We start from the raw sequence: 144,179 nt of genomic DNA on the forward strand, positions 1-144,179 counted from the left end.
AGAATAAAACCTAAGGAAAAATATTAGTATTAAGAGGACTGTAGATGCAAGCCCAAGGATAGTTGTTGATAATTTTAATTTACATTCTTGTATTGCTTTGTATTCAAAATGGAATGTAAGGTTATGACTGAAAAATATCAGATGTGCTTAACAGTTATGAATGCTGAAGACATTCAAAATCAAGACAGACTTGAATTGTTTGTTTTTAAATAAACACCTGAGACTGGGCACTATCCTTTCACTGTCAGTCATGARTATCTCTGTTACAGAAAATTAAGAAACTTAGATAATATAATACAACTTTATAACTACAGGACAAACCCAGCTGTGGCAGATAGAATCCGAATATTGCCTTTGTATCATCATACCTTACAGAATGATACCAGTAGTCCATTAGGTTTACCTAGTATCTTCTAGTAGGAATCCAGGAGCTGTAGGATCTAGGGACTCAGGGAATCCATTTGCACCTAAYAAAGCTTTGTTATATGCATTTACCATGCTTAGCTTCATAAGGCATACCATTGATGTGAGCAAGAATGAGACTGGTAAGACTTGAGGAAGATTTGAGGTGGATTGCACTTGGAAAAGAGGAATCTCTGACAAGCAAAAAAACCTAACTCAGTTACAGAATAGACAACACCATTCACAAAAGCTCTATTAAAGAACTGAGAAACTTTTTGTGCGAATGTGAATGAAGAAATATGTCATATGAACATAGCCCCTGGATGTGTTGAGAATGTGTCGAGAATATGGACATGAGAGAGTATTTCACAGAGTACTTATTATGGACAGAGTATTTTTTAAAGCATGATATCTATTAGATATCTGACTGCTTTTCAAAAGATTCTTTACTCTGCTTATCTGCTGTGTTGATGACACTCTCTAGGACATRCAAGATCCTATGGCCTTTTCCATATCCAGAAATCCTACTGTAAGACCCCATGCAATAAAATAAAATTCATGCAAGTTATCTTACAACATCATGAAAAGTCCACAAAGCACATATTTTCAGTAATGTGTGTCAGACCTTGGCCTGTAAGCAAGTTACGGACAAAACAGAGTGAAAAAAAATGCCATTGCATACATTTGGATGATGAATTAACACAAGAAAATAATAATCTGTCTACAAGTAATTCTCCAGGAGAAGAAAGAAATGGAAAAAAAAAAAGAGTGTAAATACTTATTGCAAGTTATTTGCTCAGTGTTAACATACARTTATTCAATATTCCTGTTCTAGTGTTTAACAGAAAACACTTACATTTAGTAAGTGTYGTAAGTACTTATTTAGAAAGTCTTGGGAAATTCAGTGGGAAATTCTATGTATCATGTACATGTACATGTATCTATGTATCATGGGGGAGATTCAGTCTGAAGAAGACATAAGCATTTATTGTAAAGCTGTTAGAGTTTTAGTGATTTCAGAACAGTTAAAAAACACCATGAGATGAAATCTTTTATAAGATCAAAAGACAATTGTTTTGGGCTGCTCCATGTCATCTGATGGCTGCTTCTTGTCAGAATGCGGTCATGAATGAGAATGAACATTTAAAGTCAAAATAGAGCAAAGGAAGGAAGGAAGGAAGGAAGGAAGGAAGGAAGGAAGGAANAGGAAGGAAGGAAGGAAGGAAGGAAGGAAGGAAGGAAGGAAGGAAGGAAGGAAGGAAGGAAGGAAGGAAGGAAGGAAGGAAGGAAGGAAGGAAGGGAGGAAGGGAGGAAGGGAGGAAGGGAGGAAGGGAGGAAGGGAGGAAGGGAGGAAGGGAGGAAGGGAGGAAGGGAGGAAGGGAGGAAGGGAGGAAGGAAGCAAAAGAAAAGAAAAAGTCTTCTGTTATCCTCTCTGTATGTCATATACTGTGTAATAGGTAAAGCAGCCATGGTTTCTGTTGCCTCAACCTCCGCGTAGAGTTTCATAATAAACAATTTTAAAATGACTGAGGAGACACCTCTATAGAGTTACGGGGACAACTRGTCAAAATGATATAACATTGGTAAAACAAGGAATCCTCTCTATACAGATAAAGAAATCTCTATTGAATTTAATAAAGAGCATGTTTCATGTCATGTAGTTTGATGAGGTTGGGTTTCTTTATGTTTTTCTTTGAACTTCAGCAAACAGCAAATGGAAGAAAACAAATGGAGCTGTTAACACTAAAGAGAGATTAATCTCCGTGAGGAAATATCTCAGGAACCTAAACCTTATAATCAACAAAGCAAGCTGTCTTCAGGGTGTGTGTTTGATTCACAGAATATTTCTTCAACATGTACTGTGTCACTGTACCCCTCTTCAGAATTGTCTTAATTACCTTTAACAAAGGAAAAACATCTATGCGTTAGGCTATTCACTGATACAAGACCAGTCATGTCTTACTACACCTTTTTTTTTTTTTTTTTTTCCTCAAGAACTGCCTGTAATTGTTTTCTGTGTGCCAGAGAGCATTGAGCAAGGGGACCCTTGCAAAACTCTTAACCTTTCATTTGTATTTTTTCCTTGCCTTGATAAATATGTAGTCTGAATTTTTAACCTCCACTACATAATTCACTGCAAAGAAWTTGCTGCTATGTGTAGCTTTATGGATAGTGGAGCTAATTTTTTAACTTCATACAGGCAGGTGACTTATTATGGTGAGATATATTTATTGGWTACGTAATACTTATTTTACTTCATCTCATTCTGTTTTTTGATGTAAATATTCTGCTTACCAAAGACTAAATTTAAGTATTAATCACATGCAAGTGATATAAAAATGAGTTTATATAATACATTTATAAAAACAGAACAAGATGTCAGAATTTTATTTCATAGAAAGGCATTATGAAAATTAAAAACTTGGCATATTGAAGAAGGAAGAAAAATGATTGTGTGCTGTACATGTCTTCTTGCCCACACCAATAAGCCTGTCCTAATCAAGGGTGTAGCAACTTTACTCTCTGCTCCTGTGCCTGTTTCCCTAGCACAAAATGAAGGCAATTTGACTCAGAGTTTTTGTGATTGAGGCCAGTGTATAAATATTGCAGCTGCAGAGGACAGCTCATTGGGAGTTCCTTCTTGKCATATTAAAAGCTGTATGGGAGTCACCTCTATTTTAGATCAGCCACCAGATGACAGAATGAAACTTTCCATAGTCATCAGATCTAGCAGAAATTGATTATTTAGCACTTTYAACTGTTAAATTAAGCACTCTTCAGTGGTCATGCTGGCCCTGACCTGTGGATGACAGAGACCAGTCTGGAAGCTCTATAGTCTCTACAAAATTTCTGTTTTATCCATTTAGATTATTTAGATTATTTAAACTGAAGATTTCTATCTGCATCATCTATTGTGTCTGTCTGTGTATCTTCCTTTGACAGGTCTGGATATTCATGTGATTCAGGTAYATATCTTCTACGTTGTCAACAGAAGAACCAGTTATTCACCATGCCCCGTGCTTTATTATTCAGGACTCCTTGTATGACTTTGCTGCTTTAGCTTCCAAAAGCATGTTTTATCTGAAAGCCGCATTTCAGCTCTTTAATTTTTAAACAAATCAAATGGACATCTTTAAAACTACTTTTCTCTCAGATACACCATAGAATAAATTATTTTGAAGGTGAGACTTTTAATAATGGCATTCGACCAGGGAAATGTATAACAAATGTGAAGACAGAAAAAAAAAAAGGACACTAGTTGAGAAAATCCAGAAACAAGTTAAATATTTAAAACTAAAATTCTCATTGTATAAATAAGACATTACACGATTAAACAGAAAATATCTGTTTACTTTTTAGTCATTGTGGTCTCTGTGAGAAAATTTGCTGCTCACCAATGCACAAGTCTGTGGGTCTGCATGTCGGTGTTTGTACGTACATAGACTGCTACCACTTAGTAAAATACATACTGCTAAGATCAAATCTTGTTTGTAATAATCAGATAAATGAAGAAGTATTTCTTGAGTAAAAAGAACAGGATTTACCCATTTTACCTTCCAATACATATAAGGGCTTGAACAATAAAAGTGGGGAAAAGAAAAAAGCAGAAACAAAGATACAAAGTAAATTATATCTTTGAGAAAGCAGAAAATATATGCTAGAATAAAAGAAGTAAAAGCCACTAGTGAGTCAGTGCAGAAAAATACACAGAAGTTTTGTAGAGACAGAAATATCACAGAAAGTGACTCATTATGTRAAAATAAGTCAATTAAATAATTTTTTTGTATATGTAAGAATGAATTTCTGGTGGCATCATTTTAAAGTGACAGTAAGTCAAACACTCCACCCTGTTGTTCTAATTTATCAGCTGTCTTCCATATGATCCAGTTCCAAACCTTTATAGGTCTTCCTCTATACTTATATTTCTTTAAAGAAAACATATCACAGGAAGCTGTAGTTCAGTGTACAGGCTGATAAGTTAGGTAATTTCTTATTGAAAAGTTAGAAAAAAAAAATGGAGACAACAAATTCAGCAGTATGGACAAAGCCAGAGGTTCTAAGGCTAAAATTAGCCTTGAAAGAAAAGCAAGTGCACAATTCATAAAAGCCAGGGTAGAACATTCAAATTTATGTATTTATTTACAGTGCTATTCTGTAGCTTCTCTTATGTAGATGTAGGAAAAACCTGGTTTAGACTCCTTGCTGTTATGTTTGTTAGAGATGCTTATTTATTTTTAGGGCATGTCTACGTTTTTTGCATTCTTTTCTCCTTCTTGTCAGTATCTGAGAAATAGCTGTGTAACACTGGATTCATCCGCTGTTAACTTGCTAATGTGCAGCATGATCAGCTTGATCTTTGACACAGATATTAAAGAGAATTTCAAGAAGGCAGTGAAAAATGGCTTATCTCTGAAATATGATTGTACAGCTGTGATATTTGTGACAGATTGTCCTTGTTTTCTCCATTAAATACATTTTTCTTCTGCCATAAAACAATGCCAAAACTTGTTCAGCAAAAACATATCAATACATGAAAGAATATAATCTATCAAAAGAATATCTGCAGAAGGATTTATATAAAAGAAATCCTCCTAACCTTTAGGAGGTGATGACACAATATTAATTAAAACTTACCTTGTCTGTCAGTGAAATAAGAAATATAGAAACAGAAAATAGTTCTACTATTCTACTGCCAGTAGGAACACTCCTCGTTTTCAACTCAGGATTGAAATTTTTTTTTGTTTATATATCTGTTTAAATTAGGTGTAAAGCAACAGTAGCATTGAGTTAAACTAATGAATAAACACATTTTTCATTTATTTTTTGTTTAAATCCCTTTGAAAACACATTTGCCAACTACCAGGAGATTTTAAAAATGTCTTAAGAGTTATCTTGCTGGCTAAGGCTGCAATCCCTAACCTGAAGGCATCCCACTGTCCACAGATATCCCACTCCACTGGGAGTGAGATGAGCAGAGCTCTCAGAAGTGGAGCAGGTACAGTCAAGTGCTTTGGAAAGAAATCCACAAAACATATATTGAGCACTATGTCTCACTGCTAATAGTCACAAAACATAGATTTAGTTGCTCCTGTAGYCACTAGGCTCCAGGGTGCACTGGGCTCACCCTCTGGCCTGAAACCTCACTTGCTGCATGTGGAACCAGAGAAACACAGAAAGTGCCAATTCCAGAGCCCTCTGAAGTATCTGTATTTCCTGCAGAGAGAAAGCAAGTTGGGGAAAACCTCCTTAGATACCAGATTGGAAACTGGTGCCATGCTCAACAAAATCCTCCCACCATCCTGTTCCCTAGGACAGGAGAAGGTAACTGTTAGCCTGACCTTCCATATAGTRATGGCCACTTCAAAATTTCATGCTTAAATCAGCGGGTGTTTAAGCCTGAACCTGGGTTACTCCCAGGTAATAGCAGAGCTTGTGTTCAGTRCATATACATGGAAAGAGACATCCTGCTATATACCTTTGGTACATCATAAAACACCACAGAGCTGTAGCTTCACTTCATAATAAACTACTGCTATAAAAGAACGCAGTAAAGAAAATTATCCTTATAATATTCTWCTTATCCTCCCCAAAACTAACTTTCCTCATTTCTTGCTGTATCTTTTTACTTAGGTCTATGACTCTTAGSAGAAAAGAAAGCGTTAATTCTACATTGCCAAGTGGCATCTGGAGTTTAGATAATATTTGTCTTCTCTGTCTCCACAGCTGGTGGAAGTATTATTTGTTGTAGTGTAAGTATTTGCTGTAGTTAATTGAAATACGAAGCAAGGATTATATATGTCCCATTGCTCTCCATGGGACCTGGCTGCACCTCTGCCTTACATTGCATTGAAAATAAGATTCATCCCACAACTTAATACTTTAACTTTTGTGCTTGGGAATGGAAAGGTCTGATCAGTCCTAGTATGGAGAAATGCCAGCATTTACCTACATCTTCCCCTGATGAATTTCTCAGACTTTGATCTTGTCTTGCACTTAACTCTGTGGGCACTCTTGCACTTAACTGTTCTTTGGAAAAGAACAGTTTTGCCTTTGCCCTGTTTGCTCACAGCTCTCAAAAATGTAGTTTTTTCTTCAGTCAAATCTATGAATGTAATCTCTCTTTCCTGTCATATTTGGGCTACTAGAGATGCTCTGTGAGACGGAAAATTGCTGATTTCTTTGCASTGCTCAATTTGTATTCTATGAGAGGCTAACAGCTTACAGTTTGTCCAAAAACCCTGCTTTACAAAACTGGCTGTTGAATTATGTTGAAGATCATTTATTTTCTGAGTAGTAACACATTTCTATGGACCAATCCTTCAAAATRTAAAACCCTGCTCCTTTGGCCTGTTACTTTAGATTAGACACTTTGGTCAAAAGTATTATTTTGCCTTCCTAGGCAGAGATGTGAACATCAGGAACCTGACACTGCCTAGCAAGGCAAAATAACAACCTCTGCTGAGGAAGGTAAAATAACAACCTTGATAAGCCTGTTTTTTTCAGTGTTTTGATCAGAATTTTTCCAATGAAAATAATATCATTGTATTTAAAATGAGAGAATAAATGGGATATTTCAGCCTGCACTATACTGGTTGGTTGACTATATGATTCATCAGTGTTCTTGAAAAWAGAGACAAACTGTTTCCCAAGTAATAACACTTCTAGTTGTTATATCTGAGATTCACACAAATGTTGGATTTCTTTCCATCAAATTTTCCTATGAAAAATTTCATAGAGAGTGACAGTACAGCAAAGCTTATGCTAYTGGTGTTACTCCAAATCATCACATCAGCAAACTTCTCTGTTTCCTGTCAATTCCCATTGAGGTGAAGCCATGCAAGAATCCTTAGTTCAGTCAGCTTTTAAAGGATACTTTTCCCTTAACTAATGCAGCTACTCACAAAGGCACATAGAAATACGTTATGTTGCTGTGACCTCTGCTGGAGAAAAAAAATCAAGGCACATGCTTGCTTTTTTTTTTTTTTTTCCTCTTTCTAAGGCAAGAGAAAAGGAAAAACAAACCAACAAAAAAAAAGTGAAATTTACTGTAAGTTTTATAAGTGTTTCTTCTTATGCCTAGAATAATAGACAGATATCAGATGATACTTAGCAAAGTGAAATTATTGGCTGACTACTCATATAACTAGATGTTCAATTTCCTAGTAACTTTCATCAAAGATCCCCATCAGATTAGGACAGTGGGAGTCATACAGATAGACCATAAAAAGGCTGCATGACTCCAAAGAACAATCAGAAAGTCTGACAGAGAAAAACAGATGGAAAGGAAGCAGACAGGCAGATAAATACACTAGTAATAAAAATGTAGATTTTTTTCATTAAGTTATCTTTATCATCACTTTAGCAGTTATTAAATTGGGAATGCAACTCTAAGAGATGYTTCTGAAGTCAATGAAACTGACTATTTATTAAGTCAATGCTTAAATAATGGATAATGAGCTATGTAGTGGCAATCTATAATAACAGAGTGGATAATGATAGATACATAGAGTAGATATATAGATAAATATCAGCCAGGTAGTGAGGTAACAAGGAAGAAGAGCAAGTATCAGGATTTCTGGAAGAGAGCTGAAGATTAAAGAAAAACAAAGACAAGGAAGAAATTGGGGTACAAGTTCATTAAATTCAGACAGTGACAAATAAAATGTGATACATTTATCTTTKCATAGTTAAAACCAAAGCTCTACTCAGATAAATTCTCTCCTAAGACATTTTGAAATACAGAGTACAAAAGAGGTTGAATCAATTTAATTTCACAGAATCATAAAATCACTGAATGTTTAAGGTTGGAAGGGAACTCTAGAGATCATCTAGTCCAACCCCCTGCTCCAGCAGGGACACCCAGAGCACGGGGCACAGGGCGGCATCCAGGTGGGTTGGGAAGATCTCCAGAGAAGGAGACTCCACAGCCTCCCTGGGCAGCCTGTTCCAGGGCTCTGGTACCCTCACAGGAAAGAAGTTCTTCCTCACCTGGAGATGGAACTGCCTGTGTTCCAACTTGTGCCCACTGCCCCTTGTCCTGTCACTGGCCACCCCTGAGAAGAGTTTGGCCCCATCTTCCCTGCATTCTCCCTTCATGTATTTATACATGTTAATCAGATCTCCTCTCAGCCTTCTCTCTCCAGAGAAGATAGGCCCAACTGAGTGTCTCCTCACACGAGAGATGCTCCACTCCCTTAATCATCTTTGTCGCTCTCCGCTGGACCCTCTCGAGAAGCTCCACRTTCCTCTTGTCCAGAGGAGCCCAGAGCTGCCCCCAGTGCTCCAGGTTTGGCCTCCCCAGTGCTGAGCAGAGGGGCAGGATCCCCTCCCTTGACCTGCTGGCAACATCCTCCTCATGCAGCCAGGAGCCCATTGGCCTTCTTGGCCACGAGGGCACTGCTGCCTCATGGCTAACTTGGTGTCCACCAGGACTCCCAGGTCCCTCTCCACGGAGCTTAGTTTTATGGCATCTGCTGATAAATAAAGAAGCCATAGGTGAGATAAAGAGATACTGACTACCCTGAAGAAAATATTGAAGTCATGATGTATAACCAGTGGCTTTTTCAGGGATGAGTTGCAAAACTGCGGATTGGGAGGTGGCTCAGGATCTCCTCTGCAGAGAGATGTGTCCTTCCTTGGATATCACGCCTGAAGGCAGCAGCATCCTGCATCAGCCATGCAGGGGTACAGCTTCTGCCACAGAACATTTCTCAAACCACATGAGGTTTGAGAGGGAGGAAGAGGAGATGAATATGAAAKTGGCTTAGGTCACAGAGAGCACCTGGATGTATAGCGTGAGCCCAAGGGAAAATGAAGGTGCCCTCCTTGCCACTTCACAGGAMGGTAGCAAGACAGGAGAGCCTCTCTCCATGTGCCATGGAGATGTGCAGTAGTCTCAGGAGGAAGAAGTCCTGAAATGAACAACACAAAATTCCTCTTGGCCTCTCCTTATATTATTTACTAAGTTATCATTCTGTGGATGGGGCAGAAAACAGCTGTTTCCTAGACAGCATATTTTGATGCTCTGTGCACTAAGTCCTCAGATGATTCAAGGCAATGTTTGGGTTTGGAAGTCAGGTGCCCTGAGCTGGAGAAAGGGATGCAGCAGTGTCCACCAGCTCTCCTATGGACCACTTGGACAGGGGACACAGCTGGCAAAAGGGATGCTGCCACCTGAGCAAACCTTTACTAAAGTCAGCATTGAAACCCATTGGGAGAGACCCCTAAAGTGGCAGGGGAAGCCATAAAAGGCTTTGTTTTCCTTGCGGTAACTGATGACATTTTCTATCACATTATTATTTTTATTTTTCATCCTTAGTCTTGCCTGGTAATGAAAATAATGTTATGTTATTTAGGCAGCCACTGGGCACTCAGCTCTACCCAAAACTGCTTTTTGCAGCAATGTGTCACCATGCTCCTGGAGTATCTCACTTCAGATGTGTGTTATGTCACATTCCTGTGTGTAGGGAAAGAACACACATTCGCTTTCCTTTGTACTGCAAAGGTCATTTGGGGATAGCAAATGTCAAGTGCCAAGAAGCCTTCCTCGTCAGAGAAAAGCCATGAAATTGCTGCTTATCATATGAGTCTATCCATCTGCATGATGCTAATCCAGCACATGAGAGCAGCAGTGGCGCAGGCAGGGCCACTCAGCTCTTCCRACCTAGCACAGAGGCTGTTCTCAACAAAGGGAAACTTTTCATTAAAAAATAGGAAAAATATATTTTTAATCTGTTTGCAGCTGGAATCAGCTCAAGGTTCACCAGCATGTGTGGCCATCAGAGATAGTCTGAAGGTACCACACTATCACTATAAAGTGGGGTCACGGATATGTCTTTAGTTCGGCTAACATATTTTAGAGGTTTTCTGCAATAGTTGTTTACAAGAAATAGCAATATTTACAAGCTGTTTTTAAAAATATCTTGAATGTTTTAAATACAATTCCTTCAAGCAAATTCATGTAGCAGTTACCCTTTTTAAAATTATCTGTTATGAAAGGTACCTGGAGCTGTGGCTCTCTGTGTGCTGCATTCATCACAGTGAATTTTAAAAAAGAAGCAGAAAGGCATGTTCTTCAGAACTAAAGCACAACATTCAAAGTATATTGGCTTCATCTTTCCTGCAAAAAGACAGAGAGGGAAGGAAAGGTAAAGGCTTGGGAATACCACATTTAACTCTATCTGGTAAGAAAAGAGCCCCATATAGACGATGACAAAAATGTGCTTCATACTGCATGCTATAAGGACTGAAGTGTAACTTTTTATATGACAGATGTATCTTACTGGTAGCTTTGGTGTTTTGTTGGATATCTGGCCTTCATACTGTGAAGAACTCTAAAAAGTGCTATTTTTTCTTATAACTGTTATATTTTACTTCTTTTCCTTTTTCATATTTTCCATTCCTTTTCCATTTTTTTTCTTTTTGAATTGATAAACAGAGACACCTCCCTTATCAGAGTGCCAAGAAATATTTATAACTTGTCCCTTATTCATTTGACTCTTATATGGTAAAAGGCAAAAATAGCTTACAGTTTGTGGAGCCAATTGCTTATGATTAGCACAGGTAGACAGATCTCTGTAAGCAGAAAGTTCAAAGCATTAGATAAACAATTTAAGTGAAAAATATTGTCTGCAAACCTGTAATATAAGTATTCTATTTTCAGATTACAGACTACTGGATACTTTTTGATATTTTGATACTGGACTTTGATGTTTTTGTTTGTTTGTTTTTTAAATTGAATTCCAAGAGAGAGAATATAATTTTTTCATTCTATTTTTATGGAAGTTATTCACAATGATTAAAAAGTCTGAAATGTTGAAAGCTCTTCTCACAGTCAAGTATCATRTAAGTAAAGAAGCAAAAGGATAGTTGAATCAAAATGTATGACAAACCTATTTGTATCCTAACAGCAAACACATACTAAGAAAGGACTTAAATTTAAAAAATAGACCATTTTTGAAACCTCCACACTCTTCTTGTGGAAGTTCAAAATTAAGAAACTTTGTCTATATGTATCAACACCTATGATTTTAATCACATGGAATAGTAAATAAAAATATACAGAACATTTTCTAAATATCAAGAACAAAAAATAAAACATGTGCAAGACTTTATTATTATTTTGCTAACACTTCAGCAGATGCAGTTCACAGCTTTCTATGACTATGTACTGTAGCTGAGAAATTATCTCTCAAGAGAAGAAAAAACAATTTTTTTGATGTGACATATGAGCTCTACTCTTCAGATTTTCATGCTAAGCAGGATAAAAGATTCTCAACACTGATGTGTGGATATGCTGGTGTTCCCCAGACAAGCAGAGGACAGACATTAATTCCTGTCTTGAATTATTATTGTCAAAGATAAATATCTTTCAGCCTTTTACAAGAAGCAAAAGTCTTCTAATAATGTCAATATAAGCAAATTCTCATRGTGGGCTTTGAGAACAAAGCTCAGTACAGCTCTGTACTAATCTTAGGTGCTTGCAAGAGTCCAGTAAAATCCGAAGCCTTCTTTTAAAYGCTTTTATCCTGAAATAATTGCTAGCCAGATCATTCTTTAATTTAGGGAAATAAATAMTTCCATAGCTTTTTTATAACCAATGGGTATGGATGCACACAATAGTAATGAACTTTCCTGTAGGAGATGAGGGAATACTGTCTCTGTATACGTCCTTTTTCTGAGTGTTCTCACAGTGATAACAAGGAATTAATATACAGGTTATGCGGCACGGATGGTTCAAATCTCGGAATGAACTCACATAACTTCTTTCTTCAATAAATTCAGACACAGAGAAGATATTACCTGCTTTACAGCTTAATCTCCAGCCATAATTTTAAGTCTGTTTTTTCTTTTTTTTTGTCAGGGCACTAGGAACTGAAGCAAAAGACTCATCACAAATAAAAACTGTATCTAAAGTTCCAGTGAGCATTTTATGAATTGTTTGTCAGGGAAACGTAGTCAAATTATTCCTTGGATTTAAATCTCTTTTAACTTCACACATGCTCTAAATTTCCAYGGATTTCCTTGAAGAATGCATGTTATTTTCAGCTGCTGGTAGTGTTGAAGAAGTTCTGTTATAAAAAGACCTGTCTTCCAGACTCATTGAATGTGAGTATGGCCTGATTTTATTTTTATCCATGTGCATCCACTGCTTCTGAGAGCATTTCAGAGTCACCAGGTATGATTTTGTCATTGAGTTAAAATATTTAATTCAGCTTCAAAATAAAGATGAATAGGAGAAAGATATGCACAATAACTATAATTTTGCAATAATTATGATTTTCACACATCAATGTGAAATTGAATTTTTGGCAGGATTTTCAAAATATTTTGAAGGCCCCTTTGTGGCAATGCACGAATATAGTGATATGTACCTTTATTATGCAGAAAATTACCTGAAATGCTCAGCCAAATATTGAGAAGACAGCATGTAAATTGTGCAGAAGATGTCATGGGATGTGGGAAGATGYTGTGAGACCATATTTTACTGATAGCAGGTTCTGAGGTGCTGCCTGCACAATTTTCTGGTCTTAGCAGCATAGAAGAAAGAAAATGATACATATGTGACTGCTGAGAACAAAATATATTCCGTCTCTATAAACAAGATAATCTAGCATGATCTGAATCACAGTAAGCATTATTCCTGCTGTCAAAATTGTTATTTGTTCAGCACTGTTCAGGACTTAAAAAAATGGCATAGATGTGTAACTATGGGAATGGAGGTTATATAAGGTGCTTTTCTAAAGAAAGCAGAGAGAGCAGAAATTTGAACTGAAAGATTCAAAACACAAAAGCAATGAGGAAAGGCTAAATGGAAAGGAAATGTGAGCTGAAATCTGATCATGCAAAATTATTGTAACAATTTAGAAACCAGTTTTGCCAAGAAAAAAAGAAGGTCTTCTTGAAGGTAGATTTATATTTACTTATAAAATATCAAATTTTATAATATTAGATCTTCTTTAAATTCCTGTTATTTTATTACTAGGAGAGCACACACTCAAATAGAATGAAGGAAGCATTGAGAGCATAGGCTCATGAAACACAGTTCCAAAAGATCTTTACTTAAAAGCACCAAGGCATATGAATAAATATTTCATTTCGGTCACAGCAGTTTAATGCTGACCCAGGACATGCACAACATCTAGTCTTACTGTTAGTCATGTTAGTTATTACATGCTCATCAGTGCGTATACAGGTGAATTCTGAGAACACATTTGTTGTTGAAAATCAATGCAACATATAGATCTAACAGAAACTTCTTCAGAATAATTTCAGCTGGTGTTTTTAATGATTCTGTCCTACATTTGTTTCTGTAAAACAATCAAGGAGAACAGTATATAAAGCACACTAATAATGAAAAACTTTTCAATACGAACAGAAAATTTCCACTCCTAATAGAAAGAAGAAYGATTATTGAGATCTATGCATATGGCATAAAATTCCCTTGAYATTTYCCAGAAGYAGTTTGTGCCTAAGCCAGTTTACAACTTCAGTTTATTCCAACAACTTCGAAAAACGTAATTCTATTTCTTCTGCTCTTGAAGGATTATCAGGCCATAAAACAACTCTGAAATCACTTTATTCAGCTGTTCTATATAACAGGATGCAATCTGCAGTCTTGATTGCAAACTAGCTTTTTCCTTTTTCTAAGAAGTACACTGTGTTTTCTCATCTAGAATTTTCACATTTTGAAATCTTGCTTCCACCTAACAAAAGATGAACTAAAATTTCTATAGAAATCAATGAGAGATAAATCATAGTTCACAGACAAAAAAAAAGGTTTATCTTAAAAACATAAATCAGATAAATCTTGGAGCACTTGGGCACCTGTTTTACCTTAAAATAACCAAGACCACTGTGCACAGTTGCCATATATTTATGGACTAAAAACATGCACATGCACACTTAAAAATTAATCTCATTAAAAAAAGATTTGAACCTTCTACTTAAAACACAGATTGAATTACTGCACTATTTTCTACRTGAATAAAGTCCAAAGATATAAATCTTATCTGAAAAAGATGAAACAACACATTACACTTAGGTGCACTTGATCGAATTCAGTAGTACAGGACCCACTGCACCCCAAATGTGCTTGTGCTTTGGGTTCTTAGAGTATTTTCCCCTCATTTAGTATTAACTCACTTCCAGTCTCTTCTCTAGAAAAGACCTTCTCTTCTTATCTTCAAGATTCACTTATCCCTTGATTTGGTTAATGTTGCTACATGTTTGCATGCAGAACAGCTGTCCTCATGCTGAATAWATGTATGTTTGATTTAGTATCTTATCTCCAGCTGATAGTAGATGCTTATGAAAGCAGCACAAGGGTCAAGTCAAGCATAAAGGGAACTTTCCCTTGGTTCATTCTACTGGAGGCTACCAATTGATTTAAAGACTTCTTCAGATAGAAATTGCATCTGGAGCACTGAGTACAATAAGAATTTTTTGTAATCCTTTTCCAATTACTTTTATATCTTTAATTCATGACTGGATTAAATCCATCCTGCATCAGTAGGTTCCACAGTTTTATTATGTGTAAATTGATTTCTGATATCACAGACTTGCCTTATACTGAGGTATGGTTAAAGTTCTTTGACTGTAGAAAATAGGCATGTATTACAAAATCCTCAATGGAATTATATTCATTTTTTAGAAAACAATGACTAATATTGACTAATTTTAATTCTTATGGGTCTTGCGGGTCTTAAAACAAATACCATGACCCAAACTGTGAGTAAAGGAATAAAATTAGAACACAAAAATAAAGCTGCCTTAGGAATGTGTAGTAGCAGCTTGCATATGCACACGCATCCATTCTGTGTTTGCACAAAAGCAATGACACTAATGTCCTGCTCCACCCTGGAACCTCTAGAAGTCATTACAGCATAACCATACAGTAATAAATTCACAGAGCAGTTGTATTTAATTATACAGCACATGTTCTTATGCAAACTAAATGTGTCTATGTAATGACACAATCGTGAGGAGTTTCTAGGAAAAAAAATACAGAAATAATCCTATCTCTTTTCCCCAAATATATTTTTTTAGTATATTTTTGCATAGGAAATATTTCTCCCTCTCCTTGATTCTTTCAAATTTAATTTCAGTTTTTCCATGATGTCATAAAATTCATTATTATTGTATTGATTAGAAGTAAGAGCTTTAGTCAATAGGAGGCAAACTTCCTTTTTTTTCCCATAGCTAGAATATCCTTGGCCTTACACCTTTATCACTCTGCCAAAGACATCAGAGCTGGTCCTCCRGCTTTTGAATAAATCTTATCTTTCCCAGGCAGCCTGAATTCCTTGGGTAAGCATGCTGGAGTGGCAGAAGACATGAGATATGCTTTAAGCAAAAATGATGAATACCCCTGGTGAGAAGTTGTGTTTCCAGTGAAGTAGACCTTTAAATCAAASGGGAAAAAAAAAATACTAGAGAAACATTTCCTGGGCTTTAGGCAAAATAGCCAACTAAAAAAATATTTCTCATTCCCCTAATAAATATCTGTAATTTTAGGAATATATTGACATGGATAACACATTTTTTGCAATGCCTACAAATGCAAGCAGACAGATGCAACGATTCCTACTGAACTTGATCATTGAAGCCTCCTATTCTGTAGATGCTGAAATTTGAGTAACTTTTACGTACATAAAGATTTACGGTGATCACAGTGGGTTCTGCACTTATGAGAGTGTTCTGGGGGTCAAAACCACTCTTTTCTCCCTCATTGTATTACAGAGCACATCTACTCAAGGAGAGGGATGAAAAGCCTCCTCATCGGTAGTTRGGAGGGCCCCTGGGCCCTCCTGGGTGCATTCCTGGAAAGCGTGGGYTTCCAGGAGGGTATCCCGGTGCTCCAAACCCTCGGGGCCCTGGAGGTCGTGTCACAGCCACATGTGGTGGAAGAAGGTTTCCTCCCATGCCCTGGGGAGGATAATGCCCATTYTGTGCCAGGCCGGGATGCTGCAGGGCCTGGGAGGAGCCTGCTTCCTGCTGCTGGTTTGTCTTCTTCTTTGATTCACTGTCTCCTTGCCCTTTCTTGTTATCTGAAACATATTCAGAGAAGGGCGTTAAAGGATAACAATACAAAGCAGAAATTCCTCACTGGACAGAAACTGCTGCAGCCCACCCTCTCCTGACTATGGAGGTTGCACACATGCTTTCCACAAGGTTCTTCCAAAGGTTATCACTTCTAGTGCGTTTCTTCATCTTTCTCGCTAAGCCATGAGACTCTCAGTGTTTTGTCACACACAAGGAGGGGAAAGTTCATGAGTAAGGAAATAGGCTGTGAAGTTCCTTAGGATGGGGTGAAACCTGCCTGGCCTATCTAGGCTTTGTGATAATAACCTGCTACTCCACTGTGTTCTCGCTGCCTCTTCTCTTGGTGAGCCTTGGATTAGAGGCCATATACTATTCTGGATCAAAGAAGTATAGTAGGAGGATGCAATATTTGAACCATACTGATTGGCTCTCAGATCTGACTTTTTTGGTCTGGGATCATAAAATATACTACAGCTGTACTTCTGTTTTTCTGTTTTGGTAAAAAGTTTTGCTTGTTCTGGCATGATATTATGTTATTTCTTAAAAAAAGCTACAGACACTAAAATGGACTAGAAATCAGGCTAATAATTGCAAGACAGAATTGTGCCTCTTGTTGAAGATATCACTGGAAGCGAAGCAGTAAAGGCAGCAAAGAGACTGTAGTCTGACAAATAAATATTTCTCAACCTGAAGAACTGAAAACAATCTGTACCTTGATTTTGAGTAGATTCATCTTGCTTGTTATTTTTTTGCTTTGACTGTGGTGGTTCTGTCTCAAATGGGTTTTCCTCTTGTTCATTTGTTTTTTGTGCTTTTTGTTTATTTCTTCTTTTATTTTCTTCTGCTTGCTAGAGATGGAGAGAGAAAATCAAATTTCAGTGTGCTAACAGTTTCTATAATATTTAGGAGGAGAAATTAAAAAAAAGTTCTCTATTCCTTACACTTTGTAGCTTCTTTTTAAGCTCCAAGTTAGCTTCCTTGTAGGATTTGGATGTAGCATTGAGATAATAAATACTCAGGCTAAATGTAAAGAAAAACAATATATCTTGTTAGATAATGATTTTAATATAACCAATTTTACAACACTCTTATTGCAACAGTCACAATTTTGGGAATGGACTTTGTCCATTCCTCATTTATTCTGTCTTATCAATAATAGTATTTTGATTATTAAGAATATGCTTAAGAATATAAGTGTGAAGAAGACACTCTTATTTCAGGGAAAAATAGGCTGAAAGAACTTATTTCATTTATGAATATTTCATATGCTATATTATTGAGGTTAAGATTCTCCATAAAGCTATGCTTCAATATGATATATTTGCTAGAGAAAAATGTATGAAAGTTAATTAACTTGTCTAACATATTTTGAAATGACTATATTATAAAAGCTTTTTAACTTACACAATAGACAAACTCATGTACAGCCAAAAGCACAGGTTTTAATTTTTGCTTCAAAATTCAATCTCTTTTTACCAATTAAAAAGATGATTGTAATTTAATGCCGATTCATTGTATTTGTTTTGTGATAACTCTATGAAATTAACATTTTTTCATCATGCTGATTTAATTAGAGACAGCCTTATGTGAAGTCTTTTACTGATGGAGGCAGTAAAATATGCATATGCTGTTTTCTCCGCTTTTCCTGATTTCGCCTTGAATTTTCTTCTTTTCTTCCTTTTTTTTTTCCTTTCCCTATCTTCGCCTTGAATAATTTTGGATACAAATAGTGCTGAAGAAAATCAGTGGGAGATGAGACCATGTATTTCAGATTACAACCTGTCCTCTTTATTTTTCTAGACAAAAGTTGAACAGAACATAATTTTAAGTGAATCTTGCTCAAACTTAACCTCAAATTTTCAATTTGCTCACATAAGATTCTTCTGTGATTTCTACTGTATTCTGTAATCGTCTGTTGACAGTACTACTAGATAGGGTTAAGCCTGAGATCATTTCCATCAAGAATCAATGTTTAGTTTAGCAGATACTAAGTAATCCTGTATATTCTTATTGCAGTTTACAATTATTTTTTCCTGAAGAACTTTATATAATCTGAGAAAGGTTATTTAATTACCATTATTCTTTAACAGCTTCCAAAACATGAAAATTTTGTTCTGGCCCTACTTCACAAAGTGAATTTGGATGTAAGGAATTTCAGAGAGATAGTTAAGACAGGAACATCTCTATATGTTGTCCTCACCGCTTTGCCTTACACATCAGTCCCAACTGCATAGAGTGATCTTTTTAACAAGGAAAACCACAACCACAATACTCAGGATCTGATTTTCTGAGGTTATTGACTGTTTGAACTATTGAGAGTACTGAGAGCCTTCTATTGAAATATGTAAGGATTTATGATATGTGATTCTGCCTCCTAAACAAGCTGAGCAGAGACATTGTACTTCAGATTCCTTTTAGGCTTTTGTATTTTAATTATATGGCCATTATATTATCAAAAGAAAAACAATCAAAAAAGAAAAAGAAAAAAAGAAAACAGAAAAAGAAAGCCATTGAACAAAAAAGACATTGTGCTTTGTGCACAGGCACATTAATTATGATCAGAAAAATTCTCATGAATTCTTTCAAGTCCCTCACGACAGGGCAATCAGTACTGTATTTTATTAGATACTCAGGCAGCAAAGACAGAATGAAAAGAATAAACAAACATAACAATAATAATAACATGCTCATACATACACCATCAGCAAGATGAAAGGTAGGATGAGTCCAGGGTTGGATGCATATCCAAATACTTTCCCAAACCAAGAAGGGAARTCATGTTCCAGAGTTTCTGATATGACTTCAAACATTCTAGTTTTCCCACTGTCAGACAGAAGATAAATGACAATGTATCATCACATGTAAGTACTCTGGCAGTGGTGGTRCAGTAGTATGAATACTTATATGAATCACATCACTAGACTAGACACATCAATAGACTTGGGGCACGGACAAGAAACTCTGTAAGCTAGAATTATTTCAATCTTATAACTGTATGACTGTCGTTACTTATGACATATAGCAGTATTTATGTATTTTAAAGAAAAATGTATTTTATTTATGTATTTTAAAGAAAAATATAGGCATATAAAAAGGTCAGTATTTTTAATGTCTGCTAATGGATTCTGACTGCATTTTTCCACAGGTGTTTCTTCTGTTACCAAGATGAGTTCTCCAAGTATAAGTGTATTGATCTGTAAACTCTGTATCACCATTGGATATCAGCATGGAGGGTTACTTGTCCTCTAGGGAGTCCTTGAGACAGACTCAGATCTCATCTTTACGCGACTGATAGAGAGCAATGCAGTCCTCTAGCAAACAGTGTCCACTCAGAGGTGTACAGGGAGAAATACTTTTCTYTCTTTGCTCTGTGTCAATCCCATGGAAGTAGAGGCTATCTTTTAGGTCACTTAGTTATTTTTCTAGCAAAGTCACAAATTTTATGCTAAGTTGTCCCATGAGCAATTCATCAAAAGTGCTTCTTCATAGATCATTAATATATTTTGTTTATTTAGTTAAAAGAATTGCCACCACATATTCCAGCCACTGAGATTTTCTATCTGATATATTTAGTTCTTGTAAAATGTTTCTCTCAATCAGACTCTTTTACTAATTTAATGACTTCAACTTTTATGTAATGATTTCGTCCAGTAAATATAGCAAGATTCAGGGAGAATTCTTCCTTCAGATCTGCTCTTCCTCTCTGCTTCCTTCCCACCAATGCTAGATGTGAAATTCCACTCTATACTGTCCCTTTTGTCTCCTCACTAAGTACCAGGCTTCTTCTGTTTCAACTTTTCTAGTTCTGTCCTGGCTCTTCTATTCCTGTCAGACTGAAAAATCTCTGCTGATTTGTATATGCTGATTATAAATTTGCAATTAAAAAAAAGAATTGGAATTTTCATAATGTATTAGCCATTGACTTACCAACAAGTAGACGTTAATTTTTAATTTATAGCCACATATTTCCATTCTTTATCTGCTGAATGGTAGTTTTACCTACATAAAAGCTGAATGTGCCTGTATATACACTAAAGTACAGACATTCCCCATCAAAAGTTACATTGAGGATTTTACATTTTTGATGAAGAAGAGAATATCGTTTCATTTGATGAAGGAAAAATTACAGATTATATTGACTTTCTCACTCCAAAGATTATTATGCAAATATATTTCTCACCATGTCAGAAACATTAGATTCAGTAACTGCAGCTACTCAGACTTGACTCCAGATGTCTCTCCCTGCACTTTCTTTGGTTTGATTCAGTTATTAAAACTCTTATTTAACATCATTTGCTTTATCATCATTTCACTAAAATTCAAGTAGTTTTCTGTCCCAGGTTATTTTTTTGCAGGTCATACTGTTCTTTTTCTTACTGACTATGACTATGGCAGGTGGCTAGAAAAGGATCTCCCAGAGATGGCCTTTGGCCAAAGTTAATRTGTCAGGACTTCTGCTGCTTTACAAAGTGTACTGGGGATTATGCAGAGATCAGTTTACCCATGATAATAATATATTATTCAAGACTTTCACTGGAATCAGGAAGCTTGTTTTAGTGCTCTRCTCTTCTTACCCTGCTGATATTTTGCTCAAAAGCAAGGTCTAAAGCCTTTTAAAAATCTGAATTTTACATATTAGCTGTCGTTGTGCACTCATTAAAGTTGTGCCTCAGACTAAGAGGCAATAGAGACAGTGAAGAGGTCCTGGACTTTCCGGTGGCAACAAGCACAGTAAGTGTGTCACAGTTTTTCCGTAACAAACACAGTAAGTGGCACTGTGGCTACACCTCAGTTAACTTGTATACAGAGCATGTGTTTACACAGAACAGCAGCCTTTTTTTCTCAGAAGAGAGGAGCAAATCTGGAGATCTTGAAATCTTAGAAACAAATGCAGCATCGCTGATGTAATACTACAGCCACATGAAATGAAATCGTGTGCCACTGCAGAAATTCAGAGCATCCAAAGACTGCAGCATTGTTGCAGTTGGTGGTCCACGCCTCACCAATACTTCAGTATTCCYCTCCTGGCACAGCACATGAGATATGTCCTACAACCAACCCTCATTCTCAAAGCAACACACAAGAGAGGCCTAACAGATCACTGACCTACTCCTAAGAATAACTCTTGACTTAATACAGTAGCAAAAATACTTTTTTGCCACTAACTGCCCCAGCCACCACTTTCCCCCCCAAAATAAAAAAAAAAAAAAACCTTCTAAATTTCAGGAAAATCTTTAAAAACTACTAGACAATTTTCTAGCTCTAGGCATTATGCACAATTAAAAAATGAGGCAGAATTAAACATTAATCCTATCAGATACTAAAATCTCTTWAGAAAACTCCTTTTCACTATTGGGTCAGTAACTGCGATGGCATGTGACAGTTCTTTCATCTCAGTGTTAGCAAAACATGGACGTTAAATACAAAGGACCTGAAAGGACCACAGTCAAAAGAGGGTGGGATGGAGACAATAGTGTAAACGGCAGGCAGCGTGGACARGAAGAGAATGAAGAGCAGCATGGCCATGTAGAAGTTATTGGATCTGGAAGCCTTGAAGACCCTCTCCTGGGGCACATTGCAGCACATCACCGCCCAGCACTGCAGGTACATGGAAGTATGGAGGCGGAAAACGTTGATCGCCGGCAGGCACGGAGCATAAAAGGATCCCATCCTAGAAACCAAACAAACAAGATACAAGCAGTCTGTTGGAGAATGTCTGTCTTGTTAGATTGGTCACCCATTCCCTTCTTTTATATTTTTTCATGTTCTTTACAGACACATATTTTTCATGCAGAAATCTGATTCAAAAAATGTTCACTTTTTTTTACTGGTCTTGCCTCCCCAGTCTTTCTTTTAGAAGAATTCCATCCATATGGAGAAAACTCTCCATATGAAAATTTTCTTTCAAAATTCTAAAGCTTTCTTTGTCTGCAAATGAAATGATCACTTAATAAAATATTATTCTCTTTTACTTTGAGTCTTTAACTCAGGTAGTATCTCACTTTTTTGTTATTATGATTTACAGAAAGACAACCCAGACTTAGATAATTCATTATGTCTTTCATATATTAGCATCATTGTAGGAAGGATCTTATTTGCTAAGCTGACATTTAGTTTACTTTTGTTACCATGGTTATTTAGTGCCTCATGCCAATGAACTGCTTATTGATTTGCCAAAATACTGTGTTTTCCTTATTATCTACACTTGCATGGTTTTAACAGTGAAACAGCTGAGACCATTTTATTTTTATCTGACCTCATTTATTGTGCCATGCTGACTGACGAGCAAGCATTTTCATCAGCCTGGCCAATTGATGCAGAATGTAAGGGATCAGGATTCATTTTCTTCCTTGACCACTGGCCAGGTAACCAGGGCTGAGCCACTTTGTTTTGTTATTTATAAAATTTACCATTTTTGATATTTCTAAAATAGGATAGATCTATTTCTCTGCAAGGCTGAAAAGACCTCTAGAGTACAGTGATATCATGACAGAGTGAATATATGATATTGATATCTCTCCTTCTACATTTCATACATCTTTAATGAAACAGTAAAGACTTCACTAGTCTATGAGTGAAGGCAGAGAGCACTTCATGCCCCTATTCCTATCCCCTATTCCGTATGCTCATGGAAAACACTGCAAAGCATTCACCTTTGGCAATCTAAAACTCTGGGTAATGCATGGCTGCTATCATAAGTTACAGGTATAACACTTATTAGAAGACAAAAGCATTCTTTCTACTGTCACATCACTATAGAGAAAATGGTGAAAGACTTGCAGTCCATTCAGTTTGTSAGAAAAGAAAGAGAAGAAAGGAAATTTCCTCAGGACATGGTCTCTCACTCACAGAGAAATATAAATGAACACATACGCTCAAATCCTTTCCAGTTCTGTGTTACAGCCAACGCAGCAGGTGTATCTTAAAATCGTTATTCTCCTTCAGATGAGCACAAGCATGTGCAGTGAAATAAGTAAAACTACATAAAACAGAAGCAAATTCATCCTATATATAATAACAGAGTTTCTGAAGTACATACCTGCTATAATTCAGTCATTTCTTTTACTATTCTAATATGTTTAGTTCAGACCTTTTTTTAAAAAAAAAAAAATCCAGTCTCCAACTTCTTCCAATTACAGAATGATTTCCAAGTGTTAATTAACAGCATTAGAAAAAAAAAAAAAAATGAATGTGACCAACTGTGGATAAAGTGTGAGAGCACTGGTTACACTGCAGACTCATCATTTTGACACAGAGCAGTTTGAGAAATGCTTTCTATTTGAAACTAGCACTCCCCTCTTAAGACAGAGAGGAACATACTGATTGCAAAGCTGAGCTTTGAGCGGCAGGTGCAGTGCAGGCCTCCTACGCTTCAGCAGGAGGCTGGGCTCCCTCTGCCCCTGCTCTGATGGCACACAGCAGATATATGGTCATGACTGACCATCCTACTAGTGCACTCCTCATCTGAGCAAGCTAGTGAGTTTGTAATTGTCTTTGGAAATTACTGACTTCAGGGCTTGCACTAAGCAAACTCTACCCAGTAGAGTTTTAGTAAAGTTAAATAAATCAGGTCTAAACAATAGCTATTMAGATGAGCCTTCAACGGTGCTCGAGGAGGACAGTTTCTGAGAAAGAATCTCACATGAGGAGCTGACAATTCTCTTTCTCAGCAAACACAGCCAAGACAATGACCAGAAATGTGAGGAAATTTGATATCTTTCATGCAGCACTATTGAGCACTGATACTACTACAATGGCATTTTGTTCACACACACACACACACACACACACACACACACACACACACACACACACAAAAATTAGTTTGCAGGGTTTTTTCACATGGACACATCGGAAAAGAGTATAAAATGTTTTAAAATACAAATCAAAACAGTAGCAACCAGCTGCTTGCTCTGCCGTGACAAATGACTGGTTGGTCATACCTGCTCATTGCCAAATTCTTTTGACCTCCCTAATCTTAGCCTAGACTGATTTTGATATAATTCCATTAGATCAAAAGTGCCTCAGTTAGATATTTATTGCATCACACTTTTATCAGACTGAAGTAATGAGGTAGGATCAGCATTTCAGAAGAACTTTTACAGATAGTGCTAATTCTTACATTCCCTCGGGGAGTCCTAACTGATAAAAAACACAACATCTTTTGCAGCACCTACCAGATCATGCCTTGATTAAAGATCAGTCCCAGCACATTCCCACTTATATCAAATTCCGAATATGAAGGCTGAAAGAAATAACACAAATGCTTTCATTAGGTTTGCACAAAGCATTTTAAGATGATTTACAGTAGATTAAAGCTGTCACTTCTAACAGCACAAACATCCTAGCACTGTCTCGTCAAGACCCTTGTTGCATATTATCAGTGAAGCATGAAACAAATTAGTATGASTCAAAACCAACAGACAGACTTTAATGCAGCTTGCAGCATTTAATTGAAGATTTTTTTGAGCTGTTTGTATTGAGGAAGGTGTTAAAAGAGGAAAAAAATGGTTCTGGGTACTGGATAAACTTTAAAATAAGAATTTGTCAGTTTCCAAYTGTAGTGGCTAAAAAGGTTATAGTTGTTACCTTGTGTGCCCTAGGATAAAGCACAAACCATGRGGTTTCCCTGAATTAATTCCTGTTTTTATTATTGTGTATCTTTTATATTTTAAATTTAGCAATTGTGCTGTTAAGAATGTTTTTAAATAATTCATAGATGGTGCCAATGATTAACTATCTTTCCTGTTTAATAYTTATATCTTATTTTGGTCAAGTTTTACTTCAAAACCTAGTCATCAGTTCATTATTGCATTGTCTGCAAAATTGAAGAGCATCATGTTGCAGATGTATATACTGTCATCAAATCCTTCCTTAGTCTTCCCTGAACTAATCATCTCATTTTGTTTTTCTAGGCCTTAAATCTAGGTCTTCTTTTACCATATTTATTATGGTAACAATAATTCAATTATTTTCAATATCAATTTTCACTTTTCAGTTGCATACATGTAAAACACCGCATTTGAGAGCAATGACCTAGATGCACAAGTATTCATTTGAGGCCACATGGCTGTGTGCATACACACCTGAACAAAGCTTTCCATTAGTAATTTTTTGGTTTATACCAAGATGTTTGATTTCAACATATTATCCATAGAGTTTTACTCTATCACAAGATTTTATTTGATCAGATCTCTCATGAGAGCCAGTTACACAGTGTCACAGCTGGTGACTTGTATAATTCACTATGGTGGGTGGGCGAGAAGAATATGAATGATGTATACCATCCAGGTAAYAATTACTGATGAGTGATAAGGGGGGAAGGTCATGAGGTTAAAAATAACAATTCCCTCAAGAATGAGCCAAGCAAAAGATATTCTATGAAAAGGGTCAGATTAGAGTCACTCCTTTGGACTGTACTGCTGGAATGTTTACAGTCCCTGTGCTCTTCCTACATAGTGTTGTGTTCATGTACAGCGATTAATGGTCATGCTTTGCCTTAAACTGCTGTATTTATGTGATGTGCATTTATGAAATTTCTTCCATACAAAGAAAGATTAAACAGACTTGGAAACAGTAGACTAAAGGGATTTATATAGGGAGGCAAGAACAACATAAATAATGTGTAGAAAGTGAAGAGCATCTTCTGGACCCAAATGATGTGTTACTGTTTTTCATAACACAGAAGGTAACAGAATCAGACTATCACAAACTTTGTAAAACAGTTTTTTACCCTGCATGTAAATTAATTACTGAAATCATAGAATCATAGAATGGTTAGGGTTAGAAGGGATCCCTAGAGATCGTCTAGTCCAACCCTCCCTGCTCAAGCAGGAACACCTAGGGCACGGGGCACAGGTTTGCAGCCAGGCGGGTTTGGAAGATCTTCAAAGATGGAAGTACAGCAGRTCTTTTCTTTGAGGCACTAAATTCTTTCTCTACAACTAAAATATTCTTAGCACTCCCTCCCAACATGCATTGTTKGTGTTTGGAGAGCAATAATGTATTACGGAAATGAGGCATCCCCTCATTACTGGATAAATATGTTGCAGCTCTCATAAATAGTCCTGAGCCCTCTGCAGGTGGGCTGTGAGGTTCATTCTCCCAGCTTCCCTGTGCTATCACTGCCTGTACATGGCTATTGCCTAGAAAGAATGACWGTATCTATGCAGCTCTTTAGTCCAGAACCTCAGTTAAAGCTCTCTCCTTTATAAGCTTTGTTCTAGTGATTCAGTTACTATAGCATATTCCTTTAACACAGCCAAGCCTAAAAAGACAAACAATAAGAATTAAGCCTGAAGCATTAGCAAACTGGTGCTTCTCCAACTGGCAGCTCCAGTTCAAGGCATGCTGTCCAACAGTACATTGAATGGCACTTAGATCTGAAACAGTGGAGGAATCACGCAGATCATGCAGTTAGTAGCCTCATTCAGTTGCCCTGGATATCCYAGGGCATCTCAAATAGCATGAGAAACTATTTCAGCAGCTGAATTCTAACCTTAGTGAATGCTTTAAACTCTGTAAGGTTTGTACCTTACTTTATCATTTAGGATGATAACTTCTGTGCTACCCTGAAAAGAAAGAGGGGAAAATATCAACTGAGTGTCCATGACAGAGTGCTCTAAGTCTCTAGCAAGTTGAATGTACAACGAGTAAAAGCCCTTTGATACATATAAGGATATCATTTTAAATGCATGAGTAATCCCATTGGAAATTTGCATACTCCAATAGCTTTCTGATTGCAGTGTTAAACAAAAATATCCTTTGATCCCTTACAGCCTCCTTATTGCATAGCCTGAGGCTTTGAGCATTCACTTGCCCAAAGATACCCTCACTATGTTCTTGGTTATAGAAACACCAAAAGATAYAGCAAAAGAGAAGGGTCCTTGTAGACCACCTCTTTCAGATATATCAACACAAACCAAACTATAAGTAATCTGAGAGTTTTTTCTAAATCCAGCATGAACATTTGCAATTCCTGCAGAGAAGGAGGAGAGAGACTCATTAAATGTATTTCTTAGCTATGTAGTAAGACTTAAAAGTTGCCAAATTTGGCCTTGGATGCCCATAATATGGGTATCAATCTGCATCACCTTTGCCATTCTTTATCAACAACAAACACAGTTACCCTTGGTCCTTCTCAGAACCTGTGTAACGAGCCATTGATTCAGAGTAGGTGGCAACCCAAAAGGCAGCAAAAGGAAACAAAGTCACCGTAAGCGAAAGGTCTGTCTTACAGTCATCAAAATGACTTTCAGGCTTGCACCCATTTAGGCTCTTTCATTGATCTTGGACATTAAACGGGAAATATCCAGACTATCAATTCAGCATCTTTGGAAAATACGAAGTCTTAGCTATTTCCATTTAAAGGTACTTAGATTCTTCTATTCTCCACATCCAGACTCAATTACGTCAATACCTGCAGTACATATCAAAATATGAGAAAGCTCCAGAAGCAACTTAGGTATATGAAAATACTTTGATCCAAAGCTTCACAAGCTGCTAGGGCTCCATCCATATTATGTTCAAACTGCTGCAGTTGATAGTGATACTGCAAAGGGTATGACTTGTTTGTCCTCAAGATATCTGGCTAGATGTCTCTCCTAGCCCTACACCAGCCCTGGCTGAGTCACCCTGTATCAATCAACAGCGAGAAAATTGATCCTTGCTGTAACAGCTGAAATTTTATAGTGGTTCAACAATAGCTATGAAATTGTCATACCAGAAGCCAAAAAAAGAACAAAACCATCCCTTCTCATAAGTACTAATCGTTTCCCTAAAATAGTACTTAGTCAAAGAAGAAAAGCATATACTTGTGCAGGTAAAGTTATGAGGAACTGAGGACAATAAGCAGGTGGCAGGACAGCAATGATAGTTCACACACGTGAGTTACATAACTTAGCTCTTTTGCATAGCAGTTAGCATGTACAAGAGATGCCTCAGGAGAGCTTTCCAAACTTTCCCAATTCCCTGGCAAGGATGAAAAATGCAGCCATAAGTGCAGCTGCCCTGGATGGGTAATTCAAATCTAGCTCAGATCTGTTTAAAAGGGAGAAAGTCTCTCTGGAGTGAGAAGCTGGCATACACAAATATTTATGCTACAGGATTCATTAGTTTTCTTTCAGCTAAACTAATTCCAGCAAAAAAAATGTAGCTAATAAAATTTCTAGGTCAATCTCTTTCATATTTTTCCTCTCAAACACTGCTTGTCTCAGTAGGTTAGAAATTATTTAAGTCTGAATGTAAATCCACAAAAAAACAGTGAGAGCCGTTCCATTTCCTTCTGGAGAACTCAGGATGAGGCTTCAAAATGCAAATGAGTCAAAAATGTATACCCAGTTTGCTTGCACAATAAAGTGAATAAAAATGTATTTCTTAAGGTTACTAAAGCCTACAAAATGTGGCAGATATAAAGGCAAAATTAAATTCTAAGAAAAGCTAACAATGTTGTTCAAGGATATTAAGGGTGATTTATCTAGTCAAAGATAAACTCTGGAAGATTGAGAGGAAAATGTAAATCTAGTACAAAAACATCAAGTGATAATCTCACAAATACATTTAAAAATGGAAATCAGGTACTTACAAATCCATACTCTAAGTCCCAGCACCAGCAGTAATTGAAAAACCTAACGAAGACAGCTCGTAGGAAATCACCAATTAGAATCGTGATATATGTTGTCATTGTGTCAGAGACTGTCAGACGCACAAATTCCTGTTAAAAAAAAATTCTTTAAAGAATCTTAGGGAATTATAATTACAATTAAAAGAAAAAAGGCTTACTTAGGTTTATGGAATGTAAAAGTACCAACTCATGAAATCTGGGGGAGAAAGAAGAAAATCCTAGCAAAATTCTCATTCTTCTAATATATTTTCAGTAAGTCCCACTAAACTCTACTGTATCAGGCCTTATCCTCAGCTGCCCAGGAGAAGGTTAGCACAGTGATAAGTTCTTGGTGTTCTTCGCATGTATCATCTCAGCCCTAGCCAGAAGACCAGAGAAGCTGTTTGCTCCATCCCTTCTGTTTCCTACCAATGTCTTCTTCAGGACTGGAGTTAGCCAGGCAGGAGACTAGGAGACTGACGGAGCGACACCAAAAATTGTGTTTTAATGGTTTATTCTACTTCAGGAATAAAACAACAAGAAAAATAATGTATGGTCAAATAGAGGAATAGGAGATGTTGGGGAAGTCTTTGGACTTTCCATGCTGTGAATCAAATAAAATGTCTGTTCAGATTTACTATTAAGCTACTGCTGTTGCAATGCAACACACTATCTAGCTAAAGATAGAGATCCTCAAATTCATATTGCTGGTAAGATTTGATTTTATGGATTTTATGTATATTTCCCTGCTGAACTACTCTTTTTTTTTTTTTTTTTTTGTCTTTGACATAGGCTTATTTTAGTCAGAAATTGGTCTTGTCTGATCAAAATTCTAATATCAGATGCTGTCAGCTATCAGGAGGAAAAAATAGGTTCTTACTAGATAGCATTTGAAGAAAGTAAAATAACTTTTTCTCAGCTTTGTAAGTAAGGAAAAAAATTGGACCTTGCCATTATCTTGTCCCATATCTGCACTTTACCAGATCTTTTTCTGCTTTAAAGCCACCCAACAACTACAACAGAGAGGTAATTTATACGAAAATAGATGATGATTTATTTTCAAATATAGGCTCAGATAGGCTCACCTGTCCTACCATTGTTTCCCAGCATGGCCCTCTGGGGACATCTGCAGGGTCTACCTGTATCGGAGGAGCAGTTGAATTTTCTGGAATAGTACCGTTATACAGACTGGCTTCCCATATTGTCATGTTATACTTGACTATCTTCTCTTCTTCCAACTAAAAAATAAATAAATAGTAAAACAACATTATTAGTTTGCACCACTGTTTCTCAACCTTTTCTACTCTAAGATTCCCATTTCCAGCACAGACATACACGTATTTCTTAGTAAAAGAGAAGAAATAATTTCCTTGACAAGTTTGTGGCATGGCTAAAAATCCTTGTCATTGCGCTACTAGCTGTTAGGAATGATGAAGAGAGGCCCATTGTAAATAGCTTGCCTTGAGATTGATCTCATCCATCAGGGCAATAATGAAAGTGTAGAGATTGCCAAGGAAAAGCGCAAAGATGCGTCCCAGCTGCCATCTTAGAGCTATTCGAGGGTGGTAGTTTTCCAGAGAACTGATCACATCAAAAAGTGTTGGRCAGAACATTCCTAAAAGTGACATCACCATGTTCACCTTGGTAAAAAGAAAAAATATATATATATAGTGAAATGTTAGAAACAAATTTCTGATTATTATTTGTATTGGTTGGTTGTATCTCCACCAGTACTTTTCAGTTGGTATTTGATTTGGTACTAATGAGAAACGAAATCAGTTTCAGGAATCACAGGATGTTTTCACAAAGAAAGGAAGAGATGAAAAATCAGTAATAGACTACCGCAGATAGATATAAAGGCTCATTTTCTGTACTATACTCTAGTAAATTAAGTTTATCTGATATCTTCCCTGAAATTAATTCAACATCTTGCACGAGTAAATTCCAAGCCAATCCTTCTTCTTCCTGCTTGTTGCCATTTGAAGCCTCTAACGACATTACTTCCTCATCAGAGTAGTATGGAAATGGAATGAATTTACTAAATGAAAAGTCAGGAAAAAAATAGCTAGCTTTCATTAAAAGTTTGAAATTCAACATGGATAATACATTCCACAGAAAATGAGATATTTCCAGAATCTAAGGAGTTTGTAAAGTTTATTTCATATCAGCTTGAAATTTTTGATGAAATAGTATAAAAAACAATTATGTCTGCCAAAAATGACAATAACTGAAAAGGTGTAAAAATTCAATCTTTCAATTTCAAATAAAATTTAATTACAGACAGTGTATTTTCAAGGGATTTAAAAAATTGCCTGAAAACATCATTTGAAGTTAAATGACAAAGGTTGTGAAAAGACAGAGACATTTAAGAAGACTCATATATAAAACAAATAACAGGAAAAAGATTGATTTAGTCACAAAAATGTTACTATTTACAGATAGCTAATCTTCCACTTTCTCTGAATCTAATATTTTTCTGCTACACCAGAATCCATCTTGCAAAAATTGATACAAATTTTAATACATTCAGAAACTGCTGTGTGAATCTCAAAAGCACTCTCTGCCCTATGGAGATGACATTTCTCAGTAAGAARGGAACAACAATCAGGAGGCATCCACTAATTAGTGAAAACTGTGATTCCAAACACATTCTTTTATTCTTTTATCTCTCTACGAGATTAACTACTGCAGAGACCAAGCCCCTGCATGACACTTTGAAAGCTAGAAAATTACAGCTTACACAAATCTGTTTCTCCAGCTGCTGCAAATTTGATAAGAAATGTGCAACTGCAGTCACGTCTAAACACCAGCCCCCCAGCATGTTAAATTCTGCCAACACAACATTAAATACTGAGCACTGACTGCTTGTTGGCTAAATGATAAGTTCATTAAAAGCAAATAGTTTAGTTCAAATAAATCATTTCTTCCACTAACAATAATTGTGGTTTGTCTAGCATTGCTGCATTGCTGCAGGAAGCAGCAATAGAGATATGTTCTTCTAGTAAATATAGTTTATTTTGAAAAAAGTAATTAGAGTAGAATTTATATTTCATAACAATAAAAGCTGTAGGATGGTTTCTAAAGTTAAAATTKAGCATTGATTTTATATAAATGCACTGGTCTACTTCACCTCTACTGCTAGGAACTATAAGATAAATAACGGCATTTTTGGAAAAAAAAATCTATGGAGTCATTTAAACTTGCAAGATATTAAATGTGAAATCTGTATCTATTTACATCTGGAAAAAAAAATGTATATCACCTACCTTTTCCTTTCCCAAATGATTCACGATTTGCCTAGAATTACCAATCGTGCCACAGCCATGCATGGAATAGGATGTAAAGTTTTAGTAAATACTGTAAAAGCCTGAGTTGGCCTGTTTCACATAATTACCTTCTACTCCCTATATAAGCTAGACTGTCTCATCTGCGCCATGACCCCATGGGACTAGGTGCTGCTGTGATGGAGAGGAATTTAAGCCTCACTGAGCCTGAGATCAGYTTTGTATAGGTTTGCAGGACCATGGCCGAGGAGAATAATCAGAGAGAAACAGGGTGTAGGAAGGACATGTACTCCAGTTGTATATAAGAGGTGTGCTTCATTTTCTCTAAATAGTACTTCAAGAATTAACAGACATTTTCTGAAAAAAAACTCAGTGTTTCTTCACAATACAAACATTATCAGGATTTAGATTTATATAAATATGGAATAATGGAAAATAAAAAAGTTTAAATGGGTTTAAGAAGGCGGCAAATTCATTTATTTGATTAATCATTAGATTACAATGAAGAGAAACTGTGAACTTTGCAAATTTGTTCACTACCTGCCGATAGACAGCTCTACTCAAATCCTGGTAAGGCTGCCTTATGCAATCTGCTTTAGAAAAAGCTGCTCTCTATCTTAGCTGTGTGGTACTGAGCCTCCTTAGCAGGACTTTTATTTTATTTTATTTTATTTTATTTTATTTTATTTTATTTTATTTTATTTTATTTTATTTTATTTTATTTTTGTAAAGCATACAAACAAAAAAAATCCTCTGAAATCTAAACATGCATATGTTTATCTACTCTGCAGATTGCAACATTAGCTAATATAACAGCTTTTGGCAGTACCGTTCTCTATCACAGAACTGCTAATATACCTTTTGAATGAGAAAAAGCTGGGTTACTCCTGAATTACCTTCATTTGAGAGCCTGTCATCACACTTGAAGCTCATGTTGCTCATGCAGGTACTGCTCATTGCTCATGMAATTTTGTACATGACTTCTGTTCTAGTAGAGTAAAATGATTTTTTTTCAAATAATTCCATAAAATGTTGACCCCATTTCTCTGGATTACAAAGATAGACTGCTGGAGATTTTTGTGTTATTTCCCAATTGTATTTTGATGTTCAAAATTAGGGAGTGACCTTCCTCATCCCACCAGCATTAAAGCTAGAAGCTTTGGCAGGTTGGCATCCTTTTGCCTTACCTTAAATCTACTATCTATTTTATCTACTCATTCAGAACATGAGCTTCAAATAAGGAACAGATAGTTTTACAACATATACCACAGTGTGTTTATTAAGAAAGTAGAATCTGCCCAGGTTTCTATCAGGTACTTACTGCAAACCACTATGACTGCATTACTTTCAATATATACCTGCATTAAGCAAGGCCAGACATATTCAAGAGGTGTTCATCTAAAAATGACATTGAATTCTTGAATGGTGTAGCTGGAGTTGGAAAGTTTAACTTTCACCTTCTTGCTGCCCTGCAAAGTTATGTTCATAAAGCCCGACATAACTCAGCATGTACCATGCACCAGTGACAGTTTGCCTGTACCAGTCTCAAGGAGAAAGTAAGACGACAACAACAGGCTCTTTGGAGGTATCTTGTGAATCCATAGGTCAGTTGAAAAAACATSTTAGTAGCACAGAGAAAGCTGGGCTGCCAAGCCTTCAGATCATCAAATGAAGGCAAGATCATCAAATCAAAACATTAAAGGACATTTTAAAGAAGCAACCAAAAAATAATCATTTTAATGAAGCAGGAAGCAGGGAAGAAGGATTGCTTTGTTAGACATTTACCACCCAAACCCAAAGTATTTAAAWAGCAAGAGGAACGAAAAAAAAAAAGAAAAAAAAAAGAAAAAGGCAACATGCAAAGCATAGGAACACAGTTTCAAACCACATCTATTATAAAAATGTGCTAGCACGAACTTCATTTCTTTCCCACCACCCGTAGTTCTCCAGACCTTCCAGGGCAAATTTCTGGGATCTTCTCACAACAAAAAAGATGAGGTAGCCACTCCCAGCAAGCGTGCACAGGGCCAAGAAGTTAGCAAGGACCCTCAGGAACCGAGTCAAGTGAATATTTTCCTCTTTTCGGCTCTCCTGCTCCTCCACAATAGCTTCCTGCACTTGTTAGAAAAAACAGAGAGTTATTAGCAGCCTCCRTAGTGTCCCTCAAGTTTTCAGAAGTCAGCTAAGTAAATTGTGAAGCCGGCCACCATTTGCTGACAACAGCTCGTTGTCTCAAAAACCCTTTCCCGGACTCTGGTGTGCCCGGGGGTTTTGACTGCCCAGAGTTTGGTTTGCCTCTAGTGACCGTGTCCCCATGGAGCGTCACTGCACCTGCACTCATAAAGCAAAAAGCAACCAGCCTTTCTGTCAGTTTGTGAGGTGCTGCAAGGCTGAGTAACCCAGAGGGATAAATGTGTGACTAGCTGCCACAAAAGCAACTGACACATTTAAAAAATACATTCATTAGTGAGAAAATGGCAAAAAGTTTCATTTTGAGGTTAAGCAAATATGAAGGAAGGAAGGAAGGAAGGAAAAAAACAAGAATGAATCCCAAACAAATCAAGAAGTGCAGTCCTTCATACTGCAGAATAGAAAGTTTTCCTCATATTTATGCTTGGCCAGGATGATAAGTATTAAGGCTATGGTGTAACTTCTATCTCCAGCTCCCACTTTTGCTATTAGAAAGAGCTTTCATACTAAGATGTCCTTGTGAAAAGGGAGTTTAGTTACAGCTTCTCACTTCAGAGAGGGAGATAGGTTGTGCTAAACTCCTGTGCTCTCATTATTATTCTGCATATCTCTGCTTTTTTTAACACTTTCGTGTGATACATAAACAAAAGGCGACTGCAGCAGCTCTTGAGCAAAACTACCAGGGCCTTGCCCAGACCCAGACTTCACCGAGACTTTGGTTTCTTGCTTGCTCAAAAAGATTATGATAAAGCTGCATAGAATTACTTGTCAAGAAAAGTCTGTCTCAATGGTTTTATATTCTTCCCCATGTAGTTTTCATCAGCTAATCCTAGCAGATGTGCAAGAAAACCACAGTCCTTGGGGACTTACAGTCCTTGAGAACTAGACTGAATTTGTTTTCTAGAGAGCATTTTTTCCACTCTCTTTGATAAAGTTACTATTTTCTGCCTGCAGCTGGGAAGGTGGGCTGGATGAGGTGGTAAATTGGCTCAACATCACTAGCGCAGAAAAGAAGGATGAGGCAAATAACTGGAAAAGGTAAATACTTCTTCGTCCTACAAGCTCCATGTTGTATGCTGTCAACCTGACCACAAGTCATTGTCTGTTAATAGCCTGCTGGAGAATATCCTATATGGTATTATACTGAAAATTACAGTTTCCTTTAGAATTTGCTGTGGCATGTCCCTGTGCCGGTGACTCAGGTGTTGATACATTTTCTTAAGCCTTCAAGTGAGTAGTGTGCCTCCCCTCCACCATTTTTGCACCTGACCCTCTCCCCAGATCCCTCACAGAGCAACTGTTAAAATCATCATAGCATAAAACTTAAAAAAAAAAAAAAAAAAGCTTGAGGAGATCTGGTATTGCATTGCAGACTAGGCTATGTCTCATAATTCATCTGAAAATAATACCCTCCTCTTATGCGAGGAAGTCAACCTTTTTTCATATTGAAGTGAAAGTAAAGACACAAGGTTCTGAGTCAATTTATTTTCCTATAATGAATAGCCCTATTTAAACAATGATATTGCTGTCAAATGACATCCCTTCAGAACAGGAGAGCAGGATAATGTCAGCTTAGCAAAATGTCACCAGCATTAAAAAAGAAAACGAATACAAGCATCATAGATATGGGAATCCACRAAAGATGAGGACAAGGAAAACATCATTTTACAGTAGAATCATTTTGCTAAGACTGATTATGCAGTCACAGAGGACACAAAGGATGCTTCTTCATCTGCAACCAAAATAAAAGAGTTGTGATGGAAGGACACAAAAACCCCTGTCCCACAGAAGGATATAGCTGCCCAGTTCACATGTGAGCACCTAAATCCCAGACACAGTTAATATTTGACATTAGTTCTCTCCATTTTGCATTACCATGGAAGACAAATGAGCTTACCTCTCCTTAGGGAGTTCTATTTTACCTTAAAGCTTGTCGTGATGGAAGCAAACTTATTATCTGCTGTCTCAGGATTGCCAATCAGGTAGTCCCAGCTTGTAAACATTTTCCAGCTGAAATTAAAACTTGTATCATCCCCACCACCATCTTCATTTGCATTTCTTGCCATACTACAAAAGCCAGAAAGACACAAAAAAGTCCTGTTAGAACTAGTTTTGTCTGAGTTTAATTTTTATAGTTGATCGTAAAACTTTAACTTTGTTCTTAAAGAAGTACATTATTATTGCTATCAGTAATATAATATGAAATACATAAATTGCAGAATGGAGCTAGAATGGAGAAAGATGGAGAAAGGATTTTCTTTCTTCTTTTTCCTTTTTTTTTTTTTTTCAGACCATGTGTGTCATCATCGCATTCATTTTTATGTGCTTCTGTCATTGTCAAGGAGCTCTGCTGGATGAGAAACTCAATAGAAAATAAGATGTCAAGATCTCTTGAATAGAAAGCTGTGGAACGTCCTGAACTGTTGTAGATTTAATTAGAGACTTCATGGAGAGAGAAAAAAAAAATCTAAAACAACTAGCCAGAACAAAAGCTGGTCATATCAAACCAAGATTTCACTAATACAGCTGTCTATCTTGCCTTTCATCTATGCACTCCTCAGTGATTTGACTTTATAGGGATTACTAAATTCTCTATTTCAAAATATAATAATATGCAGCGTACACATATACACATAAGGCATACATATATAATATACGTAACAATAATTCATGCAATAACAGTTGTCCGATTTCTACCTGTCCTGTGCTGCCTGGGAATTGATCTATGATTTATTAATTCCACTCATTAAACACATGGCTGGAATATATTAGTACAGCCATTAGCCTTGGGTTCTGCATTGATTTCTTGTTCAGCAAAACTCAGCTTTTTTAAAGCGGACCAAACCTGCAGAGTTATGTTATTAAAACCAGTATGTCCTACATATCATGTTTCTAACATGATATATATTCTCAAATGCAATCAGGGAGATATATACAAATACAGAGAATACACATTCTCAAATAAATAATACTGAAYTGGCATGCCAATACTTTTGTTGTTACTGTTTAAATGGAGGAGGCACAGATCAYGAAATGGCTTTGGAAGCATCTGTCCCACTGCTGCTTTCTAGACTAAGGTATTTCCTTCTCAAGAGTTTCTAAAAGATAGCCTACAGCCCAGTGGTCAGAAAAGAAAAAAAKAAAAATAGGCCAAAATGATGGCTGACAAGTATATAACAGGAATTTGGATATTTAATTGCCTATTTGTGCTTATCATTGCCATTCAGCATGCCAACATAAATGAGCGTTAGTGTGTATATATATATATAACATAACTGAGGTAAGTAATTTTGAGAATGAGACTTGATGTGTTTGGCACATATTGAGTGTATTTATTCTCAAGAACACTATTCCATCTTAAATTGCTTCCTTACCTTCTTTCACTTTTGAGTATAAAGGGTCCCCCGTCTATTCATAATACTCTCCAAAATCATATTTCACAACGTCTGAACAACACTCAATCTAAATTTTGCCCTCAGTTAAGCAGAAAAACTAACGTGTTTACATTAACAATTACTGAGGAGCAAGTGGATAAAGGAGTTAAAGCTATCTTCAAAACTTCCCTACTTTCATTTTCTCAAAACAACATCTCTGTGAAGATTCAAGGATACAGGGTGATGAGAGGTAGGTGCAGGTGGACAGACAGGAGGGCCTGAAAGAGTCACGTAGGTCCCTTCCTTGGAATTAAAACAAACTGATAACTTTATGACCAGAAATATTTCCACTTTATTCTGTGCACTGGGAAGACTGAAGAGAGGACCCTTAAATCTAAATTGTTTTACCCAAACACAGTGACACTCCTCCTACTTCCTCCTCCCTCTTGCACGGGAACATTCACTTTCCCAGGGCCCAGTTACACACAGAGCAACACCAGCACCCCCAAACAAGGCTTTTCAGCCTATGTGCCAAATGCACTGCTTTCTGAGGAAATGGCAAAAAGCAGATTTCAAGGATTGCTTTTAAGATTACCTAAATATAGATCAGCACTCCTGTCATGAAGCCAGATGGAAAATCAGTACATACAGTATGCGTTTTCCCTAGGGTACTTCCTTTGTTTAGGCCTTAGGGATTCTCTACTGGAAGGATTTCTTTTTTCTTTTTTTCCTGATCTGGGAGATAGTCATTGAAATATAAATCTCCAAGACCAAAATAGTTCTCATCTTCATAGCTAGGCTATCAAAGAAATATTTGGAAAGATGTTCTTCAGTTAAGCCAATGACTTTTTCACTGAAATAGGTTGTTCTTTCTCCAAAAATACTCATGTGTAATTGAAGAAATTATTCTTCATCCAAAATGCCTCTCATCCTATACATGAAACCGTGAATTACTTGAAAAATGGAAATTGGATTAATCTAATGCTCATGAAAGTGAAAAATACTGGTTTCAGCACAATATAGTGCAAATGGAATATCTGCAATTCTATATTCACAAGTGTCCTTGTATCTTAAATCGCAATGCTCTGACTTTTTTCATGGTAGGCTTATTCTAAAGTCCACTTGCCACCAAACCACATTTTTCTCACTTGCATCAAGGCTATATGCTATAAAGATTATATTCAATAGTGACTCCTCTGAAACCAGGGTAATTACCACACTTTATTGTAAAAGTGAAACTAGATATGAAGCATGACCAAATAAGCATTCTTTTTAATTCTGATCCTGGGACATAAAATTGAAATTCAGAATTCCACAAGACTGGAAAGACTAAWGACTCACCAATTGCACTGCCGAAGTATATTTTCACTTAAACATATGCTTCCCAATGCTTTTAACATTATTGTTTTAATATTAAATATAGTTTTCCTTGGGAAAGCACTGTTGGAAATTATTTTGTCTGTCACAGGACACTGATGCCTTACTATAACCAGTAGCATTAATTCTTCTACACCACTGTGCAAATATGAGCTAACTGCTATAGTCTTGCTGAGAATCATTTACTGCTGCCTGTGACTTACACACAGAATTATTTGCCATGTGTTTCTTCCTCTCCTGTCTTCTTCCTTCTTAAAAAAATATAACTTCAATAAGGTATCATTACAGGAAGAACAACCAAATTTTCTCAGTGTAAGTAGACATTCTGCCCGATGGAGTGTACTCAGAAAAGATGTGCTGACTGTTCTGTTCCATACTTTACATGTTCATTTTACACTTTTAAATTACAGAAGAGTTGGGCTGTGTTATTCCAGTAAAGATTTTTCCCACTTCTACAAGAGTTGGTATACTTGTCAGTGCAAAAATATATACATACATATATATATATATACATACATGTGTATATATATATATAGGCCTAAGGAATCTCATGAGACTTTGACATAAGCCAGCTTTCCCTTGCATTATAATTCTGTCAATCTTGCATTTGTCCTGCTCTTAAAATTATCACAATTCATGCATTTAAAGGAAAATAAAAATCTCAGTAATTCAACACTGGAATTATCTCTCCTTTTAACACATCTTTACTCCAGAGCAAAAGAGAACTTACGTTCGAATGACAATCATAAAGCTGTAGCCAATTGTCCCAACTCCAACAAGGAAATAGGAAAGAGGCATCCTGAACTTTAGCCATCCAATTGTCCTTTGGTTATTGTAATAACCATAAAAGAGCACAGAGTATTGTGCAAAGCCCTGAAAAGACAACAAAAATTAGGTAACATCACCCGTATGTTAAATATGCAAGTAAACAGAAATTGTATCGATAGCAATGAACTGAAACGTGCATCTCCATGCATTTAAAGCAATTGTAAGCATCATCGTAAAAAATTTCAAAGGATAGAAAAATTCTCATTTTGAAGTTTTTTGAAGTTTTAAAAAATATTTTACATAATTTATGATGATTTTCACATCTCTTATCTTTWAAATTCTTCTTACCTCTACAGTTTAATAACTCCAAAATTTTTAGCCACATACATCTTGGTATAAAGACAAAAACACTTTGTTTTGTTTTACAAAATTTCTTCATAAAATGTGAAAGAACAAAAAGTATTAAAATAATTTCACCAAAAAGGTGAGATTAGTAATTTATTTTCTATATTAGTATATATTATAGCACATCCTCATTCTTAGATACTCACACACTCATATTGTTTTTACGTACACTACTCTGTCAAGAAATGCTCTTTCTTGTTCACAGTGATATGTATTATTTAACAGGTAGCTGTATTTCTTTGGTTAGTACTATGCATTTACAGGATTTTTTAAGCATATCCTCCAAAGCTATAAAAAGTGCAATACCATCTTTTTCAGATATTCAAAGTTTATTTCCTTTTGAAAAAAAAATAAGTTTGAGAATAGCTTTCTCTATAAGAGTATTGATTTTTTTGGTAATAATTTACCAGTGTCTTGTCAACTCTAGGCAAATTCCATKATCTAAAAGCAATCAAAATAGTTAAAGCTTCCAAATAGTTAAAGCTTACTGGTAACCTTATGATTAGAGCAAGAATCCACCTACTGGAAGAACACCATATACAGAAATCTTTATAAGGACAATTCAGCCCATGTACAGCAGTGGCAGAGCTCTTTCTGGACATAATGAATTCAAGTCAAATGCAGAGTTCAATGAAAATGTAATCAGTGAAAAAACTGAGCATTTTTGACACTAATACAGTAAGTTTGGGTTTTCCTGAGTTAAAACAGCCACTCGCTTCCCTTCTGCTGCTATTATGTCYTAAAATAAACTCTTTAGATTGTAATATTATAGATTAAGATCCTAGTATATTAACAAAGACATGCATTTGATTTATTGTAGCTCTTACCTTATTTGAAACAAGTTATGGTGTTAACTGTAAAACTTCACTTGAAATTCTTGTTAAAGTGAAAGTGAAATATTAATATATGATAACAAAAGTATTCAAATTGTTAATTTGATAATAAGTATATCTCATTTTCATTCATATCATAATTTTCAGAGATGTAGATATAGCATAGAAATGCATAGATATAGCAGATAATATCTAGTTCTCAAATAATGGAAATGTTACTGTGGAACACATTTATTACTAATTACTTTTAAAACACCTACACTGATATGACATACTCAGATGCAAGAGTTTGCCTTTAGCATCTTTATAATTATTACAGCATCTTATAATGMCATGCTAGCCAGTGTTTCTGCAATTGCCAGTGCAGTTCTGGAAAGTCTTTTTTATCCCTCAAAGTATTAAAATATCTTTTAAGCAACTGYACTCTATCACGTCAGAGATAATCCCTCTACTGTATGTAATTCAGTATGTTGTGCCTACAGCGATTCACCATAAAACCCGAAATATTTTTAGCTGTATAAAGGTAAGCATTCATGGAAGATCACTTTCACTTCTTCCTCAGTTTAACATAAAAGAAAGATAAAATAAAAATATTGGTCAAAACCATTGCTAAATAGTCCTTGAGAGTCTGACTCCTTTAGATTAAGATTATTGTCTGAATTGTAGAGTATACAGTGTTAAAATTAAATTCTGGATAGAATATTCAGGAACCCGAAACTACTTCTCCCTGACAATAAAATSAATGCAATATTGATGACAATAAAGCAAAGAGCATTTTGAGTTCATATTTTGTTTACCAGTTTGAAGATTGGTGGATATTCTTAGAATGTGCAGTGATGTTCAGTGATATGTATTCAGTTACTTGTAGCTTTGTAAAATACAAAAGCTCCTATCAGATAACAATAACACTTCCTTCCCTATTTAACTAAAGCTGCCATTGCCTTTGGAGAAGGTTTGTCGATCTGACATGTTCTTTTGAATCTGAATGGTCTAGAGGATTCATCCCTTTCAGTGCCCTCTTTACATTTTTATTGCCATCACATTTGCTCCCTGTATTAAGTGGTGCTGTTGGCTAGACTTTCTTCTTCAAAGCTGTCAGAGCCTGTTTCTTTCAGTTACTATAAACTTTCGTTCTCTTTCCATCATCTGTCTTCACTTATTTCTTTTGTCTCCAATCCATTTTCTTCAATACTTTGTTCCCATTTGTGGTATAAATCTCTTTACGTTGCCAAGACTCTTTACAAAAACTCTATGTTACTATATGATTAATATTTCTTCAAGACCTCCATGATGTTRTTAACTTCTAATTTTAAAACATCATCATTATCAAACTTATCAGCTACATATCTAGATATATTCTTTCCATCAATTAAATATAACTCCTTATGAAATGTCATTTTAGGGAACAGTCATTGCAAAAATTTATTCAGGWGGCACTTTAGAAAGGCCAAGAGTCTTTCTACCCTTTTGCATGCAAAYAGGGCCCACCATTTTATGTGACCAAATAGAAGAGAAGTTTTCTGATCACTTTATATGCATCTACAGAAAAGGGCCACATAAGAGTATTGAACCACAGAAGTAGAAATCTTGTCTGGGCTTTTGTCCCATATCTGTATGTCACAAGATCAAGGACTCCTACACATCCTACACATCCTAACCAGAGTCAAAGATGGAAATAAAAAGGGGAGACAGAGTTGCTGTACCCTTTCTGTGTTTTCTTCTGGGGGATAACAGCTTTCTGAGTTGCTCACACACAGCCTGTGCCTCTAACAGTCTTCTAACAACAGTACTGAAACACCTATTTTTACAAAATCTCTGTATTAAAAGAACAACAACAGCATTTGCCATGTACAAAATCAGAGAAAATTATGCTTTCAGAATAAAAGTAGCATGGCATATTTAAGAAAGTACCAGTAGAAAGTTCAGGAGGAGTTCCTCAGAGTAGAATGGGCATCAAGAGTAAAGTAAAAATTAAAATATGTCTTAATACAGCTAAAATAGCTGTATATTCTACAAGATCAAGAAAAGCTAAAAATATGTTTAAAAAAGACTTGCAAAGCAAGTTTTATTCTCTTTTGTTTGTCTTCCTTTTTTTTTTCTAAGTCATACATCTTCCGTAAATTTGGAACCTTAACTCATAAAAACATCCTTTGACCCATAAGGAGTAGATGGCAACAAGAGATAAGAATCCAGCCTACAGTCTTTTTCCTATTTGCTATCAGCAAAAATATAATAAAGCAATAATAAAGCAATAAAGCAATATTTCCTATTGCTATAAACAATAAAAGGTGTATCTGGACACTAGTCTTAAGTACAACATGTTTTATCAGAAGGAAACATCTATTCTCAGAATTCATGGAAAATATAGATTATTTCTATTTCACTTTTCTCCTGAAATATTTCATAATGCATCTCTGAGTACTAAATAATGAAGAAAAAGCCAACACAAAAAAAAAAAAAAAAAAAAAAAAAAGAATATTGTGAATATGCAGTATGGCAAGAATATGCACTTACACTGAAATCCCAGAGAGTAGCAAAGTTCATTGCAGTTGCTTCTTCAGCTCGTGGGACAGTTTTTCTAGGTAAAGAGCCATATGGCTTTCCCATCAAAGCCTGAAATCAAAAAATGAGAGAAATGTACACTTTAAAGTAAAATATCAACTTAGGGAAGGAATATWGATCTGATAGTTTTTAGGAAGACTTATTTTGTGCTCTTTAACTGTTTAGTGAGTATGACCTCCTTATCCACTTCTTTCCACCCCTCCTCACATTAATAGTTGGAACTATGCTGAAAGTATGCAGTAATGGTAAGGTTTTTTAATTTAAATTGAAATTACACTAATGACAGTCATGCTGTGCCTCTTACATTCAGAGGGAACAAAGGAGTCCAAGCTCCTCAGAGGCCTGAGCTTGTCTTCAGAAGAACTGATTCATTTTCCTTCCATTATCAATTTTGCTGCTTCATTTATAGAATGGYATGAGCAGATGCTATGGATTTAGGTCCTGGATGATGACAGTCAGGATGCTGAAAATCTCTCTCTCGCTGGTGGGACACTTGCCCTCTATATCTCCTCATTGAAGCCTCACCCTGGAAACACCTGGATATTTTCTCAGTTTTTGTTTCACTGTAGGAAAGTGCCATTAAAATGCAGTACTAGGAAACTGTTGAAAATTCCTACCTTTTCACATTCACTGAAAAGGAGTTAAAGAAAGAGGATATGAAACAGTGAAATCAGAGAGATGGTAGAACAGTTTTACTTCCATGCAAGTGCTCTTTTCATAACTTTAGTGTAGTCCCCCAAGCTACTAGATAAATATTATATTCCATAAAATTGATTTTTGCTTGAATTACAACTTGCAGTCAGCATTTTTAACAGTGAAGCAAATATCTCAAAATATAAGGTTATAATATCTCAAATATTAATATTAATATAATATTACGTTAATATTAATTATTATATTGTATTGTATTGTATTGTATTGTATTGTAGGTTATAATATCTCAAATATTAATATTAATATAATATTACGTTAATATTAATTATTATATTGTATTGTATTGTATTGTATTGTATTGTATTGTATTATATTATATTATATTATATTATATTATATTATATTATATTATATTAATACTATATTGATAATATAAAGGTTATAATATCTCAAAATATAAAGTTATAATATAAGGTCTCATGCCTTGTCAATATATGTACATTAAGGCTGCTGAAAAGGACTCATGCTGCCTAACAGACCTGGAATACATCTCCATAATGTACATTATATCAAGATATGCTCAGCTGCTGCTTAGTCTTGGTCCATCTCCTTGGTTCTCCACAGACAAAAACAAAACACTGGCTCTGTTCCAGACCATATGAAGTCATTTAGGGAAGATATTTTACTTGCAGATATTTTTCTGCCTTGTCTAGTTAAAAAGACCTCTCTAGAATGAAATCTCCATGAAGAAAGTACACTTTTACAGTCTTTGTAAAGTTTAGAGCTCCTCATGCATAAAGATACTACGAAATTAGTCAATAGTCCAATCCTATGAAATCTTACAGTAAAGACAGAAATTCATAAAACAACTCCCAATGATAATTTAAAGCATTCCCACCTCAGGCACCATTACAAGTCCAAAGGTCAGTCCAAAAAGAATCATGTTTATTCCGTACATCCAGCGTAAGAATATAAAATAGGAAGCCACTGATGAGCCAAAGTGACCTATGAAAACATAACAAGTGAGAAAAAGCAGATGGGTTAGTCTATATATGTTTCTTTATTTAAAGCTAAATTTGCTAAATCAGAGTAGGCTTTTCATTTTCTTTATTACCTTTTCCAGACTGGAGCTAATATTCAATGACATGACAAAAAATAAGAACTAGAAACTAAGAAACATAATTATTATTTATATATATTATTCGTAGTCCTGGGAAATAAAAAAAAAAAAAAAAAAAAAAAAAAAGGTTATATTTACTTATACAAAATCCTCAGGATTCAATATTAGGATTCAAAGATAACCATCTTTTTTTTCCTTTTTTTTTTTTTATTTGCATTGGAATATCCCCCAATGACATGCTAAGACATGCTAAGAAGTACCAGCTGAGTTGTAAAGGGAAGCACAGAATTAGCCATTGCAAAGCGTTTTTCCAAAGGCGCAGAGTACTTATAAGTGCTTATCTAGCCCAGTTCTTGGTGTGGAAACTGGAATTGTTCACTACACACACACACAAAAAAAAGATCTGTGAGTGTTGCAAAACCTTTCTCTCTTTTGCTTTGCTGCTGATGTACTTCATCCACATCCAGGTGCAGAGGCAATCCCATCACACCAAGAACACTGACGGAGCCTTGGACTGCACCCTCAGGCATGAGGAATAACTGGGCAGCAAGGGCCTGATTTGACCAATATCTCTGTAAAAGAGCCCACATAGAAGTAGCAGTTTGAATTCAATGCCAGCTTGCTGCAGCACTGCTTCTGCTGAATATAGAACAGCTAGCTGATGGTCTTGTTCATCTGGCTGACAAAATTAGGAAAATAACAGATTTCATATCTGTTACCAGAAATTCACATATAAAAATYGACCTTTTCACAAGTTTTCTCACACATACCATGTAGTGAAGGAGATTTACACATTTTGATGGCAAATAACGAGAAGCAARTCTCTCTATGCAGAGGAATATAGATTGGTGTATCCACACTGTTTTGCAAAGACTTGCAACTGATTTTTTCCTTTTGTGAAATGCATTTAACACAGCTAGTGCCATTTTGGGTTTAGCTGTACACTTTTTATCAYACTAACAAAATACACTTAAACTAGTATAATTCTTCATAAACATATACCCATTTATAAGAAGTATTTATGAGGTTGTGCAAAGGGAGAAACAAGCCCTCAATCTCAAGTCAAGATTTCAGCATTTCAAAACCTGCTTGATTGACAACTCAGAATGAAAACAATTTTGAAATTCTCCATGAAGAAGACAATCTTAGCATTTGTTTACTGGGAAGCCTGGGCACAGACCTAAGGTGACAGTGTTTGAGTAAATCAGCCCAACTACAACTTTTTGGATGCCTTGGACTCAAACAAATTAAATGTGGGGAATTTCAGGTAGCAAGCAACCCTTGATACCATAGGACCTTCCCTGGTGTGTGTTTTGTTTTGAGTTAATACTAATATTCCTTCATGTCAGAAATAGCTAGATTTCATGAATCTAATTATAGAATAAAAAAAAAAGTCATCCTGGTGAAATCACTGTTATGCATCCACCTGGAATATCTGTATTAAGGCACTGCATTGAAATTACATGTATCAGTTTAGCTATTGAAGGTCACAACACGGTCTAATATTGGCCTTCATTTCTTCTCATCAACAAAGAAGGAACAGCAGCCTCTTACAAGAGGCTCAGCTGGAGAAGAAGATAATTTAGCTATGAATTTAGCCCAGAATGGACAGGTCCACATTCTAGTCTATGTAGACTAGAACCCACTTAGAATTGCAACACATTCAAGGGATGAATGAAATCTAATATTTTAAAGTAGACATCAGTCATCCTTCCCAGGTTGGCGATGCAGAACCCACAGTCTTGCTATGCATTGCAATACATAGCTCAAATGCCAGTTGTGGTCCCAAAACTGATAGTAATGAATGTCAATTCTGTAAGAAAAAAGTGGTGGCCACTCAGCTGAAGTGCGCTGTGATAAATAGAACATTAGTTACAGAAGGGAATATTAAGAAAGTAGGAAGAATTGAAGAGAAAAATTTGTTGCGGCTTAGATATAGTATTACTTCTTTTGTTCTTTTTATTAATTTCTTCWTTATCTGATGTGTTATTAGCAGATTATTTAGCTGCACAATAATCAGAAAGCAGAACTCTTTCAAAAATGCAGTATGGAAGAAGATGTAAACATTAACAGTCTTTCCTGTTTCTGGTACAAGGGCTACCAGAAACAAGYCTTACATAAACTATGACGTTATGTAAAATATGTAGTTAATGTAACTTTGCAGTTTAGGTTATAGTATGAAATGACTATAACAAGGATGAGCTTTCTCATGCCAAAATAACACAATTTAATCCTCCTTTAAGAAGTGTTTTTTTAGCGTGTCTAGAGCACAGAGGTATCACTGTTGAATTAACTGACTTGGTGCTGTTAAGGTTTTTCCTGGATATCTACAAGTGACCTTGAAAAAAGACTCTGTCTTGTTTCTTCAAAGCAGACAGGAATTCTTAGATTTATACAACATGGAGTGGTCTCCCTCATAGATTACTCTGACCAACCTTAAAGAAGCCAGTTGTTTATTAAAAGTATCCTCCTGAAGTCTGTTTATAACTCCCCATCCAGACAAAACAAGGTCAAAAAAAAAAAACAAAAAGGACAAACCTTGTCTCCCGCACCATGAGCGTTTCATGTCAAATGAATACAACTCCAGGCACAGATTTCAGATCACAACAACTGCAAAGCTGCTTCTGTGAGTTACTGTCTTCCCTGATCSTTCCCTGATGCAGGGAAGCATTAATGTCAGTAGTGCTGCCAGGTCCCAGTATGCTGCTTGCTACTATTCAACCCTGTACTCAAGGCATCTTAGTAGAATTTGTCTGAAAGGAGTGAATCTGTAGTTGTTTGAGACATCRATCAAGGGAGTCTCTCCCAGAAGCACCCAGTTGATCGTTTGGTACTATGTGAGACCTTCAGTTTACATTGTTTGTAATCTCTCTACAATCCAGACTAATTTTGCGAATAGAACATCTAATAAGAGTTATTTGCTATCTACTAAATACTAGGTGTATTTATGTGTTAACTTCTGACCGGTATCACAAAGATAATGGTCAGATTAGCATTTTATTAAAAAATGACTTGATCTTCTTTGTTGATCTTCAGGACTTCAAATGGAAATAATACTACAATAATACTAATTTATATGTCAGAGATTATTAGTACTGCAAAATGGTTCCTTTTGTACTTAAACTAGTCATATTTGGTCTGCATCCAGATACAATTTTTAGAAGAACTGAAGGATAAATATTAGATGTTCTARGTGGATAGAAATTTTCAACTACTTGCCTCATTTTCTACTATAAACAGTTACTTCCATATTTGGTTGGGATTTTTTATAAGCAGCTCAGATTTTAGATGGGAAAAAGCAAATCATCCTCATTTAAAAGCACAGACATGGCTTATGCTGAAAAGTAATTCAGTGAAGAGCTATGAGGGTCTGCTGAACTGCTTAGCGCACACATTTAACTGGGTGGAGAGTTTCCTTGCATAGAGCAGTTGCACATTAAGTGTCAAATCTTTTATTCTGTTCATAAAATTTCACCTTACACTTTCTATTAACAGGAACATGTGGGGCTCAAGCAAAAATTTCATAAATTCTTTTAGATATCCACATGTTATCCACATGACCCTGATGGTACATTTCAGTGCTTAGCATCTGCCTTTATGCTGAAAAGAAAGAGCTGATAGCACACTATCAAAAATAATAGTCGAGGATTTTCGTTCCTATGGGTTGAAAAGGCTGTTTATTCAACTTTAATCCCATAGTTCTCTTCTGTCAATCCCATTCTGCTGGAAGTAGCAAATCCTAGAAACACCTACTTTTAAATGAGCTCAGATGCCTGTTAAAGTACACCATAAGTTTTGAACTGTATGCATATGCATGTATAGGCTACAAAATTATCACAGAAAAAAGCAAACTAGTTTAATCATGCCAAAGTGGGCAGTAACATGGAAAGCAGCTGTACAGACCAAGCTCTGTGGCAGAAAACTGAGCCAGTGAATTTTGTTATTTTGCTGTGCTGTGTTGGCAAAAGAGCAGAGGATTCGTATTCTTGCCTGGGGCTGCTTCCCACCTTATTCATTTTATTAAAGGTAGATTTACTCTGTGATAACTAGAGTATAGGTCTATTTGCAACTGGCTGTTTTAATATACTTCTGTGAAATTGAAAGTTTTTTCTGAAAATTAAGTTTCCCGATTGCTCTTACATGAGGACTTCAATCTCTTTTAAATCAAGTTTCACCTTACTACCAATTGTATCGTCGCATGAATAAACAGGGCCCACTTGGGAACATTGCTTAAAATTTGTATATATACAATATGATACCTAATTTTAAACTTTCACAGGATGTTTTAAATAGCTGATGACTCTAATCACTCACYGAGTCTCCCTTTAAATATATTCAATGAATAATTACATACTAGGCAGATGAGTAATTACATACCAGGCAGAAAGGCCAAACCTTGTTTTTTCTTGTATATAATCTAGAAGTTATCCTCAAAAAAGCAGTGATGTTACCAGCTAAACAAAGTTTCCTTGTGTAGCTCCAGACTAATACATCATTCTTCTTTTCTTATCACCTGCACAGATTAATTACAAATACTAAAGATTTTCAAGTCTTTGTTTCAAATTGGCTATGTTTCATAGATCTTTGGGGCATTTCATACTAACGATGAGATAGTAGATTTAAATGGGATTTTTTCTTTTATATTAAGTTTTTATTAATTTTAAATAATCCAGGAAGATGGAGAAAATTGGAGTCATCGATTGATTGACGAGTGTAAATAACCAAGGAAATGACTGAGACTGAGTCAGAAAATGACTTTCTGTTATCACTGAATCACAGAATGGTTGAGGTTGGAAGGGACCTCTAGAAACCATCTAGTCTAGCGCTCCTGGTTCAGCACGGACACATAGAGCACATAGCACAGGGTCACATCCAGGCAGGTTTTGAAGATCTCCAAAGAAAGTCTCCAAGAGACTCCACAACCTCCGTAGGCAGCCTGTTTCTCGCATCTGTCACCCTCCCAGGAAAGAAGTTCTTCCTCATAYGGAGATGCAACTTCCTGTGTTTTAATTTATACCCATTACACCCTCTCCTGTCAGTAGCCACTACCAAGAAGAGTTTGTCCCTATCCTCTTTACATTCTCCCCTCAGATATTTATACATATTGAATAGGCYCCCTCCCTGCCTTCTCTCTACCCGGCTAAACAGGCCTAGGCTCCAAACCCTTAATCATCTTTGCTGCTCTAAGCTGCACCCTCTCCAGAAGTTCCCCATCTGCCCAGAGCTGCCYCCAGTGCTCCAGGTTTGGCCTCCCCAGAGCTGARCAGAGGGGCAGGATCCCCTCCCTGCCCCTGCTGCCAACATCCTCCTCATGCAGCCAGGAGCCCAYTGGCCTTCTTGGCCACGAGGGCACTGCTGCCSCATGGMTAACTTGGTGTCCACCAGGACWYCCAGGTCCCTCTCTGTGGAGCTGCTCTCCAGCAGGTCAGCCCCTAATCTGTSCTGGTGCCTGGGGTTATTCCTSCCCAGGGACAGGACTCTGCACTTGTCCTTGTTGAATCTCTCCTCTCCACCTGTCTTTTCAGCCTGCCTAGGTCCCTCTGAACAGCAGCACAGCTCTCTGCAGTGTCATTCTGGTTGGTCAAACATGAATCCCTTGGTAAATGAATACTGACTACTGATGATGACCATGTTTTCCTTCACATGGTTAGAGATGCTCTGTAGGATGAGCTGGTATACCACCTTTCCAGGGAGAGAGGTGAGGCTGACTGGTTTGTAGTTTCCCGACTCCTCCTCTTGCCCTTTTTGAAGACTGGAGTGATGTTAGTTTCTTCTAGCCCTCTGGCACCTCCCTTGCTCTCCATGATCTCTCCAAGATGGGGTTGAGGAATAACCTCCRCCAGTTTCCTCAGCACTCTTGGGTGCTTCCTCTCTCACATTTTTTTTCTCTTCRCTCTAGGCTCTGTAGTTCTTCGGGSCTAGCCTTAGCAGTAAAGCCTGAAGCAAAGAAGGCATTTAGTAACTCTGCCTTCTTGGCATACTCCATCACCAAGGCATCCTCCCCAGTCAGCAGCAGACCTACATTTTCCCTGGTCTTCATCTTGYTGTTAGTGTACTTGGAGAAGCCCTTCCTGTTGTCCCTGACATCTCTTGCTAACTTTAATTCTAAATGGGCCTCGGCCTTCCTTGTTGCATCCTTGCATTCACTGACAATGTTCATATATTCTTTCTGTGTGGTCTGGTCCTTCTTCCACATTGTGTATGCTCTCTTTTTCTCTTTAAGTTTTCCCAAGAAAAGTTTTATCAAGAACTAACAACACATTTTGCTAACTAAGACTTTTTTCTTCTGTTTTCCCTCTGAAAATCTTGCCTAGTTTTATTAAGAAGCCTTTACCTATCATTAATACTTAATACAAAAGCAGTGGAATCAAAGGAATTAAAAGATATAAAGAAKCAATTAAGACAGAAAACACTGAATCATCAGAATTCCCTTCTATTATTCCCTTCTATTTCCAGGCATAGAAAATAAAACATTGCTAGCCATTAAATAGTGCAAATGTGCTGCCTCATTCCTGCTGTCTCTCAGAACTGGATTTCCAGAAGCTGTCCAGATGTGTCACAGCCTGTTGTGAGGATGAGACTGTTGTCTCCTCCTGAAATGAGCTGTCATGTAGATAGCTTTCTGAGTGCCTTTACATTGCCCTATTTTGCCACAAGGGTCTACAATTTGCAGGAGTTAACCTGACTAAGCACTCACTGCAAGCACAATTCTGTATTTAAATAATGATCTGAATGTCCAATCACTTTCCCTGGCCTTTCTTGAGTCTTTTTGGTAGAGCACAGAACAGAGTACTTACAGGTGAGGTGCTGCTGGTACCAAAAAGAAAATACTCTAATTTGTTCAGTATGACACATTTAGCATCYCCTCTTCAGTAAAGAGAATTTTATGCATTCAAAGATAATTCACATTCTTTACAAACAGCATTGCACCTATCCCACTCCTTGTCAGATGCTTAGGTCACTAGTGACACTGTCATCATACAAGTGGCTCTACCGAGCCCCAAAAGGAGTGGCTGGTGCAGTAACCCAGGAATCAAATTTGAGTTCAAGCCTCCTGGTCCTGTCTCAGTCCGTAGCCTATGGAAAAAYGGCCACCTTCGCAGAGCTGCTTCTGCAGCTTCTTTCAACAGCTGTACCTCTAAAGACATCAGCTGTTAAGGACACTTCCAGAAGTTCAGACATAACAGCTTGACACTTGAAGCTTCTCCAGCATGGTCTGTGCATAGTCTCTGTTCCAATCTGGAGCTTTTGATCAGMTCTTGATATGAAAATGGTTTTATAAATGAGCTCATACTGTATCTATTAACCTCTAATTTTGAGCAAGCAGTGTAACCCTTTACTCAGACAATGTAATTTGTTAAATGCCAAAAAAATACAGAACAGCTCCTGGCCTATTACTGCCATCAATTTAATATGGTATGCTATCTGTCTACATATAAACTCAGATGACAATTATGTTTCCATAAAATGATGAAGCCACAGTCGTCTACTCTCTGTGCCTCAGGATGTCCACATGTCTTTTCCACTSTTCTACATGTCTATCTGCTCTTTTATTCTTTTTCTTCCATTTCAGTCTTTCATGTTTCTTCTCCTTTAATATCTAAACCACTTTTCTCTTTCTGAGATTTGGGAGACACTCCCCATCAATAAGATCTTGAGCTTAGTACATATGAGGTGCGTGGTGACAGCTACTACTTGGAATAACCCAAGTCAAAGCCAAGTTAAAATTATTTTCCTTGGCATTACTTCAGAGCTTTGTTTGAAACCAAGACTTGCTCTATACTTCAGAGTTTTGAACCGAAGTGTAGTCTATTTTTACTTTTTAAATTACTAATATTCAAAGCACAGGACTGTTTCTGCAAACAAAAGCAATTACAAATCACCTAGGCAGTAGGCTGAACCTACAGAACAAAATGTAACAAAGGAGCAGAACTCACAATCTTAACCCATCAACTTATTAAGTGGTAATATCTTACAATGATTTGGGGAGCTTCCAGGTGATAGCAAAAATGTTGCTCATTGGAGGAGAGAAAATAAAAACGTAGCTACAGACATGTGACTAGAAAATATTTAATTCATAAAGGAGAGAAATATGGCTGTTAAAAGTTGTCACTAGCCRAACAGCTGTCGCAGACAACTAGTTTACAGAAACCTTACTCTAATAAATCCTCAAGGTGTCTAATACATGTCCTGACCAGTGAGAGACCACATGCATCTTGCTGCTGTGTTTGATTTTATCCACATATACGCAGCGGCTTTTTTTTAAGCTGCACCCTAAACAAGTAGATAATCTCTCCAGACATATGTAGACCACTTGTTTGATTGCGTTAATAAGTTCTCCTCACAGGTTAGTTTGCACTAACTAACTGCCGAAAATTCCACAAATTTCGCAGTTTCTTTATTTTCTTATTCTTYTCTTGTTCTGTAGTTGCATTTTGATGAAATTCACATCCAAATAAACCCTACTGCACTCTCAAGCATAAAGAGCACAGCTTTGTTAAGATATTCCTGARGTCAAGCCAAATTTCCTTTTGAAAGAGAGGGCTACAGATTAGATCTTTTGCTGAAAGTGGAATATAAAGGTGAGTCATATGAAAGAAACACCTCAAACATTGCCATAGTGCTAACCACAATGTGTTGTTTATACTTGTATCTAATATATCACAACATTCAGATAGGCTCAAGACTTTTTACTCTGTGTTGTATAATGCACGGAAATGAGAGAAATAATGCCAAAAGATTCTCTTTTATAAGGCTAAAATAAATATTATTTTWAAAAAGTCTAGGAAATAATTATATAAGACAAAATAAAAGTAAGGTGGGAGATACCTTATTTCTAATATTTCTTCATATTTAATATCAATACTCCTGATCTGTTGTCTGTGTACTAGAGACTATTATCTGTAAGGTGACTAACACAGTTTCATATATTTTTAGATAACGAGCCCAAGAAATACAACTGAAAGAAGAAATATTCATAATTATATATTTTACATTTGGCATGGACAGGTATTTCTAAAATACAAAAAAGGAATTTAAAATTCTCACATACATTAGGAAAGCAACACTAGGTATTCTTTATTATCTTCCAGAAGTACTTACTTTCAATTTCCTTTATTTTCATTTCCCAGGGTATGCAGGCTGTCTTAAAGTTTTCAAAATCTCTTTGAAATTTCATCCATTTCTGAAAAGGTCATAAATAAATAAATAAATAAATAAATAAATAACACAATCACCTAAGCATTTGTATGGCCTAACCTAGTCACTGTATTAGATCCTTATGGGAAATGCAAAGAGTTACCTGTAACTGAAGTTTTTTACTAGCAAATAAAACTGATAGCTTTGCCTGGCAACTACCTGGGAAATACTGTGTTTTAACCATTTCTTCTTTTAAAATGAAAAGGCAATGAGGTTGGCTCAGGCCCCAGCTGCATCTTTCTAACAGCAGATGCTGTCCAGAGCTCCATATCTAACAGCAGTCAAACACCAGTGCGATGAGTAGGGGACAAGTGTATATGACAATTTTTTATTAGTACCCTCCCAGGTACCATTTTTTTTCAGTTCTCAGTTCTTAAGTCAGATGGAGGTTTTTAGATATTTCAGACTCCTTTGATGGATTTGCCTCTTAATCATCCACAACATCCTTTGGCAAAGAATCATGCAACAAAGCACTAATGAATGAAGAACCATCTCTTTTTTTTTTTCACTTTGACCGTGGCTTCACTCTTATCTCTTCAACAAGAAAAATGATTAAATCATATCATTCATTTCTGAGGATTGCTTCTGAGAATTTAATTTTTTCTCTCCTTTGCTATTCAAAATTTAGATCTGGAGCTCAAGCTGTGTTATTTAATTGCAACTACTCAAACCAGTATTTTATCTATTGGATAAGAATAACTTTTATAATTGAGCTTCTTGTGCACAGTTGAGTTTGAAAGCCTAATTATTTTTTTTGAACATTAATACTAATTGAATGTGATTGTACAAAAATGTGTGGTCACAAAAATGTGACAGTTGCCTACAGAAAAGGCAGCTAAAGGGTAGATCTGGCCATAGCAAGTTGTCCTGCCAAATATTATTCTTGGGGTGTTTCTGCATAGCATTTGAGTTTGAAGCAGGAGCATACTTTAGAAATGAAATCCAATTTGCCACACTTCGCTTTGCTTTGTGTTGCAGAGTGTGTAAGAGCATAAAGTTAAGTAAAAAATGCACTGTAGGAGTGCACTAATCCTTGCAAGCTGAAACTGGGAAGTCCATGGAGTCACACTGGCCTGGGACCAAGGCAAAATCTTCCAGAGCACAAGTACATGGATATCGGGTCCTTAGCTGCAACTGGTTGACCCTTCAATTATGCTCCTGTTGAGCCTCCTAAGGTGCTAACCCGACCCAGCCTCAGAGTATAGAGGAAAGGGAAAGGCTAACAGCATTTCTGCTGGGAGGAAAAAAAACAGTTTCCCATCTTTCACCTGGTTCAAGGTAAACACCAGGCTTGGAATCTGGTTCACAGAGGAAGTTCAAGGTGCATCCCTGTAAAGCTAAACTCTGAAACAAAGTTGACTTTTGTGTAGGCGATGAGTCTCAATCAAACTGTGTTTCGTACTGGAAATTCTGTCACAAGTCAGCAATGGAAAAAGGATTAAAATGCAAATAAGACAGGGAACTTTACTTGGAAAGATGTGGACATATAGCAGGATCTATAAGCTCTGTCTGCTTTACATGAAGTTAATGAAATAATATATTTACCTTGGTCATCATCACTTTGTATGCATAAAACTTTTTTCCTTTTCCTTTCCCAAGGGCACCTTCAAACTTTTCAACAAAAAGTTGGGCTTCTCTGGAAATGACAGCAGAAGAAAGATACAGATGATGTGATAGCATACATAAAAGATATTGTCACTTCCGAGGTAACATAATTTTTTTGCTGTGCCCTAGCCCCTCCCCACTGCAGATTTTGTATAACACTGTTCCTTAGCAATATGCAGAAAAAAATTCCAAGAGGTTGTACTTCACAGAAGACTAGTCCTAAGTACTGCAAAGAGAAGACACTGCTCTAATTCTGACACTGCATTGAGTCACTGCTGTAATTCAAATGTGTTTGATTACATCCAGTTATTTATCTAACATTTGTTGTTTCAGTGTCGTTCATTAAGTCCAACTACTGTCCATTTGTATCACTTATAAACTGTTGTTCATCCTTTGGGCCACTGGCTCTTGTACATCTACAAAATAGAATTTTATTTATTTTATTTTATTTTATTTTATTTTATTTTATTTTATTTTATTTTATTTTATTTTATTTTATTTTATTTTATTTTATTTTATTTTTGGAGAGGTACATACACTTACTTCTCTCACTCCGTTAGACTAGCTTATATTCATTCCTTCAGAATTTTTGAATAAGTTGTACTTTATTATTCTCAATCATTTCTTATATGTGTAGCTTCAATGGTCCCCAAAATTTTATTTTTTACCATAYAAAGAGAAAAAAAATCAAATAATAACTATTTATAAAAATATGAAATGGAGATTTTTAATCCATTTTAAAATAYATGATTATTAAACAATAAACAGATGAGAACAAGAATGTACTAATATTTTCTCCATTGTTTTTCAATGGAGGAAATAAGCCTTACAGGCCATGCCTTCTGATCTAAAACACTGCAAAATATATTTCTTAGCTTTAGATGTATACATCATAGTGAATATCRACTGAGACTATTGCAAAACATTGTGTATTACATTATTTACTTATCACACTAAGCACTTGGGGAAATGCAAAGAATTAGAAAAGTGTGAATTGTGATTCACATCTTTCCAGAAGCTATGCAGGTAAGTTCACTGAGTGAAATTAATTATCTTGCTTATAGCTGCATCCCGCAGATTTAAGTCACATGAAGTGAAAAGATTGCCAAACTGATAAAAATGACACAGCATTCCCAAGATAATGCATTTGAGCTCAGTTTCTTCTTTGGATTGAAAGTTCAGCACAAGCAGTGTACAACTACAGCATGTAGCCCAAGCCCCTCATTCCTTATTTTAACGTGGCACAAGATACACACATTCAGACCAAAAAACCACCACCAGCAGCACACATATCCCATCCCTTCATTCCATCAGAGTGTTCTTCAGCCACTGAGTGTCTGTTAAGGTTTTGGAGCTCTCATAAAAAGATTTTGTTCTCTGTCCTGGCATTTTGCTCTGTATCCTGGAGTCCGATCTTTCCATGCTTTAGATAACTTTGATGATGAATGAGCCCTCAACTTTCTCTTTTGAAACAGTCCTCTAAGCACTTCAGAGATTTTCTTGCTCAGCACTCATATCTCCTACTTTCATTCTGATTCTCAAACAGGTATTTTCTTCAATTCTAGTCATCTCATATAAGTTAGGGAAAATGAATTCTTCCAGCTTCAAGAAAGCAGGATTCAGTAATCCCACTTAAATCCATGTCCTAAAGGTTGAAAGTWTGCATTATCTGGAGAAATACAAGGCAATCCTAACAGCAGATGGCAGCTTCCCTGTAAACTCAGTAGTCAGTGGTGGAGTACCATAAAAACAGCCAGAATAAACTGGTTTTGTACTGGGCTTGCAATCACAAGATAATTTTGATTTGAGAAGACGTTCTTTCTATCAAGGGTATATTTAAAAAAAAATCTCCAGAGTGTTAGTAGTATATAGGCTTCTTCTCTGTCTTCAGGCTTTCAAGACAGACTAAAGTCATGCTGTTTAATCCAGATCTCCAGGGTTAATGTTTCTGACTTTCCTAAATGTTTCCATTGTTTTCAATTTGTCAATGGCTACATTCTCCTCTTTCCCTCCATTCTTTCTTYGCAAAAAACAATCACCCCTGGTTACAACAACAAGGTATTTCAAACAAACATAATAAACTATGGCTAATAGTATTGATCATTTCTATGAATAAACAGCCAAAATTTTTGTATAGCCAGTAAAACAAAGAACATGCTATGTGAAATGGTTATGCAACYGAAAGAAATGTGTAGTTATTTTGTAAAATGGAGGAAAGTCCCTTTCATGTGTCAGTGTAGGAAATATTGGAAGTTTGTTGCCCTTTTTTGTGTTCAGTGGATCTCTCTTTACCAATGATGTTTTAAAGAGCATTTTCATATCAGAGGGTATGAGGCTGTCTAATTTAGAGAGACTTAGTCTCATAAAAAAAAAACCCACCACATACAAGCATATAGAGGAGTTATGTGCCCCACAGTAGACTATCCATGAACTGTAGCAAGAGTAATTTACAGATCTTATTTAATTGATAGTTAAATGCACAWCTCTGTAACAATTTTATTCCATGAAGAACTCCCACTGGAGTTTTAATGAAATGTATGAAAAGCAAATTTATTGCAGACACAGAACTTGAAAGAGGGCCTATGGGTAATGAGGCAGAGAACGTTTGGGGCGGTTATGTGCAAGGCAGTATTATGGAAAGTGTAAGTACCAGATGATGATGGAGTCATCAAACTCTGCTTAAACTTTGTGGCTTTAAAAAATCAGCAACAGCATAGCAGGATTCACTCACAGAAAGGGGCTTTCAGCGTCCATTCTATGTCTGTGGCACATKTTYTTTTTTTTTTTGTCAAATATAGTCATGCCATTCACTTTTCTACCTTACTGCCTAAACTAGAAGAGTTCTCTTTGTACATCTCTGCAGGCTTTTACAAAATTCCTTTATTTCTTTTGTACTAAAGCAAAGGATAGATACACAGGGAAAGATAGAGCAATAAAAAGTAGCCTTTAGCCAGGAGTTCTACTTTATACCCCTCAACAACAATCAAAAAACTCGCACATATATATGCACACCTGCTTGGAAGTAATGCAACTTAGCTAACATGAGGACGTGTCAAAAACAACACAGAGAGACAAAAACAAGCTTTGTAATCACTGGTATCATGTGTTATAGGTAAATTATCTATATCACAAGATAGGCCAAAGTGTACCCCGTTAGCTAACTGTGAATTTAAAGAAGCTTCAGAGAAACCTTATTAATTGAATTACCAACACAAGGAACTAATAAATGTTGCATGGGGCCAGGCATTATTGTCCTAGAGAAGCCTGAGTTAATTATTAATAGTAGGTGTGGAGTTTCAGCTTCCAAAGTGCTAGGTGTACGGTACTTTGAGCACTTCAGCATTGCAGTGAGAGGATGAATTACAGCTCTCAGAGGTTGTTGCTAATGAATAGGATTCAAGTGGATTGCTCGCATTTTTCAGTAACAGTTCAGGAGGGTTTCAGTCCCCACGATCTAAAAACTCATTAAAAAGAAATGTCATATTAATATTGATCACYCGGGATTTATCCAAGTCTTGAAAAGATTGGCTAAAAATTGACAGCAAAACAAGTGTTACTAGGCAAGGGCTCACTTGAAAAGCAGTTCAGCAGCAATAATGGGCAAATTATAGTGTAATTTAATACCCGCCTGGCCTCACAGGCTGCTGTGGTGGCCTTGGGGACTGCTAGCATGTTCACATTAAAAGAGCTGAAATACAGATACACTGGAGTATRCAAACAACATCCAAGAAATTTCCTCCATCTCATAAAATCACATTATGAATCTTTGGGKTTTTTTGCATACTTATAGAATAGTCTGATTTTGTTTCATCTGCTTTGATAGATAACATGAATTCTCAAATAAAACAGGTGGCAATAAAGAAAAGATATTTTAAAAGCGTTATACAATATTTTGTCCCCGACCCTGAAGAAGAGTTTACTCCTTGGATTATTTACAGAAACTAAAAGGTTCTTCTGGATTTCTTTATAATCTGTATTTAATTGGGAATCTTTTAAAAAACATAGGCTTGATGTTTCACTACCTTCCTTTTCATAACACTATTTTGTTTGTTTTGATAGTTTTCTAATTGGCTTGTGGTATACCTCTAAACTGAGACTACTATTAGCACTTTTCTAAGTCCTTGTGTACAATTCTCTGATTACACRGTAACTTAATAGACTTTGCTAGTAGATATAAATTGCATGCCTGCTAATAGCACTTCCTATTTTGTAGCACAAATCTTTATGTAAAATGTGGAGTGCACTAATAAGTAAAATAAGATTACTAGTCAAGAGTCAAACTCAGTAGAACAGTTCTTTAAATCTTTCCATTGCTTGTATATCTGTGCAAAAATCTAACTTGGAGAAGGACCAGAAAGGGACACAATTCCCTTGTAAAGCAGACACTCAGCTATAAATCCGTATCACTTTTCTTGGAGTTTTTCCAATTTACAGAAATTGAAGCTGTGGTCCCCTGAGTTTTATCTTTTGTACCATTTTCTAATCCAGAATATGTCTTACTAATTTCTCTAAGACTCATTCTGATAAGAAACAATTGATAGTCATTAACAGCTGATAGCTCTTCAGATAATTTTGGGCTGGTGTAGGTAGTCAGTTTTGAAAGGAAAAGTGCACAAAAGAAATCATCTCCCACAGAAGGGGCACAACTACAACASTCATAAGCCCTGCAAAACAGTGGGAGGAAAAAGCAGGGGTTCAGAATGTCTCTTTGAAAGAGAGGATTTTTTTTCTATGAAAACAGAAACACAGGGCTCCAGCACAGTTGCCATGTCCTGTGCTCACAGACTGATTCATTTATGGTTAAGGCCTGGGGAGAGGTGATGCTGGTCTCACTAGCACACCATTTCATGCCTCTCCTTGCCTTTGCCTCCCTCTTTTCCCCTCTCCKGGGAAGGTCTCACTGCAGTGCTGCTGGTGGGGCTGGAGCCATGTGGGACCAAGTCAACCATCAAAGTGGAGCAGTGGGAGCGCTGGCCCCAAGGGTTTATCCATCTTTTAGATACAGGATGGATAGACAGGGAGGTTTTTRGATATGGAGGCTAACTAGAAATTAGAACTGATCTAATTTTGTGGTGCAGCCATTAAGAGAGCCATTTCAGAAATGATTTTTTAAGTCTGGTTTCAAAAGAAGCTGTTTTCTACAAAGCAAGTAGTTGCGCAATTGTGTTCTAAAATTAATTGCCGATTCACACTTTTCAGAACAAAGGAATGAAGGAAAAGATTAACTTTTTTACAAAGTTTACAAAAAACAGTTACTAGGAAATTGGCTTTCCCATTCTGTAAGAAAAGAAAGAAGAAAGGGAAAGAGAAAGAGAAAAAAAAAAGAATATAAAGAAAAAGAAAAACAAAGAATAAAAAGGAAAAAGAAAAGAAAAAGGAAAAGCTCCCTAAGGAAAATCCGAAGCATTGTTTCAATACATACTATTTAAAAAAAAAGATATTATAAGATATTATAATAATTATATAYTGTAAAAAATTGATATTCATTAGGAGAAGAAAATGATTTTGAATCAGATGAGTAAAGAGGCATTATGCCTTGAAAATAATAAATTTTATTAAATTGAACATTTTTTTAAAATTAACTTATTTGAAATGGGCAATTTAGTGAAAATTAATCATTTCCTTAAAAATTTTGCTTTGACAAGTTACCATTTTCTGCTAAATAATATTTAGAGAAAAAATCCTTCATAGTTTTATTTGTTACTTTTAAAATAGCATGAGAAATTTTTTTTCCTCTTTTTGTCAAGAATATGTAACTAATCCTTTGTCATGCCTTGGAAGATTTTCTTCTTGGAAAAATATGCTCTTTAGGTGCTACTAAAGAACAGGTAGAGGAGTTTAGTCCATGGCAAAGGACATGCCTTAAAATCCTGAGGAGAAACAACCAATGAACCATCTCCCTTTTGTGAAAGCTGGAAGGCAAATGGTAGGAGACTTTGTTCTTCTATTTTCAAAGCCTTTTACTTTTCTGTGTATGCCATAAAATTCAGATATCTGACCAAGAAAAGAAGCATGTTATATGGGGAAAGAATGACTACTAATAATTGCTAACCAAAACCTTCAAGAGTAAGAAATGACTGAGGAATTCCAAACACTTTAAGCTAGTTTGTGCTTATTTCTCATCTGTATAATAATGATAAACTATCAACTATGTAACTATCTGTAGCAACTACCTATGCCAAGTTAATGTTTAAATAAGTTTCTGTAATMCAAAACAGATCCAAAACAAATTTGTGCTGACAAATACTACTTTACAGTGTAAGACTCCAAAAAGTCAGTTATGAAAACAAGATTCTAGAAAACTTAGTCTGCATCTGTATTATGGTATCTAAAGTAATGGTATTGATTTCTTTAAAGGTTCCATGATTTTCATCTAAGATGCAAAACATAGTTATAAACCCTTAATTCTCAGCACATTTTTTTAAAACATGAACAAATATTAGTTTTTCTTTCATATTTTTTTCCATCAGTTTGCTGATTTTTTTCTTGGTTTTTGTCTGCCAAGATATATGTGATTATCTGCAGAACTGTGACAATCTAAAGTGAGATTTTGCAGAAAAAATGATGTCTATTTTTGGAATGTCATTTTATAAAGGTACACTGCAATAAATGTATTTCTTCAGTTAATACAAGTACATTCAAACTAAAGAAACTAATCTTAGGAACTGTCATTTCCATTTGAACTACAAACTTTTCTAGGGCAAATAAGCTACTGAAGTGCTTCCAAGCCTACTTCAAAGAGAGCTGTAGCAAAGTCTAGAAAAAGCCATTGTTTTGCACAAGCCCTAGAGAGTACATCAATGCATGTTTTGTACTAACAAACATTCTAATGTGAGCAAATAAAATAAAAATCAAATGTAGTAATTTGGTCAGAATTTAAGAAATAAAATAATTTAAAAGTTGATCAAGATGATGGATGTTCTGATAAAATTGCTGCCCATGCCTAAATATATAAGGACAAGTTAATAATAAATATTAACAAAGAAATGATTTTCACTTCTTGGACAGATATTAAGGTGAGAAAATTTACTGTTGGCTTATCTATGAAAGTACACCCCATTTTTTGAATACTGACATCTAATACAACTGTATTAATACTACTGTTTAGCAGCCACTGAAGCTGACTAGAAGCACTCAGTTATAAACAAATATAAACACTTCACAGATGAAGCTAGAACGGACTGACACTCCTGTCACTCTGACCAGGAYGGGATCTGTAGAAGTTCATCAAGGCTCCTAATTCAAACTCAAGGTTAGTAGCTGAGCTAATTATATCATGTAAAATTTACACATCTGCTTTAAAGACTTCTATCTGTACTTRACTGACACTGTCCTTGAAGACACTGCTATAATTTACCCTCATCATAAATGTATGCCACTTATCTTCGAACACTTCCTTTCTTTAGAATGTAATAAAAGCAAACTGACAGAATGTAGTTACAGTAGAAAAACAGCTATAAAAGCAGCTCCATTCATAATAAGGRTACATCTAGAAAAAAAAAWATGTTGATGAGGATCCTATAATTACAGTATATAGCCTATGAAAAATAACATAATTATCTAATCTGCTCTTCTAATTTTCCTGAAATTTCCCTGATCTTCACAATATTTTCTCTTTACATCTGCTGCTTACTCTGTTCACTTGGGTTCTATACTCCCTTCTTTCACAAAATACATTCAATTTCCTCATTAGWACATCCTCCACAAGAAGAAAAAAAGCAAAAAAAAAAAAAAAATTCCTTAAAGACAGGAAAAAAAGTGTTTCACATATGGCATATCTAAAAATGTGTAAAAAGGTCAAGCTGAGTTTCCGATCAGAAAAATGTTTGCTTTTTTCTTAATTAAAAAAAAAAAGTAGAAAGTTCGTTCCCCATAAGGTTAAGACAGAAGAATACAGGAGAATCTACCCTTCCCATCCCTGACRGTCCTGAGGTATTGAAATTCAACATTTGCCTTTCACTGGATCTTATCAGCTGAAGAAAATGAAAGCCTTCACTGGGGTGTGTGATGGAAACCTAAAATAAAGATAAAAGCTTTTCCTATTTGATTTCAGGTCTGCAGAGCTGTGTAATTCCACTTAAATCCATTTAAGTCTCTCAAAGAATGTCTCAAAAAGTAATTAGAGATCAGAAATGACTTGAAGTTAATTGTGTCAGTASATCTAGAAATAAAGTAAAATTTCACAAGAAAAGTGCACAGTACAAATCAGCATGACAGATACTCAACATGAAATTCAAACCATACTTCAGAACAGACAGCTTCTTTTTCATTTTCCATGGCTTGTTTCGTAGCGTAGCAATTAGCTTCTTTTTTTCCTCTACCTCCTCTTTCAGCTTGGCCAATTCCTCCTCTGTAATCGGCTCCTCCTCGGAATCAGAATCGGAGCTGCACGAGAGAACAGAGAGAACACAGTCACTAAATGAGTGACTGCTTAGTGCCATACAGCAGAGTCCTAACAGGACCAGCCTCCCAGCCTCATACCGCAGCAGTCCCATGGACGGAGAACACGCAGCTCTTAGGAGATGTCTCTGAGTAACAGCGCAGCTTAATTTTAAGTCATCCATCCCATTGCACCACACCTCAAGAGAGAGGAGACAACACAACTGCCGTGCAGATATATTTAAAAGAGATGAAAGCCCATGCCCACTTCCACTAATCAAGGCTGGAACAATTGCAGAGCTTGGAAGGGTTCAAAGCCACATAGCAGAACAGCTATGATTCATCCTGGTGCTGTCAGTAAACCAAGGAAATAGTCATGGCATCTCAGGATAAGTTTTGTTTAATCTTCAGGCACTAATTTGAAGTATCAGTGTAAAACCTTGTTGATTGTCTACAATGTCTACTTTTCTAAAACCTATRCAAGTCTTTCTGTTTTTCTGTTGGCAGTCTTACAATGGCAGAAAATCAATAATAATGGTGGTTTCCTTTTTTTTTTTTTTTATGCCAGCTAACAGGAAAGAAAGAAAAGAGAAATTATAAGTCTTCAATTCTTGCCTTAAAAAAATGACAAGAGATGACTACAATTAACCAAGTTCTTATTAAAAACTAATTGTTTGATGTGCTTTTATTTGCTTCTAGAGGATTGTTTGTTTTGCATCCCCCTTTTATTTTCTGTTTAGAATGCTTGAAAATGAAATTTTTTGGATACAGGTTTCCATTTTTTAACTGCTTTGGGACCAGTACATTCAAATTTTATCAAGCTAGCAATTTTCAGGAAGTTTCACTTATAATTCACCTTTTTGAGTGTTTGATACTCAAAATCTGATTTCTAAGCTGAATGATTAGCTATCTAGTTATCACCTAATAATATGGTATTCAGGTAACTAAGCGATTATAAACTTTTGCTTCTTTCAAAACAGCATGACTTTAGTAGAAGACGTCTGGAATGTGTTTCCAACTACCAAGATGACCTGTCAGAAAGCATGTTTATTATTTAAAAAAAAAAAAAAAACAGAATAAATATGATAAAAGTAAAATTCTTTTGTGGCATATCAGAATACAAACTTGTCATTTTTCTTTTATTTTTAGCTTTGGTAAAGCAGGCATAATTTCAAYAAATGCTACAGGGAAAGAGCTTCAAAACTCCAGGCACACGGAGTCAGTCAGCAGAAGAAATAGAGAAACTCATGTCTATCAAATGACCTGCTATTAAGGACTCAAATATTATCTTTTGAAGAGGATGTCATGTTAAAAGGTTGAAATCTTCAGCCATAATATTTCAGAAATTTATATATTAAGAAAAAAAAAACACAGAAAATGTGAATCTTCAGATTGAAACATCCTTCCAGAAAGCCAAGACATATTTATTGCTATTCTGATATTGTGATGAGCAAATGGAAGATCTATATAAAGACTTAGGTCAAATGGTTGCAGGTAAATAAAAAGATTTGCATATACAATTGGGAGAAATTTTAATGTGCACAGGGTTAAGAAAAAGAACAGAAGGATTAAGGGAGACTATTTTCATGTTTATGAGAGAGTTTTAAGCCTTTAGTTGCTTGATACTGAGGATTTGCTTTGATATAGTGGATAGGTTGTGCAAAATKGAAATACACAGTTTTACAGGAACGTGGTGAAAACAGTGGGAAATAGGAGTGGTAGGTGATAATACAGTGAGAAATGAAGCTGTGCAGAACAGAAGGGCTAAAGCAGGGATAATATTGATTCTTGTGCCCATAGCCTATTACTGCCTYATTTAACTTCACTAACATGTCTACTCTGAAATATACAAATCATCTTCCATTTTTCAGTGTTTTTTGGAACTAAGRAAATAATCAGAATCCCATTTTTCTCAATACCTTTAAGATGTTTTGGTTTTTAATTTAACCATTCCTAAGAATGGATACACTGTGCAGATCAGCTTAGCAGACTTGGAACAGATTTTTCCTTTAACTCAAATAAGTCATGGATTACTGTGAGCTTCCACGTAGGAAATTGGAATTCTGTCTTCTTCTGTAAAATGTACAATAAATATAATATTACCCTCCTGTGGAATAATAATATCATATTTAATATATTATCWATATTAATTTTTCTTTCACTTTTCTTTATTTTTTTTTCTCAATATCATAATTTTTTTTAGTATGCTTTTTCAGACTGTCCAAAATGTCAGGAGCAAGATGCATTTTTAAGTAGAGTGTAGTTTGTGTTGCARTGTATCCTCACGGACATACTACAGAGCTTATACTCTGTCCTCCCACCCTGCTATTCCCACCCTCAAGGTTAGCCTGAATCACAAGTGAACTGATCACAGAATCACAGAAACACAGAATCACAGAATGGTTGAGGCTGGAAGGGACCTCTAGAGATCATCTAGTCCAACCCTCCGCTCCAGCAGGGACACCCAGAGCACAGGGCACAGGGCGGCACCAGCATGTTTTTCTTTGTACTTGTATTATTTTTTGTTCTGCTATTAAAAATCTCTTTGAACATTCTTGGTTATTTATAGAGAGCTCTCTGAACAATAGGTCACTTAAAGAGATAAATAAAGAAACTTCCTTTCAACCTTCTTACAATTCCTTTTTAAATGTCACTTTGTGATGTATCTTTTTAGCTTCTATTTTAAAACGAAAGGACCACACTTTTATATGCTGCAGAGTTTTTACCTTACTTATAATTGCTTCTTCTTCCAAAAAAATTGCTTTCTTTCTTCCAAGAAAACTTGTCAGCTGGTCACCTAAATGCCTGATAATGTAATGTTCTTAAGGTTCCTTCCAGAGTAATTACCTGTCCTCAGTTATTCCTCAGGTGTTACACTCCCTTCTTCAAGAACATCCCAATCTGGTTAGCAGTTTCTAATTATTTAGTCTAAATGCATGTGTTCTAATGCTCTGTTRTTTGAAAGACAATCAAAAATGTTTTGCTTTCATTGTTTTATATTTTCAGTGGTCTTTTTTTAATTAACACTCTGTAAGAGTTTATAGTAGAAGACAATAACAATAAGCAAAGGAATAGGGGTTGGCAGACTCAGTGCTGTTGCCCTGTTAGTATGGAAGATTGCATAGAGGGGTATAATTGGCACCATAGTGAAGAACTCACACAAAGACCAATTTTAGGCATTCTGGTAGGGAGGAGGAATGGAATCAAAGTATACTGACATGGGACATGGACAAATTAATACAACAGCGTGTCTCACCAAATTTTTTTTCCCTCTGGCTCCTACTATATTCTCCAAGGGTCCCTTTGGAAACACAAACAGCTGTAGCATGCACTGGCTGAGGGAAGGGGAATGTTTTTCCCTGTTCACAGAGATAAGCTTTTCTAGCTCCATTTGCTCCATAATACATTACTCCCTGAAGTTGTTTCCTTTCAAGAACTCAAGAATGGACAGGGAGCAGGTAAAAAAATACAAAGTTTTTCTCAGAAGTGTTCTGTACCTGTGGCATCTCCCAAAGACACCCACTTAAAATGTTTGGGAAAAGTGACTAGACCAGTGGGAGCTGGTGTCAGATGAGCCTTGGATAGTCTCACCACAGTTCCTGACTCCCTCAAGCTGTGGCCCTGATCGTTTGTGAAATGTTGGCCCAAACCAGGCTGAGAAACAAGAACTCCACATTGTGAAAAGTGTCAAGATTTTCCACATACAGTTACACACCAGAAACAGAATGGGACCTTGGATGCTTGATGAGTTCTGAGCTCTGCCATGACCACCTTTCTCTCCTTAAAATCCCTTCTTTGGCCCCTTTCCTTTTCCCAGATACCAACTCATAACCTTGGGGCATCAAACACCAAAAGGAGGAGACAGGTTGAAGTTCCTGCTTGTTATGACTGGATTTGTCTTTGATCAGGTATTGGTGGTATGGAAGGGTATTTCTGATTGTCTCCAGGATAATCACCTCAACCTCAACCTACGATACCTTCCTGGCTTCACTCCTCCAGCGTTGTGGTAAGTTTCTATCTCAATCAGACTTCCTTCACTACCAAAAAATAAACATAAAAAATCTATCCAGCTCCAATTGGGCTCTAATGAGAAAAGGAGTCATACTGACTCACAGTATTTCATAGACGAAAATGAAGACAGGTTTTACATCACATAACAAGAGATTTCATATCAAAAAAAAAAAAAAAAAAAAAAAAAAAAGAAGGAATATGCTGAATTACCCTGAACCTGATTTCTTTTTGTCTTTTTTCTTCTTGTTGGCCTTCTCTTTTTTCCCCTTCTTATCAGACTTTTTATCCTGTTTCTTTTCATTTTTGCCTTTCCCACTTTTACATCCTTTCTCATCTTCTTCTTCATCACCATCTTCCTTGGATTTCTGATTTGCCTGATTCTTCCTAGTTTTGCGAGGCTCCACCTCTGAATCACTGCCTTCATTTCCAGATGCTTTTCCTCGTCCTCTCCTGTTTCTGTGCCTGCGATTCCCAGCTCTCCTTGGCACATCGTCATCATCTTCCCCTTGTTCCTCATCAACACATCTGGCTCTCCCTCTGGCATGTCCCCGTCTGGTTCTGGGTGTTGCTTTCTTCCTCTCTTTGTCTAAGATGGAGAGAAAAACACAAAAGAAAGCAGCATGTTGATGGGAATCTTCCCTACTCCACCTTCATCACCCAAAAACTAATAACCAAAACTCAAATCCCAACCAATACCCACCCATAATGCAAAAAATACTGAGGGTAGCCTCAGTTAACATCTAGTTACCTATTTCCTTGACATTTTCTTCACTCTCAGTTGCACTGCCTTCTCTGCCTTCTTCTATGTCAACATCACTGCCACCTATGGGGAAAAAAAGAAAAAGTTAGTGAGGTATAAAATAAAAACAAAAATAGTTGTTTTGAGCACTCAGTTGTCAGTGAGCACTCAGATAAGTAAGCCTGAAAGTGAAAAACTTCCTCATCTTGAGGAAATAAATAGGAGAGAAAAAACTGTTGGAAAAAAAAATCATACTGAGCAACATGCCACAACTGGAGAAAATGAGAGATGAAAAATGCTTCTTTGACTTGTTAAAAATATTTTTGATTTGTGTAGAATGCCTTGCTTAAGAGGTTCAGTCTTACTAAAAATTAATACTAAGTTCAGTGAAAGACCTTCTTCTGCTACCTTTTCATAACAATAAAAGTAGGCTTGTTCACCTCATCGTTTACCTCACACACATTGAAATTGGGATCWTGCATATACTGAGAAGAAATAACAGTACTCTTTCATATATATTACAGCCACAAGAATATTAAATCTATATGGAAAGGATAAGCATATGCAATGTTTAATTAATGTTATCTCTGAAAATATTTGTATAAACATATTACACAGTGTACTGTGTAATACACAGCCACCAGTTGCCTGGTTCCTAGAAGCCATATACCTAGAACCTGAGAAGCCAGAAGTCAAAAGGTTTCCTTGAAGTATATTTGAKTTTGTAGATGGAGGGTACCATTTGAGATATATCAATGAATTATATCGTAGAATACATAGTTGGAAGAAATTAATGAGAACACTAAGAAATATTAGCCAGAATAAAACAGGCAACTGTCACTCCACTCCTATATGTCATACACTTTTATATACACGTCATTCAACTTCTCTGCACACACAAGACAATAACATGCCATGGTCCATATGACTCTATTTCTTTAAGCAACAATAAACTAGAGTTTCTTGTTCTTGGAAGTAAAAGCTTCCATTTGTACCTGTAATTGTAAATTTTGAATTTCTCTTTATATTCCATTTTACTCCACACTTTCTCTATTTCCAAGTTTTATTAAACTAGTGAAAAATCCTATGCATGTTGATCTTTCCGGTGATTGTTGTCACTAAACTATCACACAGCATATTAGCTTGGCTGAGACAAAAAGCAAAGCAAAGCAAAAATGGTAAAATGCTTAAGGCTGCAAACATGAAATAACCCAAGGTTTTGTTTGATYACCTACAGTAATGTGCAAAGCGTTATTCTACAGAATCTGCCAGACATTTTAAAACACGGATGTTTGCAGAGTTTAAATTCCCTCCACATAGAAATTCATTATAATAGAATTTTCTAGCATTTCCACAGCACCTGCAGCAYATTTTTTTAAGATTATGCAAAAATATTATCATTCAATATAATCAGTGGAATGTGAAAATAAGCACTCTTTTGTGCTTTCTGCCTTCTGTTGCTGACAGTAACTAGATCTGCATTTGACAAAGACCATTATGTTGCTATAGAAAGCTTGAAAAGACGGAGACAGACACTTCTAAAGAGATGCTTTGCATGCAACAACAGGATATGATCTTTTATTTGCAACTAATGCTTTTGCTGATCTCTTACAGCCAAACAAAAATTCCTGGGAAACACTTTAATGATGCAAGATCGACTTCACTGCAGCTTCTGATGAGTGAATACAATAAGCAAACAGCTGCTGGCTTATCATACAGACAGAAGCAGACATAAGCACTGGAAATATACCATGCAAAAATCAGCATAACATTGGCATAATAGTGAAAGCAGAAACAAGGGATGATGCAACACCMAGGGTTAAGACCAGCAGAATGTAGTTTTAGGGGTTTCATTAATTACAATAGYATGGGGCAACAAATGTGCCAATCTGAACATTTCAGGTAAAGTGTAAAGCTAAATAAGGAATTTCAGACTGCCTAATAAAAAGACTGTGGCTATTACTAGATGTGGTGTATATCTGAACTGCTAATCAGGAATAGTCCTGTGTGCTCATACTGTTTATCTATGAGCTTAGTCATCTGAATGATAAAGAACAGATAATAAAGGAAAAAAAAAAANTAAATAAGGAATTTCAGACTGCCTAATAAAAAGACTGTGGCTATTACTAGATGTGGTGTATATCTGAACTGCTAATCAGGAATAGTCCTGTGTGCGCATACTGTTTATCTATAAGCCTAGTCATCTGTATGATAAAGAACAGATAATAAAGGAAAAAAAAAAAAAAAAAAAGATGAAAGCATAAAAATAGCTATATGTGGATATTACCTTGGATACCTTGGAAAGACACTAGAAGAAAACAACCAGTGATTACCAGAATCACACAGCTAGAAGCACAGTGAAACTAACGACAAAGCCAAGAAGCACCAGTCCAGCTTCAAAGACGCTTTTTCAAAAAGGAGAAAATCATCATATCAGACTGAGCTTCAGGATGCTGTGGTCACCCAGAGATAAGAAACACACATCAGTTTAAGTGTTTCAGCTTACTTCATTTAAAATAAAAAAAAAAACCCTCATTATACCATTTCCATGTTAAAYAGACAATTACCATTAGATCATTTGAGTCTTGACACAAAGCACATTGTTTGGTTCATACTAAAAGTTTGCAAACTTTGTGCTGCATCAAATAACGCTAACACATTTCAGCCAAACCTGCAGAAAAAAAAGAAATCTATTTCTGGCATATTYGAGAATGCAAGATTTCCCAAGGGCCTGGGGCACGATGCAGAAAGCACAGTACAAGCATTTGTTTTTAGAAAAAACAAACAGAATAGGCCATGCTCTCAAAAAAACATTATGTTGTGAGCTTTGTCACTAGCAGAAGTCACCCACATTATAGCTGTATCCCTGAAAGAACGGTAATACAGACAGCTTGTATAATAATTGTCTTTTTATGTTTTGGGTGTTTGCTCATCTCTTTGAAAGACCAGTAACATTAATTGGTTGGGCATTTGGGCAGTAAGAATGATAAATTATCATTAATCTGCTTAACACTATTATTACTAGAAAGCTACTTCAGATCATTAACTCTGTAACACTTTTCAAAGAGGAACGTTAAGAGGCTAAGTAGTTCATAACTCAGCACATCAGTTGCTTGTGGCAAAGCCTGTCTCACTGAATTATTGGAGAAGCAATTCAACTACACACAAATTGCATTTCATAGGGAAACTAAATCTAAATTCACTTTAGCACTAATTTAAAACATCCTCTATAAACCACAAGATAAAGAAACAGTAGAGAAATATGCTTCAGGTACTCTACTATCGCCCTGTAGGAAAACTGAAGAGGACTTTTGATGTTCTGGCTTGGTCTTTCATGCAAGAACAAAAACATGAGAGTGTAGGATCCTTTTAGCTCTACAGTTTGTCTTCTGCTTTTTCAAACAGATCTTTGTATGATCCCACTTATGAAAATTTAATGAGGAGATATATAACCTTCACAGAAAGCAACTAATTCTCACAAAAGCAAAGTCTAGAATTGCTCATTGTTTCAGAGAAGGGCTAATCGGACCTTGTTTCTTCACTGTATTAATAATCACAGGGCTAATTTTGGTCATTAAGCTCTCAGTCAGCTAACTTGAGGTAAGTTGACCTCAGAGCAAACTATTCTTCAGCTGTTATCTATTCCTGGATAGTGCATGCTAGTACATGGGTATTATTAAGTATATTTGGAGATAAAGTCCATAACACCTTAAATTCTAGGAAACTCAACGATTTTCTGACCTTTCCCCTCACTCATCTAAAGAAAACTTTTTGATTGTGCTAGATTAAGGATAGGGAAATCACAAGTCTGAGAACTGATCTGCACAAAACACTCTTTAGGTTTTAGTCTACAGCCAAAAATAAACCAACCACACTAGGTGCAAAAACACCGAAAATCTGCATGAGGACATCAGTCAAATACTGCAGTAAAGACAAGGTATCAGATGGCAAAAGACAGCTCAGAATAGAAGTCAAAATGTTGTCACTTCGATTGGTGAGGAAATTGACAATGAAACAAAATTTATAGGATCTGAGAAGCYTTACTGTATGTGGTATCTAATCAGTAGCATTGCTTATCCTAGTCATACAGCTTTCCTGAGCCAGAAACCAGGACTGTGGGGATTTTTGTATTCTTGTACCATTTTCCCAATTTGTTGTACTGTTTACCAGATTTCATAGCATACTACTCAGATTTCATGTTTTCTTTTAACTTGTCTTCTTACTGACAAAAGTCCTTTGATTTTTCATTGTGAGAGGGATAATGATTCATGGAATTTGCCCATAAAACTTGGCCTAGTGCTGGAATGCTACTGTTCACACTGCCACCAAGTATAGCTGCCTGCTGCTAAGCAATCTTCTGTGTCATCGCCTCGAAAAATTTTCAATGACAGGCAAAAGAATTTGTTGGTTTTGTTATGGTTTAAAAAATACTCTACCATTTTTTTGTATGCGATATAAAATAAATTTTACTGTATTATTGTTAAGGCAATGAGCTAGGTCATGAGCAGACAGATCCTTGCAAGCAATTGTCGTACTTCCACTGATCTGAATGGACCCTTCTCAGTGCCAGAAAGATGTCATCCTACACAGCTGAGAAACTGTGTGTSCAACATGCAGAGACATCAGCAATGCAAGATGATAGTGATGAAAGTGCACAGGCAATAAATGCATGTGAAGATCTCCATCAGTAAGATGGAGATTACAGAACACCAATAACAAGTCCAGCTGCCTTCGTGACTCTCATAGAAAGGTAAAGAATGACCCTGAAAACAGATGAATGCACAAGACTCCTCCAAACACACCCTTGAGCAASGGCTAACAACCAAATCAAGCTTCAGACCAGGCCCATCCTTGATATACCAGATAGGTGTATCTTGCTCAGCCAAGAGCACCTAAGTGCTAAGTGAACACTGATGTTCAAACATCTGTGTATTTCTTTTGCCATGTAAATCAAATGCTTGATTGGTTTGATGAATAMTTCTGAACAGCTTGCTTCTACTGTAACTAACACCCCTCAGAAGGTTAGATGAAGATCCATAGTGGTTGGAATAGCAGAGTTTTTGTAAAGATGAGTTTTTAAAAGTTGTCAGCATTCAGCCTGAGAACACAGGAATGATGACATATATAATTCCTCTTCCAGAGTAACAGAAGAGTTTCATATATGGTCTGAAGAAACAAAATACCAGTATATTCCAAACTTGGTCATATGTAATATTTTCCACTATTGTCTCYGTCCCACATACAGAATCAGCAAATYTAATTTTTATCTTCCATGAAACAACATAGTAGGTGGCAAAACTAAATCCAAAAATCTTTTCTTTCTTTCCAGACTAAAAAATATCATTTTCCCTCTTCTTTAACTTTCAGATCTGCAACACAAATCTAATATAGTATTTCTATTGCAGTTTTATTTTCAGCTTCCTTTATGTCCTTCTCTGTGAAACTCTTGCTTGTAAACCTGATGGTTCAAAACAACTCCCTCCTTGTCTCAGGAGAAAATCTATGTGATAGAAAGASAGCCAGGTCAGTTGCTCACATTTATCTAAAACAACTTAAGTATTCTTAATACTATTCCATTTCAACAATTAGGATCTGATGAACAGACAAAGGATTTATCTCTTTAATCAGCTCCCCGTTTCTGAACAGTTTCCTTGACTGTTTTATAATCTACCTTTTTTTTTATATAACCTAGATTCAGAATATTGTTCTGAGAAGATATCAACATTTAAAAAAAAAAAAACCCTAAAGCAAAGAGAAACAGTTTGGGGTGGGCAAATTTCTGTTCATTTACACTCCTGTTGTGCTTCTTTTTATATTTCTTTAAATAACAGAACCATCAAAGTTCTGACTACATATTGTAAAATTCTTTACAGAATGTATAAAGAGTTTTTAACATATCTCTACTGAACCCTGAAGTCTTCCATCATTATTCTCACTTCCCGGAGGCAAAAGAAATACCAGACACATGCCACATATTAGCCAGTGTTAAAAGGAAAAGCTGAAACATGGAGCTTCCAGAAAGACTTTAGATACACAGCAGATGGATTTCCATCCTGACAGTAGAAGAGCTTAGTGGCCCAATCCATAGCTTGTGCTAACCATCCTAAATGAGTGGATACCAAAACAAGAGGCGTCAAAATTTCCATTAGCTTCAGTGTTCAGGGATCCAGCACTTATTCYGCCTTTTCAGTAGCTACACTTAAGAAAAAAAGAATTCCCATACTCACACTAATAGAAAACTAAGCCTGATTCATAGTATATTGTCCTTAAGAATATCCTGTATTTTTCTTTTAATGAATATAAATTGAAACACAGAAAATTAATGTTGGAGACTATGCTCTTCTCTTTGTTCCCAGGGGGTTATTGCAATTTTTCCTTCTATATATGTACAAAACTGAAAGTCAGAAGCAGAAAAAGTGTCCTATCCAGCATTAGATTAGTTTCTCTTCAATTAAACCCACAATTAAACCCACACTAGCAAGCAGCGATTATTTTTCAGGATCTGTACAAACAAGGGCATAAATAATAAAATAGGCAGAATATTTATCCTACCATGTCATGAAACCATTAGCATCTGAGAAGGCTAATTCGTCTTCATATACATATACATATACATATACATATACATATACATATACATATACATCATATACATATACATATACATATACATATACATATACATATACATATACATATACATATACATATACATATACATATACACACATATATATACACATATATATATAGTGGCTTTTCACAAATGTACATCCAAAAGTTGCCTGAGTTGCTTAAACTTTCCCTCTTATAAAATGCTCATTGGTTTCTGTTGGTAAGGAAAAATTACAAAACTTCTGCTACAATAACAGAGACTGTCCAGCTTAAGTAAATCAAGTYGGCACTGCAGTCAGCACTGGGCATGCTTATGCCCTTCTCTTTCCAATTTCCTTATGGTTTGTAGCATAAGAGAGGCTTTGAATGCTGTCTCTCATTTTGCATGTCAAAACCTCAATCTCAGGCAAAAATCCCCTTCAGGCATAAATACATTTATTGCATGATTTCAGGCCAAAAGAATTAGGCCAAATTGCTCCTATAAAACCTAAATTAGACAGGAAAGAAGCAAAATAATTCAGTGAGGGACTCCTCAGCATTTCACCTCCTTCACGAGCATGTAAGTTCAGATACTATTGACTTTTCCACAGTACCTGTGGATATATTCAAATTTCTCTATCTATATTGCATGAACATCTAACCAAGATGTCCAATTTTCTGGACAAATTATGCCACTGGTATTGAAAAAAAAAAAAAAGAGATGGGTTTGCATTGTCACACTGTTGATTTGATAGTGGGCAATTTTTTGCTTTAATTCAAGTCTTCAATGCAAGAATTAGGAATATTAAATGTCCAATATATTCAGGGATGCATGAGAATCAGTAAATCATACCGCTCCGACCTTTTCAGGCTCTGAGCTTGATTTACTTAACTTATTTCCATTATTCATATAAGTGCTAACATGGGAAGAAAACGTGTTAATACTGAAAAAAACAGCTAATGATCAAGTTTCGGATGCATCTTTGGTGGATCCTATGAGACAGCTCTTCTAACATTGATATCCATGAGTTACCAGTTCATTATATTGTTGATATACAAAAACAGGCACTTTCTATCATCACAACTATTATGAACATCCATTATGATCGTTTGTCCCCTAGGCCTTCTTTCCTTATAACAGGAGCTTAGGAAAAGGAACTCCAGTTTATGAACATAGAGTAATGAACCATGCAACTCCTTATATCCTAGACATTGCAGAAAACATGCCAAGAGACAAGAAAAATGGTCAAAGAGCCCTTGCTAACTAGTTCCAATCCTCAGGATATTTTAAATTGAAGATGTACTCAAAACCACACTCTGAATCTGTATCATACCTATACATGTTAACACTCAATTTACCTTGCTTAAATCAAGACTGAGACTTGCTTTTACTCACATCTTCCCATTCCTAAATAAATCCCTACATGTCTTTAAGGCCATAGGATGCTATTACAAATTACAAACAGGATACATTTTGATGCACAATTTGCCTCAAGATTAATCATAATTCCACAATCTAAAGATTTCATATTTTCCTGGTAAAATATCTGGGTTTTGTTCATCTTGGGAATGCTGTCCTTTGTAAAAACACTTTTTTGGGTGAATAATAAAATCACTGAGGCAGCAGACAAGTCAATTCAGTCATATGGGTAAGTATAAAAATTTGATTTTCTAAGAAAAATCACTAGCTTTTTAATATTAAAATGGATAYATATTTGTTATTCAGAAAAATAATATCAAACCTGATATTTATATTGCTTATGTTACATGAAATGCTGTGTTTCTTTTATATTAGAATAAGCTCTATTAGAACATATTGCTTGAGAAGTAAATCATTCAGTGAAGGTATGTATAGAAAACAGYTTAGAAAAGGAAACAAAAATGAAGGCTTACAGGTAAAAAGTGGCAAGTGAATAGGATGGACTCAGAGGTTACATTCCTTGAAAATGCCGAGCAGTCTTTTGCTGTGTTTTATGTAGAGGCAGAACCCATCTTTTTCACTATTGATCATTATGATTTTGGATTAAAAACAGCAATATATGTTTAGCAATATCAGCCTTACTCAAGGAGATGTAATGAATTCATCAGAAAACACTCTAGAGCAAGGTCCCTGGCAATCTCATTGCATGATGAAGATTAGAAATGCCACACCTATCCCATATTTAAAAAGATCAATATTTTGGAAAGGGCAGTGTTGCCCATGAGAACTCAAAGTACTTCTCATATCCAAGAGTTGCTTCACTCTTCAACAGAATAAAGCATTATGCACAAAAAATACCTCAAATTTCCTACAGAAACATTTTTAAAATTTAGAATGTAATAGGACAGTATCAGCATAGATTTTTTAAAAATATTTTATCTGACTATAAAGCATTTGTTTCACTAATTTCATATTAAATGCTGAAAGCAAYGGAAGATTAGTATCTGTGCAGTTTACAGGAGCTGTAAAATATTTTCTTAATTGTCCCTATAAACTATATATAAATGTGAGTCAGGCAACAGGGCTGGGGTTGCATTGTTTTGATTTACTACATAGTGGAGGATTACACTGCCATCCTATAATCAGCCAGCTCACAGGAAAGCTGCTTTCAAAAGCCAAGCAAAATACATTTCTGAACAGAAGCTAATGTATTGTGACAAAGGTGAATTTCTATCAGAAAGAACAAGAAGAAAGCAAAACTTACAGACTGTTGAGCTACATGCAGAAAATGAATACTTGTATGAGATGTATAATTATATTTGTAATTACCATTTCCTTCAGTCGGCTTTTCGTGTTTAGGCATCGTGACTGTATTTCACAGGGCTGCTCCCGCTGCCACCTACACTGGAGAGTGCCTGGAGGTTGAGCGGTTCAGGATAAAGTGTACCACATCAACATCGTCCTGCCTGTCGGTGCACGGATGCTGCTGGTGAAGTTTCACCGACTGAAATATAAGAAGATACTAATTTCCGAAGTGATTAATTTTTCATGAATGTTTAGTTTACTATTTAGGGTTGGCATGCTAGGGTCAAAAGAATGGAAGAACTTGTTCTCCTTCTTTATTACTGCTGAAAACAGAAAAATCGTCTTGCAGCATGGCTATTACYTGTGGCTAATAGTTTTGTTTAAATGCTTAAGTGCCCTTTTGATCAAGGTCCATGTGGAAGCACTTTGAGATTATATATCTACACCTCAGTGGTTGTGTGTGGAAGCTATATGGATACTTTTTCTCATAAAAGACAGCTTTTACTTTACATTAGTGTTTACTTTACCCTTGTGTTTAAAAGGCATAGCTTTAAAAGCCAGAAGTATTCCTGACTGATGGATTAAAACGTTGTAGCAAAAGGAGCCTTATGCTGATAAATCTGCTGGTTTAAATTTGCATGACTGGGCATTGCAGTTTCCTTAAGACTGTTTTCTTCTGTCTCTATGCAGACATTACATCCTAAATTTACTCGTTTTACCCTGATTCATCTTGCTTCTATAACACTAGACAATATAATAGTAAAACAACACAAAAGTTTATTCAACAAGACAGAAGATCAGGTTTAGAAGTACAAGACTAGAAACAACAGAATACAAATAGAATGATATAAAATGCAGCTCTTTTTGTATGATTTAAACTAGCATTCTTTGACAGCTTCTTAAGTATTCCTCATCTAGAATTCTTTCAGTGTGACCTAGCTAGAAAAAGGACAAAAACAGGTAAAATGCTCCACTTTCCTGAATGAACCTGAGTGATTATATCTTATCCATGCTACCACAAATACCATTTGTATATCTTTGCACCTGTAATTCAGACATTCAGAAGAAGTTTATACGGAAAAACAGTGATGAGGTATACCTTRTGTGTTTATTTTCACTTTTTAGCATCAGGGTCTTTGGAAGAACTGAAAGTGTTAATGGTTGTTGTTTGGACAGACTTGAAATTAGAGAAAAAATCACATAGATATAGCTTTGGTTGTGTTGGAATATTAATGCCTTATAGTTCAAATATGCCCAGAGAGATTAAGTCTGTATATTCAATTGAAAGTGGTATTTCTTTTTAGGAAATTTAGGAACTATTCATTTGTCTATGAAACATGTTTTATGAACTTTTTTTTTTCTTTTACTGGATTCTGAAATTATTCATTATACAATATCCTAGCTCCTTGTGTTTGATGTGACTGGAAAATATTTCTAATTCAAAATGGAAGGCAAGAAAAGATTCAAATAATGGCTATAAATCCATAGTTATACCATGTCTAATATGCTATGATTTTAAGAACTCAAGAAATGCATAAGCACATTTTAAAAATCCAGTTAGAAGTTTTCTGTGTTTAATTTAATACTCTTTCTTTAATAGCAGAAAGAAGAAAATCTTGAAAGGTATGCTGAAAATGGTATGCAAGTTTATGATTCTTCAAATATTCACAAAAAAAAAGGCAGAAAAAAAGAATTATAACAAAGTGTCTCCTCTTCACAGTCAAAGCAGGAGCATAAACCTGACTAAACTGTATACATCAGCCTCAGAAATTCAAGTTAATAATATCTCATTTTCATTTACTAGCCAAATTGGAGAATACTTGACTGGATATATGAAAAGGAAATGGCTATTCATTGAGAGCTGCCTGATTTACTAATAATTGGCTAATTTTTACTAATAAAGAAGTGAAGGCAAGTATTCAAAATCTAAAGTCTGAATGTGGTCCTTGCATGAGCCCTAGCTACAATATTGCTGAGTGAGAATTAGCTATGTCAGAGCTGAGTGACACATCTCATTTTATTTGTTCCTCCAGGTCTGACTCAGTGTTCAGCTTTAATTTAATATTATTACTACATTCCAGCTATTTAGTGTAGGTAAGCCAGCTATCTCCAGTTTGATCTATGGTTTACCTTTACGGATGCAGGAKTTCCTACATCTGCACAAGCTCCTACCTTTGACTTCCAGAGTAGTTCACTCTGCAGATGAACATGTTTATCCAGAGTATTTCATCTTGAACAGGGAAAATGGTTTAAGGCATTTTTTCTTCACCTTAGCATTTGCTGCCCTCTTAATTGTGCACTGGACCTGTCTGTGGCGCTGCACTGTAGACRGGGTCACTAATCAAAGCGAATACAGCTGCTTGCTTAAGTCGGCTTAGCGTGGTGCTCCCGCCRGCAGCAGGGCCCCACAGGCCCTGCTCTCCGCACAGAGGGGCTCCRGCTGCGCCATGGCGTGGGAAAGCACACACAGGGTCAGGAAGGCAGAGAGGGGCGGCCAGCTTTGGCGGTGGGATTGCCACTGGAGACGACACACCGTGGGGCTGGCTGGATACAGGCTCCTGCTCCTCCTGAGGAGCAAAGCCCTCAACAGGGACCAGGGACAAACTACCAGTTTAGTTCGGCAGCATCTTCCTGACACTCTGAACAATACTTATAGGGATATAAATAAGTACCCTGAGGGTACGGGCAGTTCTCATGCACACACAATCCTCTACAGTCTGGCAAAGAGGCCTTAGATTTAATTTAGCCCGATGTAATGGTGCTCCATACAGTCAGAACAACACAGAGTGGTTTTAATATAAAATAAATGAGAAAATGGCCCCARTACAGACAGACTCAGAGAACTGAGAGCATTCCTAAGTGAGTTTGTCATCACAGCATCTCAAAAATTTCTGTTGTTAGCAAATTGGCTACATTTTTTTCTTTATTTATTCAAGTCTGTATCTCCTTGTCAGGGACACTTACCATATAGTCAAAATACTGAAGCTTGATACAGAAAAAGCAAAGACTAAAGAATATGGTTATCTCTCTAGCACAGCTAGAACTCCTGAAACTTCTCCCAGTGAAGGACGAGGGGAAAGTGTTGGTCCAAATCTCTCCCTAAAACCAGCAAATTGATAACCCATTCGATAACTTCTGCCAAACAGCTAAGTCTGCCCAAGGAAAACAAAGACGACACTAAAGAGTGATGACATGACTGCATTTAGTACATACGTTAGTGCCTCAGTAAAACTGAAAGCRTCAATTTTGCCTGTAATCATCATTTAAGTTATACGGCCATAACTTACTCTCAAGGAAATAACCATTTTTTTTTTCCTGCAAACTTCTGCACATCAGCTGCAGACCCATTCTAACATGATGAAATGTTGTAATTTTTTATTTTCCTGTGTTTCATGGTGCACTTTCCATCAGTCTATAAATGCAGTGAAAAACTTCGAGCAATAATACTGCCTTTTATGATTTTCCACAGATCTTTTTGYTAAAGGTGGCGTTTTGAGGAAGGAATTTTAAAATGCCATTTTCCTTGTGGGTATACAAAATTTTCATCCTGCCCYATGGAAGCACACGGTAAAAGCAAGCAGCTCTGGAAGCAGATACGAGAACAAGCTGAAGTCATGGCACTGTAGTTGTGCCACTGAAAAGGCCTTTTTCAGTGTAAGGCAATACTCACATCAACCATTCCCTAACCAGCCGCATCCCAATGAGTCAGATGAGCCTGCACAGCATTAACTAGCAGGTCTTTGCCTAACATCCTCATTATCTCACATCTTTTCACAGCTGAGTGGGTGATTACGCGCTGATGTCCGGGAGCAGCAGGAGCAGCAGGAGCCTGTGACCTTGGGACGGGCAGTGTCCTCCCCATGGGACACAGTGCAGGGCAGCACGAGCTCAGAGGGGCGGTGACACCATCACCCTGGTGACACTCGGGAGGTACCTTCAGATGACAAATCCAATTAATTACTATCATGAAGGAAACTGCTAAAAGCTGGCTTCAATGAGCTTCTTGAGGACTCATTACAGAATGCCATCTTATAGGGGCACAAGCAACCTTGCTCTGATGTCACCCAGATATACCAGGAACTTGTTTTTTGCAAGCAAAAAACTCTCTAGGTAGATTTTTCTGAGAAAATTTWAAAAAAAAAAGAAAATTTAATAGTTAAATGAAAAAACAAATTGCAGACATTTGAGGATATTTTTTCTTGACATTTACAAAATGCTGTAATGTTCTCTTAAAATCAGATGTTCTTCCTCYCAACCCAGTGATTATGTCTATCAGGAGAACATAGAGCATCTAAGTATAGAAAAGACATACATACTCCTGTCTCAGCTTGATCCAGAAACCACCAACAGGTGTTTTTTTCTAAGTTTTCTAGCCAATTAACAACAGCAGAAGAAATCTGRATGGTATATATTATTTGGAGGTATTTACTCAAGCTGATCTTGATCACTGAATCCATCATTAACTGGGATGTATTATTAGAAGTTTGAAGAGAGCTTTAAATTCAAAAATTCAGCCAAATTGCTTTTTCAATAGAAAAGAGAAATGTTCAGTGGAGTTTCTGATTATCCATGCTTAGACTAATTCTTAACTAATTTACTGCAATGAGAAGATGATTTTTTTCTGAAATGTATGTACATATATCTTCCAAACATAATGCTGTTTTCTACTTAGAAGCTTATTCTTGGTTTTTTTTTTTCTAGCCAAAATGAATGGCTGATTGAATGAATCACTGGCACAGCTTTTTCTTTAATAATTCCATATGATACGGCACATTGTCAGTTATGGCTGTCTGCTCCCAACACCTGCTACACTGAAAAATGGGCATGACACTCAGATAGCTGCTGTCAATAGAGGGACTCCAGCTCTGTCTCCCACTGCAGTCTGTCATGGTTTGTATCTTCTATGATTAGATTTAAACAATACTGATTGTGACACGTCTTCACGCATTTAACAATATATGTAACAATAACAATATGAATAATGCAATGCATAATGTGGCTGGAGGAACTGGAAACAGTGGATAGCAGCGCTAGTGTGGACAGATCAGTTCAGGTATTTGAGAACACAGATCCTACAAATACAGGCATTCCTGGTGATTAACATCTTGTGCATAACACAGCCCTCTTAAATACCTTTGTAACTTCAGCACACTCCATGTACAGTAAGTTTCCAATACTACATAATGCTTAAGCAAGTGATCATGACTTGGATAACCTAACATTCAACAGTGACTATTTTCAACCCCATGCTTTTGCTGAATTTTCAGGCAGCCTTGTTGTGAAGGATTTRGTAGGCATGGTCTTATCTAGACAGCACAACCTCTCTTCATGCATATCAGCAGAAAAGGAGACCAGCTTCTTTCTTGTGCTCTTTGTGCTCTGACCACCAAATATTCTTGCAGCAGAACAGCATTTACCTCATGAAGGTATTAGGATGATAGAATTACAAGCCTAGAGTGGCATAGCAAGTGGCAAATGCTATAAAATTAATAACATTCTCTTTTTGCTGGCAAGGGGCATCACAGCATATTCCATCACGGTCAGGCAATAGAAAGTAAAATCTCAAACATACAGTTTCAGCAAAATAACAAAATAGTGAAGGAAAAAAAAGGCAAATTCTGCAGAATGATAGAGTTCATAACGTGTTCAGCAAGAAGAACTAGTCTATTCATACCACTCTGTTTCACACTGTCAATAAAATCAAGAAAGTGAATATGATAAAATTGAAAAGCAGGAATCTAGGCAACAATGGTGCAACAAGTAGTCAATTCAATGACAAATTCTTCAGCCACTGCATGAAAGATTATTCATGACACTGCTATAATCCATCAATGCCCTGAAACAGCATCTTCTCCTAGGAACTAATAAGTTCCGTGAGAGGACAAGGTCAAGCGAACTAAGCATATGAATAGCCTCTATTGTTCCACCAAAAAGAAAAGTCTAGCACTAGAAAATACTTTTTTTTCATACTGGGTAGATACTACAAAAAATCATCTTTTGGGTAAGCGAAATGTTTTCACCTGGTTAAAAAAAAAAAAAAAAAAAAAAAAAACTACTTAACTGATCTGGCAAATTTCTCACAAAACCCATGTGCCTGATTGCTGTCATGGGAATAACAACATGAGTGGCAAGGTATTTTAATTTCCATATTGGTGAGCTGATGTGCCAGAACAAATGCTAATCAGTGTCAGTAGACATCCCTTCACTAGGAAAGACTTTGAAACTATGAACTCATTTGTTACTGACCTCTTAAATAGCTGTTGAATGACAACAACTTTTATGATTTAGCCACAATAGGTTAAAGGCTTTAAAGTTAACTGCAGGTTATGGGTTTCCTACACTACTAATAATCTTTTGAGACACAAATCCCACAAGTCAGTTGACTAGTGAAATAAATATGTTTGTATCAAGTGAGCACAGAACAAGCTAAAGATAAAATAAGATAAAATGCTTTGAAAACAAAGCATGAAAGCCTATAAAATTATACATGCATGTACAAACCGAAAATGACTGGAAAAATATAACCAGCATGCCTCAGCCCTGGATACACAAACTCAGTCTTCAAAGATATGTTTAAAACCATAATATCACTTCCTCATTAAAACCAAAGCTATAAAATTTAGCATCCTATAAAGAATAATTCACAACATCAAAGTCCCTTAAAAAAGAAAAAAAAAACAGCAAATGTAGCATAGACTAAATCTTGCGTTAAAATTACTACAATCTGGGCAAAATGCAGATCATCAGCTTCTGAATAAATTATAGAAAGCTAAAAACTTATGATCTGTAAATGAGCTTTTCTTTCATTGCRTAAGCTTATAAACTGTCTGGAAGACAAAAGCCAGCTTTCATGAGCTTTTTCAGAATACTCTCATCCCTGTTCTTAAGAACGGCACGGCAACACTGTGCCATCATTTAACAAGGGAGGTTCCGACACTGCCATGCTAAGATGCCACAATCAGAGGCTTAACATCAGCACTGTCCTACTGCCTTGCAACTAGGATCAGCTTTCCAACTATCCACACAAAGAGGCCAGGCATTTTAACGTAGAGAAAACTTCTCTTTTCCTCCTCTGTTCATTCTCACTGATCATTGTTCAAGCATTCAAGGCACATAGGGGAGCAGAATTTCTCCTCCTTCACTTCCCAACAGTCATGGCCAYTGAGTCACAGCCTGCCTCTCTCCTTTAGAAAATAGAACAAAAAAAGGACAAAATACACTAGTTTTGTTTGCACTTATTTTTGGCCCTTTTGCTACAAAACTCACCCATTAACTCAGGTCCCCATATGCAGAAATATGCACCTGTCAAATTATATTAATTAGATTAATTAATACTTCCAATTTGTTTGGAATTACAGAAAGATTATTGCTTTTATTTTTTCTGTCATTCTTTATCACAATAATGAAAAGTGTCAGGAAAGAACCTTCAGGCATCTTCAAAAACATATGACTGAATTTATAAAAATATGCACAGCCAGAAACACAGGCAGCATTGATAACTGATATGTCATCTCTTTCAGATATCTTATCCTCCACATAAAACAGAGGTTTTGCTAAACTATTTGAACTATAGTTTAAAGTGAGGAACTCTATCCCTATTGAGAAGCTGTAGTTTTATCTGCTATCAGCAGATGGCAATGCATGTGATTCTATCCCACTCAAAGCCTGGGGCTCCATCCAGTTCACAACCTGCAGTCCAACTTGAAATATGGCAATGACTGTCTGCTGAGGACAGTAAAGACCACACAGCAAAGGTCTTTCTTAAAAGAAGCAAAACAAATAGCTTGAAATTAAGGTACACTAGTTATTGTTTCTGCTTGTGACTTGTATGTCAACTGATCATCCATTTGGAATGGAAGACATTACTGTGATGCTTGGTTAATTTGGCAGTTGAATAAACAACATTTTGTTTGGTTTCAGTTTGTTTATATGCTGTAAGGCAAAACAGCTTTCAGAAATAAACCTGCACTGCAGTGAGCTACAGGAGATAAGAAGACTCGGAAGATAGTCCAGGCCTGGGACTACATTCTAATCTCTTTTTTTTTTTTTTTTTTGGCTGATGGCTCTACCAGTAAATGGGCACAGATAAATGCAAAATATACCACTTGCAGAACTAAATTGAACAGACAAGCAATAAAATATATACCTTACACCACTTATTTAAAAGAAAGGTAGCATTAGAAAAATAATTCTATTTCTACATAATCAGAAGCTTGAATTTACATAGATACAAAAACCAAAATGTGTCTTTAAATCTCAAATTCTAGAAATAATTTCATGAATGTCTTCTGACAGACAAATATATGGACAAAGACAGACAGGCAGATAGACAGGAATAAATAAATGTTTCCAGATTAACTGGCCTGGTCATTCAACTAWTTCATCTTCTTAAGCAAAGTTATTTTTGTTTTAATAGTTACATAATTAACTGGACCATAATCCTCTGTGATGGCTCCCAAAAGACTGAAATCCCTCCAGTTCTAAGGCTACTCTTCCAGTTCTCACCATCACCTTAATAGCTTTCTATTTGTGTAGGACCATATTAGCACCTTTTCTATTCTCTTGCTTTTACAGCTCACCGCAAGTACAATGTTGATGTGCCTCAGTGGAGGCACTAGAGCTTCTGTTGCCAAATACCTACAAAGGCAGCAGTAAGGATGAGAAGAAAGAAGGACCACTTCAAGGGAGGTACTGGGAGGCTGAGAAAGCACACYCTTTGTGCCAGGACACGCACAAAGTCTTTGCACACACACACAAAGACTTTGCAGGGCCAAGAACAGGATGCAGGTCTCTGGAGGAGCATGGTTTTGGCATGATGGGAGATATGGGGAACCTCCCTGGAGATCAGGGTGAGAGCAAAAGGGCAGTCCTGGGCAAGGTGCCCTGCACTATCAAAGTTCTATGAATCTGTCACTGAAAGCCCCTTTGAAGAAGCTGATAAGAAAGTACCTGTGAGAAAATTATAACTRAAAATATGACATAGGTAAGGTGCCAGTAGATGGCACTCCAGAATACATGTCACTCTTCCTGTGATTTTGAAGGACAAAAAAAAATTGCTGTTGTACATAGCTACGGGTTGTAGTGCGCTGCTGTTTATATACAAGAGGAAATCTGGACTCTTATGGACACTGAAAACGCAGCTGTGAGATGAGCTCATAGCATCTCCACATCAGTCCATGTCAGAAGCCCAGAGCTGTCCACGTCTCCACACAGTCTCTGGCACTATCCATTCCTCAAGACCTGTGCAGTCCTCAAGTTGATGGAGTGACCTTGAGGCCTCAGCTTTCCCGGTGGGCCATGAGCACTTCATCACTAGATAAGGCAAGGCTGGAAAGTCTRTAAGTCGAAGTCATCATGTAAATTAGGTGGTTATACAGAGTTAACAGACAAAAGCATTTTAAGGGAATACCAACTGAGGATAACGGTGCTTTAAATACACAGACCCATCTCTCTTTTGACAGGGTCATTGTTAATAATGCTTCTTCTTCGGAATTTTCTTTAAATCACAGAAATGCATTCAGACTCACAGCTGACTATGGATTTTTTTTTTTTTTTATTTTCCTCCTCCTTGGGGTAGCACTGGCCAAGCTCTACTGCAGTGTTTCTACAGGCTACACGAGCAATGCACAGAAGATGCATCCAACTGTGCCTGGCCAGGCAGGGCACAATGGAGCAGCTCTAGGCTTCAGTAAATCCCTCCTGGAAGCTCCCTTACCTTTGCCAAAGAAGCTTACACCAAAATACTCACAAAATCCAAAATATTGTAGCTAAACCCAGAAATTGGAGAGACTGCTTTTTCTGTCAAGTATCAAATTTCTTCCATAAGCTACTTTGTAAAACAATTCCCTTTTTTTTTATTTTATTAGAAAGAATGAGGTTTTATTGGAGATTTAAATTTAATTCTAATTTTCATCTTGTTCTAATTATGAAGAATATTTTTCATTGCCTTCATATAACACACATTTAAGATGGAGAAACTGAGAAGCAGTGTGAAAACGTTTTTCTTGTGCTTTCTGAAAAATCTGAAGTAAAATGGACTTAAGATGCCCTCTTTCCTAATGCAGATTAGAATTTAAAGGAGCTATTGTTTGAAACAGGGTTTAATCTTTCAGAAAGACAAGATATTAGATTTAGAGAAGTTAATTTCATTTTCATAGATGTAAATCCTATGTACAGAAGGCCATACACTAATAATCTGTATAAAAGAGAACAGACTTCTTGTGTTAAGAAAGAGACTCACTAAAATTCAATGAAGTTCATTTTCAAGATTTTTATTTAGGTTCATAGTGAGGACACACATGTAGAATGCYKAAGGTTGGAAGGGACCTCAGAGGTCATCTAGTCCAACCCCCCTGCTCACGCAGGGTCACCCAGAGCACAAGGCACAGGACTGCGTCCAAGCGGGTTTGGAAGATCTCCAGAGAAGGAGACTCCACAACCTCTCTGGGCAGCCTGTGCCAGGGCTCTGTCACCCTCACTGTCAAGAAATTTTTCCTTAAGTTCCTGTGGACCTTTTGGTGCCTCAGCTTGTGGCCGTTTCCTCTAGTCCTATCACTGTCCACCACTGAAAAGAGGCCRMCCCCTCCTCCTYACTGCCTCCCTTGAGGTATTTATASACAYTGATCAGGTCCCCCCTCAGCCTYCTCTTCTCCAGGCTGAACAGGCCCAGCTCCCTCAGCCTTTGCTCACAGGGYAGATGTTCCAGGCCTCTGATYATCCTCGTAGMCCTGTGCTGGACTCTCTCCAGCAGCTCCACATCCCTCTTGTCCTGGGAAGCCCAGAACTGGACACAGTCTCCAGATGTGGMCTCACCAGGGCTGAGTATAGGGGGACAATCCCCTCCCTCGACCTGCTGGAGACATACATTAACATTTACATGACCTGCTCATGGCGGTATCCCTAGTGTACAAAGTATTCTTTGATTTCAATATTGTGCATGAAAGAAGATTTGACCCATAGGATATATGGACAATTATTTACTGTAGACACTAGCACAAACCAGTGACTAGAAAATGTAGCTGGTCCATGACAGTCTGCTGAAAATAACTTTTATTCCAAAAGCTTTGCTGGTAACAGCCATTGCCAGTGACTAGTGCTTTAAAATTACTTTTTGATTACTTGCTCCTTTAGTAGAACGGGCTGACCGGAGATCGCTCAGAGGTTCCAACTTGCTAACATGAAACAAGGGAAGCAACCTCCTGCATGCACAGACCCATGGAGAGCCCTCCCTCCCCTGCAACCACAGGACAGGCCTGTCAACAGAGTATAAACAGAGTGAGTGTTTTAAATGAAAACAGACATGCCTCCTACAAAGTTCAATTGTGTCTCACAATGTTRCAAAGCCTTTCTGTTGTCATGTTTTTAATTGACACAATAACTGGGTCTACATGTTCCCTATTTCCCACAAGGCTAAGAACACATAACTCCCAAAGAAAAAGTGAAAAAATAGCAAATAAACATGTTTTTTTCCCCACAAAAGTGATGTGCCATACGTGTATCTTCATAAAGTTGAATGCACAAGTGCATCYTATGTATGAAAAGGAAATACTTCCTTATGTGTATGTCTGGGGAAGACATATATTTTAAAGCGTATATTCACATCCTCCATAATAAAAATTCACACAATATGCATATTTTTAAGTCATTTTGGTTCAGAGATGAAACTCAGGAGCAGTACTAATGGACAAAAGTCTTGCAACTTCCTTTTACTTTGAACCATACAAATCTCTTCCCATCGCCAAAGCAACTTTAAATGCTACAAGAATAGATTAGTTTGTAAAATGAGTTCTTGTAAAATGAGGGTAAGTCAGAAAAATTGCAGTCTTACTACCATATCTGATCAGGCTGAATCAGAAAGACATTTAAAACTCTAAGGCAACATTTTTTTTTTTTTTTTTTTTTTTTTTTTTTTGAATCAAGAGTTACATATATTTGGCTCTCTTTTGGCTTAGTCATAAATTATTTTGTATTTTCCTATCCTTTTTAGCCTCCCTGCTTTTTAAGAAGTAGTTGACAGTAAGTTAGTTAATAATTTATATGAGTTCATATAAGATGACTGATGAATTTTCATGTTTCACAGTATTTGGTATTCCCTCTAAAAACCATTCATCTCCAATCAGCTGAATAGAACTTCCATTTCAGAAGAATAGCCCTCATAATGAATTTACAGTATGTTGTTAGAAGTTGCAAATGCTAAACAGTAAATATAAGCCTTGCACATACTGTCATTTTGATTCATGATTTTAGAACAGTTGTGGTTGGCGCACTTTAATAAGATGATTCTTTGTTTTTATTCTGAGTGTATTAAACCCTGCTCTCAAAATTCCAGATGTCTTTAAGCTGTCATTCCTTTTTTTTTTCACCTACAATTCACTGCTTGTTATTGCTTTTCATATCCAAACTCAGAACACAGATAGGAATGTTGTTTATTCACCTAAGTAAATCTCCACCACACATCTGCGCTCTTCCTAGAAAATACWAATCAGTAATGTTTTTCATTTTAGTCCAAGAGAGACATTAGAGATAAGCTAAAGCGAAAAACTATGCAGAAAGCAATTCATAGAAATAGACAGAGATATTGATGTGAGCTCTGTTTTGGTCTTTAGGAAATCCTGCTAAGTTAGCTATCTATATACACATGTGTCTTGAGGGGTGACTGTAGCCTTGCGCATAGAGAAGGGACTGCCATGACTGCCATTGCATGGGATGCTTGGGTCTAACACTGGTGTGCCAGGTGGCTTTAGGTAAAATAATACTTACTTCCTCATCTTCTACGTGGTAATATCTCTTGTAGAACAGATGACATTACCCAGGAGGTGCAGGTTAGCTGTAAGAGTGTGCATAAGAACACTGGAATCCTTCTTTTGTTATTATTTCATAGTGGTTTTTGGTATAATTGGAAGCATACAGTAAGGTAAGGTAGGTTCTTTGGTGGGTTTTTTTTTTTTTTCAGAGAGCCTCTGATGTGAAAGGCAATCTCCCAACTACTCAGGAGCTACATAGAGCTGTTCTGTACCAACAGACTATGTTAGAGGTTGTAGAGGTGACTAGTAGAGGCCCCAAGCCAGGTGAATACTGAAGCACATGCTTACCATCAAGCCTATGAGCAATCTCATCCAGCCAACCATTTAATCATTAGTTGTTTCAAGTGACTAACCTCGTCCCTGCTTGCAAAATGGCATAAAACATGAGGTATTGGATTCTGCTCCWAGTGAAGTCCGTGGTGATACCTTGTAAAGAACAAGCCTTGTCAGTGTCAATSACTAGGGAACAAACCAACCATGTGCTCTTAAGGGTCCCCAGGGCAAGCCAYGGAGGTTCAAGGGAGTCTTCCAGCTGACAGCAGATGGTCTTGGAGCAGGACCACTCCAATTTATCATTCCACTACACTAGCTTCAGACATGCAATTCCACTGAAAACCCGTCTCACAGGTATAAAAGTGAAGTAATGCAGCAGTTTCTCATCTCAGCATTTTACTTAGATAAATTTAATCATGAACCTATTACGGATTTCTCTCTTACCTTCTTCTTCAGCTTATTCTCTTATAAAAGTGTTCTCTCTCTTTGCCTCCTTTTTCATTCCCTTTTCTTGTCCTAGTACTTTAATTAAAAAAAATACCACACAGATCACATATTTTTCAACCAAAAAGTCAGACTGACTTTCAGTGAGATGAAATATATACATTTCATTATTGAAAGATCTGGAGAAGTACCACAGCAGAGGCTCAGAGACTGTTCAATCATAAAACACATCAATGGGATTTTTCAAATCTGTAGTGCTATGTTTTATGTATAAGCCTAAGTGCATTTGCTCAGGCAGGACAATAGACATGAACAGACAAATAACCATGTAAGTGTTATCCATATATGTGATTTTCACAGACAGAATTTTAAACTCAGACAGAGAGATACTCTTTTAGAAAGTCACATTCATAAAGATATGCTACTTACTCATATTTTATTTGTAAAATCAAAATTTCATCGACAGATTTACATCATTCCAAGTAAAAAAAAAATCCTCACAGTGGCAAACCCCAATTTTGAGGATGACACTGTGCAACTGGGTATTCACATGATTAAAATTTCAGCACCTATATCAATGACTGGCATGAGTACTTRGTCTCCCTAGGTTCCTTCAGAAGCACAAAGATGATCCCCCAGAGGCAGAAGCCTGGCTGGAGTATTCTGAACTGGTCTGTTTTCATGTTAGCATTGGTGATTGTTTTACTATAAATATGTCAGTCAATTTCACACKAACCATTACGAAGTAACTCATTCATACAAACATACTTTTTGTACAGGTGTACATCTGGATCCTGTGTCTCTYGTAGGTAATTAAATCAATACTGTAAGCAACAGAGTTAAACCAGAACTGTGTAAACAGGTTGCTTAGTACTGCTCTTGTTATTTTATTATATATAACAGAAGAATACTTAGCAAAAGAACAATATTTTATAAAAAATACTAAGTATATAATACACTAAGTATAAGCTAAATATATAATATACTGCTATTTTATAGAAGGCATTCTCAAGAAGCAACATTTTCCTAAYTGTTAGAAAGCTCCAGAATAAAATTGTGATTAGAAGCCACTCTTCATATTCTGCCTCCACTTTCTGATGATTTAGACAGCAARCAACACATAACATTCTGTGGCAACAAGAATATAATACCATGGCTCTCCCTATACCTGTGCCTTTTTATTGTGYATCAATGTGAAAAGCACAAACACTGTAAAACATGCTTCAAGACAAATACAAACTTGTGACATAATACTATTTACATTCATTAACTACATTGATCAGTGCCAACTATAAAAGCTAGCATGTGCTATTGTCTCTACAGCACCTCRTGATTTAGAAATTGAAGTTGTCCTTCCTGTTTTTAATCAGAGATGTTTGTCATGTGAGAGCTGTGCCACTCCTGTAGACTATGCCAAGTCTACCTAGGTTACTCATTGCCTCCTGAGCTAAGGAAACAGTGTGCTGGAATATCACTACTGTCCCAAAATTAAGTCAATCYTTTTTGAGAATAAAGGTTATGGGGTTTTCTAAAGACTGTTTCTATAAAAATGGCATTTCTTAGGGTAAAAAGAAGATAGATACCTTTGTTACTTGGACAAAATATAGATGGTAAATATGGACATTCRCTGGATTCACAAAGGATGTTCATGTGCCCAGATACTTAATCCCCCACTGGATTTAATGAGGCTTAGTCAGATAGAGGCTGCTCTTCACTGGAGCACCCAAACACTGAGACACATTAAACCAATGGGCACTGATGAAAGCATTGGCACAAATAATTAATATCAGCCTCTGTAATGAGTCACAGGTACTAAAATGTGTGCAGGAAAGCTTGTTACAAAGACAGAGACTGTCTCTGGGAACCATTACGCCTACAGTTTGTATTATAATTTCCTTCTCCCCTCTGGAATTCCTAAAAATTATACTATTATTCACTTATGATTTATGCCGAAAACTTATAGACAAATTCTGAACTAAAATTTTTCACTGTGACAAAGGCTGATCCTTACTCACGATAGACTCACAAGCAGTGCTCTTATTCATCTTCTTATTCATTGTCTAGATATKAAAAATGCAGACAGTATACTCCACTATTATTTGAGAACCAAGTAACTGGTTCTCTCTATGGTAGTTCCTATTTGTACAAAAAGAATACAATTCAGAAAGAACTAGACTGAGAGGACATGATCATAATTTTTCCAAACTGCTAACTATGTGCAACACAGTTGTACAGTGTGATTAGTTTGTGCTCTACAGATGTTCCAGCAGGTGATAGTAAGGCAGAAGAAGAAAAGTTAGCAAAACAAAAATACTTTATAAAAAACTCTGAAGTTAAAAAAAATCAGAATAGTAATTAAGATTCTCTGATAATTTTGTCATCTTCAAGAATCATCCTGCTCACTGTCAGGTAGATCCATTTCATCCAACTTCAGTGTTTTCAAGGCGTTTTTCAAAGTCACACCCCGTTTTTCATGTTATTTCAAGAGGTCGTATATTCTTGCATATATATATAAATAATGCCTGTCATTTCAGACCAAATTAAAGTGTCCTACCCTGAAAAGCAGCCATAACCACATGCAAGGGAAGGATACAAGAGCAAGAGATGTATATCTGACTTTTCCCTCCAGTATACTTCTCCCAGCCCCTGACTTTCTTCACTTCCCAGACCTCTTGAGCCTTGTCTAGTTTCTGTGTATTTAATAGTCCCCCTGGGGACTATTCCATGAATTTCTCCAGTCTTTTTTCAGACTGTACAAGATCCTTCCTGATTCATTGCTTTTGTGATTTTATAGATCTCTGAAGACAAGCCATGCTTTTCTGAATCAGGGAGCTCTCAAACTCAGCATGGATCTACCCAGGGCTGCTGCACAACAACAGTATGCAAGCCAGATGCATTACGGACCTCAGAACTGCTCCATATTGAAGCATGAAGATCAGTTTATGGTGGAGTTCAAAGGTAACACAGACGTACTAGGGTATTCTTCTACCCTATTCACAGATACTAGCTTTCTGAGAGTCTTTTGTTTTCTAAGCTATTCATTTAATCCACATGTACAATGTGAAAGAGATCAGTAACAACAGTTAATACATACAAGAAAGAATTTCAAATGCTTTATTTTTGGAAGATTCAGTTTGAACTGGTTTTGTGTGAGATGCAGTGAATCAACAAAACATTCTGCTCTCAGTAGAGGAAGCATTTTGCATCTAGGCCACTCACAAGCCAGATACTCCTGATGTAGTAGTGTGGTATAAAGAAAGAGAAGATACCGGCAATTTTACTCTAAGTCAGTAACGACCAGATCCTGTGGGGACCTGCTCATACAAGTCTCCACAACAGATAATCAGTGGTGCTTACTGAAAAGTGAGACATAGGAGATTTGGACCTTTGAGATATCTGTTCTGCMCAGAAGCAAGCATCATTCCCAGAGCAAAAGCTACACATTGCAATTAGGAATTAAAAGACTGGCTCTTATTTATTTATTAAGTTTTGAAGCCTTTTTTTTTCTTTCACTGATTGCTCAAAARAGAAGAAATAAACCGTCAACTGAGACTAATGAGCAATGTTCCGTTCTTTCAGAAGTGGGAGGAGGGAGAGTTTGGCTTTCTACACGCTAAAAAGAATGACTAAAGCAACCTGTTTCACACTGCCATGTTTCTGTGTGCCAACTGTGCCACTTCTTAAAGCTCACCTCTGAAACCCTGGSAGTGAGCATGTGCATTGGAAATTCTGCCTGCTCTGCTCTGAGCCTCTGTTTCCAGGCCCCAAGTTTCAAGGAAATTTTTTTTCCTCCCTCCTGCCTCATTCATGCCCCATGCACATTGTCTCTGTCTGCGACTCAGCAACATGTGTAAACCTGCTCATGGTTACTTATGTTCTGTGTAAAGTTTCATAGATTTTAATGAGTTGGACACATGCCCTCAGTTAAGTGTCACTGGGTAGGGATGGGGTTTGGCACGTTTTCACAGTGCAGTATCTCACAAGCCACAGAAGCTGGAGGTTTCACCGGAAACACTCGGACTCTTCCTTCTCATCAACCCATCCATGGRCACTGCAGCACAAGAAATGAGTGGCCCTGTGCTAGAGCTAGTCCTGACACTACAGCCTCACTCCTTATCTCCATGTGGTCTTCGCTCTCTCTCCTTTCCAATCTGTGTTATGCAGCCAAGGCTTGATCTACCTTCTCTGCTCCTCTTTCCTTCAGTTCTTCTTTCCTTTTCTTGTATTGCAATAAGCAATTCCTCTACTGCAGAACACTAGCCACCACAACTTTTTCCTCAAAGTCTAACATGTCTTTAATATGTTCTTTATCTGCCCAGTGTTTTTGTCATAAATCTCATAGGTCCTTTCAGGAAAAGGGGCAGGAGACACTGGAATTTCCCTGTCTGCTCTGCAAATAGCTGTTGTCATTTGTTTTAGGCAGTCCTTATGGGAGAGCTGAATCATCCGTCCAGGGCCTTACCCCAGAAGATTTATTGCTGTTCCATTTGCAGAGCACAAAACTTTCCAAGACACAGTCTCGCAAGCTGAATGCAGAACCGTGGTATTTTGAACAGGCTCCCTATATCCTTAAAGYACACTCACCATGACGAATACAGCCAGAAGCAGCAGAGCCCGTAATTCATGACTCTGCAGTGCATGCCAGCCTGGTTCCTCTTGCTAACAGAAATGTGAATCAGTTAGGTAGAGCTACCAAGAGGAGGGATTGACAAGTATAGTTCACTGCGGGACTAGCAGAGGTGAGAGAACAGACGTGATTATTTTTTCATTGTGGGACCAGGCAGATTTTGCAGATGGGGCAGAATGAATGCCCCACATGTGTGTGTCCCCTTTCAGTGTYGGGACAACTTGCTTCAGCTGTCCTGAACAGCCCCGCTGCAGCAGGAAGGAGTGACCAGCAAGTCTCAGCACAACAAACACTCCTTTATTATTACTGCTCACTAGCAGCTGCCTTTCCTGTAATCCCCCTCCCTCTTGCGGCAAGAACTGCAGCAGAGCCCTGGTGGCAGCTGCCTCCCCTCGCCATGCCAGCCCAGGACAAGTGAGGGGCACCCAGCAGATGCCCAGCAACTGTTGGGGAGGCCCACACAGGAATGGGCAGCTGCTAATGCCTGGTATCTGTTGGGGCCACATCTCACTTTATCTGCTTGCAGCACAAGCCGCACGGAGAGGATACCCCAAGATGGAAGCACAGGCCTGGGGAAAGCTCAGGAGGCTTTCGGCCTTTGTGYGGGCTAACTTGAACTCCATTCTTCTTCCTGCTCTGTTAAAAGGAGGTGGGTTGCCCTGAGGACCTGGACTTCAACACCTTACCAGTCTTTCAAAATCACTTGCTGATGCCTAACTATTTTAGGCAAGCACTTGCTACAGTTGCACAAGTAGGTACATGTATGTGTACCAAAACAAGTTCCCTGCCAGCCTGAACGCATGGATGTCATCGCCCTGTGTGCCTGTGGCCCTAAAGCTCTCCTTTTCGAGAGGCTGTCCAAGCATGGCTTCAGAGTTGCTCTGCATGACACATGAAAGTCTCCATGTCATCTCTGGGACTTGCTCTGCTCCAGTGCTCGGAAGCATCTCCCACTTCGATTAAGGCTGTTCACCTGCTGCAAGTGCTTAGCACTACTACAGAGGTTTGTTTGATAGTAAAACAGAGTCACCCAGGAAGAAACAGCAATCTGGAGCTCAAATCTGGCACTGGATTTCAAAACAAAGAGTGAGCAACATAAGATGTGACTCACTCATCCTATTATGGGGTTTTCCACAGGTCAGCTGGGTAAAGCAAAAGMAAACAGAGAGAGGCACAAGCTGTTTTTGAATGACCTTTTAAGCACAGTGACATGAGTTTCTGCTGAGCCGCCCCCAGCTGCTGTCAAGGCCCCACCTCGTGATATCTGCACAGAGAAACCAAGCTCGGGAGCAGACGCTTCCGCTTTCTGCTGAGGCTTACTCACAAATTAACCAGACGCTTACAACACTGCTCTTACAAAACCAAAAAAAAAAACCTTCTGATGAAAAAAAAACAAGCAGAGAGCTACATGCAATAAGTGACATTAGTAAATGACATTAGCACTGCCAGTTTTCTGTTGCTCTGTTCYAGAGGGAGCCAGAAAGGCTGCCTGGTGGACCAGCGTGGCAGCCGGGTAGGTGAGGAAATGTCAAGTTTCCTCCTGACCTATTTCCAAACAAGAGAAACGCCCTTCCTCAGAGCTGATATCAGATGATGCCCCCAATTAGTCTTCATATTAAGTAAACATGAGGCGGGAAGACTCAGAGTATCTGCTTTCCATCCTGCTAACACCACTTCAAGTGTACTACAACAAAACATTCCTATTTATGAGTGACTGCGCAAGCTGTAATGCTCCTCACCAAACGCATGAGCAGGCCTGATTCTCCTTCCTGTTACACCAGGTTTGCATCTCTGCAGTCCTGTTGATTTTAATCACCATGACATTAGGATTCTTGATTTCAACAAGAAAGCAGCTCTGGAAAACTGAGAAAAAAAAATGAGAGAAAAAAAAGAACAGTTTTCCTCTGGAAAGTAATTTACCATCTCTTGTCTACAGGGTCTTTGCTAGTGAAATGCATCTTCTGGTAGCCTACATTATAAAAGCTGATGTCAGTGTTAACGTGAGGAAAAGAGCGATGGCTGCCCAATATCCTGCCAGCCAAAGGCACTGCAAAGAAGCAGAGAGAGGAGAGCAGARTGCAAGTGCAGCAGGATGGGCTTAGTTGTGCCTGCCAGGTCCTGCCTTACCCATGAAGGAAAGCTGCAGGACAAAYGCAGAGCTTCCTCCAAAATACGTTATTGATTCCCTTACCTGAAGTAAGGGAAAAGTCTTAGGCACTCTACAGCACATGGACATTGAGAGGGCTATGCTAAAGTCAAGAATTTGGGAAGGAATTTGGGAATCAACTGAGCGAAACTAGACCAGCAGAATCCATGACAACTGTGCCATTTTGCTGAAGATTTTGACCCCACAGGTAAATATCACATGGATCACCATTCTGCCTTCACTGAGCTAGAACCCTTAATTCTTAGGCAGAAGTCTAAACGTTCAGATATAACACATAAGAAATTTTAGTTGTACATTAGGTAAAAAAAAAAAAAAAGTGGGAGGAGATGTTGAATTCACCATAGTTTTGAAGTTCTGAGATAATATTTTGATGAATTGATGGGAGGGGCAATATTCAAAGATAGGGAGTGTAGTATACCAATCTGCCATCTTCTTCAAATAATTTTCAGTTGCATCTCATCAGCTGTGTGGGCACAGTTACCACTGAGAACTGCTATCCACAAGGTACTGCTGTTCCTGAGTCTGAAAAAGCTTTGTAAGGTCCTCCTCCTCCCCATTCAGTACRATCAAGAAACTATGAAAATTATGATGCCAGTGTACTTTGCCTCCTCAAATAGGTAAGTATTTTTCGATGATAAATAAGGTGAGAATTTTGCTTTGCTTCTATTCACCTAAATTAACTTMCTGAGAAAAGTTTTCCTGCTATGAATCCCAAATATCTAGCCCTTTTTGTGCTACATACTCAAATAAAATGTTTTGCCTATATAGAAAAGTGTCACATACACTCTCTGAGGTATCACACACCGATGATGTATTTTTGTTTTCATGTTTTTAACAAGAAATATTTTCCAAAAATATAAGCCAGTTTTAAAACTAGTTAAAACTATAGAYACAGAACTTTGCAAAAATATTCATACAAGCAGCTTCTCAAATTTCCTCAAGATGTATTTCACTGAAATCTTATTAGTAGTTAAAAGTTTTGACAATTTTGTACTGCCATCCACACAGCAGCAGTTTGCTAGGACAGTAGTGAAGCAGTGTATATGCTCTGATATTAGTACAGCTGCATTTCATACAAGTAAAACCTTTCCCAATGTCCTAGTAAAATAGATTTGAGAAGTATTGAGATTTGCTAATATAACAGGGCTACAGTACTTGCTTTGTCCTATTCCACTACTTTGGTTAGATTTCAAAACTACCTTCCTGATGTAACCGTCATGGTGGTAAGAGTATATATAGATTATTCTGCTTATTTATGCTTATCTGCTTTTGAATTTGTTCAGACAAAGTATTGGGGATATTTATAAATCCAGATAATGAGATATTAGATCTCTGAGTTCTTAATTAATTAACCTTATTCTAGATACTGCAGTTCTTAAAATATAGGGGGTAACTTCAGAAAATCGGATCATATAGTGCATCTGAGTGCATGGAGTCAGAGTTGCAACTCACTGTCACAAATTCAGAATACAGAAAAGGAAATTGTTTACACCTTAGCATTATGCTTATTTAATATCAAAGTGTCTAATCTGTTCATTACCATAATCTCATTGCCAAAGCTGCCACATCAAATGGGACCCAAAACTATGTATTTCTATTTAATTTCATTTAAAAGATGAAATTAATATGCTAGAACGACTTGCATAGAATACAAAGAAATGAAGATTACAATTGTTATTAATCAAAGAACAGCATGGAATGAAATTCTGTGCAATCAGTTATTACTCTAAACCAACACAAGAGAATAGCTGGAAATAAAATGAATTCTTCTGAATTAGAAAGCATAGCAAAACTCCCACCTTCTTTCATGACAAGCTATCCAAAGAGTCTTCTTGCAAGTATGGTTTTCAGGGCGAACACTTTCAGAAAGCATTTCTTTGAAACACTTACTGGACCAACACAGAAAGTGAAATATTCTTCAATATGCAGTCTTTAGAACTGATGTGTAATTCCCAGTAGAATAATTTGTTCACATTTCCTAAACTAGGAGCTAAATTGTGACTTACTTATTTCCTTTTTATTATTTGAGTTTACAACCTTTATCTTAGAAAAAGTCTCTCAAACGTGTGTTTGGAAAAATCAGACRTCACATCCATCACTGATTTTTTTTAATCAAGTATATATATGTGTTCATGTATGAAATAGAAACAAATACTTGATGAATACCATACAAGCAGGCCATAGAAAGAAATGATGGGAGTGGTGAACTATTACAAGATTAAACTGTAAAGTCTAAATATTTAATATGGATGGAATATTAACTGCAAAAAACTCTGAAAATCATTCAAGTTTCTACACAGAAATACGGGTGCCTGTTCATCCCAAGACCTCAGATTGGAGGTATGTACCCAGTTCTCATCCCACCAAACCTAGAATGTTAGAGACTAAAGTCAGAGCTTTGCAACCCAGGCAGGGTGGGTGCAGTTAATTTGCAGAGTAGGGCACAAACAACTATGTACTRTGTGCTTCTGCTGTGTAATAGGAATGTCCTACTGCTATTTACAGACTGAAGAAAGAAGTGGGCACCACTCGCTGAAGTAATTGCTTGGAAAGGAGAGATTGCCTCCTTCCCATAGGAACCCCAGCCTACGCCCCATAAATGCCAGAGCTGAGGCAAAGCTACAGATTGCTTCAGCATCTCATCCCTGCTGCTCTAAGGCAGCATTAAGTCCTTCAAAGTCTATGTTGAACACCTGAAGGCAACTGATGTCCCAGGCCAAAGTGCCATGGTGAATTGACTGTGGACAGAAGGGAATCAGTCAGGAGCTTTTTAGGTAAATGTAGAAGCTCTTACTCTGCACATCTTTAGTTCCTGCTGTGTTCAAAGGTTTCATATCTGCTAGTGTTATATGACCTTCAGATGGCAGTTTAAGGCAACTTCCCCTTGCAAATCCCCTCAGGACTTTCTCTGTGGCACCACAGAAATGGACCTGAGAATGAATTATGATTATGGTGGCTGGAAACACTTAGGAATCTCAGTTATTAAAAATAGAGAGAGAGAGACTTGGGTATCACTCCTTGTACCTAGCAAATGAGCCAAAAAAAAAAAAAAAAAAAAAAGTCTTAAAGAGCTGTACACTGTGTCTGTGATCTGTAATGATCTCACGATCATATCTGAATAAATCCAGTCTCCATGCAATGCTGCATGACATCATACATCTGCCAAAGTAGAATTGTTAATGATGGAAAGGAATAATCTTGGCAGAGTTTCAAAGCTGATTCAAGTATTATTAGAACTACAGATTAAGTCATGGCAGGGAAAAATAAGTCAGAAACAACAACAGCACTATTTATATGTGCTAATCTTTCATCTAGTGCTTTACATAGTGAATAAGATCGGCAGAGAAGAGCATGTAAAATGAATATTCTACAGGACTTCCAGCATATAAGCTCGCACTCTGCAGCTTGCTGAATATATGTGGCAGTGGGTGCAATGTTTAGGTCTCTTTTTTCCCCCTTAAAAAAAAAAAGGAAAAAATTAGTTATGAAGTTTTAAAGTTCATCTGTCAACAGTCTTGAAGAACAGATTCAGAATAGCTGCATTATTTGCTCTTCTTAACACCTTCCACCCAAGGATCACAAAACATAATTAAATTGGTACATTAATACAGTTTATTGCACTTATTTAAGTGCATGAGTATAATGTAATTTGTTCCCATTGTGGTTGTCTGGCAAGCTATTTGCCCATGCTTGTGGCTGTGCRGAGTAACACCATGTTTTTGTGGGTGAAATCTGCCTCAAGAGGACACAAGCTTGAAGCAGACCTGTGAGTGGTGTGGAAGAAAGGACAGCCTGTGCACAGGAAGGTGCTGCATCCTCCTTGTCTCATGCAAAGGCCACCAGCTCACAAGGACAGTGCAGAGTAGCTAGGCACATCTGGGCAGAGTCTGGAGAGGTTTAAACTCTGCTCACACCTGAATGTCTGGCTGCAATATTTTAAAGTGGTTTTGGCTGTTACCTTCATTTAGCAGACARGCAGAAAGTGGGAACATGATTAGGTATGTCAAAATATAGCTCATTACTGTTTTACAGTACCTTATTGGGATTCCAGCCAATGACTGATACTCATTGGATATTCTTTTACTAGACTTCATCRGGGAAGCAGAAATTATCCCAGTGACCATATGGAATGATTTGGTAGTGCACTCAAGTCCCTTACTAAGTATTAAGGCAAAACTCAGTCACACAAAAACTAATTTTCTGATGAAACTTTAAAAAAAAAAAACATTTTTTCACAATAGTAGAGGAGATTGAGGGAAGTAAAATTCCAAATTCTGTCTCAATAGCCCTTTTTAGGCAGTAGTTTGGTGTTTCTTTTGAAGAATCTTTGATGCTCTCCAGCTGTTACTGCTCATGGAACCAATCTGGCTATAAAGTGTTCTTCTTTCAGACTTCTTTTTAGCTTTTCTTTTGTCCCAGATGAACTTCCCAGCTCAAATCCATCGGCTCCGTGATCAACTTGCATGGCTGTGCAAACACTTTGCCTTTACAGCTGAGGTTATATATGTGTGTATATATACATATACACATATGTATATATGTAAAGAAAAATATATAAAAATAAAAATCCAGTGATAAAGTCACATTTGGGTTGAATACTCTTCACTTGTGACATGAAGGACAGAGTGAACTTAAAGTATGCTAAGATAAGAATACATGCAAGGGAAAGGAGCCTCTAAAGATGACACTGCTGATAAAAGAAATATTCATCAAATAGCTGTCTGGTTTTCCCTACTAAAACTGTCTTTTATTAGGTGAGACTTCTTCCTTCATTTCTGATGAATACTTAGGAAAAGGTTTTGGTATGAAAAATGCAGTCATAGTCATCTATCTAAAGGACTACATTATTTTCTCCATTCTCTACCTGAGGTATATAATAATATATAATAGGAGGTACAAAAATCAATACAAAACTCCTTGAAATCTAATCTTAATACATGTCACAAGATGACTGCAGTTATTTTATAATCAGCTCTAATCCACAACCTTGAAAATCTGTCAAGTGTGTTTTCCAAAAATATATACATGTGGCAAAACTGAATATCCTCAAAGGATTTCAAGGAAACGATAGTCTCTAAAAACCCAGATATTTTTAAGTTAAAAAAAAAAGTTATTGGCAGTTTAAACTTATTTTAAATATTGCACATAGGACAAGGAGTGAAAGCATGCTCTCCAGATGGTCTATTATTTTTCTGCTTTGCAGGAAAGAGAAATGTTAAAGAAACAGGGTGAAGATGACAGTAGGAAAGCAATAAGTAGCACCTTACAGAGAGAGGGAAAAAAAAAACGCACACACAAAGTGGCACTTCAGTTTGAGGATTTGACCTCAGTTAATATCTTTCTATATTTTGAAAACTGAACTTAGTATCATATTGCAGGAAAAATGGACACTTCTAATTGGAAACCTAGGGAATGTAAAAATGTGAAAATGTAAATKAATTGTTTTTCTGTTGTCTGGCACCCAGTAAAATCACCTATATGTGTTTAAAATGTCCTTGTGCCTTTTACAACTATTTTTCACCAAGGTATAAAGAAGGTCTTCCTTGAAAAGGATCTCTGTTGTTGACTGACTAAACAAGCATTTGAGAGAAGATTAACACAAATCAAAGGGAAATTTAACAATTAACCCTTCTTTCTCCTCCATGAGACAGTAAGACAAGCTAACGTTTGTTTGTGGTACTGGATTGTAAACTAGGATGACAGCTTTTTTTTTAAGAAATACTAAGGTCGTAATAAAAATGTGTAGCACAGCAAAGCTAAACAAACAAAAAAAAAAAAAAAAAAGAATGAACCAGGCTAATATTAGTAACAAAAGGCCAGGCTTTGCCCAAGGCAACATGCTGCACAGTGGATGCGTGTTGGTGACAGCCCCTGGCCACATTCCGCTTCCTATTCTACGTGAATCATCTTTGCCATCCTCACCTTTACCCTCTGCATCAGCTCCTGATTCTGACCAGAGCCTGTTTATCAGGTCTGTCCAGCAATGCATCTACTTATTAATAACAAGAGGAGCAATGTGAGCAGAAAGAGCCCCAAGGTCAAGCTCAGAACAGCTGGTTTCGGWGCATGCTGAAACTATTGCTGCTGATGTTCGCTGCCCTGTCCAGACTCTCGGCAGACCCAGCCTTGACTGACCTTGGTCCAGGTTTTTAAATATGATGATCTTGTGTTAACTGACTGCTAGATAAAAATATTTTATATGGTTCTGTATAGAATGGAACTCTATATCACTCCTATCACTACTGTCATTCTTCTAAGATTTAAAGGGCACAAATCTTTAGCCTGTATTTAATTTACGTGAGTATAAGTTCATCAAGAGCTACTAGAGAATTTTACCTCACATTTCATTCTCAGATTGGCTAAATACAGTAAATGTAATTAAATATAAGTTGTCATTAACACTGCAAGAAGTGTACATCATATGAGCATAAAAAGCTTGGTAAACCTTACTAGACAATTTTAATTGAAGTGTCAATAACTACTCAAATACAGTTTTGGTTAATTTGCTTATATATAACCATAGTAAACAAGTCAGTAGTGAGTATATTTTTAATGCAGCCTAATTGATTTAGTGTCAGTTTAGCATTCCTGCACATTTATTCAACTATTATTTTGCGAAAGCATTTATCCTCTTGGAGTATGCATGTACAAGAGTATTTTGAAGACAGCAGGACTGAGTGTAAAACATTTGCTTCCCAAACAATGCTGAGAAGTTTAACAGATTCACATACAGAACATTCTTGTTTGGTTGCCTGACCCCTAGATGCCTTGAGGAAAGCCAGAAACCCAAAATGAAGTCTCAGAACTTCATTTCTCAGATGTAGCCATTAAACTAATTACCTTGGGGGTCACCTGAGGCCATAGGCAGATGCTCAGATGGCAAACAGGTTTCAGTTGAAGGCTGCTTGTTCCCATCCTCTGCCAGTAAGAGCCAACGTGGAGCTGAGCTAGAAGAGGGCTATGCAAGCACTCCCTAGCTCGCTTCAAAACCCGCTTATCCATCCAAGTGGTTTGAGTTAACCTTCCTGACTTTTCCTCATGTGGGTAACGGACAGGGATATGACCCCTCRAACAAGCTGGAACAAGCCCTGGGGTAGTGACCTCTGCTCGTCAGATGGTAACAAAGAGCCAGCAATTAAAATCTCATCTGGCAGAGCAGTGTTCAAAAGTTGTCTGTACCCAGCTTGGACAACTCAGAGCTACTGGAGGATCRGCCCAGGATCTGCTGGCCAAAATGCACTGACATAAGCAGCAGCCTCCCTGATAACAAGGAGACATTTCTTTCATAGTTTTGTAGATTAGCCAACTCCTTGAAGCAGCATTAGGAAGCGAAGAGGAGGCTGTGCATGAGACCCTGCAGGAACTCACTCCCTGTAAAGCACAGCAGGTCAGAACACTACCATAAAAATAAAAATGTCAAAATGTAAGGAGGAGGGGTTAGCAGTTATTGTTTTCTATTATTCACTGTTCTATGGGAAATAAAATGATTGCAATCCTTAAGTCTGTGAATCCTAAACACTGAAAGCATTACAGAAACAAAATAATGCTTACCAGAAGAAGTCATATTTGTGAGGTAACTCAGTCATTTAATAGCTAGAAGTCTTTAAGGAAAAAAAAGTTGATGAAGCTAAGCTACAAAGAGATGATTATTTATAAGCTTTTCAGTAGTGCCAGAAGTGAACATGCTTCTCCACAAACCTTCAGGCAAGTGAAGCATAAGCTACAAAATCCCTGCCCTGAGGAGACTGCAGTCTAAGCTCGTTTATTCTTGAAGACAATGTAGTACATTGCTTTTCTTTCCACAGCTTGAAAAAATGTGTATCCTGCTAACCATAGCCAATAAATTGCAGATTTGGCAATTCTTTCTTGTCCAAAGAGCAATACTGCTGCTGTTAGAATGTATGACTTAGTAGAGTTGAACACCATAATTGGATGTACAATAATGCTACTGATTATCCTCACTTTAAGATATTTATTAGACTTGAAGTAGTAAGCAACAGTCCTTTTTTTCTCCATCTTCCTTCTAYACCTCTAGCAACTTCACAGTTATTTCTCCTGGAAAAAAAAAAAAAAAAAAGTGATTCCATTCAGCAAATATTTGGAAGAATATCTCTAAATTTTCCCACAGGATCTATGACAAAAATTGAAAATCACGCGATGAGCCATAAATGCAATCAGTTAATGCAGGCACCCTTCAGTGTAAGTGTTTCCCCTTGCCCACTCTCTGTGGGTCACCAGAGAGAGGGTCTGCAGTTTTCTTCCCTGGTCAGTCTTCCTCACCCACACTTGTAATATCTACTGCTGTCTCTCTTCTGATCTCACGTGACTGCTAATCCTGATCAGATTCTGTTTTACATTTCTTCTTTCTACATCTTGAGCTGCAGCAGGGAGGCAGACTACTGTCGTGTTGACTTTGCTGTACTCATGCCTGCACGCTAGAGGCTAGCTCAGGCTTCTCTTAAACGTATCTTGTTCTTCACTGCAAAATTGTGTGCCTAGTCTTTTATTCTGATTTTTTTTTTTTTTTTTGGAATCTTTCAGGTTTTGCTGTGTGAAGTTCAAACACTTGCAGCCATCATCCTCAGTTCCCTTTGCAACTTTGCATTCCCTTCATCTTTTTAATCTACTGTCTTGGAGAGAGGGATTACTATTTTTATAGTTACTTTCCCCTTTTCTGCCTGCACAAAACATCTGATCTCACAGAAAATCTTTACTCCTTCACACCAATCCTTAGTTGAATAACTTCTTGGATTGATATGTATGTACTCTGACATTCTATTCCTTTAGTTCTGTCTTCACCATTCATATATGTGATTTTGCCCCTATAAAAGGAAAAATAATAAGCTTCAGCATCCGCAAGAAATGCTTTTCACACATCCTATCTATTTTCCATGTCTAAGGCTCATTTACTGTCATGATAACATCAGTGTTTGCTATCATAATATATGCATATAGAAGTATATGGACTGCAAGATTATAGCCCTGTCTTTYAGAGCTGCTATGGAGATGGATGTATAGCTAAAACAGTTACATGGAGTTAGACAAGCTACAAATACACTGAAAATACTTCTGTTTTCACTCAGATCACTCTGAGTGAATGAATATGTGTTCATTGAGCTTTACTGATAAATGAGTCAGAGAAAGGAAGACAATTGACCCCTCCTTTTTCTGCATGAAGAGGAGATAATCGTATTCTTGTTCCCCTCTCTTCTCCAATCTTGGCCTCTTAAAGTAGTTTAATGGCTGACAGGATTTCTTTGTGATTTTTCCACTGGGCTGCTGGGGACACAATACCAACACTTTCAGAGCTCATCTGCCTTCTCTACTTTTTCAAACTATAAACAACAGTGTTTAAAATAAATGCTCTGGTACCACAGAGTTAACCACTCATTCAACGCAATGAGTCCATTATATATGTGCTGAGTAATCTGCCCATTTTATCTGTAAGTTCTTCTGAAAACTCATTAAACTGTTTTTCAGAAAGACTGCCTATGGTGAATTATAGGACTTTTTCGGTTTGGTTTTGAGTTTTTGTTTTGAGGGGCTTTTTTCCAGTTGCACTGCTTCATCAATCCAAGTTTATATTGGGTATAAAGGGGAAGAAACAGAGTCACAGGAGAAATGGGCTGCGAAGGTCACAAGCACAAAAGGTTCTCAAGCAATGCCCTTACTATTCACTTATTATTACTACTGTTATTATTGACTGCAGGGCCATGGCACTGCTGCCTCTCATGCCAGAATGCCCTCACTTCCCAAGTAAGTTGTGGGAATTCATCTGGAATAAAGTGACAGGACTAATGGGATATGAATGAACTCTGTTTCTGCAGCTGTGCAGCCTGGAAGGGACAGGACTAGGGCTGCTGAAGGTTGATGTGGTTCATCTTCCACCGAGGGTTGGACCTCACAGCTAAGGCCTCAAACACACAGAAAAGGTGTTTCAGTTCAACAAATGGGAACAAGGATCTTAATTTGTCCAATGACTGAGGCTGTTGTATGTACTCCCAGGATGTTTCCTATATACTTTTCTCTTCCTCCCTTTTGCTTGCACCCCTGTTCATTTCTCTTCATAAATTCCTATCCCTTTCTTTATTCCAGGGCCATCCCATCCACCCTGTTCTTGTGTCTGTGCCTTACGTAAAGATTCACATTTGAACACAAGTAATCTGAAATTAAAATAATAGTTTACTAACATTGCATTCCTGAAGTTGCATTCAAAATACCATCTCATCCTTTTAATCTTCCTTTCAAAAGTTCATTCACTTTTATATTCTTCCTGTTTTTCCCCACTCCTTTTTTACCCACACATATTTTGGAATACTTTGTATTGGAATGTGTTATTATTGTCCTCAAATTTTCTGCCTGACACAGTCTTACATGTACATCACTTGTGGTAATAATGCTAATAGCCCTGTCTGGTTCAGAGAAGATGTAGGCAGATGTGGTGGTGCGGCGTCTGTGCTAGCATTCTCAACCTGTGTTGAGACACAACTGCTATTGATGCAAAGGGAAAYGTGAGTAATGCTACAGAAGAAATAGAAGTGTGGGGCCTGTAGGTTAAATTTGATTTGCTATCCTATCTTGCAAGTGTGCCTTCTCTTCCTTGCTTGGCTTCTCCCTCCAACCTGATGTTATCTGTTGTTTTGTTTTGTCTTGAGGGCTTTTTGCCTTTTTTCTTTTGAAGTGAATCTTGTTTGCTTCACTGGAAACTAGCTTCTACTTCCATAGCACAGCTTCTAATTCCATTCCATTCCATTTATTTTTTTTACAAAGATCTATTCCCAAACCATTAAGCTAGACCCAAGACATAGTGACTAATTGTCTTTTCAGTGGAGATGGTACAGGTACCTATCAAAGCCTGACAGCAATTTAATGAAGCATTTTGGTTTGGGGTTAGGAAGATATTGTGAGACCTCAGTTTCTCTGAGGCAAAAAAAAAAAAAAAAAAGGCCTTTTGCCCTATTCAGTGACTTAGATCATCACTGGTATGAACAATTCCTGACAATAACAGGAAACAACCTCCCAACTCCCTATTTCCTGCACCTTATTATTCTGTGATATGCATGCGCTTTAGAAGGGCATCACTGAGGTGTTACCTGCACCTCTATCCACCTTTTTATGCCTTAATAAATATCTTGATTCAACACTAGGAAACATGAAAGTACACAGCTCTCCCACTCTCTGGATTTGTCTGTGATTCCCTAATCACCGTGTCTACATACCCAGCATATCTGTGCAATTTGTTTTTTCCTTTTTGAATTAGAAACCAACCATGAACCCCTCAGGCTTTTCAAAACTAAAATAGTTTCACCAGGAGGGACAGCATGTTGAGAAAGGGAATTCTCAAACAATACAAAATCTGTACTTGTTTATTTTCACCTCAAACCCTGCCATCCTGTGACAGTGTCCTTGTAGGGGCACAAAGCAGAATTCAGGGACAGATCACTTGACTGCGGTTTGAGAGATCCTCAGTTCAAATCCAGATTCCCTCTCCAGAGCTTACCATTGTTCTGTTGCACTGCCGCTCCAAAATCAAGGCCAGCCTTCTTAAAAATAACAGCAAGTGCCTCTCACCCATTGATCAGCTTCCTAGAAACCTCTCACAAGAGAAGAGCTCTTTCACAGTGACAGAGTCGCCTTGTTCCTGCCAGTTCCCAAACTGGATAGGAACARTCCTGTGGGCTCGGCAGGAGGTCAAGTTGGACTCCTAGCAGCTCCACCGTTGCCCCAATACAATTCTCAAGTGTTTAACATGAGGTGGCTCCTTGCAGACTGCCACTTCCTCTTCCCCATTGCCTCCCTAATAACCTTGCTCATTTAACCAATACAAGCTGACRTCTCAATAACCAAATAAATAGTAAYGACAGTGCTACTGCAGTGCAGCTCTTCTACTGACCACATGTGTGCTCATGTGGACCATCAARGACTCCCACCTCTTCAGCTGCATCCTGAGGCAAGCTGCATGGCCACCTCATGCCTCCTATCTTATCCTTTTAGTCAAGTTGTTTTGGAGAAGCTCACCTAAATTAGCTTTGACTGGAAAATACTGAGAAAATTGTGTGAGAGTCCCATGGGGAAGAAAACCCATCCTCTTTGTGGATATTCAATCCTCACATACCTACTGTTGAAGCAGATTTCCTTGGGAGTACAGTAAAATGTTAATCATGAGTGTCTCTAGTTGATTTCTCCTAATCATATTTAATGACATCATGTAGCTGATTGCAGGAATTAACTTGAGCTGGAAAGAAAACAGACAATCCCCTATATTTGATGCACTGCAGGCAAATCCTTTGCTTTTCAGAAACCTAAAAAGCCACCATACCTGATTAAGGTTGTTTTTTTAATAATGCCTCAGAATAGAAAAGGCAAAAATTGACTGAACAATTTGTTCTGTGTCTGCGAATCACCCAGGACCTCAGCAGGAGCATGTACCAGTCTTACTTTAGCACATTACATGGAAGTACTTCCTTCACTGTTAAATATGTTTTATTGATATGCAATTTAATGCAAAAGGTCATACAAAAGATGAAATTTAAATGCCAATGAAACATACAAACAAGCAGMAGAATTCTTTCTCCTGACAAAAGAAATACTAAAAAAAAAATGTATTTCCAAATTAAATTAAATTAGAATACCAAAGGGGGTAGACAGTTGAAAACATCTGGAGGATGACTTGCAAATATAAAGCAATGGATCTACCTTAATGCAAAAAGATGTGATATAGAATTGTTAAGTTATATGCTAGGTTACACAAGCTAGACTTGATGTAGCAGAGTTTATTGTAAACAATGTTTGGGTTTCCAAATKTTTTTTGAGAAAGTAAATGAGGTTTCACTCTCTACTAGCAATATTATTTCCTTATCAGCTTTAAGATGTACTGCAAATCAYTAAATGAAATCACTAACTGATAAGTGCTTGTCAATTACAGTGTAAAAATTGGAGAGAATTTAGCCACTTATAACTAGAAATAATAACTGATAAAATAGCAKCTGCAATAATGGAGGTAGGGTGGCAAATACTTATGCCATAATTGCTTTCTGGTCCTTTTTGGAACTCGGTAGGACCAGAAGGTCCTTTTGTTAATTACATGGATTTCTGTAGTCTTCAAAACAGGTTAGAACTTGGGAAATAATACAAAAAGAGAACTTGCATGAAAAGAAATAATGTGGCTAGCATTGCCCAAAAAGGCTTAGAATGTTCCTAGGAACTATTCACTTTGACATCATTAACCTGCAGCATTCTAGCCTATAATAGCATTTTTATATCCTCCTTTATAGAAAATTATGTCTCTTTCATCTAGTACAGTCACTTTCTCTCTCATCAGATTCTACCTGGACTATTGATTCTCAGTATGTTGCAAGGTTCTGCAAGGCAAAAGTCAAGTTGGTAGACTGTGCCCACCTGCTTTTTCAGCAGGCTAGAAGCCTGGTGGTGCAATATACTTTGGTTGCATGTTTTTCACATGCTTCTGGTCTGCTTGTATTGTTACTACAATTATTTGATCACAATATCCTGGACCATCATCTAACTGGCAATGATTACATCACTGTCAACAGCTCAGCAAATTCTCAATAGCCTTGGAGGCTATGGAGGCTATTGAGCCTATTTGGCGTATGGAGGCCAAAAGAAATAGAAATATGCTCAAATATGCTGGAGACAGATCCTTACTTTAGCCAAGCACAGGAGAATAGAAAAAGAAGAAACCTAAAGTGTCCAAATGACCTAAAGCTAAATCTGTAGGAAGTCCCTGAAGGTAGGATGAGAACAGCAGCTTTTGCACTTCTCCAGCTCCCTTCTATCTTCTACTAACCTCTGCCAGATCCCAGCTTGCCCTTTCTATAGGAGAAAGACAAARGACATACTGGTGACCACTCCCCTGCATCAGCAGCTCCCCATTTATGTTTTTTTAGGGTAGCCTTGCTCTGCTACCTAGTGCCAGGACTATTAGACAGGACTCTGTGGGATCTTAACAAGGACACTGGTTAGATTTAATTAAATAACATCAGTTCACTGATACTATAAAGCTTGAGCCTCACCGTAACGAAGCTGTAGCAGTGGTAGATCTCATGATAAATGCTGGCCCAGACAAGTCTAAATGAAACAATGCAAAATGTTTGTGATTTTTCAGACTACCAATTTGCATTCACTGACAGAAGTGTATATTCTATCATTTTAATACTTACCACCACCATCCTTTAATCTCAYCTCATTGTTTATGTAGTCGAGCTCTTATCTCACTGCCCATCACCAAAGCATCCGATGTCTCACAAGGATTAAATTAGCAATAATAAATCTCTCATCTTTCCCATCAGGTAGGAGTTGAAACTTGATTAGGAATAATTTAAGCCATTGTTACTCCAGCACTCCCCTCAGGCAGCAAACAACTCTTGCTGACTTGAACATTAGTAAACAGGAATATCATGAAACAGATCATCAAAGTGCAAGAATTGGGGTGTTAAGCCTGAAGCATTTGTAAAAACGCATTAGTCATACCTTGGAAATCTATCAAGAATTTGGGGGTGAGGAGGCGCGCAGGAGAGGCCAACGGGGAGGCAGAAATAGCTGTAAATAACGTCCCTCAAGACAGCTGACTAATATAAAGTGTATGGGCTGAAATGTATTTGTTTGCTTGAACTCTGTGACCCCTTTGCAGGTTTCTGCTGGTGAGATGTTTTGGAACATCAGAAGCAAGTGGTGAAGGTTATTCCCGTGCTGCTGCAACAGAAAAACAAGGTGTTCCTGCCCTTTTCCAGGAGACAGGGTAGCAGAGGGCCAAGCAAGATGTCCTGTGTCCGTGATGGGGTGAGAGAGAGGGCTGTTATCGCTCAGTTCACCTTCCCGGCCTGGAGGTGGCTGTATGCTGGGCCTGGAGTGCCACCATAGCAAGGAGAGCAGGGTAGCACAGGCTGCACCAGTGTCTCTTGGTGACTTTTATCTTACTGCAAAACCCCAGGTACTAGAGGGAAAGAAAGAAGCTGAAGGTGAATTGAAATGCTGCAGAGTCCCACTGCATCTCCTCCATTTTTCTCCTTTCCTGCCCTTCCACTTTACCATCTCTTCACTGCTGGAAATAAGTGCTTCTGCAAGGACTACAGAAATATTAGATACAGCACTGCCCTATCTCTCTTAACATGTTTTTTTTGTTACGGATTTAACAGAGAAAAACACTAGGCCAGCACACGGATGCTTATTTAACAGCATTAATGAACCTCACACATCCCCATATTACAGATGATCTATAATGACTATGTCAAATTATTTTAAAAGCCTTCATTGCTGTGGTCTGCATGGTATTTCGGTCTGCTCATGCTGGTGCACAGGTGACTCAGAATGATGCTGCTGATCTCACTCCGCTTCATGGCTGAATTCTAAATCTAATTCAAGTTAAAAGCTGAATTAATTTGATTCGTGCTACCTGACCCAGAGCTCTTTTTCCTGAGACCAGATCATCTCAAGACACCCATGTTCCAATGACACAGTGGAAATGTTTATTCATGCAGGAAAAAACACGTCCCAGAAGACATAATTTTATCAAGAGAAGGATTAAGGCTGCAACTAATYGCCAGCTTAAGTGAGAATAGTTTGTGAATTCGTTGCACAGCATGATCAGCACAAAAGTACCTTTTCATACAAACAGTCTATAGCTGTTTTTCTCTCTATGCTTTTACTTAAATATATCACTGGAAGAAAATAAATGCTGCCTGCCCTATTGGAAGGGAGGGAGGAAAATAATACTGTGTCATGTTTACAGCTTGTCCTATTTTCCCAGATTAAATATGTAAAATGACATATATGACATAAATATGGAAATGACATTTTCTTCAATTAAAAAAAAAACTAATGCTTTTTTTTTCCCAAATGATGATTAAAGGTCAAAATGACATTTTTCTGTTTGAACAGCTATTTTCTCCTGGAGTCTCTCATTTAAGCATATTAGAATAGCAATTCACAGGAGCTGTTCCAATAGGAACTCACAGCAAAAGCCAAAAAATAAAACTCTCTCTCTATATATATATATATATAAAAAACATTTTTAACACTGAAGTGGTTTATCAACAGCATCAATGACAAATGACATTCATCACAAGAAGGGAACTCTGTTGTTATTTCAAGGGATAATGCCAGTGTTAGATAATGAGCAGGTTAATTTTATAATGCAGACTAATTCAATAGGCTGCTTCAGGAGAAGTATGATAAAACATACAAAAGTTTTGACTAATTAGCAACTAGGTTAACATGACATAGTGTGCATGCCCTGGATATYAGATGTTAGGTGGAGATATTAGTTTTTATATAGTATTATGAATATGTGTCATATCCGAAATACTGATTACTCATCTCTGCTTGCAGAAAGTCTGAAAGTACCTTCTGTTAAGTGTATGTATTGATTTAGTCAGTGTACCCTAATGGACTGAGTGCAGAATATTCTCATATAGGGTACTGGTGATTCAAATACTGATGCTCAGTGAATTATTATTTTTAATCATCTTCTTGTTTCGCAGTAGCTACTTGTTTCACAGTAGCTTTATCATCTTAAAGAARCTGGACTATGGGCTGGGAAATGGTGTGCACAGTTTGGCTAATACTAGCCTGGTACCTACCCCACAAGCATGGGAGGACTAATTTTTGTGCCAAGTTCACAGCCACGATGACTGTGCTAGCAATAGCACAGCTGTCTCCGTTTGCGTGTTCAGATGTTTATACCACAAATGTCAGATGACATCATGTGGCTGCACTCTCCCTTGATGATTATGTAGCTGTMTCCTGCGTTTCTGTAGATACTGAGCTAAACCAGAGAGCCACATAAAATATTCCTCCTCTTCTCAGTCTTACATTGCATTTGGAAGGTCAGACCCCTTACCGACAAGTATTAACTGTTGTGAGCTACTACTGAATATAGATCCTTACACACAACAAAATCTAAAACTAATTGCTTTTTTATCTAATAATATGAAGATATGCTACAGCAGCAGSTTGGTAGGATGTTTGTGTACTTCCTGTGTCTGTGATGTTCGCCATACTTCCATAATATTATTTCAATATAACTGAAACATTTTGTTGAGAGGAACTGTAAACAAAATAAAGCCAGTGACTCTAAGGTCACAAACCCGCAGCTTTGGGTCACAGAGTTTGTTGTCTTTCATCTCCCAGTCTGCCTTAAATGTGTGAGAAAGGAACAGATTCTTCTAAGTACTGATAGATGTGGATGAATTAAGAGTTTTAAAGTTTTGAGGGCCCCAAAATTATAACTTCAAACYAAAAGCCTCATGTCTTAGACAGAAACAGAATTCTCAGTGTTTCCATTTCTTATGTAGGTTTTCTGGGTGTCCATCATGTGAACTGAAAGAAAATTTGACATATTTCTAACCGAATACTGATGATATTTCACATGATGTTCTTTACAATAAACTGGAGATTTAAAAAAAGTCTTTTTTTTTTTTTTTTTAGCATAACTTGTATCTTCAGACATTTTCCACACAGCTAAAGACTTAAATCATCTATCTTTTTCTCCTTTTCCTCTCTGTCAGCAGAGATGAGGGTTAACTGAAGCTCTAGAGTACAACTTTCTACATTTTCAGTGTATTTTGTGCTGTTTGGCTTTTTGCCTTGAGCCTAGTTTTCCTAGAATATCTCCTCAGCATTGAGCATTACTTACAACTGTTTTATATTGTACAATCAAGACAATATAATATATGCTCAGTATACAGTCCAAATTATGATTCTTGCATTTCTTATGTAAATAGGAGAATAAAAATCTTTCTAATCTTCAAACATCAATACGTACTGTAGTTTTATCAGAGGTAAATTGTATTTTGCTTCATTCTGACTAGAATCTGTTCAGAGGAGGACTGGACATCTACACAAACTGTGCCATAATGAAATTTCTTTGGGAGCTTACTTTATTTATATAAGTTATGCCATTGACTTCCATGGGATAACTCAGGTTGTCTACATTCTTAAGGACTTGCAGAGTTTGTGTTAAAAATAGATTTTGAGAAAGAAATAAATTAGTAATCGATGATTGGTATCAATATCATAGAATCATAGAATCATAGAATGTCGAAGGTTGGAAGGGACCTCAGAGGTCATCKAGTCCAACCCCCCTGCTCACGCAGGGTCACCTAGAGCACGTGGCACAGGGCTGCATCCAAGCGGGTTTTAAAGATCTCCAAAGAAGGAGACTCCACAACCTCTCTGGGCAGCCTGTKCCAGTGCTTTGTCACCCYYACAGTGAAGAAATGCTTCCTTAAGTTCCTGTGGAACTTCCGATGCTTCAGTTTGAAGCCATTTCCTCTAGTCCTATCCCTGCCCACCACTGAAAAGAGGCCGCCCCCTCCTCCTCACTGCCTCCCTTGAGGTATTTATAGACACTGATCAGGTCCCCCCTCAGCCTCCTCTTCTCCAGGCTGAACAGGCCCAGCTCTCTCAGCCTTTGCTCATAGGGCAGATGTTCCAGGCCCCTGATCATCCTGGTAGCCCTGCGCTGGACTSTCTCCAGCAGCTCCACATCMCTCTTGTCCTGGGGAGCCCAGAACTGGACGCAGTCTCCAGATGTGGCCTCACCAGGGCTGAGTAGAGGGGGATGATCACTTCCCTCGACCTGCTGGAGATGCTTTTCTTAATGCACCCCAGGATCCCGTTGGCCTTCTTGGCCACCAGGGCACACTGCTGCCTCATGGTCAACTTGTCGTCCACCATGACACCCAGGTCCCTCTCTGTGGAGCTGCTCTCCAGCAKGTCCACMCCTAATCTGTACTGGTGTCCAGGGTTATTCCTCCCCTGCCTTCCCCCATATGCCTTCTATGTTTCACCCAGAGAGCTGAGTTKAAAGATTTAGCCTTCCATTCTGCACAGGAAATAAAGTACATCTAAGACAATAACATGCATAAAGACAACCTTCCACRTAAGGATGGAGGCAGGGAGGAAAAGGAAGCAACTTCTTGCAGAGAAGGACCTAAATTGGTCTTTGGTTTATTAACACAGATCTTTTCTTGTGGTTTAATGAGATGTTTTGTCCCCTCTGTAATGATTTTTCCTGGTGTGATTATTTCTCATTATCCCCTCTCTCCAGAAGAATTTTAATGAAGAGATTATAATTTTAAATGCCTGGAAGGTATACTTAACATCCAGGCCAGTTCAACCTGAAAGCATGAGAGACTGGAAAATTCTGACACATATATCTGCTCTGAGATGAACAGGAGAGAGAAACCATTGTCACTGGGTTTAAAACAGACCTGAAAAAAAACATATTTAAAAGGCAGAAAATCTGGCAGCTTGATGTAAGAGTAGGACAGGAGTTTCCTACACCTTARTAACCTGAATGTTTTTCTTTATTTACTTGACTGCTGTTTGTCCAGTKTAACACTGATGATTGTATGAGCAGAGGTAAAACTCAGGGCTGGCCAATAAAGTAAATATTGCTCATTCATGCATATTATCTGAATGTTAACAGACCAGAATTTCTGGAAATGAGTGAAAGGCATTACACAGGAGATAACAGATAATTATATCACATTTATCCTTGTCTACTTTTGTATAAAAAGACACAATGCTACCTGTTTGTCTGGTATCTCATGTTAATGTATGAAGAAGCAAGCTGTTGATGCTAGGCCAAAGACTAACTGCAGCCACAGGGCCAGAAATGTCCCCGGTTGTGCCAGACCTTGCCTGTTACTCCAATAGGGCATCCTCAGCTGAACCTTATGGCTTTTGCTAAGAGGTTGTTAGGGGACAGTAGTTAGACATGCAAWCCAATGAGGACCCTTGCTGATGACTGTGGGGTGACAGCAGCTTCTTTTCTTTGAAGAGTAGGATTATAAATGCCAGTTAATGATATTCACCTCCATAAGCCTTTATTCCATCCTATGGCATATTTTTTTTCTTCATTGCCAGATAGGCTTTGGAGATCCAAAAGGAGGCTGTTCCTTGACTTCAGCACAGGAACCAGCAGCCATGCTCAGAAGCACTGCTCTTACTCGTCATTTCCAGATCACATAAACGTATATCCCAGTTCTGCTTGTAAGTAATAAATTTGTGTGTGCCGCTACCTGAGTTGTACACCCAGAATCATGGCTGATTTCTCAATGTATATTTAGTTCTTGGTATATGCATTTATTACAAGAGACTTGGCTATTTTTTAAAGAGGTTAGCCTTTACAACYGTTTAAAAAAGAAGAGAAAAATAAATGCTAAGGGTTTGTAACTAGAATGAATGTTCAAAGAAGTAAAACTCTATTCTTGCTTAGTAACTGTATAGAGATCCTGTGATTTCTGAGTGAAAGAAGTTAATATTACAGGACTGATTAAAATCACTTTGATTACAAATCACCACCCTTCAGCAAGAATAGCTGTGAATTCTTTAAAATGCAGATTATTTTTTCCCTTTCTATCATTTAGGCCCTGCACGCTGAAGTATGCCAGTGTTTGATGGGTTAAAGAACTTTATGCAAGTACTTCTTGGCAGACATGAAGTAATTGCTGAAAACAATCCCATCTGTAAAACTGCACCAATTTGGCTGGCACTGAATTTCCTCTCCCTTTACCATGTGCTGACTGATGGAATATGAATCACAAAACTTAAAGATAGAAAAGATCTATTAGCTCATCTTCTCTCCTCTTGCCAGAGTGGTCTTGTTTTCTGCCATAGATTTAACAGTGCTTTCAGCTTCTTTTGCAAAAGTTTCAGAGAGAAACTTCCACCATCTCTTTGCCAGTCCATTCAGCAAGCCTAATAGCTTCAACAATTAGAAAAGTATTCTTAATATATAGCTTTTGCCTAGTTTCTTGGCTTCACTTCCTCAGCATTCCCTTAGCAATTTCTCTTTAAGTCTTTAGTCTCTTTCCACTTGTTTCCAGTCTTGCCATGTGATTCTTGCAAATGCTGTGACAAAGAAAGAGCTTCACAGAGGTGGCAGTTTTTAGCACCCTCACCGATTTTCAAAGCTGCTGTAAATAAAACAGTGTGACTGCTGGAGTAAATGGCAAGCAACTGTTAAGAGCAAAAGCTGAAGTAAATAAAAGTATAGGTATATTTTTTATGAAAGTATAAAAGTATAGGCTTCTATTAGTTGAAGAACAGGTTTTCCTGAGTATTGCTACATCTCATACACCCTCTTTATGAAACACTAACAAGAAAACATAAAGGAAATATTGCAAATCAAAATTTCAGATCTTCCTTGCTCTTTAAGTCTTCTTTAAAGAAAGAATTGCCTAATTGGACAAGTTTAATGGGTTCTTAAAATGTCACATTCATCTACAGGCTTTTTTATGTGTTGGTTACATTTGTACAAATAGCTTCCTAATGTTGCCTTTCAGTGTAATGTATTTTCTATTAGAATTTCTGTTTATTCTTCAAACTCAGATTGCAGCYGTTGTAGTAAGGCTCCAGTTTTACAGCATGCCAGTTGCTCAGCATGCCAGAAGCCTAGTTTAAAAGACCAGACCCTAGAGAACAGCACAGTGTAAATCTCTTGTATTCGCTCTCTCCCTAAAACCACTCCTGTTTTCCTACAACAAAGGTAACAGCACAGGAATTACAAGCACTTGTATGGCTCTATCATTTACCTTTTGACGACTTTAGCATTTGATTTCATTGAAATCTTCAGATGATTCCATTATTTTCTCTTGAGGGAAAATACTGTCTTACCTGGCACATGGGAATATGGGCAAATCCTCCTACTCTAATAGTTAGCACCTAAATTACGTGTTGGCCTCAGGCAAAGACTCAGAAAGGCACTTTCTCATCCTCTAACAGTGTCAGATCACAGCCCACCCAGCAGTGCCAGGCAGCAGTCTGAACATGAGTAATATGACTCGTTTTGTTGCTACTGCCTGTAGGACTGGAAATCAATGCTGAGCAGTTAAAGCCCATTTCAATGGGTTAACAGCATATAATGCTGGGTCACAGAATCAGAAAAGTAAAAGATAGAAGAGGCATTTTAGGTCACCTGGTCTTATGCTAGATTGCTCCCTAAAATACATTTTCTAGGGTTTTATTGTGTCTCAAATCAGTTTCTTCCATTTTCCTTGAGTGCTGTAGCCAGTCTTACCATCTTCCCAATTCTTTACAGTAATCATCACAGTAGTCATCATGAGGCCTGAGCACTATCAGAAATTAGGTTTTATAAAAGATTTTCACTTTTTTATCTCATAACTACAGCAAACGATCAAATTTTGGGATTTCTTCAGAAATGATGTTCCAAGGCCTGAGGAGAAAAAAGAAATGTTGRAATACTTAAATATTTCAAATTATAGGGTGCCAGTAACAAATTTTCAATGGCTGTATGATATGATAAATCATATACTTCAATGTATATGGTACATATACATAATAATTAAAATGAAAAGGCTTTTCAGATTTTTAAGCATTGTTGGTTTTCAACCTTAATACTCATTGGGAAATCTTGACACGGTTCGTATATGTTTTCTGCTTTTTTTAAAGGAAATTCCAGCAAAGTAGCCTTGAATCCGKTAGTTTTGATAGTTACACATTTTCCCTGTGCATTTTCCAACAAAACATTTTTCAGAAATAGTCTTAAACATTCATGTTTGTTTGTTTTATTCTGCTGTAATAAAGGAGATATAAGCAAATATGTTAATATTTTGTTCCATTTGCATATAGGATAATACACTGTATACTGTCTTCCCTAAAGTGAGCTCCATGTTCCACAGTATAAACATTTTGCAAATGCATCTTTAGAGAATCAGCACATAAATGAACCTGTTGTATATACCAAGAGAGAAATATGAAATATTTTGGTTAAACAGCTGGGAAAAAGTGAGAGAGTTTCCTAATCAATTCTGAAAGGAAGAAACAGTGATACTGGGCTGTCGTGTAAAACATACTTGTACAAAGCTGGTTGCAACTTTATAGCTCCACCATGACATTGACATGGTTTTAAGCATTACTTATGCTTTAGTAATAACTCCTCAAGGAATTTTGGCAACTATTAAAGTTCAGAAAAGAACCGCACTGTCATCTCCAAGAAAAGTTCAGCATCAGTGTAGAGGCAAACAGTACTGACATGGTAGGGTAGCCCCAGCCTCTATTTTAAGATATGCTTTAAGCTTTTCTTTTATAAAGAACCCAAGACACATGTTTCTGAGAAAATAAAAGTTATAGTAGCCTTGAAGAAGTATCCAGGTTTTGGTTTTCCCATTATGTCAGTGCCAGTTCAAGGGAGTAAAAGGCCTTGACTTTTAATCATGTACAGTCAAATAAATGAACAAGTATGATCAGGGTTAATGTTGAATATTAACTAAGTACTGTATGTTTCTGTTAACTATATTTCTTCCCCTGCAAGTTGAGTAGAGCAACTCATTGCTGCAAGATTCACATTGTTTTACCTTCTTCCTCCTCCTCATGGAGCCACTCACATATATGGTGTCTTTAATGTTTGCAAAATTAAAAAAAAAMCATGGTTCCAGTATCTAGTATAGCTTACAGGAAACTTTGTATCAAGTCACTGCAGAACAAAGCTTTGAAACCCTTGCTGCTAAGCCCTACCTATAGGATCTGAATGTACGTATGTAAATAGATTATTGCATACTGGGTTACTCTTTTTATTTGCCTGTATTTTGATAATGATGACCATATGCTTAGTATGTTTGCASCACGTTTCTGTCCGCTTACACAGAGAGAATAGATGGTCTGAACACAACACATAAAACAACACATAAGCATATGCATGCACATGCGCACACAGTCCTTAAAGCTGCTTAGGAAATTAAAATTGTGTCCTTATCAAATAGACACCAAGTAAGCAAGCAAGATAAAAAGTATTTCTGTCTCAAAATAGCTGAACTGCGCAATGTGTTTCCTCATTAGTGGTTTTTTTTTCATTAAAAAGAAAACTGCACAACAAATGAAGACAAGGAAATTGTGAGTAGAACTGCTACTATTGTTACTCCATCTCAGTATTGGTTCTACACAATTTTGAAGTGTAGAGCCACTGAAAGCCTAATTTTATTTGCATGTGCTTAAATTGCTACTTTTCTTACAGAGCTGCTGAGGGAAAGAATTCTGACATTTGTACAACAGTAATGAAGCAGTGAGATATATCCTGCATTTTTCCAGCCATTTGCTGAATTTGAGGCTTTTTGAACAGGCATTGGGAGATTTCACAGGTTCTTGGGCAGGCTTGCATTTCTGAGCACTGCCATAGTGCTCAGCTAGTCTCGTAGCTCAGCCTCATACCCAGACATTATGGCAAAACAGAAATCTTGTGAATCTRTATTTAGGGCACATCTTGCAGTGGAATTGATGACACAACTTTTATTTAACATAGTAAGTCTGTGATCAGTAGTTAATTCTAGTTAGTTTTTTACAGGGACTGTGGTAATGAAATAATGTTGTCAGACTTCACTGCTGACTTAGAGATGAAGCCTAGGTGTAAAAATGCAAGAGTATTACAAAAATGGCAGGCATATACATTGTTACTTGTGAAAATGAATTGAAGTTCTAGTGTCATGGTCAGAATTAATCTGTCCTGTCACTTTGAGATCATATCAATCAATCCAGAACCTTTAAAAAAAAACAGCCTACAGCAATCAAGATGAAATTCCTATTTATTTCAGTAGGATCAGCCCAAACTCACTCAGCGTAGATATGGAGGTTGCAGATACGTATGTAGATACGGAGATATAAGCATACCATCTGAATGGGCAAGCAGTAAGTGCATCTCAATGGCTTTCATTTTTCAGTGAGTTAGTGCTTTCACACAACAGAGGTTTCCTCCAAAGCCTGCATGTGTTTATATTGCTGCTGCCTCTGTTCACTCTGGCATTGGCCTGGCAGTGCGTGGTGGAGCATGGTCTAGGAAACAGTGCAGCACCACTGTGTGCTGCCTCTAGGGATCCCACATGACAAATCCTTGACAGTTCTTCCTTCATCTCATGGTCTGACTCCTTCAAACAGGCAGTGCCAGGGAATAGCCAGGAGCTTTCCTGACAGATCACCATAGTGGTGACTGCAACTCTGCTGCAACATGCAGCACTGTTGATCGGGCATGTGCATTGCACACACTACAAGTGTTTTAAGTGTTGTGATGCTGACTGCTGCACCCCAGCTGCAAGCCAGGCACTGTGTCAGTCACTAGCTGTGGTTTTAGTGGCCAGTCATAGGTTCCTCTGTCTCATCTSCAGCTGCCCAAGAAGGAGAACAAGGGTGGAGAACATAAAGTAGCTGCTTCACTAAGCACAATGCTAAGAATAGCATTATTGTTCTGGAATAATAAAGAAGCCTTGATGGGGGAAGCAGTTAGTGCTGCAGAGCCAGAGAAACCCATCCCCTGCAGAAGATGRTCCATTCAACAGCAGCGTAAAAAGAGGAGACCTGCAGCCACCAAAAGCACCTGCGAGTTGAGGATGCTCTGTGGTCACCTGCAGTCACTAACCATTCCAATAAGGGTGGTCTGACAAAAGGGATTGTTATCGGGAAGATGGGCTCCAACAGGAGGTTGGGTTTCTCAGAGACATTGTCACTGCCTTGAGCTCAGCAGTCCTCAAGAACATAACAATTCCCTGAATGCATGGACATGGCAGCGAGTTTCTCTGTCTCTCTCTCTGGGTCTTGTTGTTTTCTCTCAGTAACACAGCTGATGAAGGCTTTTGCTTGCACTTCAATCTCCATTGAACTGCATTTGCTTAAGTGCTGGACAAACACTTGTGGAGAGAGTAGAGGGAGTTGAACTTTAGCAGCACAGACCTACAACCACAGTTTGGAAACTTTAATCTTTTAATTCAAGGTTTGTTGTTACAGACTTCTTCAGAACCTCTTAAACTACCTTCCTGTCCACTGGAATCAAAGCAACTCACCTCTTATGGGCCACTTCTTTCACTTTAGAAGGAATCAATAACTGTACGGTTATAGCACTTCTAGGTATATTCTTTTCAGGAGAAAATGTCATTTGTAACTATCAAAGAAAAATCTTCTACAAATTCACTGCCTGGCAGCGCTAAGCCTTTGCTCTGATCCTTTGGGATCAGCAGAAAATTCTCCCCAGTCCCCAGATTTGTTAATCATTTTCCCAGTGTTCAGGTTTCTCTGAGCCGCATGTTGACACCACTACACTCTGATTTGCCATTTCATTTGAAACAGTTCAGCACATTTGATAGTTTCACCTGCATTCACCATGGTATAAAGACAAGAAGGTTCATTTTGTGAAACAATGTCAAAATACAAGATAAATTTTCCTAATTTATAAAAATGCAAATGCAATCCTAATTTCTATTTAACAACAGAAATATTTCCTATATGTTCTGCAGGTTCTTCTGGGGGAAGATGTTCCTCAGACATGAGTTTTTCAAAACCCGCTGCTAATGGAACTTCTCATTACTCTAAATGCCATGAGATATAAAAGGGGAAGAAGTAAAAGAGCAATAAGTAAGCATGCTCTGCCAGTTTATTTATCCACAAAACCTACTTCTGCAGCTTCTTACCAGTTCCCCCATTACATCAGTTTTCCTTCTTCAACAGTTCTTCAGGTTTGCCGCCTTGTCCTACTGTCTTTTTGACTGCCCTTCATAAATGAAGGGCATTTCGTTTTGCTAACATATGATACCAAATACTTTTTTAGATCCTTTGCACCATCTAGCAGTAGTGTGCTGTGAAGATTCTGGTCCACTTTTAATGTAGTTTTTTTCAGGATTAAAAGTAGCAAGAATTGTTCATCATTCAGGTTTTACGATTGCAAAAAAAAAATAGCAATAAATAGCAATAAAGTAAAACTGACACTTTTGGTAAACTAAGTGAATATGTTGCATAAATGCAAATCTTCTATATCAGTGAAGTCTGAGTCACTACCACGTAAATTCCAAACCATTTAAGTCCTCAAGTACAATCAATACTTACTCACATAGTTAATCTTTTCTTACTGTAGTGTGGTTTTCAGTAGACCACASTAGTTTCTGAATGGTGATTCCAAAAACTAGAAAAAACAGACACCAAATTCTAGTGCTGGTCCATAGTGCTAGTATGGTCAGTCCATAACTGACTTATATTGAATAAATATCGTATTCTGTTAGATGTGCTTTCAATTCCAACATTTCTTTATATGGAGTATTATTATATAGTCTTACCATTTGGGTTTATAGGAAGTCAAATGGAATTTGCTATCATTTTATAACAATGTTACTGAGGTCTTGTTGTGGCCCTGTACAACACACAGCATTATTAAAAATGCATAGAATAGAATGTTTGTTTAACAATATGAAGAAAGGAAAATATTATCATGCACAGGGACCTACCCTTACATACACTGAATTTCTGGTCTTGACAGCTTTGACGTTTTTGCTGCTGTCTTTTTTTTTTTTTTTTTTAAAGCTGATGTTTAGGCTGCTATAAAGCTGCTTTTTTCTTTTTTCTGTTTTCTTTTTTTCTTTTTCTTTTTTTCTTTTAATGTGGTTGTTGGATGGTGTAAGACTTTTTCCTCTGGCCAGTGAAATTAGYTCATCCCAATCGCTCCCTAAAGCAGGCTGTTAGTGTTGAATATGCTGAATAATTAAAACTAACCAAACTACAAATGTTTCTATTTTCAAGATCTTTAGTTATACCTCTTTGCAAAGAATTACACGAGTATTTTATTAACTGGCTCATTAAAAGTGTTATTGCAGTTTGCCAGATGTATAGCATTTTGAATGTAGCAATTCATCGCAGTGTAAATCGGGACTGCTACATGACCACCAATAAAGCATATAGCACAGAGATGAAATGAAGAAGAATTAGGCCACATGGAGTAGTTTGGCTGTTTCTTCAATTTGMTAGATTAGTTAATTTGATTACAATCTTCTGTTACACCAGCATAATGCTTGTGATGGAGGACAGAATTGAACTGTTATTCACTGTATGTCTTAGAGCTGTGCAGCATATTCTTGCATAGATGTTGAAAATCTCCTTTTTCCCACATACAACTCAGTCCCTACTCAGTGCCTTTAATGTAGGAATCATGAGCTATGTATCTAGTACCTACCTTCTTTAGGTAGGTACTACCTTGAATGCTATGCTTCTTCTTTGAAATAAACGCTATCATTATGAATCTGCAATGAGTGTAACTGTTACAGCACCTCTAGTTATTGTTCCAGAGCAAGGGAAGTATGGCACTGAATATAATACACTGCAAAAAAGATGGCTCTATTTGTCTTCTATTCCTTAGTCTTAGAAGCACTTTGGTTTATTGTGTTCAGACATGGTTATGAAACACTAAGATCAGTTGGRTGTATTCCTTAAGAGTTAATAAAGATCAAATTCAATTACAAAATAGTTCTTGTGAAATTTGAGTGGTATATTTTTATAAAAGGAGATCAAAATGTAAAGACCTACAAACCCACTTGAAATTAATCATGACTTTGCACATAGATCAGGCATCACACTACTTGCACATACTGTCATAGTAACTATCCACCTACAGCAACACCACCCACAGATTTTTAATCAATTTACATCCAACAGACACTGCTTATGTCATTGTTAATGTTCGTGGCCTACAGAAATCCCTGAAAATTCCACTCTTTTCCTCTAACTAAAATTAACTAAAACAGATGTTTTCCAATTTGCTTTTGCTCAGTGAGCATCTTATACACATCGAGGAAAAATACACTGTATTTGACAACATATCACAAAGCATCAGTGTTGTTTCTCTGATCAAGAACTTTCCAGGATAATGCCAAAATGCTTTAATGGTTAAAACACAGCAGCAGAATTGATACAGAAAGGGAACAAAAGCATCAGTGCTTGAGTCATTCTCCAACACCCCTTTTCATGTATCTTCAAGGTTCACTGTGCACTCGATGTACATTTCTGAACTAGCTATTTGTACTAAGCATTTTATCTACGTGGAGAAATTTATGGGTCAAACAATGTTGGTGTAATTATCTCACTAGAGCTGTATCAGCATAAATTCTCATGTGAACACTCTCCCTCCCAACCAAGACGGCACACATGGGAATTTATTTCAGTATAACTACAGCACTATAATTAGATCAATATAGTTCTACAGGTAAAWTTTTCATCTAGAACATGCTATCAAAATTGCTAAAGGAAAGAATATCAATCCAGCTTGATTTGTTTAGCCACATATCTTCACTTCTGTATTTGTATATTAAGGAAAGGAAATTAAATTTATTCTCTACATAATGTAGATTTTTTTTTAACATTATCTGGTACTATATCTTTTTGTGTGCTAAAATTAATTGCTGTAGAACTTCATATGAAGCATATGGTAGTACAATGTGACTCAGAATTCTGAGAATCAAAACGCACCAGATTTTTTTTTTATTATGCTTTCAAAGTACTCAATAGAACTCGATGAGCTAAGAATAAGGAGAGAAATGGCAAAATTCCCATTCACACTAATTAAACCTAATCACAGCTGACAAGTAACTATTCCCCTGTGGGGCTTACTGAATCTGTTTGAAAGCTTTAATTTCAGATTAAATCAAAGTACAAGCAGTTCTGAAAGGCATCAGAGATAACATGGTCACCAGTGGAATATTAAAATATAACATCAGCCATCTGACAAAAATCAATTGATTTCTTATCTGGCCAGTTCTTGTCATGATGAAAACCCATGTTCATCTCAGTTCAATACCATTCGTCTCTGCCTGCACTCAGTAATTTGCTCCTTTCTCCACAGCCAGCAACAAACTGTGGAGGTGGAACAATGAACTCTTTCATGGCATGAAAGAGAAGAAAATAAAACCCCTTTCACTAGGAACCTTTTGCTCTTGGTCTTTCTGTTTTCCTGAGACAAAGGCGGCCTACACATTTTCAAAAAAGAAAGGACAAAAAAAAAGACGAGATTATTAAAGTTATAATGATCAAAGAGAATACCTTTAAGAACAAATCTCTTATCTATACAATATTTGTATTCCATGGTCTTATCAATTATAAAGTAGACTTCATCTACAAGTGCTTGAGGATCTCTGCAGGTACTCACAGTGTGACAACATCTYCTTAAATGCTCTTAGGGCTCCGCGCTGCAAGTGACTGCAAGAATGGATTTTTGTGCTCATGATCAGCACCACTGATGTTGGCAGAGCTTCATTCAGGTCTAGGACTCTTGCACTGGATTGTGAGTTTGAGGAAAAGAAGCCAGAATTATCAAGAGCCTGGAATTCAGGAAACCATTCACTCTAGACATGCAGTAAGATTTAGGCTTTGATTTATGGTAGACATGCTCTTCTCATTTCCATGCATGCATGGAGAAAGCCAACACAGCAATTTGCACAACATACATTATCTGGTGGATTAACACATTGACCAGATGCATGAGAGCAGCACTGCACAGCACCAAGCTGCAGAGTTCCTTATCTCAGCACCTTACATTTGGGTCATCAGATCCRCTCCACCAATGTCATCACCACCATCAAAAAAACAAACCAACACAAGTATATCTGAAACTACAAAGCAGAGCCCAGACCAAGGACAAAGGTTCCCCAAAGCTTCTGGGTCTTCTCTTTCATCATTCCACTACTGAGAATAAAGGGATGGGTAAAGGAATTTATCAGCATGGAACAACTTGTAACACTGGGGCTTCCTTTTCTCTTTCAGTGGTACACCAAGAGGCTGCATAACAATTTCCATAAGGATTCCTGGATTTAATAAAATGACAACAGAAGCTTATGGTTTTAATTACAATTGGTAGAGCTGAAATCTGTATTCCTTCCCCACAASCCCAAAGACCTTTATCCATGAGATTTTGATTTTTAAAATATGTTCTTATTGTTCCTTCGAGTCTTTTACAAAGCTTGTCCTTCTATAAGGCTGTCTCCAGGGCTTTGTTTAAATATTAATTTCTTTTCTCCTCTAACATATTATTTTCATTAGAAAAATACTTGGRCATTTACTGCTTGGTCTGTTTTTTCCTAAGAAGTTAAGCTACTCCTGAGAAGTGTGAGTACTTAGCTCCTCAAAGGAGATACTCAAGACAGTATCCCCAAGGGAGTACTAAGAAGGAACTGGGAAAAGACTGAAAGCAATTCTCATCAAACTAAAAAGCTGATGAATAGCTACCAAGAGAACAAAAGCTGTATTAGCTCACAAAATGAACTGAATCTGATCCAGTATAATAAGCTTGAAAACGGCATTTTTTTTTTTTTCCAGGGTCGGGGGTGTGCAGGAGGAATGACTTCACGTCTCTATCTCTCAGACTGGAAAATGGCAGGAAAGCATATTGCATGTCATATAGGAAGTGAGACCTATAGTTAGTTCATGCTATTATGCTGTTCTATGTATATTTAGTTTTAACATTTTTCTTTTCAGCAGACCCTAGTAGAGGCCCTTGGGCTTCTRCTGCAATTACTCTTTTCATTCAGCTAGACATCCATAGTGTCTTAAGATTCTTTAGCTCTGCTTAGGCCCCACACCTAAGATGGGGCCTAAGAAGGACATGATAAGGACAGCTCAGCAGGGTGACCCCATTCCTTTACCGGGTGACTTCCTTTAAGTCCTCAAGTATGATAGCCTTTATCTGCCATATATTTCTCCAGAAATTACATTCCCCCATTTCCTCCTTCCTCTAAGGAAAGAGTCTTTAAAAAATCCTTTATTTTTCTAAAAGTAAAGCCTGTGTTAGAGAAGCTGCTAATAATGCACAAGTTCAACACTGGAAGTTCAGAAATGTCAGAATGAGGGTAGCTTGGGCAAAATTTTGAGAAAAAAAAATGTATGTAACAATACAATTAAAGTCCATTGGCATAATGCACAATATTAAGAGGCCTGAACCGTGGCTGCTGCAGCCACTCTGGGGTCCACCTTTGACTTTTATGTACTAGATRTTTTCTTGGGTGTTTTCTGAGTATGACATGTACACAGCAGGATATATGCTTCTGTCAGCTTTGCTTGTGGACTGTATGGAAAGCAGCATTTCTTTTAAAAACCTCCTTTAAACTCATTTGAAAAAATATGAAATTGTTAAATAYCCCTGATTTTTTTGAAATAATAATAATAAAAAAGTAGAAAGTTTCAAGTTCCATGAAAATTWTTTTTTTTTCTGAAGTCAAGCAAAAAATTATGGTTAGAGGAACCATGAGAAAGTAAGCTCCTTAGCATTAAATTTTGTGTTTCATAAAACTGTCACAGAACATTATTCCTAGAAAACATCTRTCTTAACCCCAACTTTTTCTCTACTGAAAATCTAGTCTGGTGTCTTATACCTAGAAGCTGGAGCTAGCACTTCTAAAACATCTCCCATAAATTCTTACTTTATTTAGTAAAATTCTACAGAGCTAGTGAGTGATGCCACCCTTGCTAAACCACACCACAGCTCCTCAAAAATGTAACACCATTTTCTCTCCTTTCAGCAGAGGTGAGCCTACACAAGGCTCATTAATATAGCAAAGGGAGCCTGTTAAACCAAGTACAAGTGATTGACTGACATGCATATCTGATATATGTTCACATGAATATTTACAGTTTATAGGTTTCTACAGCTACCAACTTTAGCAAGTTTGCATAATAACCTTTGCTTCCATCTGTGGGATCTGCCGTCCTGGTTATAGCTAAAATTCTTGCTATTATTGCTAGTACATAGACATAATACTTCCCACTRTATTACTCATATTAAACAGGTAAGAGAGGGAACCAGCTAACAGAACGGAAGCCAGGACACGGTTACCATTTATGGATTTTCCTCATGAGATTCAATAASGACAAGTGCAGGGTCCTGCCCCTGGGCAGGAATAACCCCAGGCACCAGSACAGATTAGGGGCTGACCTGCTGGAGAGCAGCTCCRCRGAGAGGGACCTGGGAGTCCTGGTGGACACCAAGTTAGCCATGAGGCAGCAGTGCCCTCGTGGCCAAGAAGGCCAATGGGCTCCTGGCTGCATGAGGAGGATGTTGGCAGCAGGGGCAGGGAGGGGATCCTGCCCCTSTGCTCAGCTCTGGGGAGGCCAAACCTGGAGCASTGGGGRCAGCTCTGGGCTCCCCTGGACAAGAGGRAYGTGGAGCTTCTAGAGAGGGTCCAGCAGAGAGCGACAAAGATGATTAAGGGAMTGGAGCATCTCTCGTATGAGGAGAGACTGAGTGAKCTGGGCCTGTTCAGCTTGGAGAAGAGAAGGCTGAAAGGGGATCTGATTAACATGTATAAATACATGAAGGGAGATTATAGGGAGGAGGGGGCCAAGCTCTTCTCAGTGGTGGCCAGTGATAGGACAAGGGGAAATGGGCATCAGCTGAAACACAGGAGGTCCCATCTCCATGTGAGGAAGAACTTCCTCCCTGTGAGGGTGACAGAGCCCTGGCACAGGCTGCCCAGGGAGGCTGTGGAGTCTCCTTCTCGGAAGATCTTCCAAACCCGCCTGGATGGCGCCCTGTGCCCCGTGGACACCCTCTGGGTGTCCCTGTGGAACCAGCGGATTGGACTAGATGATCTCTAGAGGTCCCTTCCAAYCTTTAAGATTCTGTGATTCTGTGATTTTAAATGTACAGGTCATAAAATACTTTGAAGTCTTCCAGAATAACTGCAAGAGCACAAGTCAAAAAGTCAGCATGCCTGGGTGTTACAACAAACAAAATTTCATATTTTTTTTACTGTTTTGGAAGGACTTGTTGTTACAGCTGATTGGCTCCAGGTATACAATGAGCTTCTTCAAAGACAAYCTTTTAAACTCACAAGCTAGCATTCTTGCAGTATAAAGTAGCTTAAAACAAAACAGAAAAGCAGAATTTTCAAAAAGCCAAACAATTATCTACTTAGTCCTTTAAAGCACTAAGTTAATACTGAAGATTGCATTCTGCATTGTTTCTGTGATACCAGCATTCTAAATAAATAACTGTAGGACAAGTCTGTCTGGCTTTCAAGTACAATTTCAAATTTGTATTTTCAATTAGGAAAAAAAAAATCCAATTAAGAAGAAGAAAATAAAAAGAACAGTGGCAGGTACACCAGGAACTGAATACACAAAGCATGAAAATTAGGGAGTGCTCTTTTAATTCTCAGAATAAGCTAATGAAGAAATSCTTGGTGAAAGATTGGAGCCACTGCAGGCAAACGAAACTTTGATGAAGATGTCACACAGCTAATTCTTTAAAAAAAAAAAAAAATCAAGATTTGTTAGTAAAGGATGCTAAGAGTTTTCAGTGGCTGATAAACGCTAGCAGACACAGTTCCTCTCCATTTCCTTTATCTGAAAGAGTTCATCTTGTATCACACATGAAGCAACAGCAATGTAAAACGAACCAGGATGTTTTATGTGAATTAATGCTGCTGTAGGCCTAAAGGTCAAAACTTTAACCTTTTTAAGATGTAACCTTTACCGAAGGTTTTTGTTGTAATAATATAAGCAGCACTGCATACTCGTATTCATGAATATAAATAAAAACATTAACTTCTTTGGAGATTTAGGCAAAAAATAACAGTATTAAAATCTATATCCTTAGATACTACAAAATTTAATCTGAGTTAGTAATTTGCATTGCACATGAGACATAGTGACTCATAGTAATTACAGGAYGTGAATGGAGAAACAGATTATTTGCAAATAGGCTGCACATCAAAGATGAATATAAACCTTTACAACTGGTTTGTTCTTGTCATTTGACTCTTTTGGGACTCAGTTAAATACATATTTTAATAACACTGTGGTTTCTAAAAAGATGGTCCCTTGGATTATTTCTGCCACTTGCTCCTGTGAGCTGCCACATAACTCCTTCAACTGAACTAGGTGCGACCACAGCCMATAGGGCTCCTTTGTAATTCACAGATTCACAGATTCACAGAATATTTAAGGTTGGAAGGGACCTCTACAGMTCATCTAGTCCAACCTTCCTGCTCAAGCAGGCACACCTASAGCATGTGGCACAGGGTGGCATCCAGGYRGGTTTTGAAGACCTCCAGAGTAGGAGACTCCACAACCTCCCTGGGCAGCCTGTTCCACTGCTCTGTCACCCTAACAGTAAAGAAGTTGCTCCTCACCTGGAGACGGAACTTCTTATGCTTCAGCTTGTGGCCATTACCTTGTCCTATCGCTGGCCACCAGTGAGAACAGCCTGTCCCCTTCCTCCCTGCATTTTCCCTTTCTGAACTTATACATATTAATCATATCCCCTCAGCCTTCTCTTCTCCAGAGAAAACAGGCCCAGCTCACTCAGCCTCTCTTCATACGAGAGATGTTCCATTCCCTTAATCATCCTGGTTGCCCTTCTCTGGACCCTCTYCAGAAGCTCCACGTCCTTCCTATACTGGGGTGCCCAGAACTGAACACAGTACTCCAGTAATCCTTTGTACTATGCCACAAGATAGGATGGCTGTACCCCACCTACTCACTCATGTGATCCCTGTTAATGTGACATAGTCTAATACAAAGAAGTGAGAGACATTTAGGTATTTCCACTCCACTACAGGTAATTTAAAAAAAAAAAATAAAATAAAACGCTATATATGATGGCTAAATATGAGAGTGGAGCTGGGTGGTCCTGTGCTGAGAACATGGACTATGACACACAATCCTGAAAGGCATTTCCAAAATGCCTTTGTGAAAGGTATTAAGAAGTCTTCAGATGTTTCTCTAAAATAAGTAAAAGGTAGAGAGAAGAAATCAAGCAATGTGTAATAATACTATGYTGCGTGCACTGTGAGAATTTGCTAGAAATTTTGATTATAAGGGAAAGGGGTAGAGTCTGTAGATACTGGGACCAGGTCGAATGTTACCCAAAGGCAAATAAACACAGGTAAGTGCTTTCCATGTATATTTTTTTCAGCAGTTTTGAGACCATAACAAACCACCAGTCTATTTATTTCCTTTCAGAAAAATCACAAATCATGAATACAATCTCCCCAAAATCACTAACCCGCTGACATGGCAAAAGTACTTACAAGCATGACTAATTTTATAGCTGAAATGAGCAAAGGGAGATGGGAGCCAAAAGCATGGAAAGCCTTTCACCCCTCTCCTGTACAATGCAAACTTGAGAAGAGAAGGCAGCGTAGAGACAAGCCAACCCCTTGTTTGCTTTTGTTCCTAGAGCACCGAGCAGCACCACCACAAAACAGGTGAAAGCTGAAGGGAACTTGGAGCACTAACAGTCATCTGCTCAGTGAGCAGTCAGGCTTGAAGTGCTTACTAATTCCAGCTGTTTAAGAGCAGTCTTGAGGCAACTGGAGACAACTGAAAATTGGTGATGGGCCTAAATGTGCACTGTCTCCATCTTTATAAAGGACATGGCAAAATAAATCATCAAATAGCCTATGTCTGTGCCAAAGTAATTTTCTAAATCATAAGCTTCAACATTTCATGTGGGGTGGTTGGTTTTTCATTTTGTAGTATTTATATTATAGGCTGCAGGATTCTTAGAATGCCAAGTCAAGAGTCTTTATGTTAAGACAGAAGAAAGCAGGTACTGAGTGTGTGGGTTAAAAGGCAGTGCTGTCATTAGTATGACAGGAGGAAAGTACGGATGAATTCATCATGCCACAGCACAAGTACACAGTGCAAGTACTATGGGAGCTTGCATGACTGTGAGAAGACAAGACCAGGATACTATGGCTCATCCTGAAGAAATGGGGCAGAAATCCTCAGCAGGACGTAGATCATGTGAAAAGGCAATAAAATATGTCCATGCTTTACCTCCTCTTTGCCTTTTCCTGTCCATATTTTCAGTAAGGAAGAAGCCCTATAAACCCCATAAAGCCACATGAAAAGCCCAGCAATCCACCAGTGCAAAGATCCTGGTGCACTCCTGGACAGAGTCTCACGTGACTTGGGCCATTCTCAGATTCTGCACAGAAATATCAGTGGTACTTCTGAAACTTTTCCCAGTCTACTCCTGTCTTAGATTCCCTGTGGACTACAATCAGCAAATCTAGGACTCAGGCTAGGGACAAAAAAAAATGATTTATTTTACTTTTGGTGTAGCTCACTCAAAACAGCTTGACAAGTGTGAGAGGCTACAGCCTAAATTGAAATGCAGTCATTTAACCTGGTTATGCCATCGCTAAGGAAGCATCATGAAATTTTTCCATTATGTCCTTGAGCAAACACAAAACAAGATGTTCTGCACTGTTGCTCCTGTAATGAATAAAGTTCTACCACCAGTGCAAATCAAATCTCTAGAAGTCACCAAAAGGCTGGACTGAGTAAGCTCACTTGAGGCTTCCTTAGGAACAGACGAATCCCTATCTGGCTGGCAGGGAGCTTACCTAACCCAAGTGAAAGGTTTGGCAGGCTCTCACAAACCAGGCTCTGCCTCAAGGAAAGATCTCCGCATCTGGATTCATACAAGAAGACATTGGTGTAACTCCACATGGCATTTGGGTTGATTTATTACTATTTCATTCTGCATTATTCTGTAACTTTACTCATCATAACTTAATGTTTGATGTACTCAGACTAACAAAATTCAACACTTTTAAGTGTAGATGATAAACACAATGATTTAACAACAAAGCATTTTTTTTCCAGTGAATAGTAAACCAAAGCTTAGAATAACAAAATGCAGCAAGAGAGAATATATCTCTTCAAGATACAGATCCACTAAGATTATTTATGTCATTCTCCCTACTTTGGCAATGGTGAAGAAGTAAATATTTTCATTACTTGGTTACTCATGAAATACTTCCTCCAAAAGAGAACATCTGGTATTGGAACTCTTGGGCCAAATTCTGCCCACAGATATTTGAACATTGGTCCCATTAGGCTCAATGGATGTTGTGTTTATCTGACCTATCCAATGGTCACAATTAGTTAMGTTTTGCTGTACTAAAACCAGTGATTGTTTCACCATTACAAAATGAGTCAAATTACATATATGATTACATACTAACTCTAAATTTACTCCTTGATAAGTTGGGATCTTTTACAACTATTTAGTAACCTTGGCTACATAATTTCTAATTCATTTGGGGACATCATTTTGAGAGTGATGACGTATTTACTTGTATGATATGAGTGAAGCGTATTTATGCATACTTTAGTTCTTACAGTGACTCAGCCAATCCCACTTCCCCCACCATGGTTTCATTCTGTCAATACATGGCTTCAGTTCCACTTTTGTCATTGCAGGTCCAATACTGAGTACACAGGTCAGCTAACTAGAATATCCATTTTGTGCCTCAAGTGAGGTGGATTGCCAAACTCGATCCTGTGCCWGAGGGAATGGTCTCAGTTTGTACCTGACAGGTCACCCTGAGGAAGAAACTAAAAGTAGCAAATAAGACCTATTAGCTGGCATTTTCACAAATGGAGATGTTCAATATGTGGTGTAGGATGGTAGATGTCCCATCACTCTCCTTGAGTGTACTGCACTGTCTCTGAGGTACAGGTGCACCCAGATTTCCTGTATGATCTCCCTTCTGCAATATGACCCCATCCCAAGCAGCAGATGTTCTACTTTTATCTCCCTGCTTATCAAAGACGGTGTCTTCCCACTGACATTAAGGAGCTGCTTTCATCTCAGATGGCATCTTAATTTTAAAAGAATATTGAAAGAAGTTTAAGATTGCAAAGTGAAGCATAAGAAAGTACTATATATGAGTAGAAATGCCATGCCTGCAAACAGGTTATGAATGTATATATCTCTGTCTTTGACACAGGAAGTTTCACCTTAAAAAAGCCCAYTATATTATACTGGAAAATCATTCCTGTTTCAGTGAATGTTTCCAGCACTACTATAATAAAATCTCTCTGCTCTTCCTCATACAACTGAAAGAAGCTACACACCAATGAGAACAGTTTTGTCATTACAAGTATATTGGCACCAGGAAAGTCTATAGCACAGACTTAATCTGAGAAAGCATAGCCAATACATATCTGCAGCATTAACTAGTCTGAACAGATATCTAATCCCAAACAGGGCACAGAGGCAACTGAAAAAAATCTTAGTAGCTATGCTTGAAGACTTTCTGTATTRAACATCCACTAGTTGTTTTTATCCATTTTAGTGGACTGCAGCAGTAAAAAATTTTCAAATATAAATGCTTCAGTTAAAAAAAAAGGACATTACAGATATAATTTTAGATTATCAGTTATACTTTACACATACTTTTTTTGTGAAATTGGATTTCATAGAGCTCATGCCTGTTCTGTATTTATCTTTGCTGCATAAGATGTAGTAATCATCTTCAAAACATTGCTCGTAGGTGTACTGCATCTGTCTTGCAAAAGCTAGTTCCTTTGAAATGGTGGAAGAGAAAGCAATGTTAATATTAAGCAACACTCTTGGTTGCAATTATATTCTACTATGCTTTCCAAATGTTAAAGTGATAAATCAGGAGAAATGGAAAGATATTGTGAGATAACCAACTTGCTCAACAGATAAATAATAGGAGGGAAAGGAAGAGATCAAGCAAAGAATTTTGATGCTTGATAGCGTAAGAAAGGTGTCTGGCCTCTAAATCTCTTTCCAGAAAACATTTAGTTTCTCTTGTCTGTCCCTGGTGTGATGCACATTAAAAGAGGACATCTTTCAATGTGTGTGCAAGGATATGTACAACTTCTGGTTGCTGAGGTGTTGACAGTAGGTAGAAGGTCTTTGGAAAGGGCATTTTGAATGTTCTAAAAATGATGTTGCCCTGATCTAGTGGACGTAACATTGGTTTGACAAGTAAAAATCTGTACTTCCACAGGACTAAACAACCAAAGCCCAACAGTTCAGTGCAATTTCATAAATTTTCAGACAACTTCTCAGTGGATATCTAGCTTCCTTAGTCAAAAACTGTGAAACTTTAAAATAATATATGATATTAAAAACAGAGGCCAACAGGAAGATTATCAAGAGCGGCCACCTAACAAGGAACAAATTAAAAAATAAAAGTGAATGAAGTCAACTAAGTCCAAACACTGAAAATGTTGCAAGATTAAAATAAAATGTATACAGGCTGTTTAAATTTTCTGCTAAAAGAAACAAGACCCTCATAGTCTAAAGAATGAATATGCCCTTGGTGCTTTGGTGAACCTAATTCTTCCAAGATGAAAGATCTTTATGACACAACTTTATTATTATTATCTTACTGTTGGAATGTTCATTTTAGAAAAGGGAACAGCATTTTCAACCCAATAATGACAGAGTACACAAGCATGCAGATAGGCCAAAGGTAGCAGTAGCATTGCTAAGGATAGTCCTCAAAATCTGACATTTAGATTATGGACCAACCTTTTCAAAGGCAGAGTAGCTAAACTGGCCCATCTCTGCAGATCGGCACATKAAAAATAGTGGCCTGCTGTCATAAACAAATTCATTCAGATAGGTAAGCTGTAAGCCTGCTTCTCAGGATTGCACAATGTCTGGAGTACAAATTTCACTGAGTTTGACTGGGCTAATATTTAACATGAAGGAATACCCTGAGTATGGAAGCAGACTGCTGGGGATTAAACAAACAGCTATTAAACCCGTTCTGATTCTGCTACCTTTTTAGCAAGTGTCCTTGTACCAGTCTCTTAAGTCAACATGTTCAACTAAAATTAAGCACATAAATACACTTTTAGGTATCTAAATAAAAGTCGATCCACTTTTCAAAGCTTTTCTGTATAATTCCCAATTCAGTTCCATTACAGCAAGCCTTCTTCATATGAAATAATAAATACATTCTCCCCAGCAATTGGTTCTTTCTAAAAGAAGAAGTAAATATAATGAGAGAATCAGCAGTAAATTAGATATGCATTTATGTGTCAATATTATAGATCCATATTGCAATCACTATCTTGTTTTACTTTCAGACTGAAATGCAAGGGAACAGGCAGCATTACTGAGAATTCCAGGACATTCTGGAGAATGAATCTGAATAGACAGTGCTCCCTGTTGTACTTTTTTGCTATACCTTCAGTTTTACACTGAAGACCATTTATCATTATATTCCTAAGAACAGAACAGATTCTCAAAAGGGAAATGTAGCACTTATAAACTGATACTATCAGATACCTGGAAAGGGGTCAAGAATATCTATATATCTTATAAAAGWAATCTCCTAAGCGCTGAGAGATGAAAAGTTAAGTTTCCTTTGGACTTGTGGTGTCATAAGCATGCAGTAAAGGAAATACTTTCCCCGATTTTTAATTTTGCATATAATTAGGGTTCATACTGCATTATCAGTAGCATTGTGCTTCCTCCAAGCTTATYTTACCCTTAGAGATATAATATGAATATCAAACTGTCATTTCACTAAAAATTACATGTATTTACTTACACTTACACAGCTTTTAAAGTAGAATAACTTGACTTAAAGGGAGTTAAAAGACTTGCCAAAACAGTAGACTCATMTGTGAATAGTCTAGAACAAATGATCTGTGAGTACGGGGGATTTTGAGCAGGGGGTTTGGACCAGATGATCTCTAGAGGTCCCTTCCAACCTTAACCATCCTGTGATTCTGTGAGTAAAAAATCATCATTAATGCTTCTATATTCACTATTTAAGTAAACATCTAGTGTGACTCTATAGCAAGAACACTGAACTGGCATGCAAAGAATTCATTTTTTGAACCACTAACAGTATATTGCAATTAACCATCAGCTGTAGAAATCAGATTAGAACGTGCCTTTGTTCCCTGGATTTGCTGTATGCCTCTTAAAAGTCACTTAACAGCTTTCAGGAATTTGGGGTGGATGGTCATTGATGTGTCTTACTAGGATACCTTGAGGAAAACATTTCAACCATGTTCAAGCTGAGCTGAGGGGAACTTTGTCAGATCAATTTCTTTGAAGGCTACCTCAGTTCTGGTATGCACCACACAGGTTGTTAGTTTCTCTTGGTGTTTTTATCTGAGTTACAGCAGAAATACTATGCTTTTCCCTTCAAGTTATATATAAAATTTGGTGTTATCAGTTAATGAAATTCCATTAGTGAGTAAAAATGTTACTGCAAGGAAGTAACATTAACATTAACTCATCCTTAAAACTGCAGTAAGTGATTTTGTGCCATTTCATATGCACGCACGTCCTATAGTAAATTGACGTACTATATTGTGTCTTTCACATGCTATGTAAAATTTTAAAAATTCTGAATAATAAGCAGGATCTCAAAAGAGTATTAGCATTTTAATTAAAAGGATGAATGTATGCTTTCAGATTCAACACTGAGCAACTTCTCTACTASTGCTTTTTGAAGATGATATACATTTCATGCAATATAGGAAAATTTTCAGTTGACCTTAACTCTCTCAGAAGAGCATGTTTATACAGAGTTGCAGAGGAAAATAATAAAGCCTTCATCTAGCTTTCCAGGCACATGTTTGTGGGCATTGTTTTTTCATTCTTTAGAATTGAGCTAAGTGCAATAAATTGTTTTTAAATTCCCAATGTTAAAGCAGTCTCTCCTCAATACAAAACTATGAAGACTATGAGTGTATCAGAAGAGAACATCAGACCTCACCCTATTATTTCTCCTAAAAAATGCACTGTTTGTATTTAAACATAAGTTCATCTAAAGTATCTGAATATTTTTCATATGTTGTTTATTTTGAGAACACACAAATACTGCTTTTAAGCTATTTATTTTTCTTTGAAGGCAGATTTTGTTTACTTTTCTTCTTCTTGACTTATTACATGTAACAGTTATTATTTTCTTTGGCCTATAATTTATGTGAATTGTTTCGTGCCCGTAACTAGTTAAGTTGAAATAATATTATAAATAATACACAGTACATATTACAAGCAAATCTGTAAAGGAATATAAAATATTAGCAGCACTTAGGATTTATCCTAATCAATAGAGGCTATAAATAATTTATCCTTAAAAAAAAAAACTTTCCTGCTCAGCTGCTCAGTGAAAAGTTAGCATAATTCATATCCCTCAGTTAAACACCATTGACAACTTCAGCAGAAAGTAAAATTTCAAATGCCAATAACTCTGAGTAATACCTTATATGATCCATAATTTTCTGAAGTCAGCAGGACTCTTTCTTATTTCAGTTACTGTGGAACMATTTCCTCTTGATATGTAAGTTCAAACTGTACCTTTAAAACTTCAGTCTTCTAAAAGTTCCATGTTAATAAGAAAATAAATTTACTTCTACACAACCATAGTCCTGGAAACATATTCATTACAACTTGCTGTTGTTTCATGAGTTTCCATATGGCAGCGTATGTAAAGCTTTTGCCTTTTATTTTTTATTGCTCCAGTCTTAGCTGCAAGGTACAAGAATTCCTGGGGCTCTTCTGTTCAAAGGATCTAAGCAGCTTAAAAGGTGTATTTCTTTTATGGTTCTATCAAATCACATTCATATTTTTTGCTCTCTGATGAAATTAGCTGCAAGTTGGTTTTGATACAGCACTATGGTACTCACGGGGTTCCCACAGAACAGCACATAGAAGTGTTGAGGTATTGGAAATGGAGATCAGAAGTAATTTTCTGAGCAAATTGATGAATTGTCCCTGAGCTCTTCCCAGCATCATGGAAAACAAAAATCATACTGTCCTGAAAATTCTTGTGTGGAAAGGGTCAAGGGTCTTTGTTACTGTTGGTTTTGGTTTTGGKTTYTTTTTTATTATTATTATTTTTTTCTTAAACTGAGGGCTTTCTCAGATCATTACCACTGGTATCTTGCCAAGTACATATATCTCTCTGATGAGCGAATAGCAAACCACAAGTCACATATCCTAATTAGTTTCAAAAAAAATGCCAATCTGAAAAAAAAAAAGAAAGGTGATCTGCACCAAATGAAGTCTTTGACTTATCACAAGAGTAATTTTTATATCACATAGAAATGTGAATAATTGCTGTGTCCTAAAGAAATCRTCTTCACATCAGATCTATTCCAATACTGGTCAACAAAGAATAGTTTACATTTACATCAGACACAAAGAGATGTATTAYAGCAAAGCAAATTACATCCATAAGTAGAGCTGGGTAGCCCAGTGTGGGTCTATAGAGCTACACAGATGCAACTGAAAGTAGAATTTGGCACACACCAGGGGATTCATGCATTATATGAACCAGTAAATATGCTGGGCTAAACAAGCATTCATTGCRGATGCACATCTGCTTTCCAAGCAGAGTTTTATCTTCATACCTAAATCCTCTTATGTGATCACATCTGTGCTACAGCCATGCATCCAGCTTTAAAAAAGCTTTCCTTCCCCTGGAAAATAGTATATATATATATATATATACACACAAATACATATATATACAAACATATACAACATGTACAAGCATACATACATACATAGATATATATATATATATATATATATATACACACACACACACCTGTTTCCAGGTATGATGTTGTTTTAGATTTGCAGGATGTGTGGTTTCTGGGCATTTGTCAGAGGTGACCACATCATTAGCGCAATTTGATCTTTGCCCAGGAGACATCCAAAAATAGAAAGAAATCCRACAGGGAAAATGGACAATGTTACTTGCTAGAGGGAACCTCAGAGCAAGCTGAGCAGAATATCCCAGCAGTTTGAGTGTCACTTGAGTTTTGATATAACTCTTGTGTAAATGTAGCAAAAAAAAAAAAAATCAAGTCAGAGTTCAAGTACAGTGCCTATAACTGGCACTGCAGTTTTCTCAAAATAAATATTGTATTCTGTGGGCTCATGAAGACATATGGCTGAGAAAACAGGTTGTCCTTCTCTAGTGTAAAAAAATATATATATACATATACGTATTAGAAACAAAGCAGCTAACAAATGCTTGGACTAGTATTGGGTCTTTGCAACAGTATGTTCAAGAGTGCTTGATGTTGCTATGTCTCTGCTCCCAGCAGCAGTACATAGAAGACACCAGGAATTTTACTTTGAGCTGTGATGCAGCAAGAATTACATCAATGCAGTAATTTTTCTAGATTTCAATCCTAATGGTTCTTGAGCACTTTCTAGCAGTGTCAGTGTACATACTCCAAACATCCACTAATGCAAATAAGACCAGAATTAGGACCAAGAATAWCAGAGATGGAAGAAGAAATCTTTAAATTTTCATGTGTATGTTTTAATTAGTTTAACTTGATTAACAAAAGAAAACATACCTTTAATTAGCAATATTTTTAGGGCTCCCCAGAAATCTAAAACATATGGCTTAACCTTAGCTTGAGTAGTGTGATTCTTACCATAGAAATACTCAAATAACAGCA

General features: G+C 37.2%; 1 protein-coding gene across 1 annotated transcript; it reads right to left on the reverse strand.

The window, feature by feature from the left end:
• Positions 1 to 17,265: 17,265 nt before the first annotated feature.
• On the reverse strand, positions 17,266 to 78,923 carry TMC1 (transmembrane channel like 1). Its single transcript, XM_026035844.1, is given in 19 exon segments — positions 17,266 to 17,294; positions 17,390 to 17,466; positions 19,144 to 19,269; positions 21,878 to 22,117; positions 24,624 to 24,691; positions 29,030 to 29,158; positions 30,133 to 30,285; positions 30,508 to 30,687; positions 34,249 to 34,443; positions 36,444 to 36,588; positions 40,003 to 40,145; positions 43,793 to 43,891; positions 45,393 to 45,499; positions 54,717 to 54,798; positions 56,358 to 56,448; positions 64,662 to 64,802; positions 69,018 to 69,393; positions 69,556 to 69,630; positions 78,890 to 78,923. Coding segments are annotated over 19 exon segments (2,490 nt in total).
• Between the last annotated feature and the right edge of the window lie 65,256 nt (positions 78,924 to 144,179).

The sequence above is a fragment of the Nothoprocta perdicaria genome, unplaced genomic scaffold (assembly GCF_003342845.1).
Source record: "Nothoprocta perdicaria isolate Ctin4 unplaced genomic scaffold, notPer1 scaffold_168, whole genome shotgun sequence".
Lineage (NCBI taxonomy): Eukaryota > Metazoa > Chordata > Aves > Tinamiformes > Tinamidae > Nothoprocta > Nothoprocta perdicaria.